The sequence below is a fragment of the Ascidiella aspersa genome, chromosome 4, assembly GCF_963924565.1.
Source record: "Ascidiella aspersa chromosome 4, kaAscAspe10.2, whole genome shotgun sequence".
In the NCBI taxonomy this organism is placed as follows: domain Eukaryota; kingdom Metazoa; phylum Chordata; class Ascidiacea; order Phlebobranchia; family Ascidiidae; genus Ascidiella; species Ascidiella aspersa.
Window position 1 is genome coordinate 30382307 of NC_139450.1, and position 143084 is coordinate 30525390.

At 39.0% G+C, this 143084-nt stretch overlaps 10 protein-coding genes across 10 annotated transcripts; 4 read left to right on the forward strand and 6 right to left on the reverse strand.

The window, feature by feature from the left end:
* Positions 1-2872: 2872 nt before the first annotated feature.
* Positions 2873-17799, reverse strand: LOC146157429 (uncharacterized). The gene is made up of 26 exons (XM_083386732.1): positions 17671-17799; positions 17444-17531; positions 16956-17065; positions 16764-16875; positions 16165-16439; positions 14553-14699; positions 14348-14398; positions 13931-13990; positions 13579-13700; positions 13149-13231; positions 12971-13041; positions 12283-12384; positions 11649-11774; positions 11177-11231; positions 10771-10872; positions 9752-10418; positions 9172-9290; positions 8893-8994; positions 8735-8809; positions 8399-8455; positions 8091-8228; positions 7620-7679; positions 6194-7168; positions 5823-5915; positions 5077-5251; positions 2873-4046 (listed from the first exon to the last, which is right to left on the reverse strand). Exons 1-26 carry the CDS (start codon positions 17749-17751, stop codon positions 3869-3871), a joined length of 4224 nt encoding a protein of 1407 aa, XP_083242858.1. The 5' UTR covers positions 17752-17799; the 3' UTR covers positions 2873-3868.
* A 2223-nt stretch (positions 17800-20022) lies between these two features.
* Positions 20023-28818, reverse strand: LOC146157430 (la-related protein 7-like). The gene is made up of 12 exons (XM_083387639.1): positions 28681-28818; positions 27978-28056; positions 27723-27823; positions 27336-27416; positions 26665-26764; positions 26389-26546; positions 25937-26039; positions 24606-25171; positions 23288-23381; positions 21655-22000; positions 21137-21207; positions 20023-20816 (listed from the first exon to the last, which is right to left on the reverse strand). The coding sequence occupies exons 1-12, from the start codon at positions 28786-28788 to the stop codon at positions 20650-20652; spliced, it is 1974 nt and encodes a 657-aa protein (XP_083243765.1). The 5' UTR covers positions 28789-28818; the 3' UTR covers positions 20023-20649.
* Positions 28819-31513: 2695 nt separating this feature from the next.
* Positions 31514-33610, forward strand: LOC146157431 (dual specificity mitogen-activated protein kinase kinase 1-like). Its single transcript, XM_083386871.1, has 2 exons — positions 31514-32488; positions 33047-33610. Exons 1-2 carry the CDS (start codon positions 31595-31597, stop codon positions 33269-33271), a joined length of 1119 nt encoding a protein of 372 aa, XP_083242997.1. The 5' UTR covers positions 31514-31594; the 3' UTR covers positions 33272-33610.
* A 2513-nt stretch (positions 33611-36123) lies between these two features.
* LOC146157432 (small ribosomal subunit protein bS6m-like) lies at positions 36124-36893 on the forward strand. The gene has a single exon (XM_083387127.1). The coding sequence runs from the start codon at positions 36341-36343 to the stop codon at positions 36749-36751; it is 411 nt and encodes a 136-aa protein (XP_083243253.1). The 5' UTR covers positions 36124-36340; the 3' UTR covers positions 36752-36893.
* Positions 36826-44685, forward strand: LOC146157433 (transducin beta-like protein 2). The gene is made up of 9 exons (XM_083387126.1): positions 36826-37020; positions 37105-37238; positions 40826-41007; positions 41163-41279; positions 41758-41928; positions 42333-42485; positions 42880-43094; positions 43481-43577; positions 44164-44685. Exons 1-9 carry the CDS (start codon positions 36909-36911, stop codon positions 44345-44347), a joined length of 1365 nt encoding a protein of 454 aa, XP_083243252.1. The 5' UTR covers positions 36826-36908; the 3' UTR covers positions 44348-44685.
* Positions 44686-45274: 589 nt separating this feature from the next.
* LOC146157434 (cytosolic iron-sulfur assembly component 2A-like) lies at positions 45275-47017 on the reverse strand. The gene is made up of 4 exons (XM_083386522.1): positions 46865-47017; positions 46600-46726; positions 46400-46533; positions 45275-45542 (listed from the first exon to the last, which is right to left on the reverse strand). Exons 1-4 carry the CDS (start codon positions 46890-46892, stop codon positions 45445-45447), a joined length of 387 nt encoding a protein of 128 aa, XP_083242648.1. The 5' UTR covers positions 46893-47017; the 3' UTR covers positions 45275-45444.
* Positions 46963-48308, reverse strand: LOC146157435 (transmembrane and ubiquitin-like domain-containing protein 1). Its single transcript, XM_083386520.1, has 2 exons — positions 48254-48308; positions 46963-48171 (listed from the first exon to the last, which is right to left on the reverse strand). Exon 2 carries the CDS (start codon positions 48138-48140, stop codon positions 47337-47339), a length of 804 nt encoding a protein of 267 aa, XP_083242646.1. The 5' UTR covers positions 48141-48171; positions 48254-48308; the 3' UTR covers positions 46963-47336.
* Positions 48309-49113: 805 nt separating this feature from the next.
* On the forward strand, positions 49114-76105 carry LOC146157436 (ubiquitin-like modifier-activating enzyme 6). The gene is made up of 23 exons (XM_083387506.1): positions 49114-49288; positions 50814-50908; positions 51225-51319; positions 51383-51480; positions 51901-52023; positions 52443-52565; positions 52763-52867; positions 52946-53085; positions 55440-55647; positions 56424-56482; positions 57453-57606; positions 58707-58784; positions 59504-59581; positions 60324-60430; positions 62042-62237; positions 63539-63667; positions 64746-64889; positions 65685-65860; positions 67150-67445; positions 69504-69720; positions 70706-70793; positions 74815-74909; positions 75435-76105. Exons 1-23 carry the CDS (start codon positions 49133-49135, stop codon positions 75577-75579), a joined length of 3105 nt encoding a protein of 1034 aa, XP_083243632.1. The 5' UTR covers positions 49114-49132; the 3' UTR covers positions 75580-76105.
* Positions 76106-76732: 627 nt separating this feature from the next.
* LOC146157437 (coiled-coil domain-containing protein 92-like) lies at positions 76733-81801 on the reverse strand. Its single transcript, XM_083387662.1, has 4 exons — positions 81657-81801; positions 80262-80306; positions 78880-79043; positions 76733-78287 (listed from the first exon to the last, which is right to left on the reverse strand). The coding sequence occupies exons 1-4, from the start codon at positions 81799-81801 to the stop codon at positions 77571-77573; spliced, it is 1071 nt and encodes a 356-aa protein (XP_083243788.1). The 3' UTR covers positions 76733-77570.
* A 19233-nt stretch (positions 81802-101034) lies between these two features.
* On the reverse strand, positions 101035-113344 carry LOC146157438 (uncharacterized). The gene is made up of 3 exons (XM_083388210.1): positions 112064-113344; positions 106812-106918; positions 101035-101475 (listed from the first exon to the last, which is right to left on the reverse strand). The coding sequence occupies exons 1-3, from the start codon at positions 113010-113012 to the stop codon at positions 101035-101037; spliced, it is 1497 nt and encodes a 498-aa protein (XP_083244336.1). The 5' UTR covers positions 113013-113344.
* Between the last annotated feature and the right edge of the window lie 29740 nt (positions 113345-143084).

Sequence of the window (143084 nt, forward strand, 5' to 3'; positions counted from 1 at the left end):
ATGTACCAAGGTCTTTAATAGTGTTCTACTAAAAGATTAAGAAACGGAATAAGCGTTAATTTATTAAGACATATTCCTTTCCGGTTGAATATATCGCTCCTGCCAAATTGAAAAGCAATAAAATCATACCTTGTGTAAACCTGCAACAAACGTGTCAGTCTCATTTTCTGAAAAAGAATTACTACCCTGTTATCAACCTCATTTTACATGTTGCTGTCAACCGCTCACGCTTAAACAGAATTTCGCGAAACATTCAACATTACCTTCGGGCATGATTCTTCAGTATCGTCAGAGTTTAGAAAGTCCGGCAACTTCGCCAAAAGTCGTATAGTGTGAATGCGATGCCGCGGTGCAGCCTCGACATAACGAAAATGTCGCGCATTGTGAGGGGCCTCTTTACACAGGCCCTCGACGATAAACCTTTTCACGCGAGTAGCGAAAATACATACTCGTCCGAGCCGCAGAACGACGGTTATGGCGAGATATGATCGGCGACACGCTTACACTTCACTTTTCTCGTCCTATGCGGTCGGCCCTTCGCTACTCTTATCACGCGCTCGTTGGTTCGAATGTTGCCGCGGTCTGGACGCGTATCGAAATCGCTTTCCAGCGCTCGATGCCGATTTGCGGTGGAATTGAATAACCGCAAAACGGGGAAGGGTCGACTTTGTGGTAAATGGGAATGCCTGATGATTGTATGCAATTTGTTTTGGGATAAACTAACGACGCCTGAACCGATACTAAATAGCGTCATTGCTGTGTGGAATATCTAAATGGATTTGAAAATATGTACTGTAATGCTTTCAGAAATGCACAACATGTAATGCTTTGGAGCATGATGGTTGGAGGTTATAGTGAGACGTAATAAGAATATCAAAGCCCATACAGAATCATCTTGAACGTTTCGAGTATGTTGAAAATGAATAAAAAGTTATTCGAAACGTTCAAAGTGATACCTACTTCTGTATGGGCTTTGATATTCTTGTTATGTAATGTTTTAAAGTTGGTAATCTCAAAAATGCTTAAAGCTGCAAAAAATCCTCTTTGAGGTGAAAACGACGTGTTACATCGCAAACCATAACTGAATGGAAAGAAAACATTGGGCATTCGATTGGCATGCCCTAGTATACAACGAGTTCCGATACTATCAATTACTATCGGATGGCGGAATTTGTCCGATTTTATAAGACATACCTGATGGGAATTGAAATTTGATTTCGGTGATATATGTCCAATAATGGTTAGTGCTTTGACTCAGAAAGGGTAAAGGAGAAACGACTTGCTAAAAAATAAACATTCTTTTCTGCAAACACAAAGATTCGGCTATTCTTTAAGCATATTATCTATTGCAAGACTATAGTTCCAGGATTCCTGCAAATCAGGGGTGCGTAGTCGGTTGAAATTAACCCTAGTCTGATTCCGGTCAAATATGCGATTTGGTCGAGTTCCTAGTTCGGCTGCAACTCTACAGCTTGTATTTCACCTATTTACTTGACTAAAATAAGGTGGATATTCAGCAATCCACTCATAGGGGTTTTGTATAACTCATCGACTCGCATACATGGCTGGAAAATGCTCATCCATCCAATACTATTCCGCCTTTACAAGTTACAGTTGGCGGCAATAACAGTTATAAAATTGGCACTGTGCATGTGTACGTCGGACTCGGGTAGTTTTACGTGGTCATATTCGAGTCCCGAGTACGACTCCAAAAACAAACAAATCGACTCTGTCGAGTCCTGAGTCCCACTCCGCAGACCTAAATCTAACGACGTACTGCATTTGGCAACCCTAGGGACGTCGGAGCGATTTCAGGGCAAGGGGGGCGACTTTTTTGGTAAGGGCAACATAGACCGCAGGCGAGCGTCGCGAGCCGAAATATTGGGGGGTTCGGGGGTATCCCCTCCCGGAAAAATTTTTGCGGCCACGTCCTCTAGATTGACTTAAAATGGTACCAAAAATGTTTTAACAAATAACAACCATGTAATTTTACGAATTTTTTTCCGTCGCATAATATTTAACGTTGTGAAATCAATATATCATTTTTCATGAAAAGGGCACTTTCCCCCCCCCTTAGCAAAGGACAGGAGGGGCGCTTACCCTCCCGCGCCCCCCCCTTCCCGGCGTCCCTGGGCAACCCAAATCAAACGGTAACGCACTTTTATTGCGACCTATGGGCCATAGGTAATCAAGTTTAAACGCCGCTTTGAACTAATCCCACGTATTTCAAGATACCTGCAAATCGAACATATTCTTGGCCTGAAAAAGGTTCATGGCTACGTTCATTGCCTCACGACCTTTCGATGCAGAAGCTGACGGTCGATTTGACCACTGCAAACACATGGTTGAAAAATATCCACCATACGCTATTCCACCTTTATAATACAGTTGGCGGCCTAATCAGTTTTAAAATTTGGTACTGCACATACGCACGCCGGGGTAGTTTTACGTGTTCTTACTCGAGTCCCGAGTCCGACTACACAGCCCTGCTGCAAACTCAACATATTCTAGGCCCGAAAAAGGTTCACAGTTCCGCTGACTGCCTCGCGACATTTCTTTCTTCTAACCCTAGCGTGGCACGAAGTGTCGATATGACATTTTAAAATATACCTCGAGCGATTTCTACAAGCTTTGTTTGTAACTGTTTCTTGAAAGCGTATGGTTATAAGTGTTTTATGACTTCCTGCCTGGTAAAAGCTTTTGCCACATTCATAAGGTTTTTCTCAAGTTTGAACTCGTTTGTGATCTTTAAGACTTGATTTTTGGCTAAAACATTTTCCACATTCTTTCCATTTATAAGGTCTTTCTCCAATCGATGGCAAGGCGAGCTTTATACAAACGAGAATTTTTATTTTAGAGCGCGTGTGGCGAAAAGTAAAGAACTCTATGTTGTGTGGTAGAGTTCGCGCATCGCTGGTCATTTGGCGCGAAAACCAGACCGGAGAAAACGGACAGCGGATGGCGCAATAGAGCGGCGACGGCAGTGGATTAATTAAAAGTGGGGAGCGACTGAAAGGGACACGACAGAAAGACTTAGGGGCCTTGCTGGTTTTCGACGCCGTAATAAATAGTCGGACAGCAAATTGCAACGACGATGGGCGAGACGAAATTTGCAAGACTCGATTTTTTTTCCGAAAACGAAATCGATATATCGCGATACTTTTTTTAGGAAATAGGGAAACATGAAAATATAAATCGTAACTAATGTCTTTTTTTTCGATAACGAAATTGACATATCTCAATTCAGGAAATAGGGAATTATGAAAATATGATTTGTAACTCATAGATTTTTTTCGCAACGAAAGTGATATATCTTAAACATTTTTTTTAGGAAATGGGGAAATGTGAAATTATGATTCGTAACTCAAACCAGGCCAGTGAACTTTACTGAGAAAAAAAGCCAATATCGCCTTGTGCGTTATATAATTACACATGTTGTTAATTTTACGCGAAACTAAGCGAGCGACGCACCGGCCAATTTTCGCCGACGTAACAAAACACCACAATAAAGAAAAAAACAAAATAAATCGCTCCACACGCCTGCTAGAGTTGGTGAAATAATAGAGCGAATTTAAAAGGAATTATACCAAAACCGACGACAGTCCACGATGTTGGAGGCAAATCACCACGGTTTTACAATTTTATGAATGAACAAACGGCGTAGTGCGCGGACTGTGACTACGATGTCGCAACCGGTGTCAAAAAGGGGCGTGTACCTCCTCCGTACACTGAGCCACGCCCCTTTTTTCGATTCTCGCCGAACCTGCGCAGGCCGGGGTCGGGGTTCGAACCTGAACCTCGAAATCTTCGAGATTCCGCAATTTGGCGAGGGTCCTTTCGGCGTTGACCCGTTTTTTGTTGCTTTGTCTTATTTGTTCCTGTTCCTTCGAACCGCCTTCCTTATGGTCCTCTGGGGCGTGGAACCGGCGGCCCCCGATTTGCCGATGCTGAACATCCCCCCAGGGGCAGGGGCGGCCTGGGGCGCGGGGTTCCCCAACATGGGGGCCGCCTGTTGGCTGGGCGCAGCCGGTTGGGCGTTATTCGACCTGTGAAATGCGATATTTTTGGTTAAAAACGGAATCTATGTATCATTCCAAAAATTGGGCCGCCATTTGATTTGGTTTGGTTGCCTCCACAAGTTAGACTTGAATTGCAACTAGCAGAGCAAGGTTCCTTTGAAATTTGAGAATACTTTGGAGAAAATGCAAACACACGGCCCACATTGGTAGAATTCAACTTCATTTTTGCTATATGTCTTAGTTTTTGTTCGCTTATAAAATTTCAGTAAAAATAATTCGACTATGGCTTCATACAGAACTCTACTGGGAAATGACTTTGCTTGTTAAAAACGGATTGAAGAATTTCCGCTACCACCTAATTTAGAATTCTCTACTAAGAAATGCCTTCACCGCGAAACTTAGTGTAAGATTTGCTGGATATTGAGCTTCAAGGTTAAGGTTTCTTGTTTACCTGATAGAGGCCTAGTTTATCTAACGATTTACTACCGGGTTTAATATATTGTTTGGTAGAGGACCGAAGGTACGGTGGTATTATCTAGTTTGTGAAACGTAAAGTTTACAGGAATAATCTGTAGTGTAGACTAAAGGCTATTTTAAACCACTAGTATTGCAAACAAGTCATTTTGAAATGACTCAAGTCCCAGTCAGTCATAATTAGAGCAAGTCAATTTCAATTCAAGTCCTTTTCAAAAAAAAATTAAACTACTAAAATTGGTTAATTAGTCCGATTAAACAACAACTCAATAACCAAATAACAACAACGCAACATATTGCAAGCAGCATGTTTAACGTACAAAGCCAAGTCATTTTGTCCAAACAACTTAAGTCGAGTCAAGTCAAGTCATTTGAAAACTGTGACTTAAGTCATTGGCTCATTATAACACTGCAAATCAAACCACTCTGTTATTTCTGTTCTTTGCTTCTACATAATTCAAAAAAACATTTTTTGTCAAATCAATTTTGTTTTAACCTGCTTTTTAAAGAAGCAGTCTTCTAAACCAAACGGTAAATTAAAAACGTACAATATAGCTATAAATCAATATAGCATCATGCTCACCCGAAACTGAAGGAAGGCAGTGCACCACCAGTTCCGCTAGAGGCGCTAGACGCACCAAAGCTGAATCCCGCGTTCGGCTTTGGCGACCCCTGCTGGCCGCCAGTGAACTGGAACGAAGAGGCGCCTTGTGATTGGCCGAGGCTGTTTGGCCCTGCTCCGAATTGGAATGCGGGTTCTGTGGAGTAAAAGCAAATTGTAAACAGGCAGAAGTCACTATCTGTTAGAAATACATTAATTAATACCACAACAACAGGTGCAACTTATTTAAAAAGAGTCGATAAAAATATTAGTATAAAAAGAAGTATAGATAATAGTAATAAATAAAGATCAAAATCCCATGAGCCCAACACTTGAAATAAACCAAGCACATGAGACCTAGGAGAAAACTTATAACACTTAAGAAATTAAAAACAACTTAACAAAACGCTTGAACAAGAATTGAAAAACGAAAATTAGGTGTTTGACTTAACGAGCTGGTTTTAATCAGTTGTTAACAGAATTGTAAAAAAAAACATTTTGCGTGAAACAATTTACACGGAGCATCATATTGTCAGGAATTTTCAAATCAAACTCCACCACGACTGTGCACCTAAATTAGCCCAGCAAACGCCTGGAAATACATCATCTAATTTGGCGTTATATTAATCGAAAACGATTTGGCACAACTTAGTTGCTCCTTGCTCCTTAAAAGCAATGGCTGGTATAAGGTGCATTAGATTTTGTTTCTTTTTTTGTGGTCTACTTACTTGCTGTGCTAGCCGGCGTTTCAGTTTTGGCTCCAAAGCTGAAACCTCCAGTTGCTGCAGCTGGAGCTGGGGCAGACGCAGATTTGCCAAAACCTTAAAAGAAAATTATAATGAGTCCGGCGATTGCACTTATAGGATTCTTATTAATGTCGATGAAAGAAAATAGTTAAAATTCAGTTGGGAGGAAAAGATGTGTTCAATTTTTGCCGAAACAAAATAACGCTTTCAAAGGGTTGAAAAACACCTCACTAGTGATCAACAATTTGTATTACATAGCTAGATTACAGTTTTTCAATTTTAGGTGAACGCGTTTATTATTATTTTAAGTTTTGGAGTCAAAATTTTAGTTTGTGTTATATACAATGGTTTACCTGTGAACGGAGCCGCGTTCGTGTTTGCTGCAAATCCAGCGAAGGAGGGCTTGGGTAGCGAAGAGGAATCGCTCTGTTGAGGGGCAGAAGAACCGAACGAGAACCCGGCGTTCTGGGGCTTGCTGGGGGCGGGGGCCGCCGAGGTCGACGCCCCAAAAATGGGGGTCGACGACTTTCCGTTGCCGGCCTGACTGGAACCGAACGAAAAACCAGGGGCGGCCGGCTTCGCGGCTTCTTGCGACGCAGAACCGAAACTGAAACCAGGCTTTTGGCCGGACGACGGTGCTCCGAAAATAGAGGCGGTAGTTGTTGCTTGTTGTAAAGATGCTTCCGGCTTTGAGCTACCGAAAGTGAAGCCTCCAGGTTTCGTAGCGGTTTGGGCTCCAAAGGCAGGCGGCGCTGCAGCTGTGGTTGGCGCTGTGGCGGGTGGTGCTTCTAGCTTGGCTGGGAAACCTGAAGCGCTAGTTCCAAAACTGAAAGGCGGCGGGGCGGACGATTTCGTCTGCTCTTGCGTTTTGCTGCTCGCGGCGCCGAAGCTAAATGAAGCGGGGGCTGGTGCCTTGGCCGGCGGTGGCTCGTCCTTTTTTAAAGCCGGCGCGCCACCGCTGAACACAAACGGAGCAGCTGGCTTTGCGGAGGGCTCGGGCGCTTTCTGATTCAGCGCTACCTTCGCAGAAGCGCTGGCACCGAAACTGAACGATGCCTGGGCGGGGGAAGGGGCGGGCTCCTTGGCCTGGAGGTTGGAGCCACTGGCGCCGAAGCTATAGGCGGGCGGTGGCGGTTTGGAGGCGTCTTTTTTCGTCGTTTGGAAAGCGCCAAAGCCGAGGGGTGCGCTGGTGGTAGAAGGAGCGACTGTTGCAGACGACGGTGCTGGGGTTGCTTCTTTTATTTGTAGTGCTGGTGCGGGTGTGCCGAAAGAAATGGCGGGCTTGCTGCTTACTGGTTGTTGGCTGGCGGGCACTGGTTTCGCTGCACCTGATAAAATTGGTTTCGGCAATTTATTTAAAGCTTTTAAGTAAGGGAATTAGCCAAGGTCGTTTAAACAGGTTAATTTCTTTTTTGTATTGTTAAAAGCCGAACGAATTTCTTTGGAAGACTTTATTCTCAATATATAAACCATTGCTTCCAAGCATCGAACAAAAATAGCTTCTCTACACTCTATAAACTGCCTTTTCTGTTTCGACGACCGATTTAAGACGCCTTATTTTGTGTGAATAACATTGAACGCTCGTAATACAACGACAATAATCTCAAAATTTAAACATTTTTAGAAGATCCTGGCAAGAGATTGTATTTTAGTACAATCAAACAGTCTTGCTTGTGTATTTTGTGTAAAATGCTTTGTAAAGGCACCCAACACTTCGACACTTTACTCTGTGGTGGCTCGACGCAGCTATAGGCGATAAAATACACCAAAAATAACCACCTGGCTCAGCTGTAAGTTTGACGGGAGGTAGTGAACTGTCAGGGTTCGATCGCTTGGTTGCTAGAAAAAAACACACAAAAAACATTTTTTTAATCAATTTTTAAAATTTACTGGTAAGACTAAACTTTTTTCAATAATACATTAAATTGTTTTTCTAACGGCACTTTAAAAACACAAACCTTAAGCCGAACATAAAATAAATTCAAAGACATCAAAAATACTTTAAGTTCAGAGACTTTGTGGCAACCATTTAAAAGTATGCAGTTGAGCGATTAAAGTAAACTAAACCGGAAAAATCAGAAATGATATTTTTTGTAAGTTTTTAAACCTCTTTAGGATTGAATAAAAAAAATAGTATTTCTACAAGTATCCAAAATTTCAGTGTCATCATAGCTATTAAACCTAACCCAGTATAGTAACTAAAACATATTATTAGGCTCCAAAATATTTAAGCTTTCATCAAGCGCTTACCTTGTGTGCTTTTAGTGTCTTTTAGGCTTGTATTGGACGAAGTTCCAAATGTTACCGATTTGTCGTTGCTGACCCCAAACGTAGGTTTCTCTGCTGATGCAGAGGCACCAAAGCCGCTAAATTTGTTTCCTGAAGAACCTGGAATTATATTTGCAAATTGAACCGTAGTGAATTTATCTACAATTTTCGACAATATTTAAGATTAGGTCGTTTGCATTGTCATTAATGGTAGTAGTATATTGCAGTATGCGACATGTCTCAAACATTTCATCAACTTAAAACTGTTTAAACACTTAAAATAGGTTTACCTGAAGAAAGGCTGAACTTGTCACCAGCAGTTATGCCAAAACTCACTTTGGAGTTACCTAAAGATAAAGTTTATTAAGGTTTTATAAGCACTATATTTGGGAATTTCAAACTTTCTTCTGGCAGGATAATATAAAATTTAAACATTTAAAGCAAACAAAGCTGCTAAACTGATTTGGTTGTTTTATTACAATCTTGATTATTATTATTGTAAGGGCAACAGAGCTTGTCTCACTGGACTGTAATAAATACATTAAATAATACACAACATCAACCAACAACCACCTAAATTTCTCATTAGGTATTAGGAATACAAAAATGGAGAATGTCAGAATTACCTTCTGTAGCGCTTTTATTGCTGCCAAGATGAAATTTGGAATCACTAGTAATTCCAAAAGTCACTCCAGAGCTTCCTAAAAACGTTAAAAAACTATTATTAACCAACTCCTATTTTATGACCTGTTGTAAGAAATCCAGCCTAGACAATTCAATATACCTTCGTTGGTTTTTGAAGATGCCGCTTTATTTGTTCCAAAACTCATCAGTACTTTCGGGGTGTTGCTAAACGTTAACTGGACGTTGCTTTTCTTGCCTGAATCTGAGCAAAAAGTAAACACAAAATTGGTCAATGTTTGGGTATAATTTCTGCAGCTTAATAACCAAATGACACAGCCATATATCTGAAGACTACACTACACACACTGCCTAGACATTTTTCTAAATAGACACATTTGCATAAAGATGTTACCAACTTAAGCTGATTTTAGTTAGCTACCTGGTTTTTCAGATTGGCAAGCCACACATTTGTTTTCCTCTGGTGGATTAAAAACGCAACAGGTTTCACATTCCCAGGTTTTGCTGTTGTTGGTTTTACCGAACGGTGACAACGTTGAACTGCAACAACAATAAATCACGCTGACGTGCTTCCGTTTATGACATAAATCTTTACAGTGGGTGTTTCAAAATGACTCAATAGATCGGTGGGTTCCAAACTTTTTGGAATGCAACCAACACTTCCCAAGACAATGACAACCAACCAGTATGTAATAAGTTAGTATTGAGTAAATCTAAGGTTCCCTCGTTAACTAAACTTGACTGGTAAACTAATAAGAGGCGATTTGTAAGCCACCAAAGTTGCCCGTGGCGCAATATTTTAGTTAAATAAAATTTTGCTAAATAAATTTGTATGATGCTATAATTTCAGATTATGTTGGGATGAAACGTACTCAAATGGAAGCAATCAAACAGTCCATTTTTAGCAGATTTAAAGTCCCTGGGTGAGCCATTGTTCTACCACTGGCAACCCATGTCTGGGTCGCAACCCATATTTTGGGAACCACTGCAATAGATCATACCTGGTACCAGTGGAGAATAAAGATCCACTGGGGGTTTTCGGGGCTTTTGCTGCTTTGGGGTTCGGGGCTTCACAGGCCACACACTTAAGGTCAGTTTCTTTGTTATTAAGCATACAAGTGGGACACTCCCATTTGGAAGTAGTAGACTTCGATGCGGTGCCAAACGAAATCGGATTTTTGGTTTGAGGTTGGGTCTTGGCTCCTGTGGGTGCATTGGGGCGCGGGGTTGTGCAAGCCGGGCACACGATGACACTTTGTGGCAACCTGACCATACAAACTTGGCATTCCCATTTATCCTGAGCGGCGCCGGCGCTGAATTTCGTCGACCCTGCCAAGGTTTTAGCGCCGGGTTTAGCAGCATTGCAGCAAGGGCACTTTTCCAGCTCCTTCTTGTTCATTAGCATACAATCAGGGCACGACCATTTGTCCCCTTGACCCAGGGTGTTTGTGGTCAGCGGCTTTTGCCCGCCAGGTTTAGGGCTGTTGCACGCCACGCATTTTGCCGCATCCTCCTTGTTGTTCAGCATGCAAGTGTCGCATTCCCAGCCCGTGCGCTTTTGCTTGAACAAAGGTGCAGACTTTGTTGTAGGTTCGGCCGCTTTGTTTCCAGGCTTGGGAGTGTCGCACTTAGGCTTTGCACCGGATTCAGAGTTTTTGGGCTTGGAGGCTAAATAGATAAATGAAAAAAAAAAAAATAGGTAAAAAACTAGTCATTTAAGAGGAGCAGGTTTCCTTGTACAAGAGTCTTAAAAGCAAATAAATTTGATGGAAGATTTGTGGCAATTTTTCTTTTGAATTATTGAACATTTTTTCTATAGAGTTCAAATTTGTGAAAAAGGCGAATCTTACATTCTACCTATGTATTAGTGATTGGAAAAACACAGTAAGGGCCATTATGACAAAATTAAAATATTTTGATAAGTTTATTGGCTTTGGCCCAAACCATGTTTTTTAGTTGGCCGATATATTGCTCATTGCAAGTTACACAAAAGGCTCTAATCAAGGCATACATGACGTACCCAAAATATCCATAACACTGCCGGCTACAAGCTCCTTGGGGGGTTTAAATCCAAACGACGGGGATTCAGAACTTGGTTTGGTGTTTTTTCGCTTTGGCGTACCTGTAAATCATGCAAGTTTTTCTTGTGTAGAACACAAATTTTTATACAATACTTCGGATTTACAATATTGTTATCTGGAAGTATTTTTATTTAGTTCTCAAAATAGCAGTTTTCGTTAAAATAGGTAACATTCAATAACTCTTGAAGTTGATGTGATAGGAAAAAAACTAATAACATATTTGGAATCAGTAGCAAAAAGTATGTTAGAATCATTTGAAAATCCCCGTACAAGAAAAAATGTGTTGACCAGTGTAATTGTTCATCTTTATGCAGACACAATTTAGAGTTTATGCAGAACACTTACCTTCCAGTTTGCTGTCTCCATCATGATCGCTAGGTGTTCGAAACTTAAATGTTGGCTGAAAATAATATTAAATAAATTAAAAATTGGATATTAAAAAGATTGAAAAAAAGTTATGAATTTTAATGTGTGGATTAAAAAACAAAACAAAACAGTTCTTATAAGTTGTAATAATAACGAAGGCATAAAACCAAATGATTCAAAAAATATAAAAAAATATTTTTTTTTGTTTTTTTTCACATGTCGGTTGTATCTCATGCTGTCATTTAGTGTAAAATAAAGTTTTAAAGCATTGAGTTTTTTTTCAAAACAGATAAATTTGTTTTTACCTCAACATTGGCTTTTTATCTAATGTCTGAAATTTGTATCGAAATGCTTGTGTGTATTTTGTAACCTGTGTATTTGTAACTTTTGTTTGTGACAATTAGTAGTGTTCTAATAACACATACAATGGCAATTTACTAGTAATACTTACAGATGACGCAGGGGCAGTTTCTGGGTTTGTGTCCTTCGATGTCGATTTGACAGGTGGTGCAGCAAAGTTGTACAAAGGTCGCGAGGAAATAGTGCCGTGTTGGTTCGACGTAACCTTATTTTTGCTCTACAAGAAAAAAAAATTTAAAAAAAATAACTTACCACATTAAGGATGTTACAGGGTTGCCCACAGTTTTATGAAAAAAATTTAAAGATATTTAAAGAAATTTCAAAGAAAATTTACAGCCTTTCAAAAGCCTAAAATTAGGTCACTTAACCGTTTTTTAAAATCATATGAAAACAAAACAAAATACATTTTTAAAAATTGTTTTTTAACGGCAATTACTTAGAAAAAGCTTGGGAGCACATAAATTAAATCAAAAACTATTCAAGACTTTTGAAAAAACAGAGTGTTTTTCCAAAGACATTTGAATACACAAATCATGTCAAAGACATTCAGGAGCTTTGTGGCAACCCTGTGTTAGCAAAAAGCTTCCAAAGAATTTTGTCAAATGTAATATGGCAAACTTAGCACAGGTCTAAAAACATTTTCGTTTACCACTATATATCTTTTTGGGCATTTGGTGCTGCTTTTTCTACTTTGAAAATATGAAAAATCTTTAATTTTTTCTGACCTGTGAAACAGCTGGTGTTGAGGTACTGCTGGGGCGGCCAAAGTTAAACGAAGGGAGCGACGTTGCAACAGGAAACGGGATGTCAGGAATTGAAATCGGTGGCTAGAAAATATTTACAAAAATGAAACAGGAGTCTACTATTTCTTTGTTGTAAAATTCAGTCAAAATTTAGGGAGAAAAGCTGATTTGTTGACTTGCATTAACAACATATTTAATTCAAGAATGACTATATACTTTACACACTTTTGTATTCCCTATCAATATTGACAGGCCATGCAAGACAGTAAGATGTAAATTTTGCTTTTTAATAATTAACAGTTTAAACAAGACTATTGAATACCACTAGATTAACAAACATGTGGTATTTTGCCTAAATATCTGATGTCAGGAATAGAAATTGGTGGCTAGAAAACATTTCAAAAGTGAAACATGATTCTACTTTTTTTTAGTTGCAAAGTTGAGCAAAATTTGGAAGAAAACCCGATTTGTTGATTTGCAATAAGAACATTTAAAAATGGCTATATACTTTATACACAAATTGTATTCCCTATAAATATTGATTGACCATGCAAGACAGTGAGATGTAAATTTTGGTATTTAATTAAATCACAGGTGGGACAAAAATATTAAATACTACTAGATTAACAAACATGGAGTATTTTTCTGAATATATTTTAATAAATTTTACCGGAGTTTCCTCTTGTTGCGCTGCAGCCGAATAATGAGCCGTTTTGCGCTGACTTTTCATTTTCCCACCAACTAAAAATAAATAGATTTATCATTCAGCATTCAAACTTAAATATTCCAAATTAAATTAAGGGCAAGAAGCAAATTCATACTATTTATTTAACAAATGTCATGTTTACCACTTGGCGTAGGTGCCGTCGTTGGTTGGGGTACAGAGGCCTGGACAACAGGGGTTGATGATGGGGTTGTAGTAGTAGAATGACTGAGACAAAAAATAGTTGAGCATTGTGAAATTACGAAAATATATGGTTGAAATAATGGATGCTGAGTATGCTTACTTAGAATGCCAAAAGCATCCTAACTTGAGGTGCGTCTATGGTTGTGAACGTGGTTAAAACCAGTCTGTTTATGCTTGAAACTTTTGTATTGATCATTAACGTTTGTCTAGCACAACGAGCACGACAATACACTTTCTAAAACCCATTGACATGCAACATCAACAATGACATTGCAGAAATTCTGCAATTTTGATTACTTTTTCCAACAACAATTACAAATAGAGGTTTAGTTTTGTTGAGCTTATAAACAATTGCCTAATCAAGCACAAACCTTTCAGTAGTGGTTGCATTTTTCAGCAAGCTACGGGTCATCAAACTATTGTCCAGAGGAATTTTCGTGGACCTGTGAACTTTTATTGGTGTCATGGTAGACAAGCCCTTCGTAGGGGGCATCTAAGGTAAAATAAAAAAACAAATAGCCAGTTGCAAACATGCTAAATTAAAGTGAGCAGTCACTGATCTGAACCATTATTAGCATTTCTTTAAACAAGCTAAAGATTTGCAAATTAAGACTAAAGTTTACCTTCCCAAAGGGAATATAAAGATCAAACAGATATGTCATTTGTAAATCAATCACGCTATTTTTAATATGAAAAGGTAAAAAAATAGCTGTTTTAACTTACATTGTAGTTGCTTTTGGGTCCCAAAAGAGAAGTTCCCAGGCTACGCTTTCTCTTCATAACCTAATCATAAAAAACAGTGTAAAAAAAAGGATTCCCAAGGTTTTCAGTTAACGACCCCCTAGATTACCAGTTTAAAACATGACATTTCTTGTTGTGTGCTTTGGCATGCATTTTCTGAAGTAATGTGCATTTTAAGGGCTTTGTCTTAGGTTTGCCACTAGCGTATCAAACAGAAAAAACATAAATAATTTTATTGATGTAACCCTTTGTGTAAAAACTTATACAGACCTAATCGTGACCCAGGTTTGGAAAGCCCTGGTGTATATCAGCATACCAACACATACTTTCAACATGCGTCACTCAACAATAAAAAGATTAGTAACGGAGTTAAAAATCACTGTTTTTAAAGAAACTTACACTGAAACTTGTACCAGGGTGCTGCCTTGGGGATGGAATCTTTCTTGCATCCTTCAAAAAAAGTTTTATATTATAAAAATAGATTTAACTTAAGCCACTTAAGCTAATACACGACTAGCTTAGAGAAGTTAATAATTGTCTAAATATTACTACTTTTTCAAAATAATACAAACAAACTATAAATGCCAGAGAATTGTTTGCTTACTCCAAGAGGAGTGGACATTTTCTCCAAAGTATCCAGGATTTTCTTAGCTGTTGAACTCATTGACGAATCAACAGCAGATCGCTCCGAACCAGAAGTCAAACTCCGGTTGCTGGAGGACCTCACTTTAACTTTTTGGATATTGGGGATCTAAAAAAAAAATGTGTTGATTGACAATCCAATCCTAAATAACCGTTTGTTTTATGGCATGAAATCTGCATTGTTTTGCAACAGGTATAAAATAAGTTTTTTAAAACATTTGCTTGTGATTAGGGATGTTCAAAGTAGAATCCCAAGGTATTCTAGAATAATAGGTTTCGAATCTAGAATAACGAACCCAGAATAGCGAATCCTAGTATATTTTTATTAAATTATTTAACCTTGATTTTCCTTGGGGGGAGGGATTAATCTCAATATACCCTACCTGAAGCAGTTGTGCAAACTGTAATACATGTCCAGGTTGTTGAAAACTTTATATTATGCCAAATACCAATAAGTACAATGCAAAACTGTCACTGCACAATGAACCATTTAGCAATTCGGTCCTGTTTTTTAAAATATTGCTGGGTCTTAGTGCTTCTTTTTTGAATAACATCATCTGTTATGCAGTCAAATAATGTACTGCAAAGAATACAAAGTTACTATTGACATAACGAATACTTGACAATTACACTGTGCATAACTGCATAACCTCGCTGAATATTGGCCTAAAGTTGACCTTAAGTCACCCGATAGCGCATTTTGTGAATGGCCTGCACGTTTTACAATGTAATATTTCTTTTTCAACTTTACGCATTTAGGGAAATTGCGAACTCCGCTCCTGTCACTACACGTTAGTCGCTCGCCCAATAACGCTTGATTGACACTTAATTATTAGACGAAGGTTATTGTGAGACGCGTAGGCTAATTGGTCGCCCGAAAAAACGCTGACTCCGCACTAAAAGGCTGCATTTAAAGCAAGCGCGTGTCGCCGCAGCGACAGGCCTTTATCGAAACTTGCCACTCGCGTGTTTACAATCTGGCGCAACCATCGGTAAAACATTAAATTATATCGGTTCCAATTACCCGAAATAAACGGCAGAATTGGATTCGAATCCAATCTGGATTCGAATCCAAGGATTCGATATTCTACTTTGAACATCCCTACTTGTGATATATGTATGTTAGCAGTGGTTCCCAACCTTTTTGTCCTCAATAACTTGCGCGACCCCCCTATTTTAGTGTATGATTCATGATAAAACAGAGTAAAAAACACATTTCAAAATTGGCAAAATTCAAATTGGGAAAAAAGCAAGATGGATTGTATAAAAATTTAGCTAAACAGTTTGGATTTAAGTATGCACAACATGCTAAAGTTACGGTTTGGGCGTCCATTCATTTTTGTTGGACATTGTTTGACTTAAGCTACACTTGATTTATCAATTGAAAAGGCATTTTGGTTTGCTCATTCTATACTGCAGAACTTTTATTTCATATCGCTCATTTGTCAGGAGGTTTTTCTTATCAAATATGACAAGGAGACCCGCAGATAAGCCCTTGCTACCCAAAGATTGGAAACCCCTTATGACACCCAGGTTGACCTTTGTGTTAAAAGATGCATGTAAAACAAGCATACCCTGTATGGAGATAAAAAGGCACTGGTCCTGTTGGCGGACGACATAGCGCCTCCGTATTGGACTTTCCTCTTTTGAAGCAAACTCTTGTTAAAGTCGCTGCCGCTTGTCGATATCATGCTGCTGTCACGACTTGCCGTCGTTGCCAAGAAACTGGTGCTAAACTGGGGTGAGTTGCTGGCCATTGTGCTTTGGGGCGTACCCACTTTTGGGGAGTTTGACCACAGCTTAAGTATGTCTACACATTTTCCTGAAGAAGTTCCTTGTTCTTGAGCAGCTAAAGCATATTACAAGTTTGAGTGTAATGATGTAGTTTTTTTGCATGAAAAATCACATTTTTGTTACACTGTTTTTAAATGAATATTTGTTTCAACATTCAATTCGAAGTTACAGATTTATAGTACTGGTAAAGAACACAGGAATTAACCGGAACTTTGGAGTTACTAAATGTTGGAAAACTGGTCAATTTTTGTTAGGCTGTTTTAAAATGATTATTTGTCTAAAAACACCAGTCACAAACTTTGGAACATAATGGTAGGAGTTTGAAGTAAGACCTAATAAGAGGGCTTCGATTTTCTTATTACATCTGTTACAAAGTTACCTGGAACTTTTGGGGTCACTAAAATGTTGGAAAACGGGTCATGGTTTGAAATCTTATCATCGCGCTTGCGACGCTTTGGGCTGCTCTGCATCACAATTTCATCCTCCGGAGTCTGTTACCAGAACAAAACAAACAAGGGGGTCAAAAAATGCTAAAAAAATTGGAGCATCATTTGATTATTTTTTATCCTACCTGAGGGGGAGTTACATAGGTGGGGGTCCCCGTTGCAGATGTGGAGGGTTCTGGTAAAAAAGAGCTTGTCGTAGGCTGTGTCACAGTTAAACGCGGACTATCTGCATTGGCTGCAATTCAAACAACATGCTTTTAGGTTGTGAAGTGTTGACAGTATTTTTGATAGGAACAAGACATGCTGCTTTTAGATAGTATCAATTCAACTTGTAAAAAAATATTATTTAAACTGGCCACAGGATAAGCTACACAACTTAATATGTATACATTACATACAGTACTTTTTTATTATAACCACCAACCTTTCAAATACCTATCTTTTTTAGGGTAATAGATGGCAACTTTAGAGAAATGCCTAATTGAAATGTTGGCAGTAATAATGAAACTTTTTCCTCTTTTTTAATTCAATATAATGCCTGGCAGCAATAGTTTATTAACGAACTACTTATACAATTATTTATTCAAGCTTTTGACTCTTTAAAACTACTAACCGGATTGAGTGGTTTCCGATTTCCTTGACAACCATTGTGATGGCGTGAAAAACGTTTTAACTGCATCACTGGCCCGGCTAAGAAAAGACTAAAAGAAGAGAAAATAATTACTTAGGTATGATTTTTGGAAATAACGTCAAAAATTTTGTAATTTGATACAAATTGTAAATTACTCCTAAGACAATTAACTCTGCACACACAATATTCTGTACTAAATATTAACTTACCCTAGTCGGCTGGCGATTGTATGGTTTTCTGGATTTTTGACTCTTACGAGATCGTATTTTTCCGCCACCGGTATCAGCCATAACCAAAAGTTACGTTTACATACACACTAAATATAATTATAAGTTATGTACAAAACTGAATAAAAACACAAAGTTAGGCTTCACTTTTCCATATATAATGTTTGCACATATGATAATTCACCTTTTAATTGCAACCTAAAAATACTGTGTAATAATATCAACATTTTTTTATACAAGTGGTATAGCAAAGTTAACAATATGTTATATTCTAAATTGTTTGAATAAACTAAGCTCTTAAATATACATATTAAATCCCAAAACACATATAAGGAATTTAATGCTTTTACATATTTGGGTCTAAATAGTGTATTATCAAAATTGGATGCAGATTTTTAAAACATGCAAAGCCAATGTTTCTCCGCTTCACATTTTGTTAAAAGTAGATAAGTCAACTTAATGAATAACAAGGTTTTTAACTGCTACAGCAAAGTATTCTGTCTTTATTACCCTATTACATAGCAATTTTCTTTAAGATATAATCTATTCTTTGTGTAAAACTTGAAAGGTATTATAAGTGTAATCGTGGCAATTTTGTGTTTATTGTTATAAAGAAGAGAAACTTATAGGCCTGGGCTAAAATCCTACTACGTGTTCAAACAATTATAAAATCCATAGTCATATTATTTGGGTTAGGTATAGCATTTGGGTTTTGGGTGGGTCAAGTTTTATTAAATTTATTATCCCAGTTTGCAAATCCAATTTTATTGATTGGTTTCATTATTCTACCTAAAAAAGTGGCAGGGTTATAGACCAGCAACAAAGTAAATAAATGAAGAAAACATTTTACTTTAAATATGATGGAAATGCAGACATTTAATTCTACAATTATAAAAAAAACACCGAACAAATTCTATTTTGAATAAGAACAAAACAAGTCATACACAATTTTCGAACAGGGTATTTTTCTTACGAGGAAAATAGTGTGAAATCCTGGCAGCAAATCGTTTTTTACATAAAAAATGACAACGCTGTTCTAGATGCTGCCTAATTTTCGTACAGGGGTTTATAGTACTAACATAATGTGGGTATGGGCGCAAGTTGACATTTGGGTTAGCCAAGTATTATAATTATATTTATAATCCCATATTTATTTCCTCCTTACAATTTTAACAACTTGTTTACTGTTAAAAAAGTAGTAGGATTATAGATCAGCGCCAAAATGACAATTGAATGGTAATAACAAACTGCAAATTGTTCAATTCATGTTTGAAAACAGACTGAAAAACAGGTATACACACAGCGTTTCTCAAAACTGATGTCATACGTACATGTTTAACGTAAAGCACAATTTTACCGCCAAAAATGAAAACACAATCAACTCAAGATTCAATAAGTTTCATATTGGCCGATGGGACAACTAGACACATAAAGCGTATTAAAACCGGAAAAACGGCCGCAAACAATAGTAGGTAAGTTCAACAGCATGGCATTTGATTCCAAGTTGATTTACTTTGCGGTCCGTCCGCCAACCATCAGCGGACATGATTATTGGATAACTTTTGTCACGTGAATTTCACGCTTCGCGGAGTCGATTTCTATGATTTCAAAATCGAAAGCTGAATTTTCCCAAGGACTTATGCATAAACCCGACGTTCTTAGCTTTAGGAATTAAAACAATTAAATAGTTTGAAAGTTTAACAGGGTTTATTTTTAAACTAAATTAATTTTTAAGTGTTTGAAACGAAGAATAAATTTATTTGCGCATGAATCTCTGGTGCTACGGACTAAAGTGTTCTACTTAAGTGTCATGAATTCACGACATTTTTGGATTATGAAATGTGAACATGTCGAAATCGTGCGTTTCCCTGGAAGTCGTAATTCGCAAGGCTGCTGATTTCGCTACTACAGAACACATCCACCAGTCCCAACAAGTATTTTAGTAAACTACCTTTCATATCCTTTTAGATAAACCTATGAAAACCGTAAAAATATGTGAAATTTGAAATTTAAAGTTGATTGTGAACAGCAAAGTGCGTTTGTAGTTGTTCCATCTCGCCAAAGTGTTAAACCTAACATAGTATCACTGCTCTTACACAGTAAAGCCTAGAAGCCGTAAAATCTAGTTTTGACAGTTCTGGCAAAATATATTACCTCGTAACAACCAGGGGTATCAGCTTTGAAACATAGGCTATTGCGTTTTTCTATATTAAGTTAAGTGTTAAAATTTAAACAAAGGGTATTCAAAGGACATAAAATCCTTAAACAACACTATACAAAATTTTAACCGCTTTTTTTTTACAGGCACAAAACCCCGACACCAAAAATTTGCGTTAACGTAGTTTTTTATTTAAAAAAGAAATAGCAGCAATAACGACTGAACAAAGCAACAGCGGCAAACTAATGATGATCGTAAAAAGGAACACAGTTGGAAAAAAACGTAGAGCACAATTCTTGCGGCAGTCACGGCTTGTGGTCGGGAAGTCGGGGAGTTTGAAGTCAAAAAATAAAAAAATATAATTTGGGAAGACAACACGGGAGAAAACTGATTGCTATGAGACCGTTTTTTCGTCTTGTTTTTTGTTCTTTGGTGATTTTGCGGAGAATGTTACGCTTAGGTGAGCTTCATTGTCTTGTTTTGTGTTCTTTGGTAATTTTGCAGAAATGTTACGCTCTGGTGAGCTTTTTAGTCTTCATTGTTTTGTGATCTTTGGTAACTTTACAGACAATAAAAAGGTGTCGGAAAAATGTAAATATAAGACATTGTATAAACTGTTGCTACCAGGCATAGTGATACTAATAAAAAAAAGCAGCCTCTCTAGTTACCATTACCAGAGAAGCTGTTTTTTATTAATACGACATTGTGCTGTGTTTTTTTTGGGGAAAAAGCGTCAACTGACAAGAACGTTAAGCTGCGGAGGGAAGCCTTATTATTGCGATTTGGAAAAAAAGAAAGACGGCCTATTTGAAGTCGTCGTTAAATTTGATGTGCTGCTTGCTGTCTTTGCTGGTGATCTGGACAGCTTTGATCGCCAGTTTCTGCCTTCCGCGAATCTTCGGTCTCTCGCGGCTACGTTTCAGCTCCCGCGATGCCAACAGACCGTCCCAATATCTTTCCTCGTCGACGCCTGCACGAAAAAGCAAATTCGCTCGATCTATATTTTTAAACGTTAAAGGGGCCGTGCTAAGTTAAAAAAGCTTAACCTTTCCGGTTAGATAGTTTCTTGTTTTATAAAAGCGCACGAAAAGTGGATAAATTTAACAGGTAAATGAAATTAAAAACTTTGAAAACGCAGAGCTTTTACACTAAGGGCATATGAACCCGTTTGAAGTCCTTCTTTCAAAGTTGAAACAATTGAAATTTTTCCTTAAAAAGTAAAAACGCTAAAATTGCCGATATTCGGTTTCGGTTTGATTATTTCGCGCACACAGATATGAAGATACTTACCAGTCAGAAGGCAAATGGAAAAGTTTTGCTCCTCCAGAATAGCACGTTGTGCCGACTCGGCATTTTCGAATCTGCAATTGAATGAAATGAATTTGGTAACGCAAACCTTGCAAAATTAAGAAAGACATTTAACGAGCAAGGTAATTATATTAACTACTAAACAATCTTCATTTAATAAAACACGCACTAAGCTTCGAAAGGTTAAAATGAGAACACTATTCAATGAAAACCTAATGGAAATTTATCTGAAATGGGCTTAAATGCTTAACGTGTAGGTAGGGTCAGACGATTTCGTATCTTATGACTATTTTTTGGGGCTCATTCTGATGGTAATGCACTAGAAACCTCAAGGTGTACTTAAGGTTAAAAAATACTCGAAATCTTGCCTCCAGGGTCGTTTTAACGCTCAGGTGTCTAACGTGAGCTAGGAATCGCATCAACAACAAGTTGCATTTAATTTTGTAATAATCCTAAAGCGTAAGAACCCAGTGCAGTGTTTACAAAAAACAAAACAATACCTCAAATGTCCGCTGTCGCTTCCGTCTTTAACATCGACATAGGCCACTTCGCCGTAGCGCGAAAAGTGTTGTCGTAATGCCTGAAAACCGGGCAACGGCTTCGTTTTCGACTCGGCATCGCTGTTGAGCGTTCGCAGTCGAGTTATAACGCCCGCCTTGAACGCAACAGCAGCTTGAACGCGTTTGCGGCGGGAAACGGTGCCGTTTTTCGTAGGATTTTCCTCGCCTTTCTCTGTCGCTTGGCCGTTGTTCAGGCGAGGATGAAGCGGTTCTTCTTCGTCCATCGAAGAGGCGTGCTCGTCCAGAACTAGGTGGCGCTTTATGAAGGCGGAGCGGGTCTGTGCGTCTGCGGCAGACAAAAACGCCAATGTGTTAGATCCTGTTTTCGCGACTACGGCTGTTTTGCACAAAAGTTATCTTTCATGAACCATAGTTTTTTGATTACCATTCGGATTGACAACGTACAAAGTTTTTTTTCAATTTTTTTTTTCAAAGTGCTGCAGACAGCAGACAAATTGATTAACTGTGCAAAACATTTGTGTATTGTGTACCTTTTATATGCAAGATACTGTATGTAATTTATCAATGTAAATATGCCGAAAGTGCCCCGACTATGTTACGCTTTTTCGCGATGCTATCTTCTGTGCGAACATTCGAACAATATTGGGATTTAAAAGGAGGAAATATGACGATACACTAAAGTAAACGATCGTTAGCTACCTGAGAACTTTTTAATAATTTGTTTTCCCTTTTTGCCATTTTATTTAATAATAGTGGAAAAAAATGTAGCAGACAAAAAATCGCCAATGTGTTGTGGATTTTGTATTAGAGACTACGACTGTTTTGCACAAAAGTCGCCGGTACCAAGCTTTCGTTGTCTTGGTTAACAATGCCATTAGGGTGGACAGCGTACTTTAAAATAAACATGAACGTTCTAAATCTTTAAGGTGAAAACGGCCGGCGTAGAAATCGAGTTATTATCTAAAATTAATCGTTTAATGTGCTATATTTGTTCTCCATTTAGGAATACGTTTTGCCAAACAGCTACGATGGCAGGGTCATTAGCCAATAGTTCTTTAAAGGTTTCTAAATCAAGGACTTAAATTCAGGGTCTCTTATAATATTTGATATCCGTAAGCAATCCTAAAGGCATCTAAAGGTCAGTACGACTTACATCGAAAACTGTCTTGTGGTATTTGGCATGTCAAAAAAGCCGTTGAGTTCAGTCAATCCAAACCGTTATATATTAAATCAAGTATCACTTGGGAAAACAAATTTAAACATTATGAAGCTGTAAGGCAGGGATGTCCAACCTGCGGCCCGTCTGAAATTTTTATGCGGCCCGCTGGTCGGTTTCACTCCCAAGTAGTATTTTAAACGTTCAATATTAGCCTAATTAAAATGTACCAGTCAGCTTTTAGGGGCGCACTAATAGTATAGTATGGGAAAAAAAATATATATATATAATTCTAAAAGCCCGTTATAACTCTAAAGAGCAATACTTAATCTTGAAACTTAATAGGTTCTGCGGCCCATTAAATTATTTCAAGTGTCAATGCGGCCCACTATAATAAAATGTTGGACATCCCTGCTGGAAGGTAATAGGTGATTAAAAGGAATAGATGTAGCATACCAGACGAGGCAGTGTTTTGTAAAATGCTCTTCAGCTTTCCCATTTCGTCTCTTTGCTGTCGAAGGTAGTCCTTCTTCATCTCTAGCCAGGCCAACTGCAACAACAAGAGAGTTAAAAACCACACGAAAACCCAAAGAAGCGTTTCACTTTTCAATCTCTTGGATTCAATACAAGACGACCCATACCAATCGCATAGCGAACGGACACTTTTTACTGCGAAAATTAACGCCAATTCTTCCGCCCTGTAGGCCAGAAAAGAAAGAAACACAGGTTCCGCATGCTAAAAGGCGTCAGGTTTCCAAAAAGGTAAATAGAAAAGGTTTAAGCGTTTTCTTAAAGTGCTCACTGTTCTGATTTCTATCAGTCAAAATCAATTGTTAATTCGCAAGGGGCTCGCTTTTAAATAAACAATTTTAACAGTATGGACTAGGAAAGATATATGGCCTAAATTTACATCATAATTCAAAATTCTAAGGTAAGGCCCGCACAACACCTGAAACAATTTTTTTTTACTGACCAAATAAAAAAAACGTTATTGTAGCCATGGTAACGTGATTACGTGACGATATAGTCGAATCAGTGATATTTCAAACTAAAAAATGAATCAGTTCCTTAACGGTCCCTTTCCTTAAGTGAACGTAAAGCACTTTAAATAAATTATTGAAATCATGTTAATGTAATACGCATGCTTTTCTTGTTTCACATAGAAGAATTTACTGAACCGACAAATGGTTTAACAGTTATTTATCGTGGGTCGCATTTAAAGCTTAAGCCGGATATTGTAATGTACAATTGTACATGCTTGGTTTAAGCTATTCAAAATTGCGATGTCCGTGTTTGATAAGAACCAGTCTTTACAAGTAAACGTAAATCACTTTTACTTAGTTATAGAGATAATAAAATACACAAGCTTTTTTGTGCTGGGCCGCATTTAAATGGGCACATTTAAAGCCGAAGCCGTTTATTGTAATGTAGGCTACAGGCCTGTCCGTGTTCGATAAAAACCAGTAGCTTTCCAGGTTAAAATCCATTGGGAACCTTGGTCATGGCTTTTATCACGGATACAACAGACAAATTGTAGAATTTTATTTAACTTGATTTTCGTTTAACAAAGGAAATATAAAGAACTATAAACTATGCAATAAAACTGCATGTCGCACAGTTTAAACAATTGGTTCTAAATTGCTATTTTTAACCAAAGTGGAAATATTACGGCATACCAGTTCTAACAAGAGAGGGCTGATGATATTTCGTCGCACTTAAAGCAGACGATGACAAACCACACACACGCAAAAAACAACGAGCTATATCGACCGACCTTGGTCATGGCTTTCAGCACGGGCGGTTCCTGTCGCGTCTTTCCCTTGGGCCGTTTCTCCTTGCGCCTTCGTCTCTTACGCGGCACCGCTACCACAGTGGAAAGCATCTTAGGCTTGCCGCGAAGCGACGTGAAATCGGGGTAGGAGGCGCATTTACCCAGACCGACCATGTCTGACCCCACGCCGACGCCCTCCTGTTTAATTTGCGCCATTCGCCGCGCCTGGGCGATGTACATAGCGACGTCCAGCGAAGCCGGCTCTTCGCTACCGTTAGTCGGTGGTTCTTTGACGGCGGCGTCGGCGGCGTCGCTTTCGTCGGCCGAGTTTTCGCGTATCGTCGTTCGGCGGACTTTGCTCGGAACCTTGTCCGTGTTGTTTGGTGCCGAGGCCGGTTCGCTGGCGCAGCGCTTGCGCCGTCGGTTGCGCGAAAGACCGTTGAGTGAGAGGCCGCTGCTACCTTCTGTAGGAGCGTGAGTCTTGCCGCTCGGTTTTAGGGCGGCTTTGCCATCGTTGATTTCTGCGCTGAAATTGTTGTTGGTGCGTGGCTCTTTCGACGGCGTTTTTTCTTTGACAGAACAAAAAGTAAGGTGAGGCAACAACGATAAGACTCAAAAAGCAACAATGTCTTATTCAGTAAAATCTCTAATAAAGCCAATATCCACAACAGAATATGAACCTAATCGTCTGTTTTGGCGCAGGATTTTTTGAGCGTTTTGGGTTATTGGTGGGTATTAGGTGGGGTTTGAAAATGGGTTAGGGTTAAAATTATTGGGGGGGGGTAAGTGAATTTGTGGTTGGGATGTAGGGTTAGGTAAAGTGTTGACAGGTCTGAGGTATTCGTACTATTTTGGTCTTATTTGAACTGTGTTTTATTGCGACGTTGGCGTAATTTAGGTCACGCAACAACGAATAGGTTTTGTGGTCTGATTTTCTGTGAAATGTTTACCCTAATAGTTAAGTAAATGCGATTCAAACATTCAAAGTACTGGGTAGCACTAAGATTTGAAATCAAGTGGGAAGGCATTGTTTTCTTTTTAAAGCAACTTTTATTTACCAAGGCTATAAATTTAGTTAAAGCACAATGCTGTGGATGTGGTTATATACTTTCGGCCAGCTAAAGATAATATCTGTTTAGCATAGATTGTTTAAGTAATACAAAAGTGCAGCTTTGAAAATATTAGGAAAGCCACTCATTGTCTTATTCACATTGTGTCTGAAATTGTGACATCCTATAAAGTAGGTATTGTCTCATCTTTTAGTCATGCAAACATTGCCAATTTAGAACAAACTACATTTTTGATTGAAGATACCATATAAACATAGAACTCACTTTCTTTTATAATGTTTTGTGCTGAATGGTTGGCTGTACTTTGCAAAAGCGGAGGATTGTTATTGTGCGGCTGCTTAGAAGAAACTGATTGGCTTGCTTTTTTCTGCAAAGAAAATCAAGTTGGAGACACAAAATCCTAAACTCTTAAACATTGTATTATTTTGAATAGCCTTGCATTTCACTTCGTTATAAAGTGGGTAGTAACAATACAAAGTGCTGCGGAAATAAATCAATTTCACAGAACACAGTGTGTAGCTATTTTAACAGACAAACTGATCCAAGTGCACTTAAGTAGCATTTAACTCCCATCATAAATAGTTCTAACATGTATTGTAGGCTTGTAGCATCATAAATAACAATGTATATGACAAAATATTGCTCACACCATACAAAGCAAAACATAATATAAAGTAAGACTTTAACAAGTCATATTTCTATAATCGTGTTACTACCTTTTTATCTGATGCATTAAACTTCTGATGCAATCTCGTTAAATAGGTTTCAGTCCTGTTGGGGAAAAATCTTTCGGGTGGAGAATTTAAGATGTCGCAGGCTCTGTACGCCTCATCCGCTTGTGAAAACTCAATGAATGCAAAACCTTTAATAAGGCCTAGAAAAACAATTGATTGTTGTTCAACACTAAACAAATACCAAATCAATATACAAATTTCAAGTTGACCAACAAAGGAAAAAAATCCAAACTTTAACTTATATTTTTCTTGTTTAACCTGAATTTTTGAATCTTGGCAAGTGGATATGCTTCGTTTGACCGAGCTTGGAACAAATTTGCTTCAACCAGCCAATGGTTGCATCACTCGGAAGCCCTTCCTTTAGTTCAAAAAGGTAAAAAAATAATAATAAGTCGAAGACTTCGTAAGATAAAACACCAAAGAGAATAATAAACAGACTGTTGCTGATAAAAATAAGAAAATGATTTTTTAATTACAACATGTTTTTCAATTGTCTGTTTTATTTAATTTATATCAATGCTTCTTAATGATGTGCCAAGCAATTCTTAAGAAGGGCAAAAGCTATGCAACAATATTTAACGTTTGTTTCTAGGGATTTCAGTGGTTGCTTGTCCAAAAAAATATATTTTGCCTAATATGGTATTTGTTAGTGGAAAACTTTTTTGCACTTTAGGCTTATTTTTCTTAGAGGTCTTTTCTGTTTGGTAAACACTTTTTAGCTCAAAGTCTCTGTGTATATTCTATCGTTTTGTGCTTGTTAAAAATACACACATTATCGAACATTAAGTAAAATTTAAATTTAAGTGCGTGTAACATCTACGGATTGTATATGTTTTTTTTTGCAATAGAAAAGGTCAAGATCCATTAATTTAGATTATCTGGTGCAATGATCAAATATGAAATAGGAATGCACTTTTCAATTTTCTTACAACATAAATTGTGCTTTGATCCAAGTTGGTTGGAATCCTGACGGTGAATTTTCTCCGGATGCAATTCTCTTCTTGATTAAGCTGAAAAACAAACTCAGCACGGTTACAACCATTAAACCTTATTTGCAAAGCAAAATTTATTTTCATTGAAAGCAAACTGAGCTAAAAGCACATAAAAATGCAATCAATCTTAAGCTTAATCAATCAATTCATTGATTATTTTCAAGTAAAATGTAAGGAAATGGATTTAAAACATTAACAGCTTGAGAAAAACATCGACACTGAAAATGTTATCTTTGTTTATTTGAAAAAAACTCTGTTTGATTATCATGGAAAAACAGTTTTCAATCATAATGATAAAAAACTTAAAAAAAAACTAAATCTTACTTCAAGAAAGCTTGAGGTCTTTATAGCTCTTGCAATAATTTTCTTGTCAGCACCAAGTTCTTTAATAGTATTAAATGATTCCAGCACAGATATAGACACATCTACAACATATTCAAGTCAGTAAGTGGCTCCGTCACTTTACTATTATAGTTGAAATGTACACATGTTTCAAATTCATGCAAATGCTGGTGCTTTTTAAAAAATCCGTTTTCCCTTTTAAATCACAAACTAAATGTTTGTTTAATGTTGACTTACAGTTGGTGCCAAGAGGCCCGGTTTTGTCCAGTAAGTACTTGTCCTTCACCAAGTTTCTTTCCCCAAAGAAGAATTCAACCTGATAACATGAAAAGACTATGATTGTAAAAAACAAAAAGTTATAACGCTCTCACTGCAGCTTTATGGTAAACAATCTGGAATTTAAGGTAAGTACAGGACAGTCTAAATTTCCTTCACTTTAGACTGAGATGGGCCATAATTTGGTGAGTCCTGAGTTACAACGGCACAAATTTTAAAAATAACCTTATTATAGCTCAATATGAAGTTGCCTATACTAATAGAGTGTAACAGGCACTTGCATCATGGCTCTTTCTCGAATCACTTTCCTCTGAGCCTATGTAGCTCAATTGGTAGAGCGGCGGTGTATAGCAGGAGTTCAAACCTCAACGCAGACTAGTTGTAGGCTATTTCTAGCCTGCATTAATCAAAAGATTTGGTAAGTCTGTGATGGCTTCCAGTGTACTAATATGGCTCTGTGCAAATGTTATCAGTAATATTATTACATCTGCACAATTTGAAGCCAACACTTCTTCGCTAAGCAATTGCCAAGGTCGCCAATCTTTTAGGGCAACTGACCACCTTTAATTGTTACAATATCACACATATTAGCATCTTTGGTGCTTTAAACATTATTCATGCAATGAAAATAAATATTTTAGAATATACACTATACTTGACAAACCTGATTTTTGACATTTCTTAAAAGATTGGTTATCCGGCGACGTTTGTTTATAGGTGGACCGGATAACTGTGCTTTCGAGTTCTCCTCCAAAGGTGGTTTGCCAGCCATTTAATTTCGTATATTACATTAGCATTCTTACTGAAAAGTAAAAACAATTATTTGGGACACATTTTTTGTCCGGGGCCACTAAAATATTGCCGGCATATGTTTTCTTAAAATGTTCAAAAAGTGTACAACTTACTAAGATATTAAAAAACGACGCTGGTCTAGAATCATACCACAACAAATATTGTTTGAGGTGCGGGTTAGCGTTTGGTTTTGGGTAGGTTAAGCAATATTATTAAATAATAATACTTGAACCCATAGGCGCCAAACTTTCAAAATTCCAGGGCATTATTTTCTAGTCAGTGCAAAAATTGCATATTAATTACATAAAAATATATATCAGCTTTTGCATGTTATCACTTAAACAAACCATTTCGCCTTTTTAAACTTTTTTATAGCGTCTTTAGGCTAAAGAAGTTTCCATTTAAATTGGCAAAACAGAAAATTAATTTCAATTATGTATAATTTAAAAACATAGTTTGGGGATTATATGGTAGTTCATGAAACTAAAACGGTGCTCCAGAAATTTTTTTGCAAACTTATTACTAAATTGGCCGAACCCACGTTCGGCGCCTATGCTCAAACCACCCTCACCCTAAAACCAACCGAACCCCTAACTCAGATAATGTGCGTTGCTTTAATAATAATTGTTTCTACGCTGTGATTCTAGACCAGCGCCAAAAAAATATTTTAATTGTGGGAAACAAACATAGTATATTACAAGTAAATTGGTCAAATCAAATCCTTACACGACACACGTACAATCCGACAGTCAAACATGCACTTTCCTAATTATTGGCTCAATTTCAAAACATTGAACACAGTTAAGTGCTGAACGAAACAAGTGGTAAATACCCAGGATCGTTACCATTGTGCTCCTCTAGTTTTATGTTTACCACTTCTGATGTCAAACAAGACTTGACAAATACATAATTCAAGTTTTCCATACTTTTATTTAAAACACGAAACTAGTTCTATGGCTAATTTTTGACGAGTTGATATGTTTTTGTTTTGTTTATTTTTTATAAATACCGGAGTATACAAGACACGTAAAGCATACAAAGACATTCGCTATGGAACTAAATTGGCAATGTGAAATAACGGGATATGAACACTTGAAAGAATGTATATATTTCTGTTTGATATTTCTGGTAAACTGTTGCAAATTGCAGCAAAGTTATTGAAGCGTGTTAAATGCGTTTTTCTCGCAAAATAAAAAACAAACAAGAATCGACCAGCCCGTTCTGAAAACGGAAGAACTCTCGGCGTTGGAAAGTAAAAAAACTTAACTAAGTCATTGTAGTTAAAGTTTAATGGGGTTTAGCGCATCCACAACTTTTTGTTATGAGATTTTTACAATCATTTGTAACTTTTCGCCCATTTCGTTTTTTTTTTTTTCGCTTTAGTCCAAATCAATTAAGTTTCTTTTCAAAATTATCTTGTAGGTACAATATAATCTGTAAGGGACTTAAATAAGGTTTCTGTACAAAAAAGTAAAAAGACCTATACCAAAACATAATTTGGTAGATTATCGGGCGCTGGTCTAGAATCCTACCACAGCGTTGAAATGATTATTAAGCAATACATAATATGTGGGTTAGGGTGTCGATTAGTGTTTGGGTGTGGGTAGGTCAAGTAATATTGTTTAACACTATTACTGGACTCACCCAAACCCAAACGCTAACCGGCACCCTAACCCAAATAATGTTCGTTGTGGTAGGATTCTAGACGAGCGCCGATTATCGTTCTATTTTAATTCAATCTGTATTTTATATCAAATTTAAAGTAGAAGCTATCAATAAACGTAGACATATTTAGGGATTATTTTTTGCTTCAATTTTTGAAAAATCTTTAGCAGTAACATTATTTTTTTAACTTTAACATTTTATAAATGTGATAAACATACTATTATTTGTCATTTGTATGATAATATTTATTGCTTTGGTCCTAGCCCACTTCATATTTTATTAGGATAAGTTTCTGTGTTGTTGAATCTGAAATGAAGTTGAATATATTTTTTTTATAAACATGACTTACTTTGTAGTCACTTGTCAAATCAGAAGAAAATACCCATAAAATTAAGTCAACCTATAGACTATAGTGCACAAACTGTTGAGAAAGCTTTATGTTCTGTCTAAAGAAATATGTTTTCTTATAATCTTGATGGCAAAATTTTAAAGCAAATTTAAACAACTAAATTAAATTTTCTACAGTTGTTTTAACATAGATAAATGAGACGTGTCATATGCTTTGCCAGAAAACATTAGGTTGTAAATTTTAAATATTATGTGAGCCATATGATTATTAAATAAAAGTAAACTGTAAGTACAGCATTGTTCAAGTTACTTGAGTCCAAGTTGTTAGTTGCATTAGTCAAATCCAAGTCATTGTCATTGCAATTACAAGTCTAATTGTTTAAAAAATTCATTGTTGAAATGTAGCTTGTTTTGTACACAGAAATATTTCACAAAGCAAATAAACTGAACAATAATTTCATAACACACCAAAAAATAAGCATAGCACAATGTCAAAAAATGATTTAATACACCAGAAGGCATTTGACTAAATAACTTGAAACAAATTAATTTGCCACATCAACTTCAGTTGAGTTACTTAGTTACTCTGAAGTATAAGGCCATCATCACAGTTATTTAAAGTGTGTTTGTTTGTGATAAAAAAATTATAAAATCTTACTTTTGTATTAAAAAACCTTCTCATTTAGGTTGAGGTCTCTGCAGCAATCATTCAACTATTTTTTAAGAGGCTTATTTTTAGCCTTTTCAAATTAAGTGTAACATCTCACATAACAATGCCAAGAAAGGGTCCGCCACCTGGTTTGGTGCTCAACCCAGCCGCTGCAACTTTGAAAACCCAGGCACAGTCAGAAGAGCTCGATCAGAAACTGGGTGGCCTCAAGCTGGAACAGAAGCGAATGAACGATTACATCAAGCAAAAGCAGAAAGTTGGCTGGCTTGAAAACGCCTCGGAGGCTGATTTCTCAAAGAAAGGTGAACTGGGTGCTGGTAATGGTGGAGTCGTCAACCTGAGCAAGCATAAACCGTCTGGATGTTACATGGCGAGAAAGCTGATTCACTTGGAAGTAAAGCCGGTCATTCAGAATCAAATCATGACCGAGTTGCAAGTGTTACACAGCTGCAGCAGCCCCTACATCGTCGGCTTTTATGGGGTTTTCTGCAGCGACGGCAACATTAACATTTGCATGGAGCACATGGACGCAGGCTCTCTCGACCAGGTACTGAAAAAGGCAGGAAAGCTTCCCGAGCACATTTTGGCCAAGGCGAGCGAAGCGGTCGTGAACGGCCTGATATATCTCCGGGAAGTGCACAAGATCATTCACAGGGATGTGAAGCCCTCGAATATCCTAGTCAACACCCGGGGCGACATTAAGTTGTGCGATTTTGGCGTCAGCGGTCAGCTCATTGATTCCATGGCTAACTCGTTTGTGGGAACGCGCTCGTACATGGCACCAGAGCGCTTACAGGGCTCAAAATACACCGTCCTGTCCGATATCTGGTCGCTGGGTCTGTCCCTTATCGAAATGTCATTGGGCAGATATCCGATTCCTCCACTTTCCCAGAAGCAGATACAGGCAATCTTCGGAAAGACTGACGAGACTTCACGCCCAGACCCTGGTCCAAGACCGATGGCTATTTTTGAGTTGCTTGACTACATTGTGAATGAGGCAAGTAACAGTAGTAAATATATTTTTTGGGGCTTTTGTCATAACATAAAAATTGCATTGGTACACTGTGCACAGATATGTAATGTAGCTTGATATTAAATTGCAAGGCCATAACGATTGAGTAGATGACGTTTCGATACAAGCTTTTATTATCTGCAGTTAACGTAACATCTATAAAAATTGTTTTTTTTTAAATAACTTGCATGGTAATAGTACTTCTAGAATCTAGATGTTGACACCTATCTAATTAAAATTGTTATAACTTATATTACAATTGAATGTCTTAATGCTTGTAAAAACTGGAGAAATTATTTAAAAAACTTTTTTGCAATATGTGATTAATAATTAAATTCATAATTAACCCTAGAGTTATATTAGGCCAAAATTTTTAGTAGTTGTTTAAGAGTTTCGGAAAATGAATCCTTACAATTACAAAGAACCTTTCACATGTCCTTAATTGTAATATTTGTTGATGAAGCATGTAGAAGTCTTAAAATTGGCATTAAGGTCAGTCAAATTGTGTTCAATTACACTTCTTAATAAAAATTTCCTTTACAGGAGCCTCCAAAATTACCCAGGGGTATTTTCTCTGACGTCTTCTGCGACTTTGTTGAAAGCTGTCTGAAGAAAGACCCGAAAAATAGATCCGACTTGCACACCCTCAAAGATAGCGAATTCATCAAAACACTGACTGTTACCCAACTGGAATTTGCCCAATGGATTTGCAAGACGATGGATATGCAGTTGGATGAAAGTGCCGCCATAAAACCAAACCTTACATAATCATAAAATTAACTTGAACTTCTTCGTTAAGTATTGGGCTGGCTGTTAAAAGTAGTCACTTTCTTTTTTGTGAGACAGATATATACTGTTGACTGAGCCCCCATTGTACATTGTTTAAAAAAATCACAGTTTATTAGCTGGGCTTCATTCATTTTCTGTCACTAACTAAATTTACTGTTGCATTTTCATTATGTTATGTGTGACTAATTCTCGCAAAGTATTGACATTTATAGCATTAATTAACACCTATACATATTTGGGTACTCTGTAAATCATGTTTGAAATTTACTTTTGTACAGTTTTAACCGAAAAAAATCTTGTTTCCTGTTTTTTTTTTTTTTCTTTACTCAGTTTAAAGTGGATGCATCTATTCTTTAATTCCTATTTTAGCAATATAAAATTTATTTTCATTTTGTTGTTGGAACAACCCAGCATCCCCTCTAACACTTTTATTTCTTTTTTCAGTGAAATGTATAGAAAATTAGCTGTTATTGTGACCAAACCAGTTTGCATTTGTGTTTTTGTGTGCATATTTTATGTGTAATCAAGTACAGTCAAAATTGCTCTCATCGTTTTAATTGTGTCCACTGTTTATCATGTACTTTCATTAAATTTGACCTTTTTTTTGTTTTCAAGATTAAGCATCATAATATTTGATATCATTTCAGATCATATTATATGTGGACAAATAAACATTTTATACATGCTTATTATATATCGTTTCTTTTTAATTGTAATAGCAAGGATTCGGTTTCCAGCCTAACCATTTATGTTAACACAAACTTATAAATCCTATTAACAAATAAAATGTTTTTTTTTTTTTTTTTTAATTGTTTGACACAAAATGGCGCCCGAATTCTTTCGCCTTCAGGTTAGAATATTTCAAGTGGGGTCAACGAAGCGTGAAAATGACCACGCGAATAAATAAAATCAAGTTTGCAGAAAAATAGTAATTTGTGACGCTATTCTTGTTGCTTTTTTTTCATGTAAAAGCAAATCAACTGTACCTTGTTTACCCTTCAGTCCCAGTCGAGTCACTTGTGAAATAAAAAAGTCGTTTCAAAAAAGTATAACATGTTCCAGTCTAAATCAGTTATACGCAGTAACGCAGCAAGTCAAGTCGTTACTATTTTTTCAAATCACTATATTAAAATATAACGATAAACCTTGAAAATTGGTAAACTTGTCCGCTTTGGGGCAGTAAGTCAACTAAGAAATTAGGAAAAACAATATGTAGCAATATGGCCGTTTTATGTGGAACAATTAGATAAATAATTGAATTTTAAAACAAATTAATAAATAAAAACACCTAATTTTAACCAAAGTCATTTGACTTGAGTCCTTTGTCCATAAGACTTCTGTCAAGTCAAGCTATATTACTTGAATGACTTAAATCAAGTCCAGTGTGTATTACATGACACTGTCCAGATTGCAAACTTAGGATTTTACGCGGGGTAGACGATTTTGCAGCTTGAGTTTGCGCAGCTGAAATAAATTTCCGCCCAAATTTGATTGGCTGTAATAATGTTATTTGTAAAATTTGCAGGCTAAAAATGGAGTAGCATACTAAAAACCGTAAGCGCGACAGAAGTTTTGCGCGCGGCCGGGCTGGATACCCGTGCAGGCCTTACTTTCCAACCTGGGGCACTGCTTGACGAGATCTTGGCTGTGCAGCGCCATATTTTGAGATGTGCAATTATGATTTTTTGCATACTTAAAGTTGAAAGTCCTACCACAATTTAGCTTTTTTGCAATTTAAGTGTGCAATATAAAATTCAGTTGTGCACACATTTCTATATAGAAAACATATTGGGTGTGCGTGACTGCGTGTGCACCTACTGAAAGTCAGGTCAAGTCATCAATTTTTTACAGTGAATTAAGTGCACAAGTAATTAACCACACTGCAAATTTTTAGGAACACATTTTTTAGTACAGAAGTGCACACGCAAAACAAGTAAAATGTTATATTTTTGAAAGTTTTGGATACAATCATCTCTTAAAGCACAAACATCACTAATTTGCAAGGATATTTAAATATACTTTCAGATAGCCTATGCTTACTTCACTAAACTGTTAAATATGTGTCCAAATGGCCCCCTTGGGCACTTTATGTTTCATATTGTGGTCACTTTTTTTGCTCATTTTTGCAACCTTTTAGGCACCTCGGTTGTAGTGAAAAATTAGATGAAACACTGAAAATAAGAGACCACAAACTGCTAGGATAAGGTTAAATCATTAAAACGGAACAACGTTGAAGTAATTGAAATTCAATGATTCTTTGAATTTATGATCTCATCTCTATGTGCAAACTTTATGGTGTACACATTATTCTTGTGACATAGGCACAGTAGACTTATGTTGGACATAGAGAAAAAAAATTGTAAATAATTTTACAAAAATGAAAACACTATTTTATAAAACCTGCAAGATTTATAATGGTGCAACACCACTAGAAATCTTCCGTTTCCAAGCTGTTACACCCAGCCTACATGCTAAATCTCACTAAAATTGGCAATTTTGTTGATAAAAAAAAAATGTATATATATATATATATATTTATATCCTCCTTAGTAAAAATCCTATAAACCTCCAGCATAATTCCCAACAACTCGAATATTGGTGGATTGAGACAATTACATATTGTATATCAAGATAGTGGTAAGACACTTTCTGTGGAAGGTGCACATTCAAGATTTTTTAAACAATTTGTGTATTGCACACCTTAATTTTTTTTTAAATGCTATCGTGTTACCTGCATTGCAGATTGCACACCTACAATTTGGCGGTATTCACCCAAGATATTGGCAAAAAGATAAAATGAAATGTGGACTGTGTGCTAGGTCATGCAACCAACATGCCCCATCACAAGCAACAATTATTTTTATAAAGGATTTAAAAACAAACTAAAATCTAGATTTTTCTAATTTTTTTTGCTGATTTTAATGTGTATTCCCACTTATGAGTTGTTTTGTTATTACCTTTAATTTTATCGTGATGTCCTTGTACTGTAGGTTTACATTTTTCTGGTATCGTAAAATCAGACTTTTACTGGCATTCTAGTTAGTAGACATGCCACGCTATGAGGTGTCTCTCATAATGCGACTCTTACAGCGCGAAGAAACCATTTCAGCATTGTCTGGAATCTGTTCCAATCTTCTTAAAAGTGGCCACAACATTCGCAAAGTACAAAGCCTCGGAAGCCGAACGCTTCCCTACTACATAAAGCATAAAAGCAGAGGGACATACGTCATATTAGACATGGATGTGGAGGCTCCAAAAGTGACACAGCTTGAAACATTTTTGCAGGGCCATGAAAATCTTCTAAAGGCAACTATATTCGATTTCGACAAGGTTTATCAGCCTGAAAAGGAATGTAAAGGCCTGGTAGACATGGACTATGAAAAGAAACTAAAGGAAAAAGATCCAGTCAAGAAAAAAGTACTCAGATTGGAATTACCTGGATCAAAGAATTTTTTGTAACACTGATGTGGCATTTTTTGCCTTATTGTTGTTTTACATATTTTGTTTGATTAGGATAAACATAATGAAAGTTGTTGTCAGCACAGCTTAATCTGCAACTTATCTTGAAATAGCTGCATTTTTGTTTTGTTTTTTAAATAGACTTTTTCTAGAAAATATGGATGCCGAAGTTATTAGTCAACTAGGTCTTCCTGCTATTGCATTGAGCGTCGTTCTTGGTCTTTTATTAATTTTTTTCTTCGTGCGAAGCAAAACAACCAATGAAGCAGGTAAAAAAAGTGTGTTATTAGCAATTTTTGTGTTTTAAAAGTCTTCAACTGTATTTTCAATAGGATAATCTCTAATTTTTTTAGAGGAGGAAGTACAGAAAGAAGATACAAATGGAGTAAAATCAACAGCACCATCCAAGAAAAACCGGCTGCCTTCTAAATACAAAAAAGCAAACATACCCCCTTTCACCCACCCTTTGCTCCATACTACACTCAAGGTTAACATAAACACATGAAGTCTATATAGTCTATACATTTTAATTATTAAACATTTTCTTTAAATTAAATATATGTAATGTTTGATACATAGTTTGATTGGCTTAGTATTTTGTATCATTTTAAAATAAAAAATCAAATTGCATATAGTACTTTATTAGCTTTAAATCACTACGTTTAAAGCAGGGCTTCCTAAACTTTTTTTTACCCCAGCCTCTAACATTTTTGCTTCAAATAGACTTAAATCAAACAGAAATATGCTGATGAATGATGATTTAAGTAAAATGGAGGCTAAATACATTCAGTGTTAAAACGTTTTATTTTTAAAAACTCTTTTCTTTGAAAAATTGATTGCTTTTTTAATATATACTAGTAGTCCTTTGTTCTTTGAATTACTGTGTTTAAAACAACGGTTCCCAAACTGGGTTCCGCGTTTTAACAGGTTCCCAAACTGGGTTCCACGTTTTAACAGGTTCCCAAACTGGGTTCCACGTTTTAACAGGTTCCCAAACTGGGTTCCGCGTTTTAACAGGTTCCCAAACTGGGTTCCGCGTTTTAACAGGTTCCCAAACTGGGTTCCGCGTTTTAACAGGTTCCCAAACTGGGTTCCGCATTTTAACAGGTTCCCAAACTGGGTTCCGCATTTTAACAGGTTCCCAAACTGGGTTCCGCGTTTTAACAGGTTCCCAAACTGGGTTCCGCGTTTAAACAGGTTCCCAAACTGGGTTCCGCATTTTAACAGGTTCCCAAACTGGGTTCCGCATTTTAACAGGTTCCCAAACTGGGTTCCCCGTTTTAACAGGTTCCCAAACTGGGTTCCGCATTTTAACAGGTTCCCAAACTGGGTTCCGCATTTTAACAGGTTCCCAAACTGGGTTCCGCGTTTTAACAGGTTCCCAAACTGGGTTCCACGTTTTAACAGGTTCCCAAACTGGGTTCCGCGTTTTAACAGGTTCCCAAGCTGGGTTCCACGTTTTAACAGGTTCCAAAACTGGGTTCCGCGTTTTAACAGGTTCCCAAACTGGGTTCCGCGTTTTAACAGGTTCCCAAACTGGGTTCCACGTTTTAACAGGTTCCCAAACTGGGTTCCGCGTTTTAACAGGTTCCCAAACTGGGTTCCGCGTTTTAACAGGTTCCCAAACTGGGTTCCGCGTTTTAACAGGTTCCCAAACTGGGTTCCGCATTTTAACAGGTTCCCAAACTGGGTTCCGCATTTTAACAGGTTCCCAAACTGGGTTCCACGTTTTAACAGGTTCCCAAACTGGGTTCCGCGTTTTAACAGGTTCCCAAACTGGGTTCCGCGTTTTAACAGGTTCCCAAACTGGGTTCCACGTTTTAACAGGTTCCCAAACTGGGTTCCACGTTTTAACAGGTTCCCAAACTGGGTTCCGCGTTTTAACAGGTTCCCAAACTGGGTTCCGCGTTTTAACAGGTTCCCAAACTGGGTTCCGCGTTTTAACAGGTTCCCAAACTGGGTTCCACGTTTTAACAGGTTCCCAAACTGGGTTCCACGTTTTAACAGGTTCCCAAACTGGGTTCCGCGTTTTAACAGGTTCCCAAACTGGGTTCCGCGTTTTAACAGGTTCCCAAACTGGGTTCCGCGTTTTAACAGGTTCCCAAACTGGGTTCAGCATTTTAACAGGTTCCCAAACTGGGTTCCGCATTTTAACAGGTTCCCAAACTGGGTTCCGCGTTTTAACAGGTTCCCAAACTGGGTTCCGCGTTTAAACAGGTTCCCAAACTGGGTTCCGCATTTTAACAGGTTCCCAAACTGGGTTCCGCATTTTAACAGGTTCCCAAACTGGGTTCCCCGTTTTAACAGGTTCCCAAACTGGGTTCCGCATTTTAACAGGTTCCCAAACTGGGTTCCGCATTTTAACAGGTTCCCAAACTGGGTTCCGCGTTTTAACAGGTTCCCAAACTGGGTTCCACGTTTTAACAGGTTCCCAAACTGGGTTCCGCGTTTTAACAGGTTCCCAAGCTGGGTTCCACGTTTTAACAGGTTCCAAAACTGGGTTCCGCGTTTTAACAGGTTCCCAAACTGGGTTCCGCGTTTTAACAGGTTCCCAAACTGGGTTCCGCGTTTTAACAGGTTCCCAAGCTGGGTTCCGCGTTTTAACAGGTTCCCAAACTGGGTTCCGCATTTTAACAGGTTCCCAAACTGGGTTCCGCGTTTTAACAGGTTCCCAAACTGGGTTCCGCGTTTAAACAGGTTCCCAAACTGGGTTCCGCATTTTAACAGGTTCCCAAACTGGGTTCCGCATTTTAACAGGTTCCCAAACTGGGTTCCCCGTTTTAACAGGTTCCCAAACTGGGTTCCGCATTTTAACGGGTTCCCAAACTGGGTTCCACATTTTAACAGGTTCCCAAACCGGGTTCCGCGTTTTAACAGGTTCCCAAACTGGGTTCCGCATTTTAACAGGTTCCCAAACTGGGTTCCCCGTTTTAACAGGTTCCCAAACTGGGTTCCGCATTTTAACGGGTTCCCAAACTGGGTTCCACGTTTTAACAGGTTCCCAAACTGGGTTCCGCGTTTTAACAGGTTCCCAAACTGGGTTCCGCGTTTAAACAGGTTCCCAAACTGGGTTCCACGTTTTAACAGGTTCCGAAACTGGGTTCCGCGTTTTAACAGGTTCCCAAACTGGGTTCCGCGTTTAAACAGGTTCCCAAACTGGGTTCCGCGTTTAAACAGGTTCCCAAACTGGGTTCCGCGTTTACTGGGTTCCACGTTTTAACAGGTTCCCAAACTGGGTTCCACGTTTTAACAGGTTCCCAAACTGGGTTCCGCGTTTTAACAGGTTCCCAAACTGGGTTCCGCGTTTTAACAGGTTCCCAAACTGGGTTCCGCGTTTTAACAGGTTCCCAAACTGGGTTCCGCGTTTAAACAGGTTCCCAAACTGGGTTCCGCGTTTTAACAGGTTCCCAAACTGGGTTCCGCGTTTAAACAGGTTCCCAAAATGGGTTCCGCGTTTAAACAGGTTCCCAAACTGGGTTCCGCGTTTTAACAGGTTCCCAAACTGGGTTCCGCGTTTTAACAGGTTCCCAAACTGGGTTCCGCGTTTTAACAGGTTCCCAAACTGGGTTCCGCGTTTAAACAGGTTGCCAAACTGGGTTCTGCGTTTTAACAGGTTCCCAAACTGGGTTCCGCGTTTTAACAGGTTCCCAAACTGGGTTCCGCGTTTAAACAGGTTCCCAAACTGGGTTCTGCGTTTAAACAGGTTCCCAAACTGGGTTCCGCGTTTAAACAGGTTCCCAAACTGGGTTCAGCGTTTAAACAGGGGTCGAACAGCAGTTTCAGAGAGTCCGCAGTGTATATATAGCAATAACTGTGATTCGATAATAAAGCTTTCCCGGGTACAATCATGAGTGAATTGCAGCAAAACAAGTGTACCCATTTCACTTGAAGGTCAACGATATTTAGTAGTTTTTGCTTTTTATTTCATTGGTGTGGATTTTGCATTTTATATACAGCAACCTTTGATTTTTATAGGGTCGCGAAATATCAAAATAATTACAAAGGGCCACTAGGCAAAATTTTTAGAAAAGTTTGAGAACCGCAGGTTTAAAGGAAAATAACATTTCATTCCAGGGTCACAATGGAAGAGTAATCGGCTTGGACACCAGTATCAATGGCAAGTATCTTGCATCGTGCTCGGATGACAGAACTGTTCGTTTGTGGAGTGTAAAAGACTTTGGCCATGGCAACAAATGTGTGAGAGTCAACGTGGAATATGATCATGCAAAACAAGTTGGATTCAGTCCAGACTCTAGGTAAAATATACATTTAGTTTGTTTTAAATTAGCTCTTCATTTTCTGCCAAACGTAGACTGACATTTCCTCAAACAAAGAAGTGTAGCTTTAACATCTTTAACATATTGCCAGTATAACTTAAGTTGTTCTTTTTAAACTGTTTAATTTACTTAAGGGCATTTATAGCTGGATTGGCAATAGAGAATACAGTACGTGTTTTTAAACTGGGTAAAAAAGATGACGGAGTAACAACTTGCATCCCAATCGAAGAAGATTTTTCCAAATACAACAAGTAAGACAATCTCTAATTTGATCCGCAAGAACTTAACATCTTAACTTTTTTATTTCTCAAAGTTTTTTAAGTATATATTTGTAAACTCTAACTCAGTGATTCTCAACCGGGTGCCATTTTTAATCCTCAAAGGTGCCATGAGATATTCTAATTTCTTTAGGATTCAATTTTTTTTTCATTTTTGCTCTATTGGTAAGCTTCTTAATACAATTCTTTGTGTCTGAAAAAAAGTGCCAATGATTAAAAAGGTTTTATCAATTTTGTTGCACAGTTGATGTGCTGTTTTGTTTATTGTAACAAATATGAGAAAGGGTGTCGCGAACTATTTATAATTTCTGTAGGGTGCAACAAGCCAAAAAAGGTTGCGAAACACTGCTTTATCCTATATTAAAAACAATGATTTAAAACTTTCATAGTGTGTTGTAAAATATAACAAAAAAATAACCATGTTTTGGTAAACCTTTTTGTTGTTGCCCAGGGCTGATTTGATAAATGTTGGTGTTGGGGCCAGTGCCTCCGGTGGTAGCTTTGTTATGACGGCATATGGCGACACCACTATTCACGTCCGTGACATTAAAGGCGCAATTCTGTACACGGCAGTCACCAATCTCGGAAACAACAACTTTGCCAAAGTTTCTCCATGTGGAAGGTTGGTTTTAGTCAACGCAATACACTTAAAAAAGATGTTGAAATTTAATTTTAGCCATGACCTAGTTAAAATGATAAATCTAAGCAAGCAAGGTTAATATTTTAAAAATACAAATTTTAACCAAAAGGCCATAAAAAAAGAAAAAAAAAGAAAAATTTAGCAACAATATCATGATTATTAATTTTTTAAATTTTTATACAATAGAAAATATTACACAGAAAAATTCAGAAAATTTTCAACGTGTGCTTATATGATAAACACAGTTTAACTGATCAACTATTGTACACAGTGAGCGATATTTGGTCACTAGTTTTGCCTTAAATTAATTCTTGACAAAAAAAGTTTGACCCCAACATGTGCACCTGTCGTTTCTGTGTTAGACCCCTGTTTTTTTGTCATGACAGATTTTTCGCTGCCTGTGGATGGACGCCAGACGTTAAAGTTTGGTCGGTTGAGTTTTCAAGAAATGGTGACTACAAAGAAGTAACCCGGGCATTTGAGTTGAAAGGTCACACTTCATCGGTGTGGTCATTTGCCTTCAACAATGACTCAACAAGGTATTTCCAAACATGCAAATAGTTTATTGGTTTACAGCACACTCCCATGAGGATGTTTTTAACCTGGTTAATTATTATTTATATTGAATATAATTGCTGAAGTTTAACTATAAAGAAGTGAATTAATGATTTAGGCAATTGTAACATTAACTCATGTTGCAATCCGCAACACTGGGCTTAAATTTATCGAGTGACAATAAAATTGCACATCATTTAAAGTTTAAATGTTTCAAGGAACAGAACAGTAAATGTCTTGATTAAAAATAGTCCCACTGTAATTACAAACCGGGAGTTGTGTTTCATTGTATAACAAATTTTACGAGCAAATCTAGGATTTTTTGCTTTTCCTTACGACAAAAAGCCTTGCTGTAAACATTTTTGTAACCTTTGTCAGGATGATCACAGTTTCAAAGGATGGAACATGGAGGTTCTACGACACCAGAGTGGAATACAACAAGGGACAGGAGCCCTACTTTATTACATCCGGGACTCTGTCTGTCTGTGGTTTGTCAGTGGAAGAGAATCCTTGCATGATTAGCTTGTCACCTGATGCATCGGTGGCGGCAGTGGCATGTTTAAACAACATTTCTGTGTTTTCAACTAGCACAGGTAGAAATAATATTTTTTTGTACAGCTGAAAACTGTAAAATGCCTAGGAAATGGCTTTCCACAAGTCAAGTTTCTTTGTAGGCCGCAAAAAAATTCTAGAATTAAATTTTACTGAAAAACAATTTAATTGGTTAAAGCTAGTACTTGGAAAAAAATTGTAAGTTACAGTCATCTGTTCCGTTTTAGACTAGGGCAAATTATTTTTGCAATAAAGCTGGCTAAGCCTTGCTTTTATGGCTTCTCCAATTTGAAATGAAAATGACTGTTAATATAGTGAAACATTTTATCGAAGCAATATATATAGTATAGTATAGTTAATAACCTGCTTTGTGATCATTATTATTCAGGTACACTTTGCTTTGGTTAACAGTTTTTTTATTTTGCAGGCAAAGTTGAATATGAATTCCGGGATGTTCATACTGAAATAATAACAGCCTTAACGTTTGACATTTCCGGGAGATACTTTCTTTCTGCTGGAGACAAGTATGTTTTTTTTTTAGGAATTTACTTTTTTTAATTAATGAACATAAAACAGTTGTCAATTGTGATACACATGGTAAAAATTGGGTTTCAACAAATGGACTTTTATCAAGTATGCACTGTATATATATAATATGTGTAAATAATTAAGGCGCTGAACTTTCAAAATTCCAGGGCTTTTTTCTAACAAATGGAAAAACGATTATTATAAGAAAAAAAATTGCATTTTTGTAAAACTAAAATATATAGTTCTGGGATTGAATGGCCTCGTGCCTATGTGGCAACTCAGGAAAAGTTTTGAACACTTTTGCTGAACTAAAACTGAGCTACATGAATTATTTTTTTACACACTAATTGTACAAGTAATTTGGCCAAATTCTAGGGCGTTTAAAAATTCAGAGGTCTAAAAACGCTCTGCACACCCACGTTTGGCAGCCATGTAAATAATCCATCTAGATTCAAGAATACATGGCTAGGAAATATTTCAAATTTATACAACCGTTTTAGCTCCAAATGTTGTGCTACTCAGTCATGTGAGATTTGAACGGTATTATTCCAACAACACAACTCCTGTTTTTTTTTATTTTAGGCAAATCAGAGTTTTTCATAATGTTCTTGGATACAAAGAGAACATCAGGAAACTGAAAGAAAAATTGAAAGGGGAATCTTCGGCGTCAACCTTAAGAGAACGACTGCAAAAGCAAATTGATGAAGCCGAGAAAAACCTGAAATTAATCCTAAAAAAGGCGAATGAAATTGAAAAAAAGAAGTAGCAAGATTTTAATAGTAGCTTTTGAGCAATGGTTCGGTTGTAGGATAGTCACGTTTAGGGGTGCTGCAATAAATTGTGTTGTTTATTTACAAGTTTTTGCTTTGCATCTGTCACCTAATTGTCGTTTAAAAAGTTCAAATAAATTTTGTTTCTTTAGCAGATGTTTGATCAATAAATGATTTTGTCATAAAGAATTGCGTTTTGAAAAATAAGTCTGTTAGGGAGTAATTTGTTGCATCTCAAATGGTTACACAAATAAACAAAGGCATTAAACTTTTAAAATTCAATGGTGTGCAAAAATGATTATTAATCACTTCAATAGTGTTACAGTTTTTATGTTGTTGTACAATATGACAAAAGCAAGCCGTTTACCATAAGTGTAACTTTTTACAACACCTCTTGCTAAAAAAGTTTCCATGGAAATGGGCAAAACGTGTCATTGAATCGAAAACAGTTGTATTTAAATAAAAATTAAGAGATATAATATTGGGGGACAATGGCCCCCTGTGCTTATGTGGGGTAATTCAGAAAAAGTTTTTGGTGAACTGCAACTAACACATTAAGTGGGTGGGAAACTTCTTTTTTGGCGTTTTCCTGTTGAAAATTCAGACTGTTTAAAAACGCTCTGCACAGCAATGTTGGGTGCCTACTGCCTACGCTTATGAATGTTGGTGGAATGACTGCCTATAGCTAAGGCACGAAATTATTGGGAAAAACTTTTTTCATTATATTTAATTTGTGCATTTTTTGGGACGTGTCGCCTTTTATGTAACAACTAAGATAACACTTTGTTACAAAACTAAGCCCCTGCACTTGCACTAAAATTGTCTCTTAATTACATGTTTATATTTCTTGCAAACATATTTTAATAGGAATTAATTATATGATAATGTTGAAGTATAGCTTGGTATCTCAGAGAAAATTTCGTGAACTTCTATTTATTGTACATGGGCGCTTCAAAACAAAAATTGCACAGTTCAACAGTATATAGCATAACAAATACATATTGGGCATAGGAATATCCCTACAAATCAAATTGTACTCAATCGGACTCTTGTTACATAGAATAGGCAACAGGAAAAATAGTTGCTGGTTGTGCTAATCTGGTTCTTTAATGCACCTTTCCACCACCGACTTGATATTTGGGTTTTCCATTGCCGCAGCTGTGCGTTCCTTGTCATTGATTTGTTTGTTAACTGAAAAATTAGGTTAGTGGTGTAGTATTCTGTATATTGGAAACACAAGTAGGCCTACTCGGGGTTTCGATATTAACTAAACATAATTCTGTAAACTAACTCAATGTAAAATACAAAAATTTGAAGTTTGGAAATAATACTTGCTATTTAAAGTCACACTGATTGTACATGGGTGTTAGTGGTGATAAATTATTTAGTGCATTAGAATCATGTTTGTGATCTACTGCAAAAGGTAAGTTGCTAAACAAATCAAAATAATACAAGCTGGATATAAACCTAAAAAACAGGCTGAATTTCAATCTAAAATCATTAGCATTTTTACCATTGCAAATCATCATTCAGATTATTTTGCTCAAAATTTGACCATTATATTCAATTTGTGGTATTGTATAAATTACCTCAATCAGGTAATATAATAAAGTATCATTATGGTTAATGCACAAGCAAACTCTTTTTGAAAATGGTAACCTACTAGATTTAAAGGTGTTAACTCATTGAGTGTTTGATTTGTGGCCCAGTATTAGGTACAAAATTATAACGATCCGATTTCAAGTAACATCATTAACAAGCAAAATAGATAAAATTCAAACATTCAAGAGTAATTTTTTAGAAATAATTGGACAAATTTTGCTATTGAGTTATGAAGTTCAGTTAACTTAAGTGCTTTTGATGGGTTCATCTTTTTTTAAGTACAAATGGCTGCATTTGATTGCAAATTATGCTGAAATTTCTATTGTAATTTGGTATGGGATTGGCAATCAGACAAGTACAGATACCGCCTCTCCGCACAAGCTCCAATGTTATCAGACAGCCATCCAGTAACATACTTTGAAAAAGGTTTTATGAAATATATTTACTATCTTCCTCTGTATTGTGCATTCCTTCCTCTATGAAAATGGATATTTTATTCGATAAAGGCAAATTCCGTTCCAGTTTCACTCTCAAACAAAGACCAATTAACGTGGCCAGCGAACAGTGCTTTATAGTGGGCCTGAAAGGAAAATTGCAAGTTGGAAAAACATAAAAACAGATTTAAAACTTGTCTTTTCTGCAGTACCGAAACTTAATCTGTACATTACACACTCCAGTTTCTGATTGTCTCACTGAGATGCCCTCCTCAAACACAACATTCAAATCCTCAAGGGTGCCAGGTTTTTCTGGATCCTTGATAGTTCGTATAATGTCTGTGGCAACAAAAAAGTGGTGATATTTCTTCCAAACACTGAAGTGCCGTTGAGTTGATTAGATAACTCTGTGCGGCTTGTTATTGTTGAGTATGTATCATCCATTCTCTGGACTTTGCATTGCAGAGTTTAACTTACCGTATATTGTTCCCTCATACTCTTCCATTGAATTGGTTAAAAGCCACTTGTATTGCAAAGACTACTCTTAATATTAAATTATAAAGTTTTAAACAAAATCTAAAACCAAACAAGAGAAACAGCACATCTGCAGCTTTAAATAAAAAAGCAATAAACAAGATAATATATATTGCAAAAATAAGTAAATTCTGCACAACATAACATGCATAGACCCAACATTACAATATTTTCATGTATGTTTGTGCCATCTGGAATTTGGCTAATAAAGACTTATTTAAATGAACCCCTGACTAGATACTTTATTACCTTATATTGATTTTGGTGTCTCTATATATTAAGTCAATATAACTCATGCACATTACAATATAAATTCTTAAGTCTGACTTGTAGCATAAACGCAATGCAAATAGTTAAACAAACTCAAAAGTGAAAAGCAACATAATTGAAAGTTTTTTTGCACCAATTTTCTTTTTCACATAAACTGATTGACCACTAGAACAACATAGAAGCAAGTCAATCCAATTATTCCAAATAGCGATGGGATGGTAAACAGGGTTGTATGAAAAATGCAAAGGTACCATAATATAGCCAGAATACTTCCCAAGAGAGGCATAAAAAAGTGTCCCATGTTCAGTTCGTCAACTGCTTGCTGCAGCTGGTGAGTGGCGCTAGTCGACCCAGCTGCATTTGCAGGTTCAGTGGAAAGAAAGCAATGCACAACCGGTATATCAGTTTGTTGTGCGTTGGCTTGTAATATACCAATGTCCGATAAGGTTTGGCTGCCATTACGCAATACCTGGCCACGGAATATCAACCTGTACCTATCTGCAGTGGCAGAAGGAAAGTTTTTTCTTCGGACAAGGTCAATGGTATCAGATGGCTTTGCCTGGATCTGTTTAATCGTATCGTCTAGAAATTTTAATTTGATGTATGAATGCTCAGGCTGCAAGGGTTTGTACGACGTTGGTGTGTTTTCTGATGTACTTGTGCCAGCTTCTTCATGTATATTTTCCTGTTGAGCTGTTGAAGTTGAAGAAACAGGTTCAGAATCATCAGCTCTCGTATTACTTTCTGTTGAAGTACTCGGCTGTGGTTGTGTAGTATTTGCTTCCGGCATTGGTGAGGTGGTTTCTTGGGACACAGTGTTCCGCGGGGGCTGCTGAAATTCGGTAACCCTTGTTGATAGCCATGCCAATGTGACCACCACGACAACAAATGTAGTTGTTATGAGAACTGTCACTTCATCTCCAACGCCCTCAATCAAAGAAGATGTCATGTTTCAGATTTATGATGCGCTTTTTGGATATCTAATATAATGCAATTTACAAAAAAATATATTAGCAGCAGCAAAATTAATTTCATTTAATTTACTATTTTGATTTTATTTACCAATTTTTACAGGGAAGCTAAAATCAAATTCAGTTTGTGGCAAAACTGTCCCGAATAACATCATTCGAAAAATATGTTTATCATATTAATTTTTAAAACAACAAATATTAAGTGATGGATTCAAGTAGGGCGAAACACAGCCTAAAGCAAAACAAAAGTAAAATAAAACGACTTGTCATGGCCCAAACAGCTTCGTCACTTATTGCAAATTGCAGGAAATAATTTAAATTTTAGCTAATCTTGTTGCAGAAATTCGACTTTGATACTACAAATTTGGGTATATTTCATACTTATCCACTTAAAAAAAAAAAAAAAAAACTTTTATTAGTAAAAAAGTTGCTATACATTGTTTAATTTAAAATAAATATTTTTGAAACTCACAAAAGGGGATTAACCGAAAGACTGATTGAAGTTTCTATTATTATTGTGGCGAGTAGTGAAATAAAATTCTTGCACCACCGTTTCCAAACAACGAAATATAGCTTGCTTTATAAGCGTTGAGCAACAATTACCGCATTTTCCAGCTAAGTAAGGTCTATTAGGTCGATAATGTTGTCTATAGGATGTTTGCTTGTTATTGTTCATACTTTTTCGCATAGTTTTAATACTTAACTTAATTCTCGGTTGTATCTTTCTTACCAAAGGGACACTTTGCGCTTCTTTACAAATGCTGTGTTTTATGGTATGTTAGTATTGAAATAGTTGCCGCTGTTCTAGAATCCTACCTCTTGGATTCTAGACCAGTGCCGCTGGTTTTGTTACTGTACCTTGAAAGATGTAAAGGTTTGTTTTGCATTCCACAAAATGTAAATATGCTCCTATAAGCATACAATGTTTTTCTTCTTCAGCTTTTAACTTTGTAAAAAACCTTAAACAAAGATGGCTATGGAAATAGATGATTCGTTGTATAGTCGCCAACGCTACATGCTTGGTGATGGAGCAATGAAGTCATTAATGGAGTCAAAAGTTCTTTTGATTGGTTGTGGAGGTACTGGAGTAGAAATTGCAAAGAACTTAGTACTTGCTGGTGTCAAGGTGAAATTACATTCTGTTCGTTAAATTTAAGTAAAATGTACTTGTCTTCATTGTGTATCTTTTTGAATAAATAACAAGTCAAGTCCCAGTCTGGTCATAATTAAAGCAAGCCAATTCCAAGTCCAAAAAATTACATATTAAGCTATTGAAATTGGGTAAACTCGCCCAATTATGAGCAATAACTTAACTAAAGAATACCAAAAAGACAATAGAGGTCAAGCAAATTGTTTTATGTGCAAAAATTAGGATAAATAACCCAATTTTACGAAGAAATGCTTACTGAAAACACTTATTTCCAACCCAAGTCATTTTTATAAAATACTTAGTCAAGTCGTTTCCCCAAAATACTTTAGTCATTACAACACTGTTAAAACCATTATAAGAAAATGTTTAAATCACATCAATTTGATTGAAAAGACTTGTTTCAGAATATATCAACTGATTTTATTTGCTTTCAAAACAAACATTTAGTTCCTTTATTTTTGTTTAGATCATTTATAAACACTAGGGATGCTCAAAGTAGAATATCGAATCCTTGGATTCGAATCCATTTCTGCCGTTTATTTTGGGTAATTGGAACCGATATAACTTAATGCTTTACCGCCGATTGTTGCGCCTAATTGTACAAACGCGTGTGGTAAGTTGGCCTGTCGCCGCGGTGACCAATTTATAGTGCTTGCTTTAAATGTAACCTTGTAGTGCAGTGTCAGCGTTTTTTCGGGCGACCAATTACCGCGTCTCGCGATAATGTTCGTCTAATAATTAAGTGTCAATCAAGCGTTATTGCGCGAGCGGCTAACGTGTAATGTCTGGTGTGGAGTTTGCAATTTCCCTAAATGCGTTAAGTTGCAAAAGTAACATAGCGTTGCAAAATGTGCTGGCCGTCCACAAAATGCGCTATGGGGTTACTTTAGGTCAACTTTAGGCCAATATTCAGGGAAGTTATGCAGTTATGCACCACGTAATTGTCAAGAATTTGTTATGTCAATAATAACTTTGTATTCTTTGCAGTACATCATATGACTGCATAGCAGATCATGTTAGTAAAAAAAGAAGCAATAATACTTAATAATGCTTTCAAAATTAGGACCGCTTAAGACTTTGCTTAAGACATTTATGTGCAGTGTTGCATTTGCTCACTTTTGGCAAAAATATAAGTTTTGGACACAACCTGGGCAGTTGACATATTACAGTTTACAGAACGGCTTAAGATGACAGAACTTCGTTAAGAATGTTTAACATATGAAAGAGTTTTTTTATTATAACATTGGTCACATGTTAGAAAATTGTTTGGGTTTTTTTTTGCTGTGATTGTGGGCCCTGTAGGGTAGATTAAGATTAATCCCTTCCCCAAACAAAATCGAGGATAAATAATTTAATAAAAATATACTAGGATTCGCTATTCTGGATTCGTTATTCTAGATTCGAAACCTATTATTCTAGAATACCTTGGGATTCTACTTTGAACATCCCTAATAAACACACTTCAGTATTTCATGTCTTCTAACTTGTATTTTTCTTGAAGCAACTGTCAATCTTGGACAACAAAATCGCTACAATCGAAGATGTGGGATCAAATTTTTATATTTCAGAAAATGACATTAAGTTGCAGAAATCAAGGTATCATGTTGTTTTTAAATTAGAGCCTGTGATTTTGTAATGTTGAACCTTTTGACATTGGTCTAAATTCCTACCACATTTATTTTAACAGTAACAAAACGAGTTGTCAAAGTTCTAATTGTAAGGAAATCATAAATATGAAAGAATAAATAATAATATTGCTTGACCCACCCGAATCCAAACGCTAACTTGCACCTAACCCAAATATTGTTAGCAAACTTGTAATAAAATTGGGTAGGATTCTAGACCAGTGCTAATCTTCTAAGTGTCAAAATTTGTTTGTAAATTCTGACCTCAAAGTTAATTACTTTTTTAGATCTGAAATTTGTGTCCCGAAATTGGCAGATTTGAACCCTTACGTAAAAGTGTGCCAGCAAAACTGTGCTCAACAAAGCGCATCTGCTATCCTAGGTAAAACAGAAATATATTGAGTGGTGAATATTGTGCTTCTTCAAACAACCCTAATTTTTTTAGAAAGTGGAGGGTTTAGTTGTGTAGTGATGACTGACAGTAGTCTGGATGATCAACTAGCAATGAATGAAAGCTGTAGGAAATGTTCACCTTGTGTTAAGGTAAACTTTTCCATTTAATTTAAGTTTTTGTATTCAGTACTGTTTAAAATAGGGTTTAAGCTTGCACAATGTACAGCCAGGTATGCTAAACAATAAATAAATGCATATTACAACTGGCACTTTTGCAATTTTCAGAGGGTTTATTGTTTAATTGTCAAGTAAAACTCTTAGTTAAAAACATGAATGAATTTGAATTAAGGAACTGATAATGCCACTTGGCGAAATTCATTTTCCTTTTAAACAAAATGTCTGATCCTGTTTTTACTCATGTTTTTAACTATGAGTCTTACTTGTTAATATACGCGTCAGCGGAGCAGTGATCGACTGGCTAAAACCTGCCGCCGATGGTTTTGGATTCTGAAAAGATACATCCTACTGTTTAATTATAATATGTTTGCATTACTGTTTTTACTTTTTCAGTTTGTTTCATGTGATGTCTTGGGCGGTTTCGCTTCACTTGTGTGTGATTTTGGAGACGAATTTCTTGTTCTTGATACTGATGGGGAAAAGAGCAAAGAAATTTATGTTTCATCAATAAGTCAAGTAAATTTGTTTTGTTGTTTTTTACAAAAAAGGATAACATTTAACATATATTTTGTTAGAAATTTAAATGTGATTTGTATTCTGTTTTAATTCAACCTACAAGTTTGATGAATATCTTTGCATCAATTTTTAAAAAGCAATATGCATCTTGTTGTTTCTGTTGCAATGATATGCTTAACCTATATGATTTGTAAAATCATTCAAGTACGATTTGGACAGCATGCCTCCTAAATCACGCACAGATATAAAAGAAGACCTATTTTTCGTATATATTTTAAATCACAATGTAGAACTCATTGAGCACTGTTATAAAAATGCAACTTTAATGATGTGTATGTAGGGTCATAAAGGTGGTAAAGATGTTACTGGTAAACAAAAGTGAATGATGCCGTTGTTAAAGAATACTTTTGTTTGTGCAGGGCAATCCTGGTTTGGTGATTTGCACAGATGACCAACCTCATGGTTTTAATAATGGTGATGAGGTTATGTTCTCACAAATAGAAGGTATGACAGAACTCAATGGAACCTTACAAACTGTTAAGGTAAATTTCGACCGTGCATCTTACATCTGTAAGATATCATAATGCAAAAAAATAATTCCATACAAACTTTTTTGGAAGTATTAATTTTAAGGGTTTTTTTTTTAAAGAAAAACAACAAAGTTTAAAACTTTTAAAAACATAATTTTATTGTAGTTGCTCAGACATTAAGTGTTAATGATTAACCTTATATTGACAAGGTGATTTCGCGACATGGATTCACCATTGGGGATACAACATTGATGGGAAAGTACATCAGGAATGGAGTCGTCAAGTTGCCAAAGAGAACCAAAAAAATCAAATTCGTATGTCAACAAATTTACGTGTTTTTTATGTAAAATAATTAAACTCTAGAAACTCTAATTTGTTGTCTTTATGTGTAGAGACCTTTTAATGAACAGTTGGTTAACCCGGAATTTATGGAGACTGACTTTGGAAATTCATGCACTTCAGTATTGTGCCACGTCACTCTGCTAGCGCTGGATTCCTTCAAAAAGCAATTCGGATCGCTGCCTTCAAAATGGTATTGTTTGGCGTATATCTAATGTGTTGTTGTGCAAACGCGAATCGGGGTCGTACAGAATGCTGATAAAGATGAAAATACCTGCTATCGAAGTGACCGCCGTTTTATAACCACTTGGCTTAGTCGTACACCAGGCCCGCGTTTATTTATCGAAATAACATTACAACTTTTGTTGATATGTAAATTACGCATTGAAAGTCAATCTCTTTGCTTGATTGTACGCTTTGTCTGATTGTAAAACTACGTGTAGGGGTACAATGGCAATTTAGAGATTACTCACCAAGTCGCACAGGTCCATTACGGCCCGCCAAGCAATATAATCCGGCCCGCGGCTCATTTACAATAAAACTTTTTTAGGCAAAAGTAAGCCCATTAAATTTTCTGTTTCTTAGGCGGCCCGCTGTAAAAAGTAGTTGCCCACCCCTGCACAGGACCCTGCCCTGTAGGTTTAAATTTTGGCGTATAGACAAACGTGGAGTTGTTTCCGTTTTTGATACGATACCCGGACAATTTAGCCAAAAATTACCGCCTCTTTAACTCTATACCAACGGACATCATTACGAAAACTGATGAAGCAAAACTAATTACATTGAAACGCGTTAACGTAATGGTTATTAGGCAAAAAAGTGCTGCTGCGTAACTTGGTAGGCTTTTCGTTAAAATGCTATTTCATTAAAAAATACCCTTTAAAAGTGGAAAACAATAAGTTAGAATACAAGCAATAAAAAAAATAAAAAAGGCTCTAAAAAATAATTTGGTATTGGATAGGCACTAATAACGCCGCAATATCAGTAAACTACCGATACTACCTCTTTACATCGGGTATCGGCTACCGTCTATTATTATTGAACATCTCCAAGACCAAGCTCTACATTTCTACATCAATATACCTGCAGATTCACATAATAATATCACCGCAGTTTCGCATATCGATTTACCTGCAGATTCACATAATAATATCACCGCAGTTTCACATATCGATTTACCTGCAGATTCACATAATAATATCACCGCAGTTTCACATATCGATTTACCTGCAGATTCACATAATAATATCACTGCAGATTCACATATCAATATACCTGCAGCTTCACATATCAATATACCTGCAGCTTCACATATCAATATACCTGCAGCTTCACATATCAATATACCTGCAGCTTCACATATCAATATACCTGCAGCTTCGCATATCGATTTACCTGCAGATTCACATATCAATATACCTGCAGATTCACATAATAATATCACTGCAGATTCACATATCAATATACCTGCAGCTTCACATATCAATATACCTGCAGCTTCACATATCAATATACCTGCAGCTTCGCATATCGATTTACCTGCAGATTCACATATCAATATACCTGCAGATTCACACATCAATATACCTGCAGCTTCGCATATCGATTTACCTGCAGATTCACATATCAATATACCTGCAGATTCACATATCAATATACCTGCAGCTTCACATATCGATTTACCTGCAGATTCACATATCAATATACCTGCAGCTTCGCATATCGATTTACCTGCAGATTCACATAATAATATCACCGCAGTTTCACATATCGATTTACCTGCAGATTCACATATCAATATACCTGCAGCTTCACATATCGATTTACCTGCAGATTCACATATCAATATACCTGCAGCTTCACATATCAATATACCTGCAGCTTCGCATATCTATTTACCTGCAGATTCACATATCAATATACCTGCAGATTCACACATCAATATACCTGCAGCTTCACATATCAATATACCTGCAGCTTCGCATAGCAATATACCTGCAGCTTCACATATCGATATACCTGCAGCTTCGCATAGCAATATACCTGCAGGTTCACATATCAATATACCTGCAGCTTCACATATCAATATACCTGCAGCTTCGCATATCGATTTACCTGCAGATTCACACATCAATATACCTGCAGCTTCACATATCGATTTACCTGCAGATTCACATATCAATATACCTGCAGCTTCGCATAGCAATATACCTGCAGCTTCACATATCAATATACCTGCAGCTTCGCATAGCAATATACCTGCAGCTTCACATATCGATATACCTGCAGCTTCGCATAGCAATATACCTGCAGCTTCACATATCAATATACCTGCAGCTTCGCATAGCAATATACCTGCAGCTTCACATATCAATATACCTGCAGCTTCGCATAGCAATATACCTGCAGCTTCACATATCAATATACCTGCAGCTTCGCATAGCAATATACCTGCAGCTTCACATATCAATATACCTGCAGCTTCGCATAGCAATATACCTGCAGCATTCGCCTGATAATCGTTAAACCAGCGCCTTTGACACGCAGGAGTGTACGAGACTTCGAAGAGCTGGTCTATTTCGCCAGGAAGCAGCCTAACGGCAAAAACCTTAGCGACGAGGACTTGGCGATTGTAAAGAGACTGGCTCTGGGGGCCCGTGGCTGCCTGGCTCCCCTGTGCAGCGCCGTTGGCGGTTTTGCGGCCCAGGAAGTGCTGAAAGCCATCACCGGCAAGTACACGCCCCTTCAGCAGTGGGTGAGTTGAAGTTAGCCGCGAACAATGGCGGCCGGCCGAATTACGGCCGTTTTTGGAGGTTCGGAATGTGTACTTGAAGTTTGTGTTAATTTTTCTGGAATTGTCAAAAGAGCAGCATTTTTGCCTCTCTAGTGTTGGTTTAGTTTCATTAGGAAAGGTGGTTTTGCAGAATTTTTAACTAAATACAATAGTTGGCGAACGGCTAACAACTTTTCCTAATTTAACCGCCATGTAATATTTTGTGTACATTTTGTCTTTTAATTGAGAGGTATGGATGCCACTTACGTTTGTGTTGTAGCGAAGTTGTCTTTATACAGCGTGTCCAATAAAGACTGAGCTGTGACACGCGTTTCTTACAAACGTTAGTCGTGTCGTAACCACAGTGTGTTAACTTGTCAGGAATTGTAAATAAAGCGACTTTTTGTTTGTAGGTTTGCTTTCGCTGTCTTTCTCGCACAAATGGTATTGGTAGGTAGGATATTTCCCAATTCAAATTAAAAAGCAGTTTTTCTGATATTACTTATCTACAATTGTTTGCTAAAAACCAAAAAAAAAAAAAATTACGCAACTAAACCGCCGTGTAGTTTGGTAGCATTGTTTGACTAGATTAGGAAGTAACACTTTATGATTTGGTTTACGAGGTTACACCGCCATCCATACCTGGTTACTTTGTGTTTTCTTGTCATCACATCGTACTTCATAAGATCGTCCAATGCTTAAGACTAGAGCAAATTGGCAAGTACGCCTATACGTGTTAAACATGTGATTTTTTGCAGCTCTACATCAACGCTTATTCGCTTCTAGCTCCTGATGCCGACCAAGAAGCCCCTGACAGGTTCGGAATTCAACCGCTATTTCTTCTACTCTGTGAATTTATTTCTACTATAACCTAGTAAAAAGCCAGTGTGTGAGTAAATCCATAAAATCTTCCACATTGTAGTTAACGTTTTTGTTATTTATTTAGACACGAGACAAGTTAAGTGGATAATTAAACCCTATAGTACTTAAAAATATTAAATTCACTTATAAAGTGATTTAAACTAGAAAAGACAAAAAAACAAAAAACTGACAATTACTATACTTTTTCAGATTGATAAATTGTGAAATGTGTCAGATAAGGCAATAAAGCAGTTATAAAAAGCCTGTATGGGATATAAGTGAATAAGTGAAGTTTTTGAACACTAAAAAATCACCAGTAATGTCCAAGCGGAGATTTGTTAGGGCGGTGGTGCATTATTATTTTTATATTTTTGAGAGATGACCCCACGAAGTTTGTCATACTGTGACGTCACAACCTCTACGACGCGTGGCGTAGTAAGGAGGTGACCTTAAGAACGCCACGCAATTCGTTCATGTTGTCAAAGTTTTAGGCTGGAGATGTGTTACTTGTGTTACTTCAGTTTAAGCGCTACATTTAGCAAAGCAAAAAATGCCTTTATCTTTTAAACAGAAAAGGACGATATGTGTACATGACCCTAATACAACGGCTACATTAAAAATGTGTTACAATTTTAGCAAAGCAAAAAATCGCCTCTATCCTATTTAAAGAGCAAGGGGCGATATGCGAGCCTGGCCCTTAACACAACAGCTGTATACAATGGCTAAAAGACTGGCTAAAACCTGCCGCCGATGGTTTGGATTCTATAAAGAATAAAGATACACCTTATCATTAAAAATGTGTTACGGATCCAAGCAGTGCAAAAAACGCGTTTATCTTTTCAACAGTAAGGGACGATATGCGAGCCTTACCCTTTATACAAGGGTTACATTACAAATGTGTTAAAACGCCCTTATATTTTGAACAGCAAGGGGCGATATGCGAGCTTGGCCCGGTGTCTCGGTGGTCATCTCCAGGAAGGTTTGCGTGACGTCAACGTCTTCATGGTTGGATGCGGCGCAATCGGATGTGAAATGCTAAAGAACCTTGCGCTGCTCGGGATTGCAACGGACAGCGGAAAGGTAAATGTGGATTTGCAGGGAACAAACAATATGACCTAAAAAGCAATAATACCTAAAGCAAAAAATGTATAAACCCATAGTATTAAGACCAACGACATTCAAACAAAAACTCTATGGACGGAGTTACGTTTGAATAATCGTATTCGGTATTTTTTATTGCGCTAACTATGTACGAAAATACTCGTGCAGTTACAACACCATTCATGTCAGCCATCGAATTATAAATGAAATTTTGCAACATCAAATTGGCTTAACGAAAATAGTATTTAGGAATGTAATAACAAATATAAAAGACACTTTCAAAACTGTTTAACATTGGTCGCATTCATGAGTTAATACGTATTTTAAGTATTCGGCTTTGGGCTTTGCCGTTACTAATATACCAATTCTTATCTTATCTCACGAAATCGCGGTAATTCAAAGTTTATGATATGCACAAATTTATAACGTCAGTTGGGTATGTTGAAGGTGGGACCGGCACTTGGTCGCTGTTGCACCTTAATGACCAAGTAATGGAGTTGACAGCAAATCCATATAATAAAACGTTTATGTTCTTACCACGAGTTGATAAAATATGCTTTTGTACAAAAGCCTAAAAAATCATGCAATTTGTAACACATCTGTCGGATTTTATTTTAAATGTCTAGTTTTTACCATCTATTGGAAATTATTTCGCAACTATGAAAATCAGCATTTTTTTAAATTGAACCTACAGTTAATTTGACGGCAACTCGTATTAAGACATATCTAATGTATTATGGACTACCTTCTAAATGAGGGTTTAGTAACCTACTGCTCGCGAGCCCGCCACCACCTGTACAAACATGTTTCGAGGTTATTTTCATATTTTTTTTACCAAATTTAACCACGCCAGTTCCAAAATTGCTTCGCGCTTTTGCAGAATATAATGATGTATCTGTATTAAATTTAAAAGTGTAAATTTATTTTTCATAACCGCAATATGAAAACGAATTGCGATATTCCGACACAACAAAAGTCTGATTTTATGACAATACTCTTGCGTTTTAAATACTTTTGGTCATAATTTCTTTTAACTTTTAAGTTTCATTCAAAACATATTTTTAAGTTCTTTTTTGCAGCTCACCATCACCGACAACGACGTGATCGAAAAGTCGAACCTCAATCGCCAGTTCTTGTTTCGCAACCATCACATACAGGTATAGCGTCACGCAAACTGGTTAAAAGAAGAAAAAAAATGGCGTCCAAAACTGAATACTTCATAAACGGTTAAACGCGAAATCGCCGCACCGGTTAATGTTTTGTGGAGTGGTTTCTACCCCCGCCCTAGAAATACAATCGAAATTTAAGAGAACCGCAATCACTGGATAGAAAGGCTCTTCTGGTGTAAACGAAGTATAAACCGACGTTTCGGCAGCAGATACCAGCTGACCTCATCAGGGTTAATAATTAAAACGAGAATGCGTTAGCCACCTTCTACACTAAAGTATGTAAAATAAAAAATACTATAGGTGAAAAATATTCAACTTATAAGTCGCTAAAGTATAATGTGATAAGCTGTGGCGCGACGGGGCCATTAACTTTAGTGACCTGCTTAGCGACCAAGTGTGTTTTTCAATATCTTAATTTACACATATGCATAAATTGGCATAGTCATTCTTTATGAGAACTTGATTTATAAAAGTCACAGATGATATAGTACTTGTTGCCTGTCAAGAAAGTACGCGTTTTATTTTTTACACCCGAAACTTTTGGACATCGCGCAATGCTGAGACTTCGACCGCAAAAATTGGTGGATTTGCAAAAGTGGCAAAGCGATGTAGAAAGACTTTACTGCTCTGATTGCTTGGGTATATATTAGCCCTAACCAGCTGTCTCCACTTTTATTTCTTTAAAGACTGGTCTTTGTTCTGTATAGAAAGCGAAGAGCCTTGTAGCTGCCTCTGCTTGCAAGGATATCAGCCCCGACCTCAAAGTCGACGCCCTGCAATTGTTGGTGAGTATATAACCTTTAAATATCCGAAGCCAAATTTCCTTTAATTGAAAAAAATACATTTGTAGTTACCAAAATGGAAACGAACGAATTGAGTTGCTGGCCCGTTGTTTAACGATAAAGGCTTTTTCTTTGTTTAAAACGCCGTTCTCACATTTTTAGCGGCAAAAAATTGTGCGTCCTTCTATAAAATCATATAGATAGCCTTTTTTTTTCGTTTTAAACCCGACACAGACAAATTTTGATCGAAATGACATAATCCCAGTTAGCAGCTTGGCGGGCATATGCGCGAAACGATAAAATTGCTCAAACAAGGGGTTCTAAAACTGGGGTCCATTGACCCCTTTGAAGTCCGTGAACTAACTTCAGGGGGTCCATGAAAGATAAATTGAAATATTAGTGTATTTTTATGAAGTAATCACTTTAATAAAGAAAACAATTTAATTAAAAATAAAACAGTTTTGTACTGAATGTATTTAGACTCCATTCCACATTTACATTTTTTGACGAAAATCAGCAAATTTATGAAATCTATTTGTACTGTGACGTCAATTTATGACATCATTTTTTATATTTTTTATCCTACAGTGGTTCACGCGGGATGAAAGAAAATTTTAGGGGTCCGCGGTAAAAAAAGTTTAAGAACCCCTGTCTTAAACCCACTATAAAACAATGTTTTATAAATTACAAACAATCCTTTTAGCAAGGGCGGACGTATAATTAAAACAAACTAATTCGCATCCAGGTCAATCACACAACTGAGGAAAGCGACTTCACCGACGATTTTTTCTCGCGTCAAAACGTCGTCGTCAACGCACTCGACAACAACGAGGCTCGTCGCTACGTTGACCGGTAACTCGACTACTCGAACGAGTGCACGAGTTTTTACCGGGCTATTTTTTAATTTTTTGAGCAAATATCCTACCTGCCGTTGTTCTACGACGACCGGAAACTCGACTACTCGAACGAGTGCACGAGTATTCATTTTTTTACCGGGCTACTTTTACATTTTTTGAGCAAATATCCTACCTGCCGTTGTTCTACGACGACCGGAAACTCGACTACTCGAACGAGTGCTCATATTCTTTACTCGGGCTAAATAATTGAAATATATATTCACGTTCAACAAACACAATAAAAAAGTGTTGTGCGCATTTCAAGTCGATTCGAAACTTCTCGTTTGAAAATATGAGTGTTTACTTTTTTCACAGTGCTCTTAAAACCAACGAAAGAACAAATATTCACCATTTAACATTCCATCTCACGATAGAAGTATTCTTGTTTAACTAAGCAGGGATTTTCGAAAATAATTTTGAGTTGTTTCGTTGTTTTTTTCTCGACACTTTTAACGAGTGCACGAGTATTCATTTTTTACTCGGGCTAAATACTTGGGAAAATATTCACCGTTCAACATTCTATCTCACGATGGAAGGGTTCGTTTTTCAACTGAACCAAGTAGGTTTTTACACTGATGATTTCAACTGAACCGCCACTTGATTTTTGAGTTACTGCTGAAACGTCTGTAAATTGCGAAATGTCGATATTATCAAATATTATGGCTTTTATATTTTTATTGAACCAAGTAGGGTTTCTTGAAAATGATTTGGAGTCGTTTTGTTGGTTTATGGAGCGTCGACCAGTAACTTCACTACCCGAACGAGTGCACGAGCATTCATATTTCTTACTCGGGCTAATACTTTGGGAAAATATTCAAGTATTATTTTCTAACTGAACTAAGCTGGGCTTTTCGAAAGGATTTTGAGTTGTTTCCTTGGTTTATGGAGCACCGTGGAAAGTGTCAGCACTCATCATTTTAACCGACTAGTTTCGACTTAAACTGTGCACAGCAACTTTGAACGTGAAACTAAATGTTATTTGTACCTTGTCATTCGAGAGATAAAAGCCTAAACTTCTGCGGCATTTTATTCTGTGTTTATAGTCTTGCGTATTTAACTGTTCAATTTTTTTTTTCTTATATCGCCTCTTAAATAGTATGATTAGCAACTCACATAAACACACGCGGTGATCAATAAATAGATTGCAGCGTGAAATACTTATTGCACATCTAACTCTTCTAACTTCTTTTATTGAATACATTACTCGTGTAAGGTATTCTCACCTATGCATACTGTTAGCAGCCTGTCAAAACAACGATACATGAAGATTATTTCAATTAAAATGAATCACACGTTGTATTATCCGTATTCGAGATCTCCTTTTTTGACCCGGTCCGCCAAGATATTTTCTGTTTTTCATGCGGTCCGCTTTCAAAAGTAATTGGCCACTCCTGCTTTAAACTATCTAGATTTTTATATTGAGTGGTCGCCATATAACTTTTATTCAGTCGCTGCGTGTCAAAGTAAAGAATATAATCTTCTTTGAATGGTTGCATCATTGATCGACAGATTCGTTGAGTATTCGATAGCTTTTAGAGTAACAGCTAGCATTCAACCCTTTTTTCAGTCGCTGCGTGTCCAACTGCCGAGCCCTGGTCGAATCGGGAACCTCCGGCCCCAAGGGCCATGTACAAGTGGTGGTTCCCCACCTGACCGAGTCGTACGGCTGTCAGCACGACCCGGCCGACGAGCAGATCGCCTTCTGCACTCTTCGCATGTTCCCGTCCAAGTTCGAGCACGTCGTGCAGTGGTCCAAGGAAAAGGTGGCACATTTTTAACTTTGCTATACGGAAATTTAGACTGTTTTAACTGATACGTCGACTTTTAATAAAATAATTTTACAGCATTATTACAAAATTATGTCCGCCTGTTTTTCAAGTTGCGATTTTTCTACAACTGATTTTTTTGTTTTTTTGTTTTATCAAAACGTCGTGCAGTGGTCCAAGGAAAGGTTAGCCTTTAGTCAACGTTGCTAAACGGAAAAGTGGGCTGTTTTAACTTGGACTTTTGATAAATTCAGAGAAACGAAAACTCAAAAATTAAAAATGTGAAGTAATCTCAAAGATTTATTACAAAGTTATGTTCAACTCGTTTACAGGTTGTGAATTTACTACAAATATTTAGATTTGTTTTTTTATTTTATTAAAACGTCGTGCAGTGGTCCAAGGAAAAGGTGGCCTATCTATATATATTTCCAACTTTCTGAACGGACATTTTGGTTGTTTTAACTGGGACCTTGACTTTCGATAAATGCAGAGATACGAAAACTCATAACCTAGAAATGTCAGGTAATTTCAACGCATTATTACAAAATTGTGCTTAACTGTTTTTTCAGGTTGTGATTTTTTTACAAATATTTAGATTTTTTTTTTAATTTTATTAAAACGTCATACAGTGGTCCCAGGAAAAGGTGACTTTTATAGGCAACGATTGCTAAACGCATATTGGGCTCTTTTTTACTGGGGCGTCACCTTTTTTTATAAATGCAGAGATCCAAAAAACTAAAAAAATTAGCATGTTTAATAATTTTAACGAATTATTACAAAGTTATGGCAAACTGCTTTTTAAGTTGTAATTTTACTACAAATATTTAGACTTTTTATGTATAGGTTTCACTGAAACGTCTTGCCGTGAAAAAAGGTAACCTATAGTCAACATTAAAATACGAAAATTTGGGCTGTATTTCCGCAAAACTGCATGACCGTGTTTACTGTCAAACGTAAAAGCATAAAAAAACTAGTTAAAAACAATTCGGAAAGTTGTTCTGCCGTACATAATGGGCTGGGTAAAATTGACCGATCTGATTTTCACGTTTTGACACTTTTCATATAAATTAAAGTACTTTTTATACCCCATCCCCATCCGTTTTCCATGGATTTAAACGCGAATTTACAAATTGTGCAAAGTTGGTTTACTTTTGTTTAAGTTAATTTTTCGTTTTCCCAAGGAAATTTAAGTGAAATTAACAGAAGAAAAAGTGTTGCTTCCATTGACTGAAAAATGCCTCCAGGAATCAAGATAATCACTGGTATTTCAGCATAAATAAACATTTAGTGTTTTTTAGTTTGCCAAGGTTTTTACGGTTCTTCCTGACGGCTTCAATCGAACCATGGAGGTTTACCGCACGGAGGCGCCAGAGGGCAGCGACGTGTTCGAGTATTTGGCGAATAACATGGACAAGGTTTCCAACTACGTAAGTTACATAGATCAGTGGTCTCCAACTAATGGGTCACGATCCCATGTGGGGCTGCCTAAACATTTTATGTGGTCGTCATCACTCACTAATTCCTGTAGTTTTAGTGCTTTCTTGTATATTAAAAATGTTAAACAAATTGAAAGTCTACGTAAGTTACATATTAGCATGCAGTGACGAAAAAGTTGTTCTCTGACTGCTCATACTTATGGTTACGCTTCCAGTAGAATAAATGCGTTTTTTAGGTAACCACGCCAATTTGTTCATCCTAGAGTTTCCACAGTTACTGCTGCTAAAATATTTAGACGCTAACGTTTGACATTAACCACAATCGAATACGCTAACGTTGAAAAATTCAAGCAGGTGAAGTGTCTGTGTCTTGTGTGTAACTAAACCTTAAGCATTTAACCCAACCAACCTATGCCTTTCTCAAATCATTTACAAAGTAGTTTTCCCGCTGGATTTTTAAAACTTTATATAAGCAACGTCAGTGATCATACTGACCAACTAAAAATTCTTCCGACGTTTCGCAGATCGACTCTTTCATAATTTTTTTAAACTTTTGCTATACAATATCTGTCCGAAGTTAGTAAGATTTAAACTGCATAAACGTGGCCTGAGAATTGCAAGCCTGTTGTTGCAGTTCGACAAAAACAGATTTTGCTAAACAGGTGGTTCTATAGGACTAGGATTAAACCAAAGCGTTTGACAATAAATAAAACAGTTGATTTTCTCTATATTTCCTGCCCTTCCAACTGTTTTACGTACTACAGCAGGGGTTCCCAACCTGGGGGCCACTAAACCATCTCATTAACTGAATATGTAATAACTAATCAATGTACTATCATGTTTATTGTGTGTTGTATTTTTATCTTTTTATTAATAAACTACCAGTTACTGTATAAACCAGTTTTTTTGTTAATTCAAATAACGTTTCTAATTTTTTTCAAAAGGTTTAAATAAATATGGGTGAGGGGCATTGATTTTTTACAGGGGGCACGGTGTAAAAAAGGTTGGGACCCCCTGTACTGCAGTATAGTTATTTTGTTAGGAGTAATGCAAGTTGGACCTTTCGCAGATTGACTCTTTCGTGCGTTCATTGCGACTCTGGCCGCAGAGTTGGTCCGACTGCGTTGCCCGGGCAAGATGCAGCTTCGAGAAGTACTTCAACATCAAGCCGAGGCGATTGCTCCATTCCAGGCCTTTAGACTGCGTCAAAGAGGTATGTATATTGTATAGGGATATTTTCTGCTGAAATACTTTTATTGGTGTTTTGTGATGGAATGCTGGAGATGCTAGCTTGCCGTTTTATGAGACTCACCCATTATGGAACGAGATGCTATTTTTGTTAATTCATTTTGTAGACTTGTTTCTCATCGTTCGCATCATTTTAGTAGCGAATAAAAAAAATCGTTTACAGTTACACCCTACCCGAAAATTAGGAAACGTGTGCAAAATTATTGCGTCAAACACGTACATTTACCGCTGAAAAGTGTCTTTTTAATTTGCTTTTGGTTTAACGAGTAGAAAACATATTTTGCTGATTCCAGAAAGTTGATTTCCCACCTATTTTAGGTCGACAAAATTAAGAAATAGTTTCAACCGTAAAAAGAAAATAGTTTCAACCGTAAAAATATACTGCTCAAGTTTGTTGTTGTGTCATGCCAAATTTAATTTTTGAAAAGTCATTTTTACACTGAACTCAGATTCTATATCTTGACAACTTAGTAGCAGAAAGTTGGTTAATATACAGTGCACTTCATCTCATAATAAGTTACTTTTTGAACAAAAAGCTTTTAAATTCAAAAAGTTCTTCGCAGCAAGTAAAAAAGTCGCATTCAAAACACAGTTAGTTTTTACAACTATTACCTCTCCCTTATATTGGTTAATTTACAATAAATTTCAGCTCATAAAAAGGTTCTTTTGGAACGAAACGCTTTTTAAAATAGTTCTTCGCAACAAGTAAAAAATTAGGAGAAATAAAAGTAGCATTCTAAACACAGTTATTTCTTTACAGGACGGTTCACTTTTCTGGTCGCTACCCCGCAGGCCTCCCAAGGCGGTCGACTTTGACCGAGATTGCCAGCAGCATATGGAGTTCGTTTTATCTTACGCCAAGCTCTTCGCTCGTATTTACGGACTCGAGCTTCCAGATGGCAACGAGTTCGAGGCTGGAATCGAAATGGGAATAAGGTCTGATAGATGTTGTTTGTTTCCATCGTTTATTACCGGCTGTTTTTAGCCTAGTATGTTTGTCTCAGGTAATATACCTTACATTTGTGAGAAGACTCTAAAGAACGCACATTTTATGTTTTACTCAAAAAGGGTAAAATATGTAAAGGCATTGATATTTTCCTGTTATATATCTCATAATTGGAACCCATTTAGTTTTTATGGTGCGCCGAAGCTGTAAACGTTTTATTTGTCCAACTGGCATTTAGAAATGTACATTACCTCCGTACTAAGTTACAAAAACGATGTTCCAGGCGGAATATAAACTTACTACGTCAAAGCTATCTATATCTAAAAAAAAACATTGTTACCTACCTATTTGGTAAGTCGTACCTTCTTTTTAAATTTACTGAATAAAAACGCAGAACACGCAAAAGATTCTCGGTTGATCGGCAATTCCGCAGAACGGCTAATTTAATCAGATCGTCGACAACGCACAATAACAGCCAAAACCAATTGTTTTTTTTGCTTTTAAAACTTGACATAAAGGTATTAGTGCTATTTTGGTCTTATTCCGAGCTGTGATTTATTCCGACGTTGATGTTGATATTATTGCGGTCTTATGGCTGGAGTCCCTTTCAGAGTCGCAAAACTTGGCAGGAACCGCTGAAGCTAATTTGTTTAGTTCGCTTACAACAAGTTCAGTAAGAGAACTAGGTCGCAAAAGCTAAAAAAAAGTTAAGAAAACAAACTGCTACAAGCCAATCAGCCTAAAGTTGTTTCTGTCAACTAGAACGTAGCACAATGTTTACACAGAAAATTACAGTTGTTTGTTCCAGGTTGCAGCTCAAGACCGTAAGGTTGCAACAAACTCAAACAAAAAAAATAAACTTTCCTAGTTGCTAAAAAGTAATAATATAAGCTATTTCAAACCTATTTAAATCTTAAAATTAAAAATGACTTAAAATCGTTTATCAGTGGTTCTCAACCTTTTTTCTTTCGTGGCCCATTTACGTTGCAAAAAAAATATGTGGTCCAAGAAATTTTTATTGAAGAAAAATTTGTAAAAAAGATTTAGAACCAAACACAGCAGAACATATTTTAATTCCTCCCCAAGCCATTATTCCTGTACAATTACATATAGTGACACAAATGAAACTAAATCTAGCTTTTTTAAATTGGTCTGTGGCCCACCTCAAAATGTTCTTATGGCCTACCAGTGAGCCATGGCCCACTGGTTGAGAACCGCTAATCTACACAAAACTCTACGACAAACATCCACGTCGTTTTTTAATCTCGAAACCTCGCAGAAACGCCGACCTGCCCAAATTCACTCCGCACGACTCGGCCGACGTCGACGCCCTTTTCAGCGAGGAGCGAGCCCCCGCCCACAACTGCACGACCACGCCCACCGAACTGACGCGGCTCAAGGGCGCCCTCGCCGACCGCTTGCCTCCGCTCAATGACGCCACCATGTGGCCACAAGACTTCGAGAAGGACGACGACGCAAACGGTCACGTGGATTACTTGGCGGCTTTGTCCAACTTGCGAGCTGCCATGTATATGCTTCCACAGTGCGATCGCTTGGAAACGAAGAGAATTGCAGGTATGGAAATGGGTCCCTATTTTATTTTGGTCAGGCACTGACTATTTTAAACCCTCTGTATTACGGACTGCTGTTGGGCCTTACATGCAGGGCTGCGGAGTCGGTTAGCAAAATAGCGAATCCGAGTCCGGCTCCGACTCTACAGCATCTAAAAAGCTGGTTATTCGGCAATCCACTTATATGGGTGTCTCACCAGCAATACATATGGTTGAAAAATATTCCACAATATGCTATTTCACCTTCACAATTTTTAGTTATCAGTTTCAAAATTTGATAATGCGCACGTCATACTCAGGACTCTGGTAGTTTTATGTAGTCTTACTCGAGTCCAAATTCCGACTCCAGAAAACCAAATCGACTACATCAAGTCCCGAGTCCGACTTCATGGTAAACTTAAAAGGAGCGGTCGATCGCAAAGCAACTTTACGATTGAACGTCGAAATCCAACTATCGTTATCTGCTCTCTCCCGTTTGCAGCTGCACCCAGTCGTAAAATCTCAATAAACAAATTATCTCGGCCGCCACGTGGATGTGTAGTTGTTTTGAACAAATTGCCTTGGCTTAACTAACAACACTTTGTCGACCGAATAAGATGGCGAAACTCAAGCATAGCACCACCCCCAAATCAATCATTCTTTGAGCCGGCGAGTCAAACAAACTTTTTATCTCAAAGTGACAAGACAAAGACGCGCCTTTGCGGATTTGCAGCTGCTGTTTAACCTTCACTAAATATCAAAGCCCATACAGAAGTAGAAAGCATTTGGGGTCCGGACAAATCTTTATTCATTTTCAACACCATTTTCGATGTTGCAAATGAATATATAAACAATTTTATCAATGTCAAAGCTCATACTGAAGTGGGTAGCATTTTGAATATTTCGACTAACTCTTTATTCATTTTCAACGTGATTTTTGATATTAAAAATGAATATAGAGTTTTTCGAAACGAAACGTTTAAAATGCTACCTACTTCTTAATGGGCTTGATATTCTCACCATGTCTAACTACAACCTCGAACCATAATGCTCCAAAATGTATCAATGTTTTGATCTTTATCTCGTAATCACGCAATTATACAGATTAAATTGTAAGCTAAACAGAAGAATTGCAGCTGCTGTTTACCCTCCTTTGGCGCTACCATTTTGGAATCTTAAGAAACACTCGCGCATAAATCTTGAAACCGGGTTGGGAGCGAATGGTTTGCTGACCTACGGTGTCCATAAAAAGTGCAGAAGTTTGACCCAAAGCAGGGGGGTTTCAACAACGCAGACATTTCTTTATACCAGGGATCACCCAACGTATTTCAAAAGGGACGGATAGCTGTAACATTTTTAAAGCGGGCTAAAAATAATTTTTTGTTTAAACCTTATTTGAAATAATTATTATAAAACGATGTAAGTTTAAATAAAATGTTTGTTAAAAGTTATACTGAGCTCAATAACAGATACACACACATATGTGTGTCAACAACTTTGATCTGACCGTTCTGACGCTGTTTTTCTACGTATCATTAGTAGGCCGAAATCCATTAATCTAAGCTTTATGAAATTTTCGATTAGTTTACAATTCCATCAAAATTTATCGTAGTTTTTTATCCAGCAAACAGTTCGACTAGAAATGTATTCATAACCATATTTTTTAGGACAAAGTTTACCCCGGGCCGTAAGAATGAAACCGGCGAACTGTGGTTTGGTGACCTCTGCTTTATACCGACGATATAATAAAACGTTGATGTATAAAAAACAATATAAACAAACATTCGCCCTTTTATATATTAATGTAACTACATATGGCCTGGAAGGTTTCAAATTAAGCCGCATACTTTACATAGATGATATCTATTGGCGGAAAAAAAGGCGTAGTAGGTTTGCCAAAGCCGACGGTCATCAAATTATGGACGGCTTTTTTTGTCATCAATGGTGTATTTAACTATGGGATGTTTTTTTATTTTTTGTCCCCAAATGATGAACTTAACTATGTGCCTTTTTTTCACCAATGGCATAACTATGTGCCGCTTTTCTAGCACACTTACTCAAACAACGACTTTTGCGTTGCCAGGCAACATTGTCCCGGCCATAGCAACCACGACGTCGATCGTGGCCGGTCTGGCAGCTCTACAGCTCCTTCAAGTGCTGAAAGACGCAAGCGTGCCACCTTCGCCTCCCGGGTCGAGGTTCGAACCGCGGACCTCTCGCTTTCGCAACACCTTCCTTAACTGCGCCTTGCCCTTCCTGCTCTTCAGCGAACCAGCCGAAGCGAAAAGGGAGAAAGTCAGGTGAGTTGGCTTGGGCCGGTTTTGAGACAGTGTTGTAATGACAAGTCTATTGACTTGACTTAAGCGCTCTTAAGTCACAGTTTTTAAATGACTTTACTGGATTTAAGTCCTTTGACCAAAATGACTTGACTTAAGTGCACTTAAGTCACGGTTTTTAAATGACTTGACTTGAATTAAGTCCTTTGACCCAAATGACTTGACTTGACTTAAGTCCTTTATCAAAATGACTTGACTTGACTTACGTCATTTTGTCAAATAACTTGGTTTTAAATTAAGTGTTTTTTATTAAAGTTATCTAAAGTTTTGTACATTAAATTATTTATTTTTTAATTGTTGCTTATAATCGGACGAGTTTACCAATTTTAATAGTTTAACAGTTTACATTTATGTCAATGACATGACTTGAAATTGACTTGCTCCCATAATGACTTTACTGGGACTTGACTTATTTTTGCAAATAACTTGACTGGAACTTGAGTCATTTTTCGAATGAATTGGCTGGGACTTAAGTCATTTCAAAATGACTTGTTTACAACACTGTTTTGAGATGTCGGCTTCCTGGAGTTTGTAAAATTATTTGAAAAGCTACACAAAGACAGATCTAAAATAAAAAAAAAAACATAACAAAAGTAACTAAGATCCAGCGAATTTTATTAAGGTGAATTTACTTGCATCACATTCTATTTGTTCTGGGTTTTAGACTAAAAGCTTGTTTATTCGAGGACCCAAACAACTGCCTAAAAACTGCTATACGAAAATCCCAACTTGTTTGAATAAAATCAACAATATTAAATTTATTTTTTTTTAACTGCTAATCCCAATTCTAATCTAATTGGTTAAACTGGAATGCTCTAATTTAAATTATAAAATAATTTTATAAAGCCAAAATAAATCCAGCTGTTCAAATTCTTCGCTGAAAGGATTATATAGTAGCACAATACCCGATTATGTAATAAACCCACCCCAAGTAATGTGTTTATTGTAGGGACGGCGTCACTTATACGATCTGGGACAGCTGGGACGTTGTTGGAAGTGATTCGTTCACTCTGCAGGACTTTATCGATCATTTGAAGGTAAACTAATAATCTTAATTTGTCTGGAAGCACCTTTGACTCACATAAAACCTGTAGCACGACGAACTTCAGTCATAAGATCAATATAACAACAACATCAACGTCGGAATAAACACATTTCGGAATTAAAACAATTTAAGACTAATACTTAATGGTCGTAGTACCGTCTAAATCGGAATAAGTCCTAAATCTGTCAGAATAAGACCTAAATGGCCAGAAACAGACCTATACAACATTTTACCTTACCCCAAACCCCACCCCTAAAAACGTCAATAACTACCCTTATTATTTCAACCCTAGCTCATTTTTCTCACCCATTACTCACCATTAACCCCAAACAGGGCAAAACAAGTCGGTGCCAAAACAGCGCCCCCTAACGGCGCCATTCACACTAGGGTGCCCAAACGTCGACACAAAAAGGCCGATGCCAGACCATGGCCCTCCATGGTCCTATACCCTCTCCCTACAGTTTCCGGCGTTATTGTGGCTAGTTAGTATTTATACCTTATTACGGTAAGTTTAGGACTTATTTCGACAAGTTTATGTCTTATTCATACGATTAAGTTCTTATTCTGTCGTGGATATTACTGTGTATTTGGCTTTATTATATCGTTGGTCTTAATACTACGGTATTATAGATTTTCTGCTTTAGGTATTGTTGCTTTGTGGGCCTTATTGTATGTTCCCCATAGCATCATTTTAGAAATACTTTGTGGGAATAGCGGTGAATTCAAGTTCCTATTGATAAAGGTCGCATTTCGTCACTATAAATATTTTAAACAGATTTTTCTAACCAAGCTTTTAAAATGAATCTTGTAGAAATCCTTTATTTAAAATTGCCTCAAAATATCTTCAAAGCAAAACGAATATTTGCCAGCAATACATTTAAACTGTAGCTGGGGATTACCAATGATGATGTCATATCTCTCAAAGTCTCAAAGCAAATTTAAAAATGCCGTCACACTATTAGAATATAATTAACTCTTTAAATATAATGTTACAGATAAAAACGCTTTGGTGTATAAATGAAATTACAATACCTCGTCATATCTTAAACCAACGTGGTCCATCTACAGGCCCGCTGGCCAAATGTGACCCGCGGAATTTTTTGTGGGCCAGTAACGAAACAAAAATAAAAAAAATAACCTCAAACAAAAATCCTGAATCCGCCCTTGCAACATTGGTCCGCTGTATAAAACCAATTACCTTTGATGGTGCGAGACAAAATATAGTTGAGCCACACTGTCTTATACTATATGAAGTTCATTTTAAATATAACATTACTCGCAATGAAATGGACACCCGCGAATTTATCTTCGTTATTTGCTTTCCGCAATCTCAATGAGGTATATACTATAATTGCACTAAAGCAGTACTTCCCAACCAAGTCGCGAAGCTCCTCTAACTGTTTTCTGCATTTACGTAACAATTAGATGTATTGTGTCGCATTAGCTATTTCACTACGTACGTCAGTAGTAAAGATGCAGGTTTTATGTATTTGTTAAACTGTATAATTCCAATTCGTTGCATTTAAATTGTTGCCAAACAATTTGGTCATATCTCATTGTGGTCAATAAAACTTGCATTAAAAGTGGGTCGCGAACTGAAAAAGGTTGGGAAGCACTGCACTAAAGCGTGCCAAAAAAAGGCCTTGGGTTAAATTTTGATGATCTCAAGTGTGGTGAACGTCGGTTTAACACGAGGCGTTACATCCTTTTCAAGTGGCCATCAACTTATGACTCATCAACGTTTTTTAACAGGCGTGGTTTTCACAGCCCGAGACAGAAATAGTCCTCGTGTGAAACAAAGCAAAAACGCTTTGCCCTTGTCGAGAGGTCGAGAGGCCGAAAAGCACCTTGGCTCCAAATTGCAGACTTTGACAACTATAGATAATTCTAGTCTTCTAATTCAATGAATGAGGTCAAAATGCAGCTAGTTTTAATTCTAATGTAATTTGTTAATTGCTTGTGTGCTTTAATTCTAGTTTCTAAAGTGTAAATAAACCTTTTAGTCGAAACGACTTGCAAGTAAAAACAGCCTAAAAGCCAAAACCTATAAAAAAACAACACAGCAATGTTTGCAAATTTACATTCTGATTTGAATATATTGCGATTTAAACTAAGTTGGTTGTGAATAATTTGATGTAATTTTAGGCCAAATTCTAGTTTATACTTAGTTTTTTTACGATTTACAAGTTCTAATTGTAATGTAATATGAGAAAACTAAAATGATCTAATTCTAATCTAGTTTTAAAAAATGAAATGATCTAATTTCTATTTTAAAAAGGTAAAATAAATCTAGTTGTCCAAGTCTGCCCAATTGCGAAAGTCGTGCTCCTGCGGTGCAATTGCGGCTGCACAGTGTCAGGATTTTGGAGGACAAGCCGACGCCCAAAAGTCGCCCAGCGCTTTGTTTTAGTGTAATTTGTGATTGTCAAGTGGATTGCGGTTTTGTAGTTGCTCAATTACATAGTTCGCGGCAAGTCTCGATCAAGTGTCGGCGGACTTTCCGCGTGTTGCTCAAATTTTGAGTAACGAAAAAAATCCTGAATCCGCGACTGTTTTGCAAATATGTTTTTTTGTGTTTAAATTTATATGTTTTGGTTCCCCAATGCTGAGATAGAGTTGAATGGTATTTTGACTTTTTTATGATTTCAGCACTTCTTTCATTTTACGAACTTATTTTTTCATGCAACCCCGCCCCCCATAAAATAGGGTTGACCAGTTTGCGTACGTCGATCACTGCTTCGCTCGCCGACTCCTCAAAAGTTGGCGGAAGATGTATCTTAAAAGTACCAAACGTATGATCTTGCATTTTACGACGGTTTTTAAACATAAGGTTTTGTTTGTCTTCGTTAATTTCGTTTAAAAATCGAGGACAAGGCACAATTTTAAGCCCTGCGAATTTGCAATGTAATTGTCCGATTAACGCCTGTAGGTCTGCAAGGCGGTCGGAAATCGACAAGTGAAAGTGGTTTCGTTCTTTTGAAAAAGTTGATGCTGCGGGCGACATATTTTCTTTGGGCAGTTAAGCGGAGATGACGAATCGCGACAATTGTCACGCATTCTATATTTCGCAAGGAAATTCCTCTCCCGAGGAAATTTCCCAAATTTGTCTTATTATGTTGCGGTGTGTATTTCGCCGTTGTATGACTGTTTTCTTGAAAGCGCATGCGTTTCATCACGTTTCAACATCCCATATCATTCCCAAGACGTAATAAGACTATCAAAGCTCATATAGAACTATAGATAGCATTTTGAACGTTTCAAATATCTCTTTATTAATTTAAAAAAATGAATGCCTCATTCTTGAAAGCCCAAATCTAGTTCAACATTTTACTCAGCTAAAGTATGCGACTTAAGAGAGAAACCTGTAAGACAACGCTAGAGTTACAAGTATGGCACATATGTCTTACATTTATTTGTGTGGAATCCATAAATCTTAAAAAATATATCGCTATACATAAATTTTAAGATTTTTGCAACCCAAAGTGAACGATGACAACCCAAATTTGTGTTGCAACCCACTACATTAATTGTGGACCATTGTTTTATAAAGCAATCAATGGTTGTAAGTGAAAGTCTTTACACTAGCGAAAATTTTTTTGGTCATGTTGCAAGACAAACTGCGTTAAAGCAAAGAGTGGTTGATTTTTTAAGAGAATTATGTCCATATAAATATGTATAAAATTGGCAAACATACATTTATTTATAAAATTGGCAAAACATACATTTACCAATCACATTCGATGGTGAATAATTAAATATAATTCTTTTTCAAATTCCAGTTGAAATTCGTTGTTTTAAGAATTCGGAAATTCCAATTTAAATCTAAATTGGGAAAACTAAAAAGATCTAGTTCTAATATACTTTACAAAAGCTAAAATAAATCTATAGTTATACGAATCTGACCCTTGCAAGAGCTAGTATCACGATCACGAGTCTTCTGTAACGCTGGATGTCATGCGGTGAACTCTAATGTAAAGTCACGATAGCATTCATCACGTGAATAATTGTCACAGAACGAACGTGATGTGACCGTGAGCGGGGTTTCATGCGGGTCGAAGCTCATCTACTTCTCATTTCTTCCCGTTCACAAGAAGCGTCTCACTCAGAGGTTCGTGCCAACTCAACTTTACTTTCGTATTGCGAGATATATATTCAAATCATGTAAAAGGATAAATTGGTTTGTTTACAAAAACACTGTTTTTCAAATCTAGTTTCCTAGAGTACATTATGCACGGATCTGTAGTGCAGCTTAATAATGAATTGCAAAGCCCAAAAATATTAGATCGACATCTTGATTTAATACGTTTCAATAGGAACTTGTATCATCTTCAGTTAATGTGCATCCTTTTGTGTTAATATGTCACATTAACCTAAGGTGATACAAGCTCGTATCGAAACGTCTTAATCAAGATGATGTCTTGTCATGATGTTTATACTGGATTTTTTTAATTGTATTCAAACAACGTCAAACGGCCCAGTTGTAGGTCCATCACAAACAATTTTTTAGTTGCTTTTTTTTACTTTTTTTTATAAATTTGTGTGGCAACCCTGATAACGATAATAACCAATAACAAAACTTGTTGCCTAAAGCTAAATTTTCAACAAAAACACTTTTTTTCAATGTCGCCGACAGAATGAACAGCCTCATCGAGGTCCCCAAGTGCGGATACGTCGAGCTGGCGGTCATGGTTGAGGGGGAATCGGACCCCCCCGGTGGGAACAGTGACCCTGATGACGTATCAACCCCAAACATCCGCTATTACTTCTCACCTCGTTGACAGCCGAAAATGATTTTTTTTACTGTCATATATATAAGGATGTATGTTTGAATCTATTTTTTTATTTAATTTAGGCTAATTGTGTGCATATTTATATTTTTCTAAAGATCAAATAATTTAGCTTATGTCATTCCGCGATTTTTTATGTTTTATATTACTCCTAGTAATTTCTTATCTATTTTTTTACGTTTACCAATGAACCTACATGAATATTACCGTACTATTACGAGAGTGCTAGCAATTTACGGGCTACAGAAAGTTTTTTTAACCCTTATTTTTACAATCTTGTTCTTGTGTCTATAAAACAGCTAATCGATGGATGAATTGACCAATTAGTTTACCATCATGCATGAAAGTTTGTTAAAAAAGAAGGTTTGTTAACTGGTTTAATTGAATTGTTATTTCCGATATGAAGTTTCACTTGATTTGATTTGTGGCGTATTACACTGAAGACTGTGAAGCATGAAATTTATTCGGAAACAGCTGTTGTGAAACGATATTCTTTGAAGTTTTTCCCAAGGCGTTTTCCACTGCTACTGCGTCCTCTGGTCCGATAGCTTTACAATTAAACTATGGACTATGATTTACAAGGTTTGCGTTGATCACATGATGAATCAAGCAAAAAAGGAATTGTGGGAACTATGACGTTATAAACGACATAGAAAATAAAGTTCAAGCCTAAACGATTGTTTTAAATGCGACTTTCGACTCTGAACTATATGGTAAAGTATTTTGCCCGAAAAATCCTGATGTGATTTATTGAGAAATGGTTAAAAAAAAACCTTAATCATGACATTTCTGCCAAAGGTAAATCTAACTTTCCTCTCAATGTAAGTTGCTTGTACTAACAGAATGTAGCAAGCATTGGCGTATGATTGTTTCTCTATTCGCTCCTCTTTGAGCTCGCATAGCTCGGCAACGGTTCCGGTATGACCGGAGGTCATGAGTTCGAACCTCACTGCAGGCTAAGGTTGTTTTTCCAGCCTGGTCTTGCTTGCATCATTAATCGACAGATTCGGTGAGTCCACTATGGCTTTCGGTGTATTAACCAATTAGATAACATTATTCTGTAGTATGCCTTGCCAGTACTGATTTCCAAGCTGTCTGTTCAAACCACCAGGCTTCCACAATCGTGTTTTACACAAGTGTTTTGCAATTAAGAGCACAGCACGCGAACACAGTACAAGAAGTGGCCACAAATTAGGGAGCCTAAAGAGCGCTTTATCGGTAACAGGCCGCAGTAAGTAAAAGTAAAGGCGGAGGCAGTGCAATATGTCTACGCGATAACACCAGGCCATGAATAATGGATAAGGGCGCTAGCCTACTTGGCTTTTAACTGAATGCGTTCCGGCAAAGAGTCTTAAATGTCATCCAAAATTTGGCCAAAAAATACTGATCAGCCCTCGTGAGCAGTATACTTAAACTTGAGACCATGTGCAAAATCCTAAAAGGTAAGCAATGGAATGTCTTGTTTAAAATTTGACTAAGTATTTTTTCCGAACCTGAAGCCAAACTATAGAAAACCATGACGAATTAGTTAAGGTTAAAAAAATGGTGTTACTTCGTCTCTATGTGATCAGCAACGCGTTGTTTGTTTGAAACGAATCACTACTGTACAAGGGGCCCAGTTAGGTTTGCCCTTATTAGTGTAAAGGTGACATCGTAACGCTGAACACCAACATATATCGCAATATCTACTTAAAAGTTCCATGTTACTCATAAAAGTTTCTTAATGCCGTTGTCGGATTTAATTTCAGGCTGTTTTGCTGCGTGGAATAGTTTTAGAAGAAGTTGGAGCTTTAATAGAAACTTCGAAAAAGCGAACACGTTCACAGGGGTGGCTCGAAAAGTAAAAAAACAACAACAGTGCACTGTATACTTGTCGGTGAATCGCAGAAGAAGAAAGTAGGTAAAAAAAGTGTGGAAACTACAGAGAAACGATCAGGAACAACTTTCAGCTACGGTAAGTAAAAAGAAAACGGGGCAAAAAATCAGAAATCGTGGACCTGGCTTTGGTGCAATTTGCTCTTGGGGGGAATAACCCGGTTTAGAGCGAGGCTCTCGGCTTCCGCGGATTTTCTCGGAGGAGTATAACCTCGGTCAAGCGCGTCCTTCGTAACTCCCTGATGCTGGAGCCAAGGCTGCTGCTGATGCTGCTGTACGTCGTTGCCGTTTGCGTCCTTTTGCGGTTTGATCGGCGGCAGGACCGAAAGATGTCGCGATGTCGCTTGCGGCGTGGCGCGTGTCGCCTCCACCACGCGGGGCTGTCCCTTTTCGCCCGCGTCCAGAAACGGAGCGGGGTCGGGCATCGGACTTGGCACGAAGCGGGCGCCTTTGACCTTGACCCGGCCGCTGTGTGACCTTAACCCCGTGACTCCTGATGACGACGACGGGCGGTCGATGGTGACGTCATCAATGCGAGGTTGAAGAGCGCCCGAGGAACTGGCCGGCCGCAGCTCCACCGATCTTGAGGACTTCAGCGTGCGACGCAGATCAGACGACTTGGGTTGGGGTGGGGGTGTGGGGGAAAACCCACTCGCCCCCTGGGGTTGGTTGGGTCGGTGGGGTTGGGGCTGTTGTTGTTGTTGTCGGTGCTTGTTCTGGGCAAGCTTTGCGTGCGCCTGGTGTAGTTGAGCTGAGAGGTAGGCGATTGTGTTGGAGCGCGAGTCGAGCTCTTTCAGGAGAGCGGTTATTTTGTGCTTTTTGATCTGCGCAAAACGCGGACGCGTTAAACGGGGCGTTTACCGTTTAACAATAAATATGACTTAATGGTTGGAGGTTGTAGTAATGGTAGTGAGAATATCAAAGCCCATACAGAAGTAGGTAGCATTTTGAACGTTTCGAATAACTTTTTATTCCTTTTAACATACTTCTGCATAGGCTTTGATATACTTACTAAATATGACATATTAGGGTTTAGGCTAAGCTTGTGACCTTGCATCTCGCTGTAGCCTAGTCTTTCCTATCCCTTTTCTAAGGGATGACGCGTTTCGGTTGGCATTTGCACAGGATAGTGGCCTAATTCACAATACACCTTTGAGTAAACAAATATATACCAGTTCAAGGCAGGGTTAAATTGCTAACGTGAACAAGTTCTTGCACGAAACGCAACATGAAAACACCTGACTTTTTTGTAGTTTGACTAGAAGTTTTCATTTTTTTGATAGGAGTCGGACTCGGGACATTGTTTTTAACCGGCTCTGCAGCCCTGCCAGAAGATATTATTCACATTTAAGGTACACCAATGACACAACACGATTGTTAGTCACATCAAGCAAATACACAGGAAAATCCTGTTACCTTTAATTCGTTCAAATACTTCTTCTCCTGTTCATTTGCATGCTCTTCGATTTCGACGAGCTGACGGTCGCGCGATTCGACTTGTTGCACAAGGTCAATCTTTTCCTGCATAAGTTCTGAAACTTCGGATTCCAGTTGCGACAAATGATTGATATTCTTGGTTTCTGTGAACACAAACTAAGATGGTGAGATTTAGCATCACATTAAATTCATAAGAGGGAGCTAGCAACTTTCTCCAGGCAATACACTTGGCTTGGCGTCAAGGGTCACTCAACTACTCTTGAAAGTCACACTTAGTTCACTGTTTTTGACTCACTTTAAATCAAAAGTTGTGCTGATTTCATTAGATATGTTGTTTAGTTAAAAAATATATTTACCCAAAAAGAAAAAAATCAAGATTTACACCAAAATGCCAGAATTGAAAAACATATCAAACCTAGGGTGATATACAGTATACACATTAGCTACATGTAGTAAAATCGTTAATCTACTTGGTATTGTAGCAGCTGGTGTGTGTAAATTAAAAACTTTTAATGTTCACTAACAAAACAAAATCTTGAAAAAATAATCTGCACAGTCAAGATTGTATTTATTTAGAAATTTTTGTGCTATATTTACTATTTTGAACTTATGTCTACTATTGAATTGAATAAGTAGGTCGGTTAATTATTTAACTAGAAACACTTTGCAATTCCTATTGTTATTATTTTGCAAATCCCAAATCATTTCTATCTATTAAACTAGAAATGCAAATTTATAGGAGGATCTAGTTATGTTGTTCGGAGTAAAGATTTATGTCTTCCAGCTACCAGTTTTTGAAAGGGCTGTAATAGACACTCAACTTTGCTGACTGCAATCAGACACCATGAGGGCCAGAATAAAGAAAAAGTCATGTCATATGAGTTTTCAGTAAGCCGCTTATTGACATAAAGGATAAAAGGTTGCCGCCATTGACATATCAGTTACACAAGAGCATGTCCTAATGTATTTTATGACTAGTTGGCTTATTATGAATAATGTTTATATAAACTTTATTTTCACATTGAATGTTAAATAAACCTGTACTCAAAAAGAATCATAATTAAATCATGTATAACAGTTAAAGGCTTTTGGGTTACATTTAATAAATATTTTTTGGAACCAGATGCCGCAAAAAATTATTTAATAAAAACCATGTAGTTTTTCTATTTTTATACATTTTCTTTAACCAGTAACCCTTTTCAGCAAGAAATTGACTAGGCTTTAAATAATTAATGAGAGTTCTTGTGTTGCTTGCCATGGCCTACCCTTCACACTGTGACACGCACAAGGGTCGCTAGTTGCAACAGATGGCCCTTGGTATGGCGTCCTATTAGTTGACCACAAATCAATTGCACACTTACCATTCTCTGAAGATGCATCTTTCATAGCAAGAGTGAAAGTCAACTCTGCAAACACAAACACAATACACCAAGCATTAGTTTAATACCTTAAAAGCAAACTGTAAAATTACAGATGTAAAAACTAGAGATTGACCGATATATCGGTGTGCCGATAACATCGGCTGATATTTGGCTTCTACCGATATATCAGTATCCGTAAATGTAGGCCGATACTTTGACTGATATTTTAGTATGAAAATATGATATAATTTTTCTGTACAACAAGCAATTTACCCATTTTTTGATCAAAAAATTTTGAGTTTTAGCAACACGCTAAATTAAAATGCAAAATAATTGTTTAATAATTAATAAAGGTATATAAACTAAAACGTTATTTGGATTTTATTTTTAATTAAATCGAGTTTTCAACATTTCCCAGGTATATAAAAAAATCGGTAGCGGTATCGGGTATCAGTTGACAAAATTGTAAAAAATCGGGTATCGGTCCAAAAAAGTGATATCGGCCGATCTCTAGTAAAAACACTGAAATGGCTTAATAAAACTAATTTGTTTAGATTCTTGTGTGATGTACCTCAAATGAGTAAAGTTTTCTAAATCAACACCAACCCATATATCATGTTTTTGACAAATTGAAACAATCATTGATTGTGTTAGTGCTGGTATATACCCATTTATTTTCATAATATCAATTTTAGACCAAAATTGAAATTTGAATAGGGTATAAAAACTATTATAAAATAGGATTTATGATGGTTGGAATTAGATATCAATGACGGTTTTGTGTGACCTTATTTGTGAATTATGAAGCAAAATATAAAGGCATGACAAACAAAACATACAATCCAATACATACTAGAGATAGACCGATATATTAAATTACTCTTATTACCAATAATCCTTTTTCATCGGTATATCAGTAAACTTGGGTCAAAATTTTGGCTGGTATTTTATTATGAAAATATGATATAGTGTTTGCAGAAAAAACAAACAAATTTCTGATTTTTTTGCCAAAAGTTTTTTTGTTCAACATTATTTAAAATTAATATGGAAAATAAAAGTTAAATAAATATAGGTAGATAAACTAAAATGATCTTTGAATTTGATTTCAATTAATTTAAATTATTACCATATCCCAACCTCTGAAGTATATAAAAAATGGTATAGGATCGCTTGGCAAATAATAAAATATTGAGTATCATATCAGTCCAAAAAAGTGACTTCTGTCGATGTCTTATAGATAATAAAGTTGTACATTACCCATTCAATTTTGGAGCATAATCTTTGTAGTAAGAATATTAAAGGGCCCATACAGAAGTTGACCTATCATTTTGAATGTTTCGAATAACGTTTCACTCATTTTTAACATAGGCTATGAAACATGCAATTATTTCTTACCAGAGCATTTCTTTTGTAGATGTTGAATTTCCGTGTGCAGGCCCTTTAGTGTGGATGCATGCTGTGTTTCCATGAACAAAATTGACTTTCTAGCTGAATGCAACTGCATTTGCAGCTGATCGTTTGGCATGTTGTGCCCTGCCATGATTACAAACTACCAAACTATATTAGGGATTTAAGTTGCAACAAAGTGTTTCATTTTAACTTTCTGAAACATAAGAGGGAGTGTTTAGAAGCCAGTCTGCATTTCATAGCACTCCATGTCAAGATTCACAGGTGCAGAACCAAATTTTGAGGTGTAAGAATATGTTGTGCACAACTCAGGCTGGAAAGGCTCTATTGTGTTTGTTTTTTATTTAGGTACACAATATACCAATCCAGGTGTGCACACGAATTTGTTTAGAAAAAATATCAAGTGTGCACTTGCCACAGATTGTAGATTGGTTTAGAAGTAATAACATAAAGGATTTTAACACAAGAGTTGCTTAAGACTAATGGATTAATCCTAGTTTTCCCCAAGTATTGAAACAAAAATAGTTTTATGCTGGACGAGATCGAATGATTGGCCAAGAATTCTCAGAATGAGTAAACAACAATAATAATAAACTTGTTGTGGTTAGAATAAAATAACAATGTAAACTAACCAAAATTTTATATTTGAACAAACCATTTGAGTGGAACTAGAAAATATTTTTACTCTAAAATATCTATCTACCCCTGATTGGAAACTTTGGTTATTGCAAAGGAGAGGTGTTTTTGCAGGTAAAATTTGTGTAACTGTAATAAGATGGGTGTTAACAATACATTTTCGTCTGGGGTTTTACATTGCCAATATTATTTGGGTTAGGGTGCAGGTTAGCATTTAGGTGGGTCAAGTATTGTTATGATATTTATTCTCCCAAATTTTGTTACAATTTCAATCTCATTTTGTGGCGCTGGTCTAGAATCCTACCAGTTTGAAACAATTATTGAAGTGTAAGGCACAACATTTCGATTAGGGTGTCAGTTAACATTGCTTAACCTACCCCAACGCTAACCCAAATAATTTTATTTGTAGTAGAAATTTTTCTTTCATTGCTGTAAAAAAATGGTAGGATTCTAGACCAGCCCATACCTTTTTCAATTTATTGACTGGCAATATCTGATTGTAGGTTTTAAATGGTGCGTGTAATAAATTTGCTTTATCACCGTTCTGCATTCCGTGGCAGGTGAAAACCGGAGACTTTTTTAAAAGCAATTTTTGTGCACACCTAAATTTCAGAAGAAAAAGGTTGAGTTTGGCTAGATTTCTGTACTTCAGGTGTTCAAAAAACTTTGATTACCCACCTGCACATCTAAGATCTAGGCATGAAATGCAGACCGGGCTTATCACAAAACCTATTTGTCGACCTGTTTCTAAACTTAAGCATATCTACAAAAGTGAACTAAAAAGGGCGCTAGTCTAGAATCGTACCACAACACGCAATATTTGGGTTAGGGTGCGGGTTTGGGTTAGGTTGGGTCAAGTATTACTATTATATATAAATATACTAACACTTGACCCACCCACACACTAAATCGCACCCTAACCCAAATATTGTGCGTTGATTTTATAGTTGTAGTGGGATTCTAGATCAGCGCCCTAAAAAGTACAACGCAAAAGAAGAACTGTTAGAGCATTCCTCCATACATTTCTTGCCTGCATTCTATCGAATTTATCTGTGCTTTAGCAATAAAATCCCGACGCTGGCGTTTGGAAATGACAGCGGTGTCAGCAACAGCAGTCAGACCACAAACAGCTCCACATTTTTTCAAAAGAATTCAATATGGCGCTGAAGAGGGTAAACATGACCTGTGACCCCAAACCAGTTACTAAGACAACAAAGGAAAATTTTATATTGAAGGGAAATAGGTAAAATAAAAAATTAACTTGTTAAGTAGCTAACTCTCTTGAAACAAACTATGTGACTAAACCGTTAAGAATTACAATTTCGGCGGAGTAATATATTATCAATTTGTTTTATTGTATAGTTATTAAGTCAACCTTTCGTATACAGATGTCGATATGTCATCGGATATTTTAAAGCCTCACAAACCATCATTTGTTAATGGTAGTTACGAAAATCATGTAATGACGCTTTTGTTATGAATTCTTTAGTGATTTACTATCAGATTAGTCCCTTCTGCCCCTATACAATAGTAGAACTTTTATAGCAATACTGCTAGGTGGAGATAGAGGTTAACATTTAACTAAAGACGTCAAATATTTCGTTTATAAAGGAATGAGTTTATAAGATTTTCAAGAGATTTTGATGTTATTGCTATTACATGTACGTACCTTTCCTTTACACTACAATTATACGAAGATTTTGAAATAAGATTGTATAGAGTCCATTGAATTGCAAATTTTGTGAATAGTTATTTAATAAACAACTTCACGATAGAATAAAGTACACATTCAATTCACAGGGCTTATACTTTGCTTTAGTGATTTTTTGCACTTAATCTTGTTTTGCGCACCTTAAAGCAGTGGTCACCAAACTACTGTCCGTGTTAATTCTATCGACTCGCGGCCTATTTTTTTTTATTGAAGATAAAGTACAGTTGAAATGTTGTCTCATGCAATTTAAAAGTAAATTTTGATAAATGTTTTTACCGAACGGCCATTTTTCAGTTTTTATTGTATATGGGTATTTAAATTTCCTTCGTTTAGGCTACCAAAAATCAATTTAAATATGTTTTAAACAAAATTTTGTATTGTCAATCGTCACAGTTATCCGGTTGATGATAAATAAAAAAGATTGTTGTCCCCTAGCTTACGGGGGTCTTTGTTCGTCACCCTTTTCTTCCTTTTTTGCACTACAAACACGCCGTTCTGAAAGGTTAATTTTTATTTGCAAAAAAGTTTTCTGCATAAATAAATTGCCCATTTTTTGTAATCTTGCGTAAGGAAAAGATATCCTAGTATTTTCGGTATTTGGAATACATTTTGTATTTTGCAAAGTCATGCCTCGCCAAATGAGTTCAGCAGACGACGAATTGGTTGTTATCCTAAAATTCCAGTGGAACATTAATTGGCCGAATGTTAGCCTAGCAAGATTGCCGAGCAGCTTCAAAGCAGATATCGAAATTTTTGAATAGTGTTAATTTGAAATCAAACGAAATCCAACAAAAACAGAATGATTCAGTTAATGAGGGGAAGTTCGGATGATTTATCAACAAAATTTTCGCGTATATTTCTAATAAATTTAAGGCCGATATTTCGCGATAATCGCTGTTCAATTAGAAAATCATGAAATAACCAGTTCTGTGAAGGTCAGCGTAATTAAAACAGGGAAATGTTTGACTTGTAACATAAATAACTTTTCGACGAGTGCTAAACACTCAATTTCGTTGTTTTGTAATAACGGGCGAGCGTATAATGTAGTGTCGTTAGAATCATAATTCGCTCCATTTCTTGTGAAAACGCGACCCACCATTATTCGGCCTACCATTAATTAGGCCCAGATTGGCCGTCACATGTCAGTCAATTAGCTTGGCGAAATACAGCAACAGGCGCTTATTACAGAGAACAGAAAGCCAACCACAACCATTGATTGGAAATGATTAACATCGGCCAGAAGAAAAGTCGGCGCGAAAATACGGCCTATAGTCGCTTATTATCCAACAATTTCTAAACTATTACGCGAAATAATTTGCGAAAACCGGTTCCGGCTGTTTTGATGTTAATAGCTTGTTTTAGTAAACAGGATAAGTTGATTAAGCCCAACAGCTGGGTTTCACTTGAAAGACATATAAACGTTGGAAGTGAAATAGACACAAAAAAATGTGGATCTTATTGGTTCATAGTTTAAAGAAAAGAAACTTTATGTTTTTTCAGAAAAACAAACTTGATTGGTTTTAGCAACTTTAAACACACTTTCATCTCGCTTTGTAAATCGTTAACATTGTCGGACAAAAAGAGGTTTTTGACCCAGCCAATGCTACAGCCTTACATAGAGTGGCAAAATATAAATTAATTGGTATGTTATCGCTGTAATACACCTTTTCTATAAACTTATTTTTTTATTGCAATATTAAATGCTTTTGAAATGGAATAGTTCCTTGTATAAACGAAATGGATGGAATAGTTCCTTGTAAAAACACATCAGTTTTACTGTACATTTGTTGCACAAAATTAGGACTTTTTTTAAATAGTCCAACTTTGGCAACCACAGTATAATAAAAAGTGTCTGCATTTCGCCAGCCGAAAATATCTGCGTCTTTTATTTCAGATTCCAGAGCTTTCTATAAATAGAGCTGACCCGCGATGCGAATTAGACAACGATTGACTGTTAAGTGTGTAGTTTACATCCCGGGCGCTTATGCCGTTTGGTGTCACGCAAAACACAGTGGTAAAACACACCATACAAGTGACAAGAATACGAACAAGGTGGTCTGACTCTGTGCGGCAGCGGCGGTGAAAGTTGTTTATTTACTTCTCGCGCCGTTACACCTGCGCGCAATCGAACACAACCTGCATTCAGCTTGTTCATATCACTGCCACACCTGTTTTGGCATGCGATTTTGTACACGGCGTGGTATTGGAGCTATTGGCGGGATGACCGAGTGGGGTATACATTGCAGTGTTGTAATGACTTGACTTGGACTTAAGTTATTTTACAAATGACTTAACTGGGATTAAGTCGTTTCAAAATGACTTGTTTACAACACTGGTATACATTGTGTATAGCAGAGGTTCTCAAACTTTGCGCCACGACGCCCTAGTGCAAAAATGTCTTGGCGAGCCGGATCAAAAAGGGGATTAGAAATACACATAATTTAAAGTGTGATTCCTTTGCAAAGAAAGCTACAAATAATTTAGTTTTGACACGCTTGTAACAGTGAGGAATAAGTGGGGATGCCTTGCATGTATAATTCATTCAATAAAATATTTCAATATTACGAAAAAACGTGAAGGCATGTTTCAATAAAAAAAGTTGTATAAAAAGTGTGCCGCGGGCCGGATTAAATTGCTTCGCGGGCCGTAGTTTTCCCAGGTCGTTTCAAATTTCAAGGCGCCACACAATCATTATGTTACCTTATCTAAACTTTATTAAGATAATAAAATTTAACGCATATTATTATCCCATGATATATCGGGTTAATTTTTACGAAAAAATGCAGCAATTGATTAGGATTTACAGAAACAAAAACTACTTAAATTGCCCTTGGTGTAATAAGTTAGTGAATATTAGTGAAATTTCTAGCGATGTGAGGGGAAAAAATCTATATTTCGTAACTGGAGCTTTGTCAAAAAAATTTAACGCCGTGCCATACACCTTCGCGTAAGCAACGGCCAGCGGAAAACCTCGGCGACAAGAGGCCTATATATACATTGATGAAAATCACACTGGCGTCGTTTGTTGTCGCAGGTCAAGAGTTAAAGGGAAGAGCTCAAAAAGCGAGCACTCGTGTGTTGTCGCTTGGGGCCGATCCGGTGGTTGCCTAACTTCATAGGAGCCGCGTCGAAAGCGTGCCAAAGAGAGGCTCTAAGGGAATGACTGGGGTAAGGGTGGCGAGCGTGTTGTTAGTCAACTTTGTTAGGGCAGCGAATTATCGCCGATTTGCCAACCCAAAGCATGTCGCTCCACGGTCATGCCGTTTCCGTTCATCCATCAGTGTTGAAAAGTGTCGCAGTTGCGTTGGACGTTTAGTTGTTGCGAAGTTGGATGCCGTTACTTTTTAAAATGCAACATGATTTTCGGTGTTCTAATCACTTAACTTAAGTGCAATTAAGTCAAATGACTTGACTTAAACCAAGTCTTTTGGACAAATAAATTGACTTGACTTCTAAGTCTTTCGGACAAATGGTTTGGGTTGAAATGAAGTGTTTTCATAAAGCATTTGTTTTGTAAAATTAAGTTTTTATCGCAATTTTTGCACATAAAACAATTTCTTTTCTTGCTATGATGCGTTTTTGTTAGTAATTAGCTTAGTTATTGCTCGTAATCGGAACGAGTCCCAATTTAACTTGTTCTAGGTTTAATTTTTATAACAACGGATTGACTTGGGATTGACTTGCCCTAATTATGATTTTACTGGACTTGACTTGGTATTTATTTAACAAACTTAACTTTAAGTTATTTTTATAAATGACTTGTTTACAACACAGGAGATTTCCCAAGAATTTGCACAAATAAAAGTTAGGACGGCGTGGGACTCTTGGCTGGATTTTTTCTCCCTTACAACTTTTCCCTGCCGCTCCACCGCACGCGACATTCGTAAACAGCGCTGATTTCCTTAACTTTAAACCGGTCGGGCGATATCGGTCTAGGGGAAATTAAAAAATCAACGACAACCCCAATAAACCTTTTTTTAGAAATACCCAAAAGAAAAAGTAAATGCTGACATCGATAGTTCGACAAGCCCCCTTCCCGCCGTAATCTCGCACCTCGAAAATAATTCCACCCACTCTTTCCTATAACTCGGCGCTCGAAATAGCACTCAGTCGAGAGCAGACGCTTTACCCCTCGAACAAAAAGCATAACCAAGGCACCGAACAGCAAAGGAAATTGAAATTGCCCTCTAACAGGTGTTGTGCTGCGGTCGGGGCCCTTCATCGACTCGGCGAGCGATGATAGGTGAAGATCACACGCGACGCTTTTGTCCTGACATGTGTTTGTGCCGACTGCGTCACACGTTGGGCTACAGCAACCCGCTTATTGCCGCCGACCCCCTTGCTTTGTCACGATATGGGACCGTCGCGTGTCTCCTTTTCGTGGATTTTTGGAAAACATGCTTTTCTCTCATATCAGACATTTTTGGGGCTTTAAAACGTGCTTTCTTGCATCAGGCATTTTTGGGCTTCGGTGGGCAATTTTGAGTATGCGCTGTCCTTGTAGGGAAACAAGACTACTTTTTTTGAGGAAAATATCTGGGCTTTTAAGGAAACAAGTGTCTTTATTTTTTCACTTCAAAATATCCTCTCGTACATAAACATTTTTTTGGATTCGTTAGGCGTTTGAGAAAGGATTGTTAACACTCTGTAACGACATGGGCCTTCGCGCGTCTTTTTTGTGGCTTTTTAAAAAACACGCTCTCTTGTATCAAACCTTTTTTGGGCTTTTGGGGGGCTTTGGTGTACGATTTGGGGTATGCGCTGTACTTATTTGATATTATAATTTTATACGCGATCTTATATTTATTTTATTTTATTTTTTTACATTTTAACTACTATTATTGGCATTTTATACAAGTTTGCTTTTTGTACAGAAACTGATGATGCCTATTAACAAGGCGAAATATATATTTCTGTAAAAATTTAAGAAATGATTTTATGTTTTATTGCTGTTTTCATAAACAGTCTCAAGACCATCTGTACTTTTTGGAAACAAAACAAAATCTATTGAAAACTAATTTGTCTCTTTGGCACTTCGACACTTGGTGTACTTCTAAGACAAATTTGGACAAAAAATTCGATAAATTTTTGACAGTGGACCGACCGGTTATTTTATTTGTGACATCTATTTTAAAATAACCTTCACCAAAATTGATTAGTGTTGATAAGGCCTTTTCGAATGCATCTGGTCTTGTACAGTGTGCCGTTATTTTAGTAGCGGTAAAACTAGTGGTTTAACTTTATAATAAACCTACTGTGTTCTTGCGAATTTATTGCTTGGTAATTTAAAGCTCACGAAGGTCGTAGAAGGATTCATCTACTTATGAAAGACCAGAATATTTTGTAAAAACGCTGTAGGGGTCCAGACGCAATTGGAATTGGAGAAATGTCTATTTTGATACCAGTGTTTCGTCGGAAATTTTGCGCGGGTGATTGGCGTTTTTCTCCGACGCCAAATATTGAGTTCATCAATATTTGCGTTATTTGACCGGCCTCGTGCAGTTTCACCTATATACGCATTAACGCATGTTTGTGTTCATAAGTGTTTTTAAGGCTCACAGAGCGTTAGAAAAATGTGTGGGCGCCAAAAACGCCTGTTGTATGTAGACTACGGGTTGGGGGACTTACACGAGAGCCGGGACTGATTCAGCACTGCAAATTGATTCAACGGTCGCGTGTCCTTTGACAAATATCCCAGGGTGCTCCACAAAAGCTTTTGGTGTGACTCAGACGGAAATATCGGCCATGATTTTTCAAATATGGACTCGCACAAGTGCTAAGTTGATTTTGAATTGTTTCATTTACAAAATTCCAACGTGTAAAGTTTGTCTTTGGTACACAAATCAAACCATGGTGGCCTGGAAATGTCTGAGAGTCCACGTCAAACTCAGGTCGAAAAACAAATGTCATTTGTTGTCCGCTACACGTAAACATTTAACATTTTTAATGCCCTTTTAATACGTAATATTGCTGCTTCTGTACTTTTCAAAAACAAATTACATTTTTTTTTCTAAAAAAACGAACTTATTTAATATTGTCTTTAAAGATAATGAGAATAATATTGCAAACAAATACATGATTACTAGTTTAATCGTCAGAATTTTCTTTCGAATAACAGAATCTGCCTGAATCCAAATTAAGTTTAAATCGTGAAAGAAAGATAAGTTCGTTCTTACCAGTGCAGCCTTAATCTACTTACAATTCGTTTGAGTGATATCAACAAACCATGGGTAAAACAAACGATATCATTACCACGGATCAAAAAGAAATTGCCAGACTTAATTCACGACCATTCTTAGAAAATCAGCTCGGCAAACTGCAACCTAGCAATTGCGCAACTTTCTTGCGTAGCTTCCGATTTATTGGCCGTCACTTCGTTCACGCCTAAAACTCCCCGCGCCCGTCAAAATCCATTAGGAGCGGCGTATTTGCAAGGTGAGTGCTCGTTAGCAACGATTAACGCAAAACGACCAAATCCTTAAATTGCATGGAGCACGCGTCGAGTGGTTGACAAACGGCCAAAGTCTTCAAGAGGATAACTAGCCAATATATGCGGCCAGTTCAGAGGCCGCAGGTTTTTGTTTTTGCGATAGTGTTGTTTTGTTTTTAATTCACCTTTGAGGAAAAACGATATAGGGTGGTAAATCTAGTGCTGAGAAGTCGGACTCGGGACTCGAGTAAGACCACGTAAAACTACCCGAATCCTGAGTCCGACGTGCGCATGCGCAGTACCAAATTTTGAAACTGATATGGCCGCCAACTGGAAATTGTAAAGGCAACCATGTATTGTGAGTGAAAGAATTATATGACACCCCTATGAGAGGATTGCTGAAAATCCACCTTGAGTTACGTAAATTTGTGAAATGAACGCTGTAGGGTCAAAGCCGGACTCGGGACTTGACGAACTCGCTCATTTGACCGGAGTCGGACTCGGGTTTACTTTATGGCCGGCGTCGGACTCGGGAGTTGGACTCGGGTATGTTTTACCCGACCCCGCAGCCCTGGGTAAAATAGTTTGATTGCTAAAATGTGGTGTAAACTAAAGCCAAAAGGTGCCCAATTGTTACAGAATTTAGTAGCCATCTTATTTCAATTTTTTTATTTGAACGGACCTTATCTACATAGTTGTCCATGCTTGGGTTAGCCTAAGTTAGAGTAACAAGTAGCGTATGATATAAACCGAGCGGTTGGCAACAAATTTGCCATGTAAGATATTTAATAGAATTCACATTAGATTAGAATAACGAGCCGATGGCCTTTAAATTGGTTGTGTTTTTAAGGGTTGTTTTCGATTTGGTAACGCTAAGGTAATATAGTAAGCAGGGTGTTATAAAACTATTAATTGGATTGGCTATTGTATCCAAATGGGCAGGCAAACACTTTCGAAATGGCTTAGGGCTGCATTAACTGGCCTTATCTTATTTATGTTTTAATAATGCCAAAATATATAAATCAGAATTATAAGCGAATTCCAAAAAGCGGTTATTATTATTGTTTATAAGTGTAATATGTAGGCCTACTACTTATAAAGGGTAAAAATATTATCCATTAATAAATTTATAAGAATGAAAGTAGTGATAAATAAAATACAATTAGTATCATAGGACTAAAAATTAAATGATGCGTATATATTCATATTGCTTCCACCCCGGAAATTTTTCTTCGGACGTCTCTGATCAGGTCCGGTTTTTTAGTTGGTTATGCAAACTTGCCGAAGGAAAGCAACTTGGAAATTGAGAGCCGTCTACCACTGAGATGCAGCCTTTTCTAACTTGCCTAATTATGTTGTTGACGATTTGCTAACCGCACGCTTTGGCTTTACCGGCGTCCACTCAAGAAAACAAATCGCTCTTCCAGGAAAGCCGCGCATTACCTATAGCGTCACAGTGAAACATCATTGTGTTGCCCAGGCGTGCAATTTAGCTATTAGCCTCGCATGCACTGTATTAAACAACAGCGGTCAAGACTAAAACCCGACCGCCAAGGCGACTTAGCGAGTGTCCTGTATAGGCGCCTGTCAATTTGCTTAACCGCAGTCGTTTGATAACTTGACTGGGCGTCGCAGACCGCCCGCGACCCAATTAAACAGGGCGGGACCAACACGGATGCTCTATCATTGCCGCCTACCGCTGCAGAGAACACAGGACTCAAAGTCCTGCCACTTGGACTCGTTTCCTCGAGGAAAAAGGTGAAACAGAGACTCGGATTGGCTTCCCAGAGGCTTATTGCTGATCGTCAGGTCACGTCGGGGTCGCCGACTGCGCTGCGGCGAAGTTAATTGCCGATTAATTCAGCGCCGGCTAAAAGTCGCGATCGCTGTCTAATAAAGCGTTTTAGAGCTGTGAACATTTCCGCCTTGATTAATGTCTGTTGTATACTTGTGGCTCCCTTTCTTGGGGCGTGGGTGTGTAGTAAACCAAGTTGTTATCCATTCTGTCCGCATTAACATTGAATAAAGGCGCTTACAAGTTTTTGGTAAAACTATAAATACGCTTTATAAGTTATAAGTGGACATTCGCAAAATACTTGTAATGCAAAACTAAAATTATGAAACCAAGCGTTGACATTTCTATGATATACGCACAAATTTTTCGCTGGCAAATATGCAAACTTGGACAACTAGTTTTTTTTCTAATTTTTTTAGTTAGTTTAGAAAAAATAGAGCATTTGGTTTTTCCACATTCGAATTAGAGTAGAATTAGATCATTTTAGTTTTCTTAAATCAGTTTAAAACTATAGTTACTGAATCCTTGTAAACCAGAATATACATTAGAATTAAAAAAAATTTGAAAAGGATTTTTCTATTCACCATCAGTTTAGTTTAAATCGTTTAAACTTATTCTCATGAGAATTTGAATAAGAAATATCCCTGTTCTAATTTGTAAACGCTTTAGCATCGCCTATATGCTTTTCAGACCGTAAAAGTCACCTAAAAGTTGACGAGACCAAATAATATTATTTCAAATTATTTTTTTCGACTGATTTTTATACATTTCTTAAAAATGCTGTAGGACAAATGAGCAATTTTGATAAAATCCAAATGAGATTAGAACTAGAATTGTGGCACACAAGCTATTTACAAATTAGGTTAAAATTCGAATATGACAATCAGCCGTAATTTCAATGAATTAAAAAACTGGAATCATCTGATTGACAAGGCGGCAAACATGCTTTCGACAAATATAGAAAGTTTACTAATATTTTCGTGGAAAAAATAAAGTTTAATGATTCTGAAATTTACGTGGGCAGTTGCTCACATTGCGTGCTCCTTTAGAAATGTCAAGCAAGTCATTTTACAACGCATTTCCTGGGATCGCGCTTCGATGAACCAAAACGATTCCTGTCGACGTTTAGCAGCCCCACAAAATGAGGATTTATATTCCATCCAATAATGTCGCCCCCATAGGGAACGGGGGCAGCCCCTCATCAATCACAATTTCCGCCCCAATTTATAGTAAGGTTTATAGAGCTATACAGTATGACGTAATGGTGCTTCACGCCACCATTTTGTTTGCATGTTTGTTTTTTTGAATTTGAACTAAAACTAAAGTTGGAAACGTAAATTGTCAAATACTTTGCCAAATATGATATCTAAGCTCTGCTAAAATCCGACTACCTTAGTTTTCCTCCTTTTTATCAACAACTACGACAAGGGAAACAAATGGCGTAAGTGTCAAGTGTAACTAATTATTGGATAGCAACCGAAAACGTGATAAGTAGGGCGAATATTTTTTGACTTGTCAAAAAACGTTAAAATTTTGTCAAGATTTACACGTTGGGTCAAAATTTGTCAAAAATTTGTAAAGTCAAAATCAAATAAAAATGCACATAAAAAATGCAATAAAAATGCACACGTTTACAAAATTAAAAAAAATATATAGTCAGCTTTTGAAATTCGTCGTTCAGTTGTTTTGAAATTTATCGTTCAATTTTATCAAAAAAATTAGTTTTGATTTGTGTTCAAAGTCATTTTAACCGTATTATATCTTTATTAGAGCAATATACGGTATAAAAAACGCGTGATTAATGTCGCCTAGCTCATTTAAATCAATGTATTTCAAACAGGTCAAAATTTTGTCAAAATAAATTATATTTAGGTTAAAGTTTGTCAAAATTTCAATTTTTCAGGTCAAAATTTTCTATTTTTTAGGTCAAAAAAATTCGCCCTAATGATAAGATAATAAATAAAGCGTGAAAGTTGAGGTGCAAAAGTGGGAAAGCGTTACAAATTACGTTAAGTTAAAGAGGAAAAGTGCAAAGAACAGACGAGCAAACGAAAAACGTCGAAACAATTCCCCACAAACTATCGATAAAATAATGCGTGTAACAATAGAATATCTCGAGGGCCCAAAGCTTTGTTTATTGTGTATTGCGGTTGTTAACAGTCACCGGCGAAATATACCTAAAAACAGCCTACACACGTTTAATCAAGACGTCCAACCGGATTGCGCTCACGCGCTTTGTCTTATGTTTACCGTACAAACGCTGGTGTGGCATTTGCTCAGTAATTTTACCGCCGTCGCCACAAAAACCCAACTATGCGGAAATGCGGTAAGGAGCGGAACTGGCAGCCCCGCGGCCTACGGAACAGATGCTGTCGCCAAAACTCAAAGTTCATCCCCCATCGATCGGTGACCGGGCACAGGCACGCTTCTTGTGTTTATTAAAGAAGCCCAAAGCCTGAAATAGACCACAAAGGAAACGGGGGCGGTAAAAGAAAACATCGCAAACACGACGCAGCGTCTCTAAGATGATTGTCATCCTTGTATTGATGTCTTGAACATCGTTAAACTCTTCAACGCTTGAAATGTGCTAGAAATTCGTGTTAAACGGCTGGGATCGATCTGTATAACAAACATATAACAAACGATGTTTTTCAATTAGACGTGCCAACACCTAAACGATATTATTTGTTTCGGGAGAGATTCGTCACCGTATAATTACCATTACAACATACCACATCCGAATATGTACCGTCGTAAAGCTTTCAAAACAAGGGTTAAACATTGTAAATCATTTTCAATAAAATGTCGGTAATTTGAACTTGAATCGAATCGTTAAACGCTGATTTGTCACCACCTTGGCAACATGGAGATAGAATTTAAACTGAAGCAAAGAAAAATTAATTTTAAAATAGCGCCCTATAGTTAAACTTAATTATCATAGGCCAAAATAATTCAGGCCCCGATAATTTTAATTATCTCCAAAACGCCTCGACTTTATTTGGCCGACCGACCCTTAACCCGTATACCCCGTCCGGTATAGTAAAGCTGCTGGGAAAATTGCGCCCGGGGAATTAGCGTCACTCGACGGGGGCTCAGGTCCGGGGTGAGTTCAAACGGCGCCTCACCCGCGGTCCCCGCGCCCCCGCCCCTTCACACGCACCCCACTTGGCGGGAATCTTTCCGCGATCAAAAACCCCAATCTAAACTGTTATTATTGGGCGCTGGGTATTATTAAAACTTGCCCCATGGGCATGTAGACGGGCTGTAGGGGTGACAATGTGGGTAAATCTTGGGCTGGGTGGGGCGCCGGGCCTGCACCTGTGGGGACGGAGACGGGTGCTTAGCGCTCTTTTTGTTCGCCCTGGACTTGTCCTATCGGGCGAGGAGTGATCTCTTTTTAAGAAGTTTGACGTCTCTGATGTACTTCTGAGGAGTAAATTTTTTCGAGGCGGCGAACCTGATTCATTCGAATTCTTTGTCGTGTTTAACCTGCTATGTAATTTCGACACTGCTTTCCAAGTTATCAAACAAAAAAAAAGACAGTGTACCTCGACTGGGTTGCGTCACACGTGCAATTCAAATCGTCGCTACCATCTTCGCAACTTGCGCTTTTTTTCTTATGGCTCAAATGTGTATTTGTTCTGGCCTACTACGTGTTTTTTCTGCTGCCTTTTCTTTGAGAAATTAAACTTAATTTCGCAGGGGATTTAGTGTTGGCCACTCCAAGATACTGAAAACCGTGTTTGCCGCTTTCTTTTAATCGCTTTATTAAGCAGCAACAAATTGTATTTTTTTGTCCGCTCCGTGTTTTTTTTGTTTAGTTGTAGTGACAATTAAAAACGCATACACTATAGCAGGGTTTCTTAAACTTTTTTTACCGCGGACCCCTAACATTTTTTTTTTGCTCCGCATGGACCCCGGTAGGCAAGAAATGCTCCAAAATGACGTCATAAATTGACGTCACAATACAAATCGACTTTATAACTCTGTTTATTTCGGTCCGAAAAACGTGAAAGTTAAATTGAGTCCGAAAAACGTGAAAGTTAAATGGGACTATACATTCAGTGCAAAACTGTTTAATTTTTAATTAAAGTGTTTTCCTTAAAAAATTAATTACTTTTTTAAGTATACACTAGTTATTTAAATGTACCTTCATGGACCCCCTAAAACTAGTTCACGGACCCCCAAGGGGTCCATGGACCCCAGTTTAAGAACCCCTGCACTATAGTAATAAGCAATGTTCGACCAATGGTATTATCATCAAAAAGTTAATCGATTCGATCTGATTCCACATGACGTCATTACTGTAGTCAAATTAGCAAAAGTATTCTAATTGATAATTGGAATGCTCATGATTTATTTTATGTTAGGCTGATATCTGCGTTTGCTAAAAAATTAGAATCCAAATGCATATCCTATACCAGTGTTTCTTAACCTTTTGTACTTGGGGGCGCACCTAGAGACGTATGAAAACGTGGCGGCGCACCTTACGAGAAAAGCGAGCGCGAAATTTTTGAGGTGTACCGATATTTCTCTTAAATTGCCTGCATTTTTTATTACATGGGTTTTATATCTTTAAAGAGACTTCCAGCCTTTGAGACTAAAAACGTTATTTTGTCCATTAAAGTATTATTCCGATTAATTTTGGACTTATATACGTTTGAGCTTCAAACAAATTAGTCTGGTATCGGATCGGCATCGTTCCCAAATTGGTATCGGACGAGTACCGATACTAACTCTTTGAATAGTGTATCGGCTCCGATCCGATATTATCAGACATCTTTATACTTGTAATCGTGAGTTATATAATGTTATACGTTCACGTTTCCATAAATTCGGAGCACACATACACTTGTGGAGTACAACAAATAATTCGGACATTAAAATAATTTAATTATTTTTCAGTTAAACTTTGTTCCCCGTGAGTGGACGCCTTTCAAATATATTTACAAGAGAATTACGTGATGGCGCCGAAAATACTATATTGGGGGCGTAATAAAATGCCAGGAATCGCACAAAAGGAAAACCGTATGTCATTTTAATAAACCGTGCGAAACAAATGCTCCCTAAGCGTAGAGCAAATGTCACCATTTTCCCTTATTTACATAACCTTTAATGTGAGGGAAAATTAAAAAAAAATAATCTCGGGCTAATAAACCGAAAACGCCTCTGCGCAAGGCACATTTAAGATATTAATAAATCCTTAATAGCCCATCAATCATATCACGATAAGTTATTGTAACTCGGCCGTCGTGTCGAAAAGCTGTGCCTATGCGTCATTTTAGCCTCGCTTTTGTCAACCCCTTCAATTAGTTTCAATTAAAAGCGCGGCCAAATGAGAGAGAAAGGAACGGCCTGTCCCTGCAATCGGTGTACATTGACGCATAAGCCGCCCGTGCTAATCCTCTTACAGGCGTTTAACTTTCGGCTATTAGCTCGTTAAGCACGAACACCGCGTATATTGACGGCAAATCGCATGTGGCCGGTTCCTCATAAGTGCGAACGTGGCCTCGCCGTGATGCAAAACGGCCAGGTTTCTTGGCTAACTCACCAAAGCCATTTTTGTCGATTTTTTTCACAAGTTGACTGGTTACAAATTACACCTTAAGCGCAACCTGGGTAAATTTTTTCCTACCACTTTTGTGCCGTTTAACCCACATTTAGGGGTAAAAACTGGGCGCATAAAGGAGCCGGCCCGATTTTGAGCGGCCGCGTAAACCGGCCGGGAAGTTGACGAGGCACACCGAATGCGGCAATTACTGCACCGCCCTACACCAACAAGCCGCGAAGGCCGGCTATTATCCTTGCTGTTGGTTATCACGTTTTGAGGCTAAGAAAGCCGCATTGCTCCTCATTTGCCATAGGCTCCGCCCGGCGATTTAGCTGCCAGCCCGATTTCATTGTTGCGCTTGCGCTGTTAGTGTTAACTCCTTGTTGCTTTCGCCGTGCTAGAAGCATCCTGTTCTTGGACGTACGTCATATTCATACAACCGACAATTACAGCAGCGCATCTTGAAGGCGTTATAATAGACGCCTGTGCGCTATACGGCATTAAGCAGATCTTAACGCTAGACTTAATCCTTCGGGGTTTGTGGGGATTTAATATAGCGCCTGCGGTTGGTGATTATAGGTTAAGGGGTTAACGATTGTTGAGTAAGAAGTGTAAAACGTGACATTCGTTATCGCGTTTTTACGATATAAGCTGACCTTTTCCGATGACCTATATCTTCTTTGTCGTCGTGCCTTGGCAAATTAATATTTGATAACAGGTCAGGAAGGGAGTATTCTGGCGTCCAGATGTGTGCAACGTGGAACGGGATTTTTAAAAATAATTTCCTTACCTCTTGCGTCTAAATATATTGTCAATTCTTCCACGTAAGATCTGACGATCAGATAGCCTACAAATGTCTATTAATATAAAAAAATAACCAAGTGTATAATATGCATTCGATACTGTGTTATGCACTTATAAATTTGTAAAAGTTGCTTCAGAAATCGCACCAGCTTCTGTTTCTCGGTCCAACTTTTTAACCAACTATATTGATGGTTTTAACTTGCCTCTCTGTGTCCTATACATGGTATGAATAAAGTTCTGTTCACGCAATTTCTGTAATGAATGTACCTATATTTGTCTTATTTATAATTTGGTTCTTTTGTTGATTGCTAAAACATATATAAGGTCGGCGCTACACTTTCGGTTTACAGAAAATTATTATTATTATCAGTTACAGATTATTTTAATTGCACATCCATTAGCAGTCGCATCTATTTAGGTAAGGGTTTCTTAAACAGGGAAAAAAATGGTAACTTGTAAAATATACACTAATATTTCAATTAGGTAATCGATTTTTCTAAGAAAAGAGTTAATTAAAAATAAAACGTTTTTGAACTGAATGTATTTAGACTCTGTTTTACCTTCACATTTAGTGAACCGAAAACTGCAGATTTCGAAAGTTTATTTGTAGTGTGACGTCAATTTGTGACGTCATTTTTGAAACTTTATTGCTTACTGTGGCGCGGCACATTTTGTATTGCACGCGAACGCGCACCAGGCGGCGTTTGCATAATGAAAATGTCGTAGCAGTTTTAAAATATCGACAGAACTACTGACTATTCTAATCGGAATGACTATATTATTCATCTAACATTATACACGTCTCATAAGGATCACTGAACAACTGGCCAATCTATTTTTATCTATCACACTCGTTCGCTACTACTAATTTGGTCTAATTAATACCGTTATGGTAACGATCTTCCCTTTCTATACGTAGAGTCCTTTTTATTTCCTGGCTCAATAGTTTAGTTTAAGCTTTTTGTTATAAAGGTTAGTGTTTCCTGAACTATGTTAGACTGCCTTGGTAACAATTCACCCTAACGGAAACGACGCAAAAACATATAGGATCTTTCGTTGAATGTATTTTTTCTGAATAGGGGGCGCAATAAATAGAAAAAAGGAAAAGGACGGGCGACATGTCGATAATTACACGGCGGTGGCGGCGTCGTCCAGAAAAGGATCGACACCCTTAAACGACGACAAAGGAACGACGTGAAACTATCGAGAATCGTAAAGCGGCTGGTAGAAAAACGAAACGGACAGACAACACGGCGAATGCTGAAGGAAACGATTTTGGTCTCGAATGCGGGTTTCCAAAAAATATACAGAGGGGAACAAAAGTAGGCTTACAGATCTAAAAAATAGGGTTTGGGTCTAAAAGTAAATTTATTGTTTTGGGGTTCTTTTCACACACCTTGTTCTTTACAACACCCCCAAAAAAAGAAATCCATTGGTGTCAGGTCAGGTGAGCGTGGTGGCCATTCAATGTTACCTCAAAAAAGCTTAATAACTTTTGGCCCACTCTGTATATGTGCGAAACTGTATTTTGATTTAACGGTATTAAACGGCAGAGTTTTACCAACGAAGGCTGCACGAGGCTCTATACATGGAATGATGCGATGCATTTTAAGGCTGCTTGGTGGTTAAGGCACGTAAGGAATGCTTCCAGAAATTGAAAAACGATTTTGTTTTCGCTAAACGAGACATGTACCTTTGCAAAACAACGCGCGGGTAGAATGGTTTAAATAAAAAGGCACAATAAACTACAGTGAGACGAAGTAGCGGTTAACATACAAACATAATCGCAGAATCCAGCGCCGCGAGAGAGCAGCGAAAACAACAACAACATAATAATAATAAATATATATATTTTTCGCGTAACCGTCGACGCCAAGCAAACGAAGGCATTTTTGTCAGGGCAATGACAAAGTTTGTTTTTTGTCGTTTCAAGTCACACCCAGCACAACACAACGGTACAAGTTTGAAAGACACATCCAGCAGTCCTTGAAATTTCGGCAGACTTCACGTCGTCGTTGCGTTTTGCGATTCGAAGAATTGCGAGGAGGTAAAAGGTAAGGAGAAAAAAGAAAGACTCGGAGGGGGGTAAAATCCACGCCCCCTCCCCATCGGTGTCACGAAAAAATTCGAAAAGCATTGCTTCCGGGGCCGCGATTGGTCGAGAAGGTTTGAGTCGCGTTAGTTTAAAAGGCGGCGTTGCGTTTGAAGTTGAACGACAAGTCTGGTTTTGGGGGTTAAACGAGGGGTGCCGACCGTTTACCCACTCCGGCCCCCGATAGTCGTTTATCATTGCGCGAAAGCGGGCGGCGTCGCCTTGCCAATTGCGCGCGTCGTCTTCTGTAGCCGTTCCAGCATGGCCAGACGCATTCCACAGCCAAGTCACACGCCAGAGACACATCAGGGCTAAAGCTTGCCTTCCACAGGTTGCCGATTTCGTCATCAGCGCTCAAGGTCCTTGGAATCGTGTCTGTGACGCCGCTGCTTTCTGGAGTGTCCCGGCGGCGACTTTCGCTTTCGCCCTTTCGAGCGAATTCCTGGGAGGCGGGTCCCGAGCAGCGTCGGCGCCGGTCCCTTGGCAGGGTCAGCGACGCCGGCTGAGAGCCCCACGGGCGTGGGCCCCACCCCTGCTGACGTCATAAGGCCACTGATGTCCATCGTGATTACAGGGCCGCGTTTTGCCGCTTGGGCTGTTGCTCGGGTTGGGGAACGAGGTAGGAATTGACTGGCGGGCAGGTTCGGGTTCTTGCCCTTGATTCTTCCCAGCTTGCCTGCGCCCTTTACCGTGAGGAAGCAGCCCTTGCACGAGAAGGACTCGTAGGTGTTCTGCCGGTTGGTGAGGATTCGCTCTTGGAAGCGGCACATCGACTTCTTGTACTTTCTCTGTGAGCAAAAAGAAAGGGGGGTTAAACCTCTGCCGGAATCTTTACAACAAAAGCAGTTTTGCAAAGCCAAAATGATCGAGTAGATCGACATCATCTTGATTAAGACGTTTCGATACGAGCTTGTATCATCTTCAGTTAATGTGTCGATCTACTCGACCTTTTTGGCTTTGCAATTTATTATCAAGCTCCATTACAGATCCGTGCATAGTTTACCCAAAATTATTTTATAAAGTCGTGCAGAACGAAATGAAGTTTGATTCGGCGTTTTGGTGCAAATACTTTAAAAAAAGAGTAAACAGGTAACTCGATCCTGCGCCTCAGCTTGTCGCATTGCTGCCGTTTTTCGAGCTGCATAGCAATCCTGTTTTCCAACTGTCCGCAATCCCCGGGGGATTACGTAATCCTAGGGGGGCTAGAAACGCGCAAAGCCGCGCCAAAGGGGCTTGTGGCTATATTAAGGCGAAGAGGGATTAGCCGTGACATCCAAAGACCGCATTAATTGCAATAGCGGCCTCTAGGTCTTGGAGTCGCCATTCACGCGCATGCCCGTGTCCCCTACTGGCCGAGACGCCTGGTGTCCGGTTCCAGCCAACACGTGCTAATGTTTGTACGCCGAGCCAGGCAGCCCGTCTCGGATTTCGCTCTTGCAGGCGGCCATTGTGCTCGAAAACGCTCGAAAGAGGGCGGCGGGTAAAAAGTGCAGGGTCAGGGCTGTTTGGTGCCCCAACACGGCCGGCTGCTGTTTGGGGGGGAGTGGTCGCGGTCAGGACGCCAGAATAGGGGCATTTGCGTGCCTGGCCATTGTCCGCGCTTTGGGTTCGGGACCCTGCGCGCGCCACCGCGTAACCCAATACCCCTGCGCAGCCTATCGTATGTCGGGCGGCGAAAAATAAAGCAGTAGCGTCGTGAAAAAATGCGGAAGCGATTTGGAAACAAACTTGCGGTCGCAACAATCTTTTATAGTGTGTATCGGAGAAAGGCCAACCTCTAGGCTTCACTGAGTCCTCAAGACCAGCGGGCCGGGTTTGGAAGGGCGGGGGGGCGGCGTCTTTGAAGTGTGCCGCGGCCCGCCTCGAGTTCGCAGCGCTGATGTTTATCGCGCCCGTTTCCCACTGTGTTTCGGGGTCGACTCCCGGCGACAAAAAACGATATCAACCCAAGCTCTCGGATAGCTGGCATTCCGACGACTTTTGAGTAAAGTGGACGCGCGACTTTCCGCCTTTTAGAGCCTCGAGACGTGCCAGTCGCGCCTGCCGCTTTGCGAAGTCCAGGTCGTAGCCAACCCATACGAGATAAACATCTCCGTTCGACTTATGCTATAGCGCCGCGTCGCGTGACACAGCTTGTAGTACACGGTTAGGGACGGTGGCACTTAGCGAAAAGCCCCTATTGTCGTCGTCGCGAGGCCCCGTTTTTCGGCAATCTGGCAATGAAGATAACACGCGATTTCTCATCGCAGCCAACAATGGTGCTGACGTGCGCGCGTAATCTCGAACCATTGTAAACGCTCGATTTGTTGGGGGGCGCGAAAGTGGGGCTATCTTCGTGGGTGACGCCCGCCACCCCCTACCTCGCATGCAAAGTGATCACACACTTTATAGCCCCCCACTGTGGGTGAAGAATGTGCCTGTTTTTTTGACGCGAACGGTGTCCATAAGTCATTATACTCGCTGTTGCCAGTCTTAGGCAAAACCAAACTCAGCAAAATAGTGTAAACTTTCAGCATCTTAATCTAATAACTCTTTATCAGTGGTGGACTTGAATGTTTTCACGCAAGTCAATTTACACTAGAGACTAGCGACGCGCTAAAAAATACATCAGCGCAGAGACACAGGTTCTTCAATTGTTACTGGAATTCTCGCTTGGTCTAAGCGCTATTTTCAACAGCCGTTTGTTAAAACCGCCTATTTAAAGCCTTCGCAGTGTCGCTTTTTGTTGCAATGCCTATATACGAAACCGCAAATCCATCTTGACATCGGAGCATAATGGTTGGAGGTTGTAGTAAGACGTAGTAAGAATATCAAAGCCCATACAGAAGATTCGATCGAATCGTTCAAAATGCTACCTACTTCTGTATGGGCTTTGATATTCTTATTACGTCTATCTTGACATCGCATAAGCCACTCGACCGGCGAAAGTTGCCCGCCATTTCATTGCACATGAACTTGTCAGCTCTTGCCTTCAACGCGGCACGAACTTGGGGCTTCGGGGGCGTCTGATCCGGCCCCAAGCGTCTTGGTCACGTCAGGCTTCACCGGGGATTAGCAAGTGGCAGAACGGACCCCCAGGCCCCCCTCGCCCTGGCGCGACTGGGTAAGTGTGCTCGGGGCGGGGAAGGGGCAAGGGGCATACCCGCGCCGGAAAGGCGTACATGGTGCCCCCTTGATCTTAGGGGCCAATTGAGCCACGAGGGCCTGAAAATGGGTCCGCGGCGCCAGAAACAACATTGTTTCGCTCCACGTAAGCTACAGGTTAAAAATAATGTCGTACAACGCGATTTAGAGCTACGAGGTTAAGCGCGACTTATGACAGGCGACTTTGCGCGTTCGCCAGGCAGCGGTGCTTTGATGAGTCGGCTAATTGCCCCCTTTAGGTCGCCGTATCTTTGCAGCGTGATTAGCGCCTTCGTTCGTGATTCACGATCGCGCCTGGCCCTTCCTTTAAGCATCCATCAGTCGCACTTTCTCAGCGTCCCTAATAGCGACTGTCGTTCGGCCCGGTGTCGAAATACAATCGTCCAGGGCGACGAGGCAGCGAATTAGCGCTCAGGGCCGCTCGCCGAAGCCAAATGAAGGGTTGGCGGCAAATTATCGGTCATCAGAGCCACCTTGAACCCAAAGTCCCACGTCACTCAAGCCCTATGGCCCCTGTCTTTCGCCTTTCTGGGGGGAAGTCGTTCTTCCCTCGAACGCAAAAGCAATGGGCAAGGTGCGGAAGTAGCACTCAAAGTGGTTTAATTGAGACCGCTTCTAAAGCAATTAAGGCCAGCGTCGGATTTAAACAGTGTTGTGTATACTGTTGTGTTGGTCAATATACAAGGGGCCATGGGCGGGCCTAAGATAACCTTTCGACAATGTTTTTTTCTCGCGTCTGCGTTTACACGCGATTGTCGCGTTACTTTTTCGAGTGGCGACACGGGTCCTAAAAATGCGCGAAAATTTATTGAGCGTAACTCGCCTTAAGGATAGGCGACCTGGGAAAGGACAAGCTCTGGGGTGTGGCCTTGTTGTCTGAGCTGCCCCGCTTGCACGATTTTGCTGTTTTAGCGACCTCTGTAAATTTCCGCCCGAAAACTTTTGAACTGAACCTATACCGCTTGATGTGAGCGTTGTGCCGAATTAAAACGCGGACTTATTATTCGCGCGATACGGGGGTCCCCATGGGGTAACTATTTCCCCCAGGGTGCATAGTGGGGCGCCTAACCGTGGCGGGGGTCCCTGAAAATTGCCCTATAGGACGCTTTTCACCATCCCCGGGAATTAAATTAAAGCGGCTGCGCACAAAGGCTTTCACCCCCAAAAAGAAAAATAAATTGTTTGCGCTGTCAAAAACGAAGTATATAGATGTAAGGAGAGAGAAAGCGCGTCGAAAATAACACGCTGATGTATGATCGGCGAAACGAGAATTCGCTACATTTTCGCCTGGCGGATTTCGCTGGCCCTTGTTGGTTTTGCCGATAAAGCGACCGCCCTTGAATATGACAGGGCCCTACGCGCGTTGTGTACACGAGCTGTTCCGCTGACGTGCGACCTTGTTTTGTGGCCTTCAGCGAGGGCTTTAGCGCGAAAGACAACTTTTGCTTTTCGTGCGTCCGGAATAGCACTTGTGTATTTCCGACGCGATTTTTTGCGTGCCGCTAAACGCAACTAAATCTCTCTGAATATAGCGATGACGAAACAACGCCACTTAAACACGCAAATAGTCTTGGAAATTACAAGCAAACTTGAGTGGATTTAAACACTGTGGAGTTTTGCCAATCGTGCTTTTTAGGCTGTTATGCAAACGTGCTTTTCTAATCGGTGATTTGAATGGAGATTCGATAAAGTGACTTCAATTTTAAATACACAAATAGGCTTGAAATTTAACCCAACAATAAAAGTCAAGTATAGATTTAAACTCTGTAGCAGTTTACAAATCGTGCCCATTTTTTAACATAATTGTCGACGAATTTTTTAAGCTATTATACAAAACACGCTTTTTAGTGGGTGAATTAAATAGGAATTTAAATGCGATAAAACTGACACGGTTAGATTTGCAATTCAATTTTAACGCCTTTGTTAGCGAAAAGGTTTTGTTACAACGTCTGTCTTTTTCCAGCGCACTTAAAGAAAAGACCCTTTTCCCTAAAGCCCTGGCCAACGGGGCAAGAAAAAAGGCTGACCACTGCACGAATGGTCATTAAGGTCAGCCACTGATTGTCAAACTACGGGGCCCGGTTTCCGCGTCAGGGTCGCCGCCCAGCACTATGACGCAGATCGGGGGGCAATTAATGTCGCGTGTCGCCCACGGTCACCGCTGGGGGGCGCTGCACGTCGCGCTCGGCACAAATTGGGGGCCTCCGAGTTGTGAAGCTTTATGGTTTATTGTAGGAGATAATTGTCGCAGGCGAAGCGTTGCTTTTGTCAAAACCACGCCGGGACGATTTAGCCGAATCGCAAGGAAGCGTTTTCGCTTTTACCAGGAATTGACACGTTAGCGCTGCGACCCAGAGTCGACCTTACAGCAGGTCGGGAAAATTCACCGAGTTTATATGTCTCCTGAGAATATATTATATTTTCCTCAGAAATGAACTCGATAGAAATACTAAAGCAATTATATTCAATTAAACCGACATTTCGCTGTTTACAGAGGTTTCGGCAATACCTCATGCAATCATTAGTGTGAGTATTTTTACTGAAATTACCATAAAAAACGTGTATTGTGTTCCAAAGGACTCGATAGGCGTTAAGGTTTAGCGACGATTGTATTTATTTAAAAAAAGATCGATTTCGATATTATTATTTTTAATTTTTTTGGTGAGGTAAAATAAACAATAAACATATTCTCATTTATCATATCGACCAAACTCCCCTAAAATGGACTCGATAAGCGTTAAGGTTTTTCGGCCATTGTTTCCATGTAAAAAAAATGACTTTTCGATATTTGATTTTTATTCTGATAAATATTTTTTTAATTTTTATAAGGAGGTAAAAAAAAGCTATTCTCATTTCTCATTTCGACCAAATTTGACTGAAAAACATCGACTCAAACTTCAAAGGTTCTGCAGCGAAAAGTGACCAACATCTTTGCACACCATATCTTAAAACTAAGAAATGTATGGATAAGGATTCTTACCTTGGCTTTGACTTTTCCCTGCTTTGTAACGCACAGGTATCTTCCGGACTCGACTCCCCGTATCGTGAGCACTCCGTCGTTCTGAACGCTCCTCACTTCCAAGATGGCTGCAACAAAACGCACACACAATTAGCTTTGTATGCAACACATATGTAAGAAATCTATACCGCAGACAGTATTAAGAGAAATTAAAATTTGCGGGTAACTTGAAATGGATTTGTAGACTTAAAGCAGGAAATAGTTTCATCAAAGCAGGAAAATAGTAACACTGTCAAAGCCCAAACAGAAGTTGGTATCATTTTGAAAGTTTTGGTAACTCTTTATTTATTTCTAACAATGGATAAAGAGTTACTCGAAACGTTAAAAATGAACCTACTTCTTTGTGGGCTTTGATATTCTTACTACGTCTTACTACAACCTCCAACCATTACGCTCCCAAACAGGAAATATTTTTTAGAGTAAATAGAAAACTTGTTTCGCTGTGTAAAACAGACATCTTAAGCGTCTGTAAAACAAACAAACAAACACGCAGTAAAACGCTACATATCAATTGCGGTTTGAAATCAGCAACTCTATAGGAGCGTTTCGTCTCGCACAATTCCAACACAGAGACCCAAAGGTGCTGTGCTGCAAATTACCGCCGTTTTTACATTGTCCCAGTCGCTATAGATTACAAAGGCTGACACAGTAAGGCCATTTGGGGATTGGTCGTAATACGCACTTCGGTCTCGTTTCTGTTTTCAATCACAGGAACAAGTCGCCATTAGTGCGCAATTGTTTCATTTCCTTCGGGGCCTTGTGCGCTCACAATGGCGGCCGCGATGTCTCGTGGGGCCACGCGACCCATTACTGATACCGAGGACGCGCGCTGCAGGTATTAGGCACGAAAAATTACATGCTTATTGGCGAGCGGACGCGCAATTACGTTTCCCCTGACCGACACTCTAAACAACGGCCGCTGGCTTGCTTTTAACGCCACTCCGGGAGGATTAACGTTATTGTTAGATCTTTGGTGCCATTACATTTCGCATTTTGCATCGTATAGGTAATCCCGGACCGCCGACAAAGTGGATTTGCGTGTACTTGGACGTGTCGCCAGCTTTCTACGTCTATGAGTGCGTGCCAATATAGAGTTATTTTTCGAGAAACCTGGGAATTCTTTACCGGGGAGTTTCCGCGACCTTTGGCGGAATAATTTGGAACGCCGCTCGCGATTATTTTTTCAATTTTCCACGCCCACATTGGAGGCGTTTGTGTACTCGATGTTTGCGGTCGAGTTTCCCCGCCTTAGCAAAATTTCCGCGGCTTTAATTGGCTTTGTAATTATCCCTTAATGTGTCACCATACTCCTTATTCGCAAGGCCACAAAGAGCTATTTTCCAGCAATATATTGCGAAACCTAACCAAACCGTGTAGAAGAAGTAAATCGAGAATGAACGGGAAAACCAGTTCAACGCCAAAGCAATCACCTGTCTACGTGTAACCGCCGTCAGCACGATTTTCGAACCAAAACAACCCGTAGCCGGGCCTATTGTGACGTCACGGAGGCGGCTTGCTTGTAAGGCGGCGCCTAATTGCAAGGTGGCGAGCGGGCTTAGGGTGCGAAATAACAAGCGCGGCGCAAAGTATCAGTAAAAGAGGCCTTGTTCGCCGGGCAGCAAAGCGCCTATTCGCCGCTGGCTTAGCGTCGTAGTTTGTCGGGGTCAAGCGCAATAAGCAGCGATTTTTCCCAGAAGCAGAGTTTCCCATCTGGCGTGGAGCCGGTGGTTAATGATCGCCTGATGGGGATTTATTGCTAATAACCAGCTCGGACCTCTCGAGTGCGCGGGCGCAAAGTTAAAGAATCAGCCGCGCGGTTTCCGATGTCGTCCAGTCAAACAGCCTCCCCTTAATTCGTATTGTAGCGAGATCGAAGCCTTTAGCACATGAAAACGGGAATTATTGGGCCGCGGAAGTTTACGACCAAGATAGGTTATGAATCTTAAATCGTCGTGATTTTCAATTGGGAAGCGACCGCGGTCTGGGCCCTGTCTGTCAGCTGCGCATCAGGATGTTGCCAGTGCGCTCTGCAAACTCGACTTTTCACTCACTCCCCGCGACATTGAACTTGTCTGCAGCCCAGCAAAGGAAATGAAGCGCCACGGCGCTGTGCGACCCCAGACAGGCGAGCTAATTGCGAGCGAAACGACTGCTGGCTTCTGGCTGTTGGCCGAGACTTGTCGCCATATTTTATACATCGACGTGATTTGGCTTGCTGCCTCTTGCCATAACGCGCTGCGGTTTCGTTGTGAAATAAAAAACGCCATTTAAATTGCCTATTTCCTGCGCATCGCTTACTGCCGAAGGTTTCGAGTCCTGTATAGGCGGAGGACAGTGCGGTTATTGTAGATTGGGTATGCAAGGCTGTAATTGAAACGGTCGGTAAGTTACAGTATTGTAAGTGTGGCCATGAATCAGCCTTCGCATTTGGGTCAGGACGCCCGACGGGGCTGGCTTTCCCACGACGATGACTTTCGTCGCAAGAATGCCCGATAGCGAAAGGATTTTTTTTCACAATTTTTCAAAGCGCATGTCGGCGGAACAGCTGCGTTAGGTACGAGCACACAAAACGAGCAAAATATACCCTCTATATAGTCGGTCAACCATCCAATCCCGAGGTTTGCTTAACCTTTGAGATCCGGCAAAATATGGGCCTGGTATGGCAAACAACCCTAAAGTTAACTAAAAACTCGTTTTTTACCTTCCTATGGAATAAACCGTGGACGAGAATCAGCGAATTCTTTTTTTTTTTCACGCCACGTCAGGACATGATGGATTGCGCAATGAGGCGGCGAAAGCGTCAACAGCCTGCCCCCGACCCCCGTAACCCCGCAGTTGTTTCAGCTTCACCCCGGGGTCCCTGTTTACACGCGACCGGGAGGGGGGTCGCACTTTTACCGTGTGGGGTAAACGCGCGTGTGTCTTGACGGACGCGAGCGACGGACGTGCGTATTTTGGTTTTCGGTCGGACAGGACGCATGTGATCTGCTCACGTGACCATAAATCCGAATTAAACCCATTGTATAGACCAGGGGTTTTTTAAATGGGGTCCATTGACCCCTTGGAGTTCGTGAACTAATTTTAGGGTCCATGAAGGCCAAATTGAAATATTATTGTATATTCAAGAATTAACCAATTTTTCCAAAAAAAAGGGTTTAATAAAGAATAAATCGTTTTACCACTGAATGTATTTAGACTCTATTTGACTTAAATCATCTGCATATTTCTGAAAGTCGATTTAATTTTGACGTCGATTTATCATTTTTGGAAATTTATTACAGACCGGGTTCCAAGCGAAACAAAAAAAAAATTAGGGGTAAAAAAAAGTTGAAAAAAAAATTAAAAAAGTTGAGTAGAAAAAAAAAAGTTGAGTAGCCCTGCTATAGAGACTCCGAGGTTTGCGTAGGCGAAGCGGGAGGTTGCAGACACAACTACCGGTGCTCACGCAGGGAGTTTGCGAACCGGGCTTTCGTCCGGTGCGTGTGAGTTCGAGGTCTTTACTTCATATTGCAACACACACCGCGACACCTTGCCTATGTTGTATTTCGATTTCGTCAGGTGGCCATTACCTCGCGTTTGATCCAACGCCAATCCGACAATTGGATTTGTCTCATTTCGCGTTTTCACACCCAATAAACTCCAAACAGTCTCGCTCTCTAGCTTTTTTTCTAAATCACAAATTGCGGAGCAGAAATGAAAATTCTCGCCCAGTCCCCATGATTTGGCTATAATTTCGCGGGCCGGTCGCACGAGTTTGTTATTTCGGCCGGCCAAGGCGCATTCCAAGGCATTATCGGGGGCGAGCTGCTGTATACGTTTTCCCCGATATCTGTATTTTCGTTTCCAGGATGGGATTTGCGGGCGGCGACCGCAGGACGCTTTGTCGCTTGGCCCGGTTGTCACAACGCGGCCACACAGCGGCCCCGTAACACCGGTCGCGTGCCTCACGTTTAAGCAAACACGAGAAGGGACGGCACGCAAGTCCACATCGCCGTGCGCTATTTTCGACACTTGCCCGTCGGCTTAGGGCCTTTAAGACGTCGCACATCCCTCGTTTATCGGCTCACCGCATAAAACACACTCGAAGGGCGCCGTCCGCAAGACAAATATTGGTCAGTGTAAGGGGGGGAGCCTGTAGCTCAATGTCACGTCTTTGGAGGCGACTGGGACTTCGCCAGGCGCCCCGGCCGTGCTGTGAAGTAGACACGCCGGCCCATCCCTGCCCAGCACCCCTTTTCCCGGCGATTTTCCCACGACAGGGGGTATGTACGCCTTGATTGGACGCGCCACAAAAAGGTCTTTTAAAAGTTGCTGTCCTCGAGGGTGGCCTGTCAAGACATCTCGGCGCAGACAAAGCCTGTCCAGTGGTGACGGGTTAAACAATGCGCCCTGTTTTGCAAACACTCGAAACGCCTCAGCGCGTTGCTTTTCTGCCACGTACATTTGCACATGTAGGCTCTGCGGTCGTTTTGAACCCGACGCCGATCGCCGTTTTATCGCGCTTATCGGCGGCGCGCTGTCAATTACACCTTAATGCCCCGCCTCTGATATACCGCCGCCCGTGTCGCGTCTAGTTTCGAAATACACCACGCGTCGACGCTTGGCGAAGTATTAATACACTCTTCTCGTATGGCAAACGGCGAAGACGGCACGTTGAGTTGTTTGCGAAAGACTGAAGAGTTGGGGCAACCTTATCCGCCTCTACAAAGCTCTATTTGTAAAGGTATACAAGCGCCTAGAGCATGCCTCATTAAAATGTTGTTTGTACCGCATTTTGCTCGATAAGAATAATTGGAAATTGAGAAGTAAAAGCTAAAAAATTGATTTTAATTTACTCGGCAGAATAGCAGTTAACAGAAATCGCTTTCTTGGTGTAAACGAAGTTAAAAAACGCGTCTTGGCAGCAGTTACAAGCCACACTGAGCGTAAGGGTCATTATCACCAGCCCCTTACTACACGTTAGGGTAAAAATTCACTTTAAATTTAAACACAAGATTAAGGACGTAGTAAGAACATCAAAGCCCATAAAGAAGTAGATATCATTTTAAAAGTGTCGAATAACTCTTTATTCAATTTCAATAATGTCATTTTACAAATGAATAAAGTTATTCGAAACGTTTAAAATGCTACCGACTTCTGTATAGGCTTTTATACAACACAATACACGTTTTTTTTTATAATATTAAGGACGTTTTAAACATCAGTTTACTTACTGTATTTGGAGGCCTTGTGCGATTGCTCTCCATAGACTTTGTTCTTCTTCATGGCAATGTGGAATGAGGATCCATGCTTGGAGTAGAACCTCTGTTTGCGCGGGGATGTGTACTCGAATCCCGGCGATCGGCTGTTGTTGTTCAGGGGATTGGTGAGGTTGACTTTTTCAGCAGAATCTTCCTTCTTCCCTTTGTTCTTTCGCTTCTTCCCCTTGCCCCTCCTCTTCTTGCCTTTATTCTTCTTGCGCTTCTTCTTGTTCTTCTTGCCCTTGCGTCTCTTGCTCTTGCTCTTGCTCTTGCTCTTGCTCTTGCTCTTAGTCTTCTTCGTCTTCTTTTTCTCTTCCGCTTCGTCCACGGAGCGCTTCGTCTTGAACGACGCGAGAAAAGTTGAAGATTCTGCGCTGAAAAAGTCCGAGGATTGGAAGAGGATCGGATACGAGATGGTGGCGGCTCCCAGATGTCGCTCCACGGTCGGAGGACTCAGGAGTTGCCTGGCAACGGCGACGCTCATAGTCTCTTCCCGAACGCTGCGTCGCTTGGATGGGGCAGTACTGGCTTGCTGCGTGAACCACAGCAGAACGAAAACGACAAGGGTTAGGAGGAAATTAAGCCGCGGCAGTCGAGACCGCCGTTGCTCTTGCTTTCTGTGTTGAGTCGACGTTGTTGTTGTTGTTGTTGTAGTTGTTCTTGTTTCTGCAATAGCGTCGTTCAAGCGGTTAGTAGGTAACTTCGAATGCGGCAAAGAACAGTTCGTATCGGCGGGGAGTCTCGTCCTTTGGGGAAGCGATGATGATAAAGCGGCTTTAACCTGGCTGTTCTCGCCCGCTAGTCGTCGGCTTTTAGCGGCGCGAATCAACATGGTGCTCATTTCTCGGCCGCTTGCGAAAGTGCAAAAGCGGCAGGTGAGCTGGTCTCTCGAGTTGCGGAGTGCGATTTCGATCGGTTCCATTAGGGTCGCTTTTGGCTCTCGGCCCGCGACGCTCTCGATGGCAGGTAAGGCAAGGAATCTCTGCGTTATTCCCGCTCGATCTATTACAGGAAGGCTTTGTGGGACGCCGGGTAGGCAGCAGGGCACATCGAATACTGGCCGGCTCTGTCGTCGTCCTGGGCGCTTTTAGCTGCTTTTAATCCGGCCAACAGACTCGGGCGCTGTTCACGGCTTTACAGACAATTCACCTTTTTCTTTCTTCAGTCGCTTGCTTGCTTCGGTAAGCCGACACCTGGCGACAGGATTTCAAGGCAAATTGCTACGTTTAATACGGGACTCAGGTGCAATTCAGGCGCCGCTCACTGGATCTCTGTGGAAAGACAAAACAAAGTTGCAATGGCAAAACGTTACTTGAATGCCGGTCAAACTCAGCTGACCTGCCTCCCTTTGAAAACCTGCCTGCTGCTCGAGTGCTAATCTCCTCGGTATTAATTTGTAAGCCCGTCGCCACAATAAAAGGCCGAAATGTTAAAACACTCGAGCCCTATGCTCTTTAGTCGCGCGACTGTATCGCTATCTAAGCGGCCCCCGAATGAAATCCAGCGGTCGCCGGTCCTGAGAGCCACTCGACACGCCACTTAAACGTTGCCTTTTCCTCTGATCGCGAGCATTGCGCGCGTACAACCTCTCCTATGCTTTTACACCGACTGGGCGCTGATACATCGGGTCGCCGGTCAGTCGCTCAGCGGCCGATCAAGCCTCCTAATCCCGCCAATTAATCGCAGCGACTGCGATGCGGGACACAGCACTGACAAGGGATCGAACGAAATCCGTGCGCAACCCAAATTTCCGCGCGGCCCATAGCGGCGCGCGCAACAAACTCGCAACACAATAACGTCCAGCTGCGTGCAACGCTGCCAAGACCAGACCTGCCGTGTGCCGTTTCTTTTTTGCTAAAAAACAACTACCCCTACACACAGCGAGCTGCTTTAATAAAGTCTGCAGCGTCCTTATTTTTTTATACTCATATGCTCGGCAGTAATGCTCGGCCGCTGCCTTGCCGCCAAACTGACACGCACAGCCAAGAACCGGCATTTAAATACGCCGGAGTGTTCCTGGAAAGGCGAAAAAGTCGACCGCACTGCTTGCGCACACATGTTTCCATTGTCAATGTAAAACAGCACAATGATCGCGTGTAGGCGTATGCGGTCGCTCAGGCTGACTGACATCCAGGTCGTCTGCAAGCCACCTTTAAATACCAGGCTTCGTTTTTCTTTCCTACAGGAAAACTCACCTTCAAACGGCTGCCAATAAGCGTCGCGCCTATGAGAGCGCACAAGTGTGTTCATACGCACCAAAAATACAGATATCTATTTTGATTGAGTGACGCCGAGGCCTTTACTCAACGCTGGCGCAAGACTTGGGCGCTGCTGGCTCTCTCTACCCGAAGCGTGTTGACGGCAAATATTGTAAGTATAGCAAATATTGTAAGCCGCCCCCCATCCTTCGCTATAGCCCTGTTGCGCGTGCCTGGCTAAACACTATTTGCGCTGCCATAGTCCACTGCATATAGAAACTTGCCTTAAATTGCCCGGGTCACCGCCGCGGCACAAATAACATTTTGATGCCGGGCTGGCGAGCGTCGTCTCTTATATATGGACGGAGCAATCGCCTGACCGACTAACCTGCCATTATAAACCCGAATTTCGGCGGCGTTTACATGCGAGCGAACATTAGCTTTCGCGCCGCAGCAGCGCATTATCCGACGGCCTTTTTCTGACGATTGCGGCTTCGGTTCGCGCCGCAAGGCCTTATTACGGTTTATGCTGATTCGTACCTATCTATCGCGCCTATAATTGTCGCCGTGCGGTGTTGCCGAGGCCTATGGCCCAAAGACTGCCCTCCTGTGCGCCTTTTTCCCGTCGGGCGGCGAAAAAGGGATGCCGGCGAAATTGCCGAGGGACCTTGTCGTGTTTTCCTTTTTAAATGTACGTTCAATCGTGTTGGACTCAAGATGATTTATCCCATTCGTGTAACTAGTTAAAAAGTGGATCTAACCCTGTCAAAATATCCGTAGGCACGCCTTATTTTTTATATTTTACTTTTTAATTGCAATGTCTGAGCTTTAAAATAGAACCTCCTTCACTAAAAACGACCTTGTCCGTGTTTTCACTGCTTACTGTTATGTGCGCGGTTCGTTATATAAAGCTGTAAGTATGCAAATACATTATTCTATGTTTGTTTATTAAGGTCGATTCGATAAAACACTCTGAGCATACTGTGCTCTAAATTCTAAAAAAAATCGTAACTCATCAAGTTAAGCGGGCTGTTTTCTGGCGAAATTGTTGTTGGAAAACTTTTGTTTAGACAAGATAGAAACTTTGAGTTATTCGTTTTTTTGTTATTGTTTTGTTCATGAGAATAACTGCCTATTTTATCCACATAGGCCTACGACCATTTTACATAAATCGGGCGATAAGATTTAACAAAGAGAACTGAAGACCTTACACCGACAATACTGATAACAACTAATACTGATAATGTTTACAAAATGCAACTCATTTTCTATCGAGTACATAGATTAATTATTTGAAATCTGTAGTTTAACAGAATTTGGTTCTCCTGGTTTTTATTAATAACTGCCTTCTTAAAAATCAATTTTCAAATCAGATTGCTGCCTTGCGGACGAAATACATAGTGAAACGAATAAATGGGGTTAAAAAGACGTTTCGTACTTTTCTGCAGGCGTTTTCGTTCGCCCCAAAGACGATAAAACGTGCCCAGACGCGAAACGACCAAAAAACATCGACGCCAATCAAACGCAACTAACAGCGAGTGTATTCGCTCGGCTCGTCTACGTTTCGTCGCCTCGGCATTAGCGCTGCGACCGCGGAATCCGGCATTACGCGTATCCACTATGAGCCCAGTGTTGTAATGACTTGACTAAAGTCACCGTTTTTAAATATCTTGACTTGACTTGAGTCTTTTTGGATAAAATGAGTTGGCTTGAATATTTTGGGTAAAATGACTTGACTTAAGTCCTTTAACCAAAATGACTTAACTTATGTCTTTTGAACAAAATGACTTGACTTGAGTCTTTTGGACAAATGACTTTTTGGGTAAAATGACTTGACTTGACAAAAGTGTTTTGCACAGATGACTCGGGTGAAGTATTTTCATTAAGCAAAATTTTGTATAATTGGGTTATTTATCGTAACTTTTGAAACAATTTCCTTACTATATGAGGGTTCTTTGTTATTATATAGTTGAGTTATCGAACAAGTTTACCAATTTAAATACTTAAACGTGTAATTTTTATGGCAAGGACTTGACTTGGACTTAAGTTATTTCACAAAAGACTTGACTTGGACTTAAGTTATTTCACAAAAGACTTGACTTGGACTTAAGTTATTTCACAAATGACTTGACTTGGACTTAAGTTATTTCACAAATGACTTGACTTGGACTTAAGTTATTTCACAAAAGACTTGACTTGGACTTAAGTTATTTCACAAAAGACTTGACTTCGACTTAAGTTATTTCACAAATGACTTGACTTGGACTTAAGTTATTTCACAAATGACTTGACTTGGACTTATGTTATTTTACAAAAGACTTGACTTGGACTTAAGTTATTTCACAAAAGACTTGACTTGGACTTAAGTTATTTCACAAAAGACTTGACTTGGACTTAAGTTATTTCACAAAAGACTTGACTTCGACTTAAGTTATTTCACAAATGACTTGACTTGGACTTATGTTATTTTACAAAATAGTTGACTGTGACTTTAATCATTTCAAAATGACTTGTTTACAACACTTTATAAGCTGCCGTCCGCTAATGTTCGCGCCGTGTTTGCGAAAAGGCCGGCCTATATTGGGCGTCGCGAAAAACGCCCGAATACTTTCACGCTTAGTCTGATTACAAAACGAGCATCATAACTTTGGCGGCCCGAGTGCGAAAATATCCGGCGAGAACCACGTTCTGTCGCTTGCCTGGCATTCCCCAACCTTAACCTGTTGCCACCGCTGTGGGTTATATTCGGAAGCGGTTACGCCCTGCCTTTGTATACAGGTCGCCACCCAGCCCTGCACAATATTTCAGGAACGCAATTTTTTTGTGGAGGTGTGCGACACATTTATTAACTGTGGGTCTGCAATCGTTGACGATTTTATTTAGATATTTGCGTATACATTGCACTAATATCTAAAATGCGATTGCATACTGTTTCTCCATTAAACTCGGACTATTGTTTAGCGATGATATGAGCAAGAAGCTTTTCCTAAGAAAACACCGATTATTATGAGACTATAGCATTAAACACATACTCAATATTTCAGGCTGTCTTATATATAAGTTTGACAAAAAACGCAATTTATCAAAAGATTTCAGATTATGTCTAGCTTTTTTTTGACAATTTTCTACTTTTTGCTTATTAACCGCAAAATAAACAACTGATCGTCCACGAATGCGCTAAACAAACGACCGAATAACCAAACTAAATTTTCTACAGTTAAAATTTCAACCTACCCCAGGCCCTTTGATGGCCAACTGGTCGTGTAACGAATAATTTTACATGCCGGAGCCCACAGAAACACACCTTTGTATTGGAAGGCTAACCATTCATAAACACTCATATCGTCAGCGGTTATATCAGGATCCTGTAAGGTGGCACGTTCTTCCGTTTGTAACCGGGGTGTCCAATTTCCCGCGACCACAATGATTATGGGTTACGCTCGCGGGTTTAAAGGTTGGGTGCTGGTGAAATGAACTTTGACACAGTGACCATTCCCGACTAGGAAAACGGCCACCCACAAACAGAGAGCAAAGAATCTATATTTTTCCTTTGTTTTTACCTTTAAGTGTTTTCCATATATTGTACGGCCGTTCAATGTCATTCACCCTGATGAAGGCGACTTGCATAGTTTGCCGAAACGTTGGTAAAGAATTACAATTACCAGAGGAGCTGTATTTAATTAATATTACTATGCCTGGTAGCAACAGTTTATGTAAAGAATCTGTCTCTTGTAACAAGAAGACAATCTAATAATACGCAAATTATAGCAAAATTGAAAGTTTAGTTGAAGCTTTTGTATGAATAGGGGCAATTTTATTTCCAAAATTGATGAAAAAAAAATAATGAATGCGGTAAGTTTTGTGCTGACTAAACACAAAGGCCAAGATCGCCTTTTAAATGTGCCTTCAACCTCACTTTAAACACGCTAACATTGTTCCTAACATTCCATCAACCGAATGAACCAAAGTTGATTAAACAACAAAAAAATCAAACAACAAGGTTCAGTCGAAAAAACTCAACTCTTTACACTGTTTGGATCGCAAATAAAACTTTATTTCGCTTTGTTTTGTCGTCGTGTATACTGCACCTGCAATGCATGCTTTTTATTGGCATTTTTTGCAGCAGCGGTGCCATATCAATTTCAACCTGGCGTAAAATTTTGTTCACGACGGCCGCTTACATAAACTGAAAAATTTGCATGCAAACTATCACATCAGTCCTGTTAGATCGAGGCCGGCTCGAGCCCCAACACCACTCCCATTAACATCAGCAAAATATGAAACGAAAACGTATGAAGCCCAACCCCATTTTGCTGGAGTTGATTATTTTTCGGTTCCTCGACAGATGTTTATCGAAACAAACTTGCTGCCTCAGCATGCCAAATAGAAGTGGCTATTAATGGCGCCTTCGTCAGGTCAACGAATGCCAGATTTAATTTCATATCATTAAAACTAAACAAATTTCAAGGCGGGCCTACTAACCGTCCGATTCTGTAAAATACTGTTGGTGTTTTAACTAAATGCGATCTGGTTATATTTTATTAGTAAAACATACACTATGGTCATTCGAGACATCACTAAAAACGACAACAAAAATAGCGGATCAGTTGTAAATCACCAACGATTTTTTCTGGGCCACTGGCGCAACTAAGTGGGATTATTTTTTTGAACATTTATTCAGGAAAAATTGCGCCAAGGTTGTAAAACGGCCGCTCATATATGGGTTTACCCCGAAATTCTCCTACGATTAGGCCGGTTGTCAGATCTTATTTTTAGGAAAGCAACTCCACAAGAAGGATTTCGTCAAAACACCGGTATTATTTTTGTATTTGTATGGTTTTCAGCCTTTTAGTTTGGCAACTTGCTTCTACCGTTTATAGAAGTCTATAATTGTGAGAAAAAGTTCCCATGCTGACATTTTTATTTGAATAAAATACAAATGAAGCAACACAAAGACATGGCCCATTTTAATTGATTTTAAACACATTTTTGCTTTTGTATTTATTAACGTTAGACATACAAAGGGTGAAAACAATTCGGTCGCCAAAGCTTTGCTGTAAACTTAGGCTCAGCACTGAACCCCACAAAAAGTTGAAAAACAGTGACCTATAGACTAGAATTTGCCTGAAATTGTTTTTCTCTACCTTTGGGTCGCGACATAAAAGTTTGTCGCCGACTGTATTCTTTACATGGTTAAATTTATTGAGATTGGCCCAGAGCAAGATTTCTGAAACCAAGTGATGCCTTTTTAAGTGAAAACATAGCCTTTGAGTTTTGCGGACCGCCGGCGTCGGGAATTGCTCGAAGCTTGTTCGCGAAAATAGGAAATCTGTCAATGCGAGTGTGTTGTGGTTTGTCTGTTGTGGCACCATACCTTGCCGCGGCCTTTCGTCACTGCCTCAATGCTAGCAAAGTCCGCGGGAGGCCCGACGGCAAAATACGCCGCCGCCGACTTGTGCAATATCGAGATGTTCGCGCGTTTTGCTGGCGTCTCGCAAGCGAGAAATGCAAATTTCCGGTCGTGTTGTCAGTGTTGTAAACAAGTCATTTTGAACTGACTTAAGTCCCAGTCAAGTCATTTCTAAAATAACTCAAGTCTAAGTCAAGTCATAATCAAAGCAAGTCAATTCCAAATCAAGTCCTTGTCATAAAAATTACACGTTAAGCTATTATAATTGGGTAAACTCGTCCGATTATGAGCAATCTATTAACTAAAAATACCGAAAAGGCAATAGAGGGAAAGCAAATTGTTTTATGTGCAAAAATTTAGAATAAATACCCAAATTTACGAAAAAATTATTAATAAAAAAATAATTTTAACCCAAGTCATTTGCCAAAAATACTTGAACAGTGATATAAGTGCACTTTCGCGGCAATGTTCGAAAACCGATAGATGCAGGGAAATACCCAAACTTGAGTTATCGCGACCCGTACTCGAGGATTCGTTTATAAAAAAGCCTTTTACATTTAATTTCGTCTTGTTTACCCATTTACTAAAATCTATTTGACAACCTTATCTTGCCGGGTATAAGCCGGATTACAAAATACGTCAACGCAACTTCAGCATTTCAAAAAAACGATTGTCTGACGCCTGAGCCAGCTAATTTCCCCTGTGTATTTAAATACATCCATTTGTAGTTCTCACGGCAAAAGATGTTCTGATTTACCCCAGGCCAGGTCATACAACCGCACTGAAAACGCGCTGAAATTTCCCTTACACAAAGCAGAATACACAGAATCGTTGCCCACACGCTCTGAAAAACAGGGTAGTGTCGATTTTACAGGGCAACCACATCACAACAACAACGAAAATAATTTAGTACAAAACTGTCATTTTTTACATTTAGAGCCGCTTTCCAAAATAGCAGCAGCGTATTGCTGTTATTTTCCAAACGATTTGCATATTCTGTTGGTTGTTTCGCCAGCGCCTTCGTTTAAGACCGGATCGAAATATCAAAGCGGCAGAGATGCCGATCGCGCCTCGAGTGTTTATTACGTCATAAGTGCAGCGCCGCGGCCTTGGAACTTCTGATAAACGGCAACCTCGCCTTTGCACCAACTCTCTCTGTCTCTTATCTATCAATTAAACATCCTAAACAGCAGCCTCGTCGAACGCATTACGCTATATCCAATCACCATGTGGTTTCATTTTTGTAACGTGCTAAATGGGTTTAACTTGGCGTTTAATGAAAGTACGAAAACAAGTTTTGGGGCATAATGGTTGGAGGTTAGAGTAAGACGTAGTAAGAATATCAAAGCCCATACATAAAGTAGGTGTCATTTTGAACGTTTCTAAATATTCTTTACACAGAGAGTTACTCGAAACGTTCAAAATGATGCCTACTTTCTCGGGCGTGAAAAGGGGAAAACCCCGCCCGGCGGACACCCTCGTACTCGCGTTACCTCCACCGTGTCATTTCGAAGTCTCTCGAATTCCTAGAGTAGCAGGTGCACCGCGCCACGCCGGGTACCAGTTACTACACGCGGTCGAGGCTCTACCGCAGCTTTACCGCAGCTCGAAAACGCAATACCGTTGCGTCATACCGTCAAGTTTAGCCTCTGCTGCTGCTGCTGCTGCCTGTGTATTATGCGCTCCGTGGGAATGCGGTGCTTGGCTGCAGTACTGGGACTCACAGCCCAACCCAGCCTTGATTACAGAGCCGTCATTCCCTCGCCCGTTTCGCCTGCTATGTGTGCGGCAAGCGCCAGCCACTTCAAACGTTGGGTTTTCCGCGATTTTTCTTTTAAGTTTTGCGCACGTGGGTATACTGGTACAAATATACACAAGCGGAAACTTTATCGTTTTTTACTCCATCGCCCCGTTACGCATTCTTCTGACAACAACAGAAGACTCTAATTCTGGGTCACACGAATTAGGCAAATAAAGAAACGTGTTACTATAAAAAACACCACATTTAAACTATAGAAAACCACACTCTATTTATTTTAGGTAAAAATGGTTAGTGCAATTTTACTGTAGTGGTGTTAACCGGCAAATATCGCGAATAACACCTATACACTGTTAAATTCGGAGGTTGTAATAATCCACCTCGGAGTGGAAATTTGTAAAAAAAATAGTGTTAAATTCCACCATCGTGTGACAAAAAATGGATATAAAACTCCTATAAGCGTGGAATTTTCCACCAACACCACGAGCATGGAATTTATAGCGTGGGAATATCCACCCTGCGAACCTGAAAGCGTGGTGAAAGTCACACAAGCGAAAACTTACTTTTTTTGACCCGTCGCCCCTTTTAGGGATTGTCGCGTCATTTACCAAGTTGACTTATAGTGATACGGAAGACTTTATTTGGTCACGCGAATACGGTAAGTTTTAATAGGGACTGACTGCAGGTTACCTGATTAGAGCCATACAATAGTGCCAGCGTATTTCGCCTGACCAATTTTTATCTTACGCTTGTGGTTCGCAATTGCCCCCTCTTATATAGGCTATCAGCACTTTTAGCTCACCTGCTAATTAACAGAAATACCTAGCTGTGTTTTTATCTGTTGTTTTTTGCCAGGTTAATAATAAATAAAGCAATAAAGGGATGTTTTACAAATGAGCGCAATCACATTCAAACAATTCAATAAACCGCACTTTATTTACTCTTGGTTGAATGGTTAGTGCTATTTCACCGAAACGGTGTTTTACTAGCGAACATTGAAGAAAGATTCTGGAAAGTGCGTCTCGGGACTTAACATGCATAGTCTATATATAAGTCAAAATAAAAACCACAAAATTGAGTTTAACTGAGTTGTAGGTTTGACACAATCACGGAGCTACCTGGTGAACATTTTATACTCGTGTCGTTCCCGATAACCCCTCTGTCAGCCAAAAGCAGGGCCGAGGACCCCGGTTAAAACAGCTTGTCCAGAGAAACGGGGATCCAGCCTTTCTGACTTGACCAGCATTGAAGCACTGAATATGTAATAATGGAAATAACATTGCCCCTTGCAAGATAATACTCTAGCGAAGATAGCAATTCAGATCAGACACTATTAAAAGATCGTAAAGTTATATATATATCGCCAGCAAAGGCATCGTCAGTATACGGTGATAAACAAAGGCAACAGTAGAAGTATTATCAGTTATTTTAAATTTCTGCTGACGAAATATTGAGACCTTTCAAATAATGTCTGACCTGAATTGCTAACTTTGCTGGAGTATTCTGCAGATCACCAACGTTGTAGTGAAGATAGCATTTTCCTAACCAAATTAGATTTAAAAAAAAAAAAAAAAAAAAATCGTATTAAAGTTTTAGATCTTGCTGACTGATTTTTGTTCGGAGCGGTGCGCTTTTCAAGCTTTTATTAATAAATTGTTAGACCTTTTATCGTCGGCATTATGTGTTCTGTTGGAGGGCCAGATTCTGTTGTTAATACACATACAAAGCAAATTAGATTTTTAATTTATTTTATTTCAAAAGGAAACCCGGCGTATTCAGGCTAGCACATTGACGTAATACAGAAGCAGTGCTGTGAATTTGCCCCGTACGTTCTCTCACACAAAGGGTTCACAAACGCAAATTGACATATGGAGCTTCTGTTTTACAACAGGAATACCCCTGACGCGTTTGAGAATCCGCTGCCACGAAACAGCCGGCGCGAAGCGGCACACGCCCCTCGGCTTTCTCCTAATCGAAACGACATTAAGGTGCTTTGAATACAGGCGAGTTTGCGCTGATCAAACACAATGCGAAGGCTGCGACTTTGACCCGGCGCGTATATTTGGACGCGTGTAACGGTGTTTGGATTTCTCTCGTTTCGAAAAGGGGAGGGGGGGGCGTGATGACGTCACCACGTCAGGGCGCGGGCCGGAATTTCAACGAGCCTTCGCGCGCCGCATTCACACGTCTGACTGACGCAAGGCCGCGCCGCCCCCCCGGAGTCAGGCACGCAGCGGTCACGCCTACTTTCCACACAGCGACGCCATTGTAGCGCTTTCTATAAAGCTCAAATATAGAAATACGCGTTCCCAGCGTGCGCCAAGCTCGAAACTCTGACCTTACGCGTAAAATAATAAGTGTTTCAGTCAGGACTGAGGTTTTAGAATTTCGGCCCAATTGTGTACAGGTTGACTTGCCTTTCGGAGCGAATTTATAAGGTTTACGGCAAGGTGAGATAATAGGAACGTTCCTATATTATAAACATTCTGTCATTCCATTGTCCGGTGCCTGTTGCCTCCTTGAAAAGAATTATAGATTTCTTTAAAAAAATGAAAAAATTTGACCCTCGGCAGGTACCTTAGTTATAATTGCGAGCACCACAGCGGCACTACTAAAAGTCTAATAGTCAGCGCGCTAATAATAATGCTTGCACAAGCCGTTAAGGGAAAAAAGCGCTGCGTTGCTTTATTATTTATATAAAGCTGCTTCCTTAACATAGTCTAAAGGCCGTTAAACAAATTGAAAGCAATCCGAAAAGCAAAGAACGCCGTTTAGGCTTAAATTATAAGCTTTGTGAATGAGATTTTAGCGTATTCTCTGGCTCCTACAAGATAATAAAAACAATCCTATACTGCAATTCCAATGACGCTTCACCGAATTTTTTTGACCTTGCGTTTTACATTGTTTGACAATAAATACACTTCATAACCTTCAATGCCATTCCTCTTACCAAAAATCCTTGTCCAAACCTACATTTGTAACTTACGGTCTCTAAAGTCCAACAAGCTACCTATGTCCATGCTAACTGATCATATGCGGCTCTTCATAGCTCACTTAGTCAAACACAACACAATCCACAACCACTCGTTTAACGCGGTAAGTCTACAGCAAAAGATAAGCGATAAAAAGTCACTGTTAACGCTTCAATTTATCCTGCATGCGCCGATTTTAACAGTTAGATGGCACCACCTTCGGGGTCCCAAACTCATTGAGTTGTAGGCCTCTGCTCTAACCCTATCATGACTGTTAAATATTTGAAGAAATGTTTAAGCCTGTCTTGCGCCGTTTCGGTCGTCGACGCCGTCTTTCGGCGACTCTGTCGCGGCGGCTTGCTTTGCGTGACATTCGAGGCTAAATATAAGTTGTACATTTGCGAGCAAACACACATGCGTCCGTCGCCCACGCTTATGAGCGCTGCTGTATAATGCCGTCGCAATAATACCAGCTCATGGCTTTAGCTGACTTGGCCGAAAGCGGCCCGAAACGACTAGTTTTTTTCGGGCACGAGGACCCTTTCTGTTCCGTTTTAAATCCACAAGCTTCAGTTGGTCGCCAAAAGCCGAAACGGAGGAAATGTATACGCGAAGGCAATTCGTATATATTACGTACACTGGGTACACTATGCACTTTGCAAGAGCAAATAAGGCTAATAATGTGTTAACTGAAGATGATGCAAGCTCGTGTCGAAACGTCTTAATCATGATGATGTCGATCTACTCGGCCTTTTTGGCTTTGCAATTCATTGTTAAGTTACATCTACACTGAATCTACAATAAACCCTTTAGAATGTTTTACAGTTTTTTGTTTGGGGCTACTCTATCTGACCTTAGTAGCTCTCTTTGGTATTTGCACAACAAGCATTATTGCGTTTTTGTCTTTTCCGTAGACTCAAAACGTATATGGCGAGAATTATTTTAGTCCAGCGGTTCTCAACCTGTAGGCCATGGCTCACTGGTGGGCCATGGGAACATTTTGAGTGGGCCACAGACCAATTTAAACCAATCTAATTTTTTCATTTGTGTTACTATACTTAATTTTACAGGAATGTTGGCTTGGGAGGAATTGAGAAGGAATGTAATTGAAATGTAAATTTATTGTTCAGCAGCAAGTATCTCACTAATGCACGGTTAACGAAATAATCTGTTTTGAAACTTGTTCCGCTGTTTTTCGTTCTAAACCTATAGTTTATAGTTTATTTATCGGGCCACAGATTTTTTGTGCAACGAAAATGGGCCAAGAAAGAAAAAAGGTTGAGAACCACTGTTTTAGTCTGTTTTGTTACGTCCATACTTCACATTGTAACTTTCCCGTTATACACGTTTTTAAAACATAAATGACGTATCCGTGACGTATCCGTGACGTTTAAAACGATAGACGCACAAAAATCGATGGTTCGTTTATTTGGATCACACAAGCAAAAATGGAACGACTGTAATTTTCCTTATACTGATGCGAATCACTTAATTCGTGAGACACTTAAGCCCACCACTATAGGCTGTGATGTCGGTTTCTTTCATTTTTTGTAAATTTTTTGAATCGATTTGCTTCATTGATCAGCCGAGCAGAATCATCAAACAAAATACACGCCCAGTTCGGTAAGGTTTTGTGAAATTCCACAGCAAATTCAAACATACAATAAATTTGCGTAGCATTGCTTAGGTTTAACGACTTGGCAAACCAATTGTATCGCTGGCTGTTGAATTTGTTTGGCTTGTAAGTCGTTAAAATTATATTTATGGCACAGTCATGCCACATGTATAGTAGGCCTACTACTGAATCGAAATAAATTTGCCGGTAAATTTCCATCGTTGTAAATCCGAATGCAACTATAAGACACCAGAGTATCAAAATTCTCCTCACGAGAAGTTGTACAGCGCGTGTTTTTTTTACCCGGCCGCGACCGGCCTGTACTATTTGCATTTCGTAATGTTTGGCAGTCGACGTCACCTTTTGTTGACTGCGGAGTCTTTTGAGCAAATGCTCACTTATCGGACGCTTCACGCGTAGATATAGACTTTAGCCTTCATACACATATATATAGGTCTATATAAAAAAGCAGTTAGTACAGTCTTACATATATAGACTTAATTGCACTGGTATAGTAACGGCAAATAGAAAGTTGTGGACTTTTGTGCACCCTACACGATGTTAAGCCGTTGAAATTAGGCTTGTTTTGCAACTCTGAGGTAAACGGTAGACTTGGAGTTTGGACTCTTTTGCTTGCTTTAATAAGAATAGAATGCCGGTATAGCCGATCAACAGATTGCTTGCATCGTCTACCTCCGCCAAGCAGTTGTTTAAAGACGTAAAAAAGTCAATAATTGCGGTATGGTCGTGTGAGGTGCCGCCTATCGTACGAGGGGTTTTGTGAACTTTTCGAGCGCAGTTTAAAAGCTGTTTATATGCTCTTAGAAATATATAGAAATATTTGCTAAACCGTACTTGAACTCAGTGCCAAGCAACAAATTAACCAGGTGTGCAAAACACAAAAAACAATAGTGCTATAAAACTATTTATTTTACAATGACGTTCTATAGTTTTTTGTAAAATAACTTTAAAGTAAAGTCACCAGCAAGAAGCGATAGCCGAGTCCCAGTACAAGTTATTGCTGCAAAATTCAAGTGTAAGTTTTTCAACTTATTTAACACCCTAAGTCAGAATACTGAACATCGTCACGGAACCAAGTCATATTCGACCTATATTGATGCTTGTAATGCCCCAAAACATTAGTAGCATTCCATTCATCATTATTAAATGCTAACTAAACGTGGTTGCTTTCAGCCCTATACAATAAGGCGGGAAATTGAACCTATACCAGGTTGAGCCGTAGATTCTTTAGCTAGTCATTTTTTTGTCACCGCCAAGAAACGCATTTTCTTAAAGCCTTTTGTGGCCCACTTAAACTTCTGCGTAACTTGAACCGAAATGAGCAGGGGTGGCTTGGCTACGACGCTTTATAGGAAGACTCGATTAAACCAGCCCTGGTGTTATCTTACCGAGATCAAGTGTACTTTTAATTAGCGGGCGGCGCAAAAGGCACACAGCGTCTTGCCAATCTCGAGCTAAATAAAACACAGGCGCCACTGTGTTAGCCGTTTTAGTCTGCTAAAACCAACGAGCCTTTGTGTTTCAGTGTGAGTTAGCAAGTTGCCAAACGGGAAAGGAAATACAACTGCCATTCGCTAAAGCTGTATGCCGGTCTAAAGCGTTAAACTGGTCTCACGTTCAAGTGCAGCACAAAGTGCACCGAAAAAGTACAACATCTTGCCAGTGAGGCTCTAAAACAAATCCGGTTCTATTAACCCAGGGGTCGACAGCCTTTTTTGCCCTGTGGACTGGTTTAAAATGAAGTTTACCGCAGACCGTTTAACGAATAACAAATGTTCAATATTGAAAATGATCACAATTTTAATTTAGTAAGAACTTTGAGCTCGTATAGGTAGACACTTGAATAAAGTATAGACCTATACGGACAGTGTCGGAATAACCATTAGGCTACTAAGCCTTAGGCCCTGGAAAAATTCGGCCCTCATTTTTATTTAAGGCTGAAATTTAAGGCTGAAAGTGACACGGGTCCAGTACCAGTACAGTGCAGTTTTTGTTTAAAAACGAATGACTGGGTCGAGTCGATTTTTCATGTATGTGTTTTATTACTTTTTGTAGCTTGGCTTGCAAACTTAGGCCCTTGTTTAGTAAATAGCCTTAGGTCTACAGTAGCTACCCTTAGTTCGACCCTACCTACACTGGTCCCGCGGACCGGTGGTTGCCGACCACTGTCTTAACCAACCACTCAAGGTCGTATTCGGCGGTGTGAAATTAGTGGTGGCTTCATTGCGCAAAAATAGACACTATTAACCATTCGACCGATGGGCAATCAACGTGTGCCTGGGTTGTTATTGTTACGTCATATTTCGTCATAAAGCGCACCGACGAGCGTCACACCACGTCGCGATCTGAATGAAATAACTCGAATTGGGTGAAAGGGCGATTAAATGGTTGAGAAGTGGACCTAATTGCGAGGCGGGGCCCTAATAAAAAGTAAAGCATTTAAACGAGTATAAAAACGATTCATTTCTCCTACAAAATTGCAATTTAATGGACGTGGATTGCAAAAGCGAAAAAAAAAATGTTTTACCGCAAATTATGGTGTATAATTTGTATAAAAGTGTAACAATTCCACGCATTTGGCAAAACCTTGCACATGAATGAAAAACATATGCGATAGAGATCACCGAACGCATAACTGAACAAGTAAAAAGCAAACCATTCCTATCAACGACTGTCGAAGTTTTATCAAAACTTCATTTGAAAAGTTGTGAGATTAAATATATTTTCTAAGCAAACTATAGATATTACCAAACGCCAAACTCAAAAGGTAAAAAGCAAACGATTTCTTACAACGACTGTTTAAGTTTTACCAAAACCCGTCCTTTTTTAAAACGTAGTGAGATCAATGAGTTTTTGTAAGCAAACTTGAAAGCAAAAAATTACAAGAGAAATTCCACTCATTTCAATACATAAAATCGAGGGGACAACACAATAACCGCTCTTTCCCCTAATTTCTCCTTTCCCGTCAATCATAATACCCGGATGGAGCGGTTGTTTAGGATTAAGCCGCACGTCAAGGCAGACCGTCAAATCCGCCATCAAGCGTCCGCGCCAACTAAACATTTTGCCAATTTGGATTTCTGCGAAATCGATCAACCGGCCGCGTCGAAGCCGGATCGCACCTTGCCCGACCGGCCGCGGCCTGGGCGCATTATCGGGGGAGAGGGGCATTGTTAGGGGCCGTCGCGATGCCGCGTTTCCGTTCCTAATTGCCGCCGTCAAGGTTGCGAACGAGACATGGCCCGTCGGCCTATTTCTGCCTCGTCATCACCACGGCTAGTTGCGCAGAAAGCTATAGGTTGCGGGTTGTAGCGTATTTTTCTACTTCTTTTAAGGCTACATAGTAAAATGAATATATGTATTAAATACGTTAGAATATAGTACATTCTCCTGATAAATGCTTGCCATTTTAAACGTCGTAAAATATATATCGTTAACATCTTATAAAAGGTTGCGGGGTGTAGCGTATTTTCCAAAATCTTTTAACGTCATCTACGTAGTGAAAGAATTTAAGACTGTTTTCAAAAACAGATAAAGCGTAAAATAATTTCTTAAAATTTTACATAAATTATTTTATGTTTTATCGTCAATTACAGGCTCTCTTCTTGTCTTGACGTTGGGAATAAAGAAAACGTTCAAAATGATACAAATGAAAAATGATGTACCTACTTCTGTATGGGCTTTGATAAATATTTAAAGCGTTATACAGAGCCTGGGCTCAAGGCAAAAGCGTCCGCCTCTCTGATTGGCCAACGGTGCTAGTGACGTGCAACGCGCACGCGCGACAGTTGCGGTCAAGCTCGGTTTGACAATGAATCGTCAATTAGTGCTGGACACAGAAAAGGCGCTGGCCCAATTGCGGCGCAATTGAGGATTCGCTGGGGACCCTGGTACCGGCCATTATCGCGCTAAACGAGCGAGCGACCGCAGCCTAGCGTCGTTCGCCGACAGCGCAGGTGCGCATTAACGCGCGCCTAATAATTGTGCTCATGTTTGGAAGAACACGATTTCAGCGCCTCTGCCGCGAAATCGCTTCCGAAAAGTCCGGACTGCCAAACGCAGGGATGCTGTCCTATGTCGGCCGTGGCCAGGAAGACCTGTTTTTTTTCTCAGCGCGCCCACACAATAACCCTGACGACAAGTTTAGTTTTTCTTTCGCTGGTTATATGTGATGATAACCCCGAGCGAAACAATTGACCCCGTTTCCGATATTTTTGGGCTCGGCTTGGTTGAAATCTACAGCAGTAGTCGCGACTTTTTCAGTTTGACAGGAGAAATGGTAGGAGGTGATCGCATTTTGTCTTATATAAGGCTTTTTTGTATTCAACGTACTATTGCGTATTTACCTTATGTTATTGTGCACAAAGAACAGATTTTGAAAAAGTTTGTCTGTGATTTAAATCAAGTTTACCAGTAAAGCCCTGTCTTTTAATAAATTTGTCTTTCTAATAATCGAGCGGTCATGTTTAAATATATCAAGTCAATAGCGACGAGTAAAAATAATACAGGAATCTAGAATTTGATTGAAGGTGCCCGTTTTAAACAGTTTATTTTGTTCGTTAACGACACCACGCCACACATTTCGTTTAAATCGTTGTATCAATCAATTTGTGTAATAATCACTGCTTTTAACCGTTTCCGTTGTCACCTCTGCCAATAAGTTTTATTTTCGCTTTTCTATCGTCTGTCGTCCTCTAGGGGAAGCCCCCTACGCGGTGTACACGTGACCGACTGAAATCAGTCGTGCTGGGAACTTGGATCGGAAACGACGAATTGAAACGTCTGCGTTTCAGTCGCTTTTTAGCGATCGGACGAATTTGCCATTTGGATTTCCGCTCTCGCTTTTGCCCGGCATAGAATTAACTGTCCCAATTTCGACTTTGTTGTGGCGCTCACGGACCGACAGGGACCTTAAGTGGAGATGCCAATCACATGGAAGTGACATGAGCGAAATTAAATGAATCCCGAAACATTGAAGACGCAAACGCACAAACCGCACATAAAGGGTCAGGCGACTATAGACTTAAAAAAAATCACACCAGAATCGTTTTCATTGGTAATCATAACATTATTATAGGATCACATGACAGTTTTTGTTGAAATTTATCAGTTGCCCAAGTCAAGTCATACTTTGAACAAGGTAAATTTAAGTCAAGTTATAAAAATTAAACCTTAAACTATTAAAACTGGCAAACTCATCCGATTATGAGCAATAACCAAATTAAAAAAATACCAAAAACGCAACATATAGTAATTAAATTGTTTCTATGCACAAATTAAGATAAATAACCTAAAAAGACACTTAGGTCAAGTCATTGACACTTAAGTCAAGTCATTGACACTTAAGTCAAGTCATTGACACTTAAGTCAAGTCATTAACTTCAAATGACTGACGCTTAAGTCAAGTCATTAACACTTGAGTCAAGTCATTGACACTTAAGTCAAGTAATTGACTTCAAATGATTGACGCTTAAGTCAAATCATTGAAGCTTGAGTCAAGTCATTGAGACTTAAGTCAAGTCATTGAGACTTAAGTCAAGTCATTAACTTCAAATGATTGACGCTTAAGTCAAATCATTGAAGCTTGAGTCAAGTCATTGACACTTACGTCAAACCATTGACACTTAAGTCTAGTCATTGACTTCAAGTTATAGACCTCAAGTTATTTACCTCAAGTTATTATTGACCCTCAAGACACTTAAGTCAAGTCATTTACCTCCAGTCATTGACACTTAAGTCAAGTCATTGACTTCAAATCATTGACACTCAACGCAACAGAACACCGAGCCATAAATGCTCCAAGTTTCGCTTTAGCGCCAAACGGAAGTCTGCGTCTCACCATGGGCGCTTGGCATCGACACGTTTCCGCCGAGATTATCAACAAAATGCACACGAACTACCTTCAGCGTACGTGAGTGCCGGCACTTGGCGATTAGCTGAAGTGGATTGACTTGAAAGCGCTGGCCACAGGTGCTTGTCGATGAGTTTGGCCAACAAATCGCCACCTTACCTATAATTGCTGACGCATCGCATAACGACGCCCGTTCGCCTCTATTTTGATACGCGTTGGAAGAAAGGCGCGTAATTTATCACGGCAAACAAATCAGTACACATTTCTCTCTCTCTGATGACGGCATCCTGTCACCTGCTATTAGTGCAGACGGGCCAGTAATTCCACAAATAGCGAAATACGTGCTGTGACGTAAATCTTCGGCCGGCTTGGCTGCGCGATACACCCTTCTCTTGTTCTGTTGTCAATAAATCCCTAAACACTTTTCTGGCCTACAATGGTAAGTACCGTTTGTTTTTACCAACCTCTAGGATAGCACATGAGGATGTCCGATATTGGAATCGGTCCGATGCCCAAACCAGGTGGTAGTATAGGTACACGTCCGATATATTTAGTGATACAACACAGCAGTGTTGTAAACAAGTCATTTTAAAATGACTTAAGTCCCAGTCAAGTTATTTGTAAAATAACTTAAGTCCAAGTCAAGTCTTTTCGAATAAATAACAAGTCAAGTCCCAGTCAAGTCATAATTAGAGCAAGTCAACTTTAAGTCATGTCCTTGTCATAAAAATAAACGTTAAACTATCAGAATTTATAATCATTAAACTCGCATGATTATGAACAATAATTGAACTAAAAACTAACGAAAACGGAACAAATAGCAAGCAATTTGTTTTTTGTGCAAAAATTTGGACAAATAGCTCAATTTTATAAAAAAATACTTAAAGAAAGTCTTTATTTTAACCCAAGTCATTCGTTCAAAAGACTTAAGTCAAGTCAAGTCATTGGTCCGAAAGACTTAAGTCAAGTCAAGTCATTTTGCCCAAAAGACTTAAGTCAAGTCAAGTCGTTTGCCCAAAATACTTAAGTCAAGTCAAGTCATTTTGCCCAAAAGACTTAAGTCAAATCAAGTCATTTAAAAACAGTGACTTAAGTGCACTTACGTCAAGTCATTGACTTAAGTCATTACAACACTGCAACACAGCGATGTATTTTCTTCGAGGTGAACTTATAAGAAAAATATAAATAACAATTAAAGCTTTGTAACGCTGAAGAAACTTCTGAAAAATGACACTTAAAAATACTAACGTTTCAATGGTTTCAAAACCTTGGTGACAAAAGTGTCTTTGTGGTGATAGGGCAACCTGCTTTCAGTGCTTTTATCGTATTTGTACCAAAGACATGCTCTGGTGCAGATTTAATGAGCTGACAAAGTTTTGCCACATTATGCATCAAGTTTTGGTGAACTGCATACCCACATATATTTGCACAGCATTCACCCATTATAAAAATTTGTCACAAAAGCTCCGGAAAGCGAAAGACCCTATAAGACAAAACAGATTGCTATAATAGGAATGCCTTATAAAAACTTAAAATCTGTTTGTTTTGGCTTTAAGATAAACATATTTCAGAACTATAACAGTGGTTTAGTTTCCATTATCTGTTTGTGTGCTTATTGGGTTATATTCTGTTGTATTTTCTGATACTGATGATCCTCTCATAGAAATGAAAAGTATCTTTATTCTAACATCCTTAACTTATTTTGGTTTCTTTGAACTTTGTTAATTCTTAAACACGCTCGACAATGAACAACAGGCCACAGCGCACGTTTATTGGGACCGGGTTAATTCTACAAAAGCCACACCGTTCTTGGCTGGAAGAAACTATATTCTAAGAACGACGCACCCGTTACTTATTGGGTTTCACATATTTGGAACAATTCATTCTCTACGTGTAACCGCAAAACGGTGGTTATCACGAAACTATAGAAACTAGCACTCAGGCCTGAAACAAACTCTCCCTGTCCTACATTATTCTTCATATATTAGCTAACTGTCTTCCTCGGGACACAATACGAATCATTTCTGACACACCTCCTCTAAATCCTTGTCTGGCCCAGCTTAAAACATCATCACCAAAAATCAGTACCACGCGAAATCGATAAGACTGTATAGGACGTCCCCATCTAACAACTTTAAGCACGTTTAGCCATGATTTGGATCCTTCTGTTCAGCACCGAATGCAAGTGAAGCAAACACGCGCCATTCCACTTTCCCGTGGGCGAATATAGGCACTAAGTCAACAGATGCATGCAGCCCGAAGCCACGGGGCCGGGCACCGAAAGGCACCGGAGTCGTAAAGTTTGGCATAGTCGCGTGTTTAGCGGCGGCATGTGAGCTTAATGCATAGAAATCGCAAAGGTAAAGAAGCATTAGACCGCACTGCTAGATTGTTTGGCAAGTTACAGCATCCAGCACTCTTTTCTCCAGCCCTGTTTTCCCGCCATTTTTCAACACCTTGTAAACCAGGGGTGGTAATGTTTTTCTAGTCGCGGGCCAATACCAAACCCAGAAAGGTCTCTGCGAGACTTGAAATTTAAACGGTGCAGATATTACGTATCCTATGAAACCGCAACGACTGTTATTTTGCGATAAAGCTAGTGTATTTTACTATTTACACTCGATGGAGGAATAGGATTTGCGGAAGGCGCAAAGAAATAGCTTTTGGATAAATATGCTGTTGCTACCAGGCATAGTATTTTATATATAAAATTTTATATATAAATAGCTTTTAGGTAGTTGAAAATATGAGCAATGGCCTTGTGTCCAGTTTGTAAAATAGGTCGCGGCCACATGATTTGCTTGGCTGGCCGGATCTGTCCAGCGGGCCGCAGGTTGCCCATCACTGTTGTAAAATATCTTAGTGTTCTCGTTGCTGACCCTATGCGCTATGGACAGCATTACATGGCGTATGACTGTTACTGCGGATTTAAACGGCAAATCGAACCGCCAATGTGCTTACGGGAATGACATGATCAGTGGCCGCATGCAAACTTAATATCAAGGGTGTGTAACTGGGAAAAATGCATGTCAAGGTTAAAATAGACCGCCTGTACACTAAACGGGCAATGCCAACCGTTTAGCGAGCGCCGTGATTTTGATTCTGTGGTTTTCACTGCATCCTTTGGACATATTTTTAAGTTAGTGACACGCGGCACCTGCGCCGCATATCGACTTGGATTTTACGATTTCGGCGGCAAACACCAGAAAAAAGGACGGGGTATTTCGTAGAAACATTTTATACGATCGTTCGCCACAAGATGAAAGCGATACGCCGTTGTTTGGGTTGTGAAACGCGCCCAAGTCGTATAACAAGAAGATATCGCTCGCCTGTCACTCAACCCTGTTAATAATAAATCCCCGACGCGTATAGACCTGCAAGTTGAAACAATAGGAATTCGAGCTAAAAATTAATGTGTTAATAAAAATGGGTGATAGACTGCGACTGTATAGCTATATAATTTAGCCTATTTGTTATTGAAATCATTTTGTAACATTAACTGAAATACTAATTATATCCCGACTGCTAATCAATGGAATGAATTAAAGTTGAGGTTATTGAAATAGTATATTAAAGCTCAAATGTATAACAAATCTACAAGGTGCTCTTAAAAAAAAGGTAATTAGTTAGTTACGTTTGTTTAGAAAGATGTCAAACTTTATAATTTGCGAGGAGTTTTGGAAACATTTTCGCACGTCAGAAAAAGTGGCATTGAAATCCAATAAACATTTCATGATGTCATATGACGCTAACGTTGTAAAAATAAACGCGAATTGCGAATATTTTTGTGCAGTGAACGCGTCAAATTGGTGTTTTAACAAGGCTCCCCTCACAAAAAAATTTTTTTATTTTTTTTTTATTTTTCTAGGAGGTGAAAAACGATGCCTCGCATTCAGTCTTACGTTTTATTGAGACAAAAATCAATATAACGTAACGCAAAACATCGGCCACAAACTGATATATGGCAAAGTTTAACGCGCATACTTATGTTCGCCCACGCGGATTTCTGAGTCCTTGCGTTTTTCGCTCGCTCATCTCGCCGATGCATTTTCACGAAACGCGTAAAAGGGGAATGCGCTTGTGTTGATAAATTCCTCCTCGTAAAACCCTGCAATGACACACAGAGGGGAAAAAGAGGAAAATTTCAGGGGGCGTTGCCAGTTCGGAGGGCGTGGCCACAGAGTATGCGGCGTTGTATCCAAGCAAATAAATAATTGACACCACGCTTACGGCAGCAGCGGCAGACTTTGACAACTGTAATGATAATTCTCCAGTTGAATGGTTTGAAGTATTATATAGCAGTGCCCGGCCAATTGTGATTATTTTAATCTATCGAGTTGCTTGGCTCATAAATTTTGATTGTTTTCTAATTTCCGATGTTTTTTAAATAGACTTCGCCCAACGACGTTTTTTCAGTTTCCCATTCGAAACAAGTTTTTTCCTCTCCGGAGATCATTAGGCCAGAAAACTGCCGATTTTTATGTACTTATCTTTTCAATTCATACAGTCAACGAAAAAATGAGGATGAGGTGTATAAAATTTTTTTTTACATGCAGGTAATTATAAAATGGTTTAAGGCGGGGACGCGGAGTCGGTTAAAAATAACCTGAGTCCGACTAAACTAAAGTGGATTTTCTGCAACCCACTCATCATTTGGGTGCCATAATTGATACACCCACAATACATGATTGAAAAATATTTCACCATTTTCTATTACTCTTTTACAAAACAGTTTCAAAAACTTGGTTCTGCGCATGCGCACGTCGGACTCGGGACTCGGGTAGTTTTACGCTGTCTAACTCGAGTCCCGATTCGAGCCTTGGTTTAAGTTAGTATTGCTTTTTCTAATCTATTTGATAAAACTGAAAAACAATAATTTTAATCCCATGTTAACCCCGACTTGAATTATTTTACGAATGACTTGACTTTTGACAAGTCATTTTTTTTGTTACAACACTGTCCCTAGGGGCCTTGTCGTTGTTGACAGAGCACAAACATTGTTGCAAAACAGCCGATTGCTGTTCCATCCAGCCGCAAGGCAAACGATTTTGCGGTCGCCGAAAATGGGTAAACACGGAAAAGCGCAAAGAAAGACTTGTGTACAATGCTGCTACAAGATTTTATCAACAACCAGTATATTTTAGTTCGTCAACGTAGTAAAAATAGGATTTTGTAGTTCAGTTACTTCTCTTTGGCTTTGCCGCAATAGCCTCAAGGTAACTAGCCCGGAATAACACAAAGCAAACGAAAGAATCAAAAATACCCGTTTGATGTAACCCGACAAACAGAGCTCCCGTTGTTTTTTCAATAAAAAATGTTTATCGTAATAATCCGAATATAAACACTATGTCATCGGACGAGGGTTCAACTTTGTAGATTTCAATTTCCCCGTCCCTGTCGACGGAAAAATTGTAATTATGTCACAGGATGTTTCTGAACGGTACTATTTGATGGTCTGTTTATTTGAACCTTGGGGCCTTCTTAAGTGGCAAAAAATTCAATAAACATTACAAATCCAAATATAGAGTGAAGGGAAACAGGATCCTATTCTTTGCTGTGCGTTTATTATTGATACACATCGCCAAAAAAGAAACACACCGGTTGTATATCTTGGTGAGCAAGCAGACCGTTTTAGTAAAAAGCGTTAAAAGTTACATCACCTAGGGGCCGAAAGCGTTTCTTGTTTTTCAGGTTATTACTATATTGACTTGTTGTGGGTCTTGTGACTTGCCTGATGGCGTGCGAATAATCCTGGTCCATCACAGGTGGCTTATTTCGATAGCTGGTTGCAAGTCCAAGCCGGGAACCATGCTGTTTTATTTGCCGCGCCTTTTCGGACTTTGAACAGCAACCGTTTGCATGCAAGCAATGCTCTTATATTGCCTTCAAAGCAGGCTTGCATGTCCATACCTAATAATTAATAACGGCCAAAGAACCGACTCTAATTAATAAAATACATAATAACCGGCTCTGTTTAATAAAAGGCCTAATAACTGGCTCTAATTTAGCAACGCTCTAATTTAGCAACTCTAATTTAGCTGTGATCTTATGCGAAAGGTTTACCCCTTTATCATTTTTTGTCATTATCTTTTAAATGTTTTCCAGCTTTTAATGTTTTCCTTAAGTGATTACAAGTCAGGTTCATCGCCATTTAATTTTCGTTGGCATTAATAAAGCAAAGCTAGGGTAAAATTATATTAAAGTACGACTTAAAAAAATGGGTGCCGAATAATTTTAAAGTGTCCAGCTAAACGACCAAGTGGCAAAAATATGCGTACTAATCAATTAGATGTTAAAGACTTTTTTCGGTGAAGGTGCTATGGTCTTACATAACTTTCGTATAATTAACGTTAGCATATTATATTAAAAGCAAATTTTTAGATTTTGTATATAATTTGGGGTATTTTATTCAGTGCAAGTTTGGAACGTCACAAACCACTGAGGATATATAATAATTACCATTCGGTCACGTACAGTTGTGTCAGATAGACCCGTGTCTTTGCACGCGTATATGCTATCAAAAATAACAGCGCCAAATTGAACTATTGACGTGCGGCGTGATTCTCACCATTAAGGGCCGACAACAGCTCACAACTAGTATTGGTTAGTCAAAAGCGGAACAGTTCGTTGAAGAAAGGCCCTGATTAGAACAATTTCTGTCCTTTTAATTGTAGCTTGGTACCTCAAAGCACTCCAGAATTCTACCAGCAATTAATCGCTTATTGCTGGCTACGTCCAACGGCTAACTAGCTGGGAAAGTGTTTAAATGGAAAACAAGTTTTAATGGAAAAACAACGCTTAATGGAAAACAAGTTTTTTCACCATTGCTGGAAAATATGTTTTGTTATTAGAGGCCTGAGAAAAGAGTAACTCCCATTAAGGCAAATAAAATACGTTTTTTTCATATCAGGAAAAAATTTTCATATCTAACGCGACCTAATATTTTTTAGCAAAAGTAATGATTTTTTCTCAACAATTACCATTTTGAATAGAAGCCGGTAAAAGATATTGCTGGTAAGACAGAATCTAAGATTATTTCACCATAGAGATCTCGACACAATTCTATCTCGTGCACAATGTTTACCGATGTCAACACAAAATTAACTTTCCAGCAAAAAAACAGATTCCGTTATCCGTCGGGTAAATTCTATTCACCCGGCGTTCCGATTAAAGCCTGGCGCCAAATTTCACGGTTCAGCCCTAGATGATTCGATTCGTTAGCGCCGCGGAAGCGATGGCTTTGTGATTAGACGAGACATGTCGTCTTATTAGGCTCATTGCTATCGCACATTGAGATCACAGGGCGATACGTAGAGGTGTGTCGCGTTATGTGCCACCCAGCATGCCCGCCTCTTAATATACAGTATTCAAAGCGCACCACAAGATAACCATATAGCAGTGGTTTTCAACCCGGGGTGCAGCGGCACCCTGGGGTGCCATTTCTAATCAACAAGGGTGCCGCAACATATTTGGGAATCTTTTAGAAATAATCTGTTTTTTGCCTAAATTTTACAACTTTTAGTGTAAGATTATAGAGTGGAATAAATCCAATTTTAACTTCCTACGTTGTGTAGAGTTGATGTGTGTTGTTCCAGTTACATTTATTGTAACATTCTAGTAAATTACCTACGGAAAAATCTTATATGGGTGCCGCAATCTATTTATTATTTCGAGGGCTGTCGCTAGCTATAAAAGGCTGAGAAACACTGGTATATAGCCTTGCGTATCTTTTTGGATAATTGGCGTACACATCTATATATACGCGATTTTCACAGCACTGCAGCGCACAATGCTAATTGGCCGACAAATTAGGACATGCCCATTTGCGCGTGTGTGTAGGTAGGAGCTTTCACTGCCAGGCGTCTCTTAGCGTACAAGGCGTACGTGCCCTAAACCTCAATAGGCCACCGCCGCCTATCGCGTATAGCCGAAGGGCTTGGAGCCGCCGGCTTTCTCGCTGAATGGCAATTATACAGCCGCTTCAAAGGCTGGCTGCGTGAGGACCTTTTTTCCTTTTCGGACAGAAGCGAATCATAGCGAGAGAGCGTTTTGATTGACAGGCGCGTGGCGGAGAATCGGTCGGCTGCTATTGGCGAGAGGGCATGCGGTGTACAAATCACAGTTATTTGACGGAATTCGAAAAAGTTATGGGGCCCGATATTTTGCGCGAAATTCCTTTGGCTCGATTGTGTTATGACTTTTAGATTTGTGAGTTTTTCTGTCAGTGGGCTTTTCGTTAAGAAATCTGTCGGACCTGTTAACGGGTAAATTCAGATTCCTCTTTTTTCTGAGGATTGATGACGACAATGCATTGTTAACATACATGTGATTAACTGACAGGTTGGAATTATTTTTACGTCGACCACCATGGCTACCCACAAGCTGTGTGGTGTGTTTTCCCGTTTTCTCCTCGTATTGAACGGCGAACTGTGCTTAAATTGATGCTTTACTTACTGGTCTGTTAACAGTTACGATCTTATACCATAAGAATTCTTCGCAAATAGTAGAAGTGAAAACGAAGTAATCTATAAGCTATAACTCTCGCAAAAATTTTTTTTATATATATATCTGGGAAATATATTTTTTAATAATAAGTTTTCCTAATTTTTCTTGTATTTCCATAGTAATGGCGTCATGTACATTTAGATCTTACGGCCGCACTTCTACCTTTAAAATGAGAAATCGATGTCGGAATAAAATGCAAGTCGAACAACACTATTTAATATGAACCCCAAAGTGCAAATACCCAAGATGCGTCGCGCACACCCAATATAGATACGAAACTCAGGTTATTGCCTCGCTAAGCGCGTTAAAATTAAACTTCTGTGCTGTTTACATGCGCGCGTCCAAACTCGCTAAAAATTTAATAACACCAGTCGTGATTTAGAGCGGCGAAAGCGATCAGCCAAAGAGTCTCCTTGGCTTGATTTTACGACGCCAGCGAATGTCAGAAACTTATTGCAACCCTGGATTTATGTGTGTGCTTACCAGCAGGTCGAATTGGAGTCGGACAACGCACGGCTGCGGCACTGATGTCGCGTGCTGCAAATTGTTACCGAGGGGGGGAAACTTTAGGGGGAATGTACTTTTATTTTTCGGCAGTAGATTACCTGGCTGATTTGGACAACTAGATTTATTTTAGCTTTTTAAAATTAGAATAGAATTCTGGAGCATAATGGTTTGAGGTTGTAGTAAGACGTAAAAAGATTACCAAAGCCCATTCAGAAGTAGATGTAATTTTATGCGTTTCGAATAACTCTTTATTTATTTTCAACATCAGATTAGAATTAAAATTAGACCATTTCAATTTTTTTCCAAATTAGATTAGGATTAGAATTACCGAATCCTTTAAAACCAAAATTGAAACTAGAATTTGTACTAGCATTACACCTAGTGATTTATACTCAATTTAATTTAAATCGCAATTAATTCAAAAAATATATATTTTTATATGTGGCTGACTTTTATATGTTTTAGCAAGGCTGTGCTTTTTTAGATTGTAAGTTAAATCCTACGTTTCAAATGGGAGATTAAAAATGCCGTTGGACAAAGTAGCATCTTTAGTAAAATCCGAATTAGATTAAAACTAGAATTAGACAACACAAGCAATTTACAAAATAGGATAGAATTAGAATTAGCCGCATTTAGCTCTAATACATTGAATTGGAAAACTAAAATTATCTATAGTTTTCCAAATCTGGATCACCGACGTTCCCAAGAACCGGCCGAATTTAATCTCTGCGCCGCGCCCCGATTACAGAGCGTAGGGAATGAACCTCATTGCGCCGACAAAGATACATATTGTTTCTGAGCACACCCCGGTATTCTGTTTGAAGCGCGGTAGTGTACGACCTTTGACGATCTTTCAAACCGCAGTTGGAAATAGGAAAGGCGAGATGCAATCTCGAAAAGGCGCATTAAAATACATTAATAGCAATAGGGTGTCCGTTTTGAGCTGGTCTAACCCGTTCTCACTATTTGATTAGGCAACACCAAATTGTAGTTTTTTTTAGACGGATCTCTTTTTTTAGGCGGACAGCAGGGTATAGAACCGCCTTTCTTTTTTACACCTTTTTAGCACAGGAAAAGTGTTTAAATTTTTCTAAATCGGCCTAGAATAGACACATTGGGCAATACTGACAACTCTAAATTTTGTTAGGTGATTCTTATAAGCGAAAAAATAGATACTTGCGGGACACAAAAAACGCCCCAACCCTGAATTAAATTTTCCCGCCGATCGTTTAATTGCACAACGACAGACAATCAAGTCAAAATTCCGCGAAATCTCGGCCACATTTTAGTTAAACAGTCTGCGAGAAGATTTCTGGGAAAGGAACGCGCTTAATAGCAAATACCGGCTCTTTTTCCAGGATTACCGCAACCCTACAAATCGCAATTACAGACAGCCGCGACAAGTGCATTGACACGCGTCACACCCAAGCAGGGTCCAGTGCCCTGTTTGAGTTTGATACCGGCCTCAAACAAGCTTGTTGATACAGACTGACTGCGCTCTTTAGGGATTTGTTTTCTGTCGGGCTCGGGGCCATCGACCTTGGCACGCGGCTGAGGAGAAATTTGGTTGTTACTATACGGACTTGGCACTCGACATTGATTGTTCCACACCCATGTGTATAGGTGGGAAAAGTGAGGTTGAAATTAGTATCAGGCGTGATGGGCTCTCGGCCGAATACCAATGCGAATTTATGTTGTTGGTCCGTAAAGGGCGAGCCAAACCCTGTACACACGTTTATGGAATATAAATCTGGCTGTGTGTGAATGCTGCTACAGCGTGTGAGGCTTGATGCTGAAGTGGTAAATCCTTTAACTTCGGTTACACCCCGTTTGCAAATCTTGCTTGAAGTTCCATTTAATAGATTTCAGATACATATCAACCCCATTGGGACCGCTCAGCCTGTTCACGCAATTCAAGGCCAAATGCAAGTCAATCATATAGTTATGGAGTATTACCAAAAATACTCAAGTCAAGTCAAATCATATGAAAACGGTTACTAAAGTTCACTTAAGTGACTTAAGTCATTACTGCACTGTCTATCGGTAAATAACAACCCGAATAACTCTCAAGGGGTGATGAGGATTTTACGCTTTTGAGCCTAAGGGACTTGAAAATCTGGTTCACCACGGAGTTACATTCTAACAGATGAATTTGA

Coding starts and splice junctions, on each gene's coding strand:
- LOC146157435 (XM_083386520.1), bottom strand. CDS start 48,140: ATGACATCTTCTTTGATTGAGGGCGTTGGAGATGAAGTGACAGTTCTC.
- LOC146157436 (XM_083387506.1), top strand. CDS start 49,133: ATGGCTATGGAAATAGATGATTCGTTGTATAGTCGCCAACGCTACATG. Junction 51,320..51,382: donor AAGCGCATCTGCTATCCTAG/GTAAAACAGAAA, acceptor TAATTTTTTTAG/AAAGTGGAGGGTTTAGTTGT. Junction 69,721..70,705: donor GCGAAAAGGGAGAAAGTCAG/GTGAGTTGGCTT, acceptor TGTTTATTGTAG/GGACGGCGTCACTTATACGA.
- LOC146157430 (XM_083387639.1), bottom strand. CDS start 28,788: ATGGCTGGCAAACCACCTTTGGAGGAGAACTCGAAAGCACAGTTATCC. Junction 26,547..26,664: donor GCCAAGATTCAAAAATTCAG/GTTAAACAAGAA, acceptor TTGTTTTTCTAG/GCCTTATTAAAGGTTTTGCA. Junction 21,208..21,654: donor AGCGACAGCGGACATTTGAG/GTATTGTTTTGT, acceptor ATTCAATTGCAG/ATTCGAAAATGCCGAGTCGG.
- LOC146157432 (XM_083387127.1), top strand. CDS start 36,341: ATGCCACGCTATGAGGTGTCTCTCATAATGCGACTCTTACAGCGCGAA.
- LOC146157433 (XM_083387126.1), top strand. CDS start 36,909: ATGGATGCCGAAGTTATTAGTCAACTAGGTCTTCCTGCTATTGCATTG. Junction 37,239..40,825: donor TGCTCCATACTACACTCAAG/GTTAACATAAAC, acceptor ATTTCATTCCAG/GGTCACAATGGAAGAGTAAT. Junction 43,095..43,480: donor TGTGTTTTCAACTAGCACAG/GTAGAAATAATA, acceptor TTTATTTTGCAG/GCAAAGTTGAATATGAATTC.
- LOC146157438 (XM_083388210.1), bottom strand. CDS start 113,012: ATGGAACCGATCGAAATCGCACTCCGCAACTCGAGAGACCAGCTCACC. Junction 106,919..112,063: donor GCACAAGGCCTCCAAATACA/GTAAGTAAACTG, acceptor GTTTTGTTGCAG/CCATCTTGGAAGTGAGGAGC. Junction 101,476..106,811: donor AGGGAAAAGTCAAAGCCAAG/GTAAGAATCCTT, acceptor TTTTGCTCACAG/AGAAAGTACAAGAAGTCGAT.
- LOC146157437 (XM_083387662.1), bottom strand. CDS start 81,801: ATGGCAGGGCACAACATGCCAAACGATCAGCTGCAAATGCAGTTGCAT. Junction 79,044..80,261: donor AGATGCATCTTCAGAGAATG/GTAAGTGTGCAA, acceptor TTGTGTTCACAG/AAACCAAGAATATCAATCAT. Junction 78,288..78,879: donor AGTATTTGAACGAATTAAAG/GTAACAGGATTT, acceptor CGTTTTGCGCAG/ATCAAAAAGCACAAAATAAC.
- LOC146157434 (XM_083386522.1), bottom strand. CDS start 46,892: ATGGAAGAGTATGAGGGAACAATATACG. Junction 46,727..46,864: donor GTATGAGGGAACAATATACG/GTAAGTTAAACT, acceptor TTGTTGCCACAG/ACATTATACGAACTATCAAG. Junction 45,543..46,399: donor GCACAATACAGAGGAAGATA/GTAAATATATTT, acceptor CTAATTTTTCAG/TTAACAAACAAATCAATGAC.
- LOC146157431 (XM_083386871.1), top strand. CDS start 31,595: ATGCCAAGAAAGGGTCCGCCACCTGGTTTGGTGCTCAACCCAGCCGCT. Junction 32,489..33,046: donor TTGACTACATTGTGAATGAG/GCAAGTAACAGT, acceptor TTTCCTTTACAG/GAGCCTCCAAAATTACCCAG.
- LOC146157429 (XM_083386732.1), bottom strand. CDS start 17,751: ATGGCTGATACCGGTGGCGGAAAAATACGATCTCGTAAGAGTCAAAAA. Junction 17,066..17,443: donor ATCGGAAACCACTCAATCCG/GTTAGTAGTTTT, acceptor TTTGAATTGCAG/CCAATGCAGATAGTCCGCGT. Junction 8,995..9,171: donor TTGCCAATCTGAAAAACCAG/GTAGCTAACTAA, acceptor CTTTTTGCTCAG/ATTCAGGCAAGAAAAGCAAC.